Source organism: Leucopleurus acutus, assembly GCF_964270905.1.
Source record: "Leucopleurus acutus genome assembly, chromosome: 10".
Classification (NCBI taxonomy): domain Eukaryota; kingdom Metazoa; phylum Chordata; class Mammalia; order Artiodactyla; family Delphinidae; genus Leucopleurus; species Leucopleurus acutus.
The window spans coordinates 102,714,888-102,859,066 of NC_139153.1; the positions used below are offsets into that span (position 1 = coordinate 102,714,888).

General features: G+C 42.7%; 3 protein-coding genes across 13 annotated transcripts; 2 read left to right on the forward strand and 1 right to left on the reverse strand.

Annotated features, from left to right (window-relative positions):
* The first annotated feature begins 1,239 nt into the window (after positions 1 to 1,239).
* On the forward strand, positions 1,240 to 21,311 carry ECI2 (enoyl-CoA delta isomerase 2). The gene is made up of 10 exons (XM_082848366.1): positions 1,240 to 1,319; positions 4,434 to 4,596; positions 6,700 to 6,798; positions 7,006 to 7,194; positions 9,723 to 9,792; positions 13,119 to 13,221; positions 13,972 to 14,092; positions 18,532 to 18,621; positions 20,240 to 20,383; positions 21,024 to 21,311. The coding sequence occupies exons 1-10, from the start codon at positions 1,264 to 1,266 to the stop codon at positions 21,177 to 21,179; spliced, it is 1,191 nt and encodes a 396-aa protein (XP_082704492.1). The 5' UTR covers positions 1,240 to 1,263; the 3' UTR covers positions 21,180 to 21,311.
* Positions 21,312 to 28,663: 7,352 nt separating this feature from the next.
* Positions 28,664 to 39,680, forward strand: FAM217A (family with sequence similarity 217 member A; the record flags this gene model as incomplete). Its single annotated transcript, XM_082848443.1, is given in 9 exon segments — positions 28,664 to 28,679; positions 30,866 to 31,034; positions 34,239 to 34,323; positions 35,123 to 35,197; positions 35,295 to 35,362; positions 37,711 to 37,784; positions 37,787 to 37,840; positions 37,843 to 38,861; positions 38,865 to 39,680. Coding segments are annotated over 9 exon segments (1,611 nt in total). The 3' UTR covers positions 38,916 to 39,680.
* A 3,396-nt stretch (positions 39,681 to 43,076) lies between these two features.
* PRP4K (pre-mRNA processing factor kinase PRP4K) lies at positions 43,077 to 83,928 on the reverse strand. Of its 11 annotated transcripts, none has more exons than XR_014326517.1 (17): positions 83,751 to 83,920; positions 75,377 to 76,576; positions 72,507 to 72,683; positions 63,997 to 64,152; positions 62,591 to 62,672; positions 61,071 to 61,281; positions 57,962 to 58,035; positions 56,644 to 56,734; positions 55,777 to 55,924; positions 53,938 to 54,075; positions 53,162 to 53,315; positions 50,454 to 50,568; positions 49,746 to 49,897; positions 48,355 to 48,441; positions 46,918 to 47,049; positions 46,358 to 46,403; positions 43,077 to 45,840 (listed from the first exon to the last, which is right to left on the reverse strand). XR_014326517.1 is itself a non-coding variant. In XM_082848239.1 (16 exons), exons 1-15 carry the CDS (start codon positions 83,885 to 83,887, stop codon positions 46,951 to 46,953), a joined length of 3,021 nt encoding a protein of 1,006 aa, XP_082704365.1. In that variant the 5' UTR covers positions 83,888 to 83,920; the 3' UTR covers positions 43,077 to 46,403; positions 46,918 to 46,950. The 11 variants fall into 11 exon arrangements, 3 of the variants coding, with proteins under 3 accessions (XP_082704365.1, XP_082704363.1, XP_082704364.1); XR_014326519.1 differs by having other exon boundaries at positions 43,077 to 43,245; positions 44,926 to 44,970; positions 45,754 to 47,655; XR_014326521.1 differs by having other exon boundaries at positions 43,077 to 44,970; positions 45,424 to 45,496; positions 45,754 to 47,655.
* Positions 83,929 to 144,179: the final 60,251 nt, after the last annotated feature.

The window sequence follows — 144,179 nt, forward strand, 5'->3', positions numbered from 1 at the left end:
TTAATGGGTTAGGTAAATCTTTGACACATGCTCCTATATTTTTTAATTGATACTTTGACAAAAACAGCAAATTTCCCATACCCCCCTTTTCTGTGTAAAATATAGTAGGCATAAGCCTGAGAAGACTTCACTTGTCTTACGAAAAGTCTCACCATCCAAATATGCTTACCAGTAAGGAATTTTTTTAAATTAATATTTCTGTGAGCGGTGTTTCACCTTCCGGAGCCCAGTGAGTCTTCCAGTATCTCAGTCTCTTCTCAGGCATTTCCATTCCCTCCGAGGGTTACTTACGTCAGCCTGAGAGAGGGTCTCAGGTCTGAGAGGCTCAGCTCAGCCTACCAACCATCACCTTGTAACATCTGGAGAAAGGGTTCAGAATAAGTCCAAACTGTTCTACACGGCCTTCAGTCTTGCCCCCCACCTAAGAAGAAGCACAAATAATAAAATTACTTGGAACTTCGACCACTTGCAAGTCTCAGGTCCTCGGGGAAGTCATCTAATTCATCTTCCCGGCCCTCACGTTACACATCAGCAAAACAGGGCAACAGCATTTTCCCTGCAGGGCTGCTCAGAGGACAACAACGAGCCTGGCTCACTCTAGCTGGTCCGCAGGTGTCAACTCCCTTCATCTAAAATCCGGAATTTTTTCCTCCGGGACCTGGACGAGGCGACAAAGGCCCTTCCAACTCTCAGGGTTTCTTCCCCATAAAAACAGTTTGTTAAATGCTTTGGCAGAACTCAAAAACACCCTGAGACGGTGACTGACCTGAAAAGCTGGATTTAAACTGTTCAACAGAGAATGTCTGACGCCCCCACTCTACCGGTCTTCGAGCCGCTCACTTTGCGGAGCGAACACGTGCCTTTCACGCGCCCTCGGCTGCCTCCCCGCCTCCGGCCTCTAACGCCGGGTCAGCCGGTGCTCCCGCCAACCCCGCAGGGCCCTAGGGCAAAGCGACACGCCTCCCGCCCCTGGCCCCGCCCCGGCCCCGCCCCGGCCGCTGATCCGACCCAACCTATCACTCCCGGCCCCTCCCCCCGCGCGGGCCCCGCCCCCGGCCCCCGCCGCCACCTGTCGCCTTCAGGCCCCGTCCCAGCCCGCCCTCCCCGGGCTCCGGCCCCGCCCCTGGCCCCTATCCAACCTATCGCGTTCAGGCCCCGCCCCTCCCCGGCCCCGCTCAGACCTATGGTGTCCCGGCCCCGTCCGGGAGTCAGTCCCCACCCCCACCCCCCGGCCCGCAGTCCCGCCCACGCCCTGGAGCAGCCATGGCAGGAGTGGCCGGAAGGCTGGCGCGGCTGTGGTGCTCGGGCGCTCTCAGCAGGTAAGTGCCGAGCCCGGGCCCAAGGTCGCCCTCGGACGCCGCCGTGCTTGCGGGGGGCGCGCTGTCTGTTATCGCGTCTCGGTAGCAGCAGGGTTTGCGGGCTTCTAGCAGAGCGTGACGTCAGGTGTCCCTCTCCCGCTCGCCCTTCTCTGGGTCGGAGGGTCAGGACGGCCGAGCTGGGTCTCGCCGCGCGCGTCCCCGCCCGCCCCCGCCGCCGGGCTCCGAGATGCTTTGCTGAGTTGGGGGGGTCGCGTGAGCGGCCGTGCGGGCTCGTGCCCGCCGTGGGAGCGCGCCCCGAGGTCAGGTGGGGGTGACCCGCCTGCTTCGTGGAGAACGTCCTGCCTGGTGATGGTGGCGGGATGCACAGCCGGGCCACGTGGAAACCAGAACCGGGCTGTGCACCGGCAAGGGGAAAACCCTGGAACGTGCCGGTTGCCTTCGGGGGTGGAGTTATGATTTTCCCTATTTTATATACTAAGAGGTCGTGTTTTGTAATTTTTTAAAAACTCTATTTTAAAATAAATAAGTTTGCACCATATTTTGTGACAACTTGCACATTTCGCCCTTTATGTACATTTTAAGTTTTCCTTTCATTTTCTGCTTGTAACTTGCCAGGTGCCAAATTCATGTAAGATGCAGTTTTTTCCCTTTTTGGGGAAAAAAAAAAAAACGGATTTAATTATTTAATGTAAAACTCATAGAAGGCTAATTTTACTGAATGCGGCTAATTCAAGGTTTGAACCTACTCTTTGAAAGTTACATTATTGCAGAGGAGGTGATACATTTGTTAGGTTTGGGCTTTATTTGTAGCTATTATTTTAATCATCTTTGATGCCTTTAACTTTATTACTCAGGGTCATTTGTTGTGAAACAACAGTGTTGTTTGTTTGTGACCTCACTGCTGTGCATTGATGCTTTCCCCTCCCCTCTGCTTACTGTGTGTGCTTAAAAAGCTAGTTACCTGGTAGCACTTGCTGTCTCTGCTCTGCACTTGGCTCATTAGACATGTCTGGGTTAGGGGTGACTATGTCTGCTCAGCAGGCTTCACAGCCTAGCATCCAAGGCAGGTAGATTTCCCCCAGGTAGGTCTTTCACCTCCGTAAGAAAGAAGTGCTCTCTATCTGGAATGCCAGCAACTGCTCATCTCTGCTCTGAACATTTCTTTTTTTGTGTGTGTGTGGTACGTGGGCCTCTCACTGCTGTGGCCTCTCCCGTTGCGGAGCACAGGCTCCGGACGCGCAGGCTCAGCGGCCATGGCTTACGGGCCCAGCCGCTCCGCGGCACGTGGGATCTTCCCGGACCGGGGCACGAACCCGTGTCCCCTGCATCGGCAGGGGGACTCTCAACCACTGCGCCACCAGGGAAGCCCTCCTCTGAACATTTCTTACATCTTCATTTTCCCCTCCTTTCACCTGTGTGTGTGCTGGGACACACATGTTTGCTGAGCAGAGTAAGGAATTGACCTGATAAAAGTTTATACTTTGTTGATCAGTGACTATGTGACTGAGCAAAGGGCTTATGTGCCTGAGGGGCGGAAAACCAAATTCTGACAGCAGGAGTTTGCAGCAAAGTAAGGATTTATTGCAGGGCGCTAAGCAAGGCAGTGGGAGGACAAGCCTCAGGTACACTCCAAATTGATCTTTGTGTTACAGGCTTTTTTTTTTTTTTTTTTGAGGGGAAGAACAAAGAAGCTGAAATTAATTATCCTCTTGTGACATTTATTAATCATTGCATGTCTCTGGTTTATAACTCTCTGGCCAGGTGGTCCATGGCACAGGGGTCTGTGAACTCGTCCTGCTCTGCAGAAACAACCTGAGTCTGCACGTTAACAATGATGTCTATAACAGCAGTTTTAGTACAAAAACGATGTTATCGACAGCAGCAATTTTAGTCATCTGACTCTGGTTGATTAGTGCTCAGTTAGCCCAGGATTGAGGTCCGAGGAGACAAGAAAGGGAATAAAGTTTTGGACAGAGGGATGACTCACAAACTCGGTAGGGAAACTCGGTTTTACGGGGACTCAGTTTCAACTGCAGAGGCTGTTTCTGGACCTTGGGACCCAAATGACTGAACTCTTTGTACTTTACCCCCTTGGTCTCAGTATCTTTATTTTGTCTGGGGGTGGGGCAGGCACATTAAACTCAGAGACTGAGATAGTCTTTGCCACTGTTTTATTTAACCCAGGTTCACTGCGGGAATAGTAATAATTTCACAAGCCAGTAGCATACAGGATAATGCCTCTTCATAAGGCAGTAGAGAGTTGTGACTTTGCCATCCAAGAGCTGATGTCCAGCTGCCAGCCCCCAAGTAAAAGTCCCCTGATGCTGGAGCAGTTTGCTGGTGTGGCCAGGCAGGCTGATTCTTCGGTGGCCGCTACATGGCTTTCACCACTGCTGATCGAAGAGTCCCCTTTACCGTGGCAGGAGCTTGGAGAGCTATCTGGATCAGCAGAGGGGAGCCTTGCCCAGACTGACACTCTCGGACGGTCCTCACAAATTTATAGTCTCAATGACCCCTCTGCCTATAGTCACTTCATCTGCTCTTATCAGTACGTCCCCCGCAGGACCCCTCAGACGCTGAGCTCTGGGGATTTATAGTCTCAGTGACCCCTCTGCCTATAGTCACTTCATCTGCTCTTATCAGTACGTCCCCCGCAGGACCCCTCAGACGCTGAGCTCCGAGCGGCTACCAACCAGGAGGATGAGATATCAACCTGACACAGCTCACATCATTCTTATATCAAAACCACTTCACTTCTAAAAACAACTTTTGGGGTCTTTCCTTTCACTTCAGTTGTACGCAAGTGGCTCTGCGGTCTTCACACCCCGCGCAGCACTCCTGCTGTCCTCCATCTCACAGGCCTCTACTGACTTCCTGCCCGGGGCACAGTTCCACGGCTCCCCAGCTTCTGGCTGCTTTCTCTCTGTTTGATTTGAAGGCTACATGACTGCCATTAGCTTCTGTACTGATTTCTTATCTCGGGACAGTTTTGGAAACCACTAACCATTCACAGCCAGGTGGCTGGGGAAGTATAGGGAAACTGTTTCTGGAGAAACGTAGCATTTTGGCGTGTAAGGGCTGGGAACGATTAGCAGTCAGCCTGCCTGTTTGCAGTCCTCTGCAGGTCACCCGTTTCCCAGCACTTCAGCTGCACTTGTGTGGCCCAGCAATGAGAGCCAGCCAGAAGGACTTTGAAAACGCCCTGAATCAGGTGAAACTCTTGAAGAAGGATCCAGGAAATGAAGTGAAGCTAAAACTCTATGCACTGTATAAGCAGGTAAATGCCTAAGGTGCGACATAAAGACATTTTGAGCAGATAGGTCCTCAGACAGACGTGCTGTGTGTTGTACTAAAATGCAGCCTTAATGCTTTTAGGGATTGTGTTGCTGCCTTTCCTACCGAGAGTGTATACATGAGAGTTTATTATATTAGACTTCAAAATATTATTAAGGCAAAAAGTAACTCCTCAGGACCACTCCAGAGTAAAAGAGACTTAAAAGATATAACAACCAAAGGTGCAGATCTTATTTGGCCACTAATTAAAATAAATCAGCTGAAAAAGTGGTCTTGAGACAATTGGGGAAATTTGATTAGGAACTGAGTATTAGGTGTTACCTAGGAATTATTCTTAATGGCATCATGGTTGTATAAGAAAATGTTTTTTTGTTGTTTTTTTTTTAGGAATGCATACTGAGTACCTAGGGGTAAAATAGTATGGTGTTTGGCATTCTCTCAAATAATGAAACAAAAAAGGAAAGAAAAGGGTGGATGAAGCAAGTATGGCAAAAATGAGCGTTACTGAGTTTGGGTGACGAAGATCGGGAGTTCATGACAGTATTCTACTTTTGTATATGTTTGAAATTTTTTATTACAAAATTTTAAAACTCAAGTTTTTAAGTTACAGTGTCTGAAAAATGTCCTGGGAAGTCAGCCCCTCTGGGTTCCTGTGTGTTTTCTATTTTTCTCTTCCTGTGACGCATACGGGCCTCTCTTACTTTCATACTGGTGTGTATAGTAAAGAACTTAGCTTTGCCCCCAAAGAGGTCTGACCTTTGCCCTTGGCTTCTGGGAGGTAATTTCTAAGCCCTTGAAATACCAAGAGTGATAGAAGTGTCTCTGTTTGCCTGGAGAGTCTCACCATGGTATTTAGAGTAGGGGCTGCGATCACACTTCAATCATGCCGAGGTGGTGGAGCCCCAGTGAAAACTCTGAACACTGAGGCCTGAATGAGCTTCGCTCGTGGGCAGTACTCTGTGTGTCGTCACGCAGCAGTCTGGGACTGGAAGAGTACGCTGTCCTGACTCCGCAGTGGCCGGTTGGCGGCGGGCTGGGGTGTCACACACACACCTTCCCCAGATTCCACCCTCTGCATCCTCCCTTGCTGACCTTAATCCGTATCCTTTCCCCCTAATAACCGGTAACCAAGAGTACAGCAGCTTTCAGTGCATTCTGTGAGTCATTCTAGCAGATTATTGAACCCGAGGGTGGTTTCGGGAGCCCCCAATCTCGCACTTGGTGTCAGAAGTGGAGGGGGGCAGTCTTACGGCCTGCGTTGCCTCTGATTTCTCAGATGGCTAACTCTTGCGAGGTGAGTCTTATCTCTCTTTCTTTGGAGAATCTTAGCCTCCTTTGCTGCCCTTGTTTTTCAGAGCCTCCTTCAGCTAGTTATATTACGAAGTTGAAAAGCATGGTTATTAAATGGAGTTTTAAATTTGCCATCTCTGAAAATAACTGAGTGCATATTTTTTTCATCTCAGAACACTCAGTGCGCCTCCCCTCAAACAAGTAAACTTTAGTTGCTTTCTGCTTGCTGCTCGCGTGTCCTTCAGTTAAGTGTCCTAAGGGCCAGCGGCACTGATGACCCCACCCCTGCCCCCTCGTACGCAGCTGCAGCTTTGTTGCTCAGTTATCAGATATCTGCCATGGAACTGGGTTGGGGAGGGTGTTTCTTTTGAATGGGCTTTCAGAATACACTGTGTGTTCAAAATGTTTGTGGGCGAGTTACCTTTGAAGATTATTTGCTTGAAGATTTTCATCATGTATGAAGAATGTGACCATCGCTAAAACTAATGAACAATGATTTTTTTTAAAGTATTCAATACTTTCCCAAAACCCTAATCTTGCATTATTTTCATGCACAGGCAGATATAACTTATTTTAGGGACTAATAGCCAATAGCATATTTTGTCCCTCCAGTCTTTTTTCTCTTGCTTGTGCATTTTTAGCAACAGCATCGAAGGGAGAAGAAAATGCAAATAAATTTATGTGCCTTGGGAGGGGAAGGTGCGTTCACGCTGGCGTGCATCTTACGGGTCTTAACTATTTAAGGCTCCAGTTTGCATGGGCGTTTGACCAGTAATTGCCCCTCTCCTTTTCACAGGCCACTGAAGGACCTTGTAATGTGCCCAAACCAGGTGTGCTTGACTTTATCAATAAGGCCAAGTGGGACGCTTGGAATGCTCTTGGCAGTCTGCCCAAGGTACATTTACTTATCATTCTGCTTTTATTCCATTTGCTGTGCTCCTAAAGGAAGGGGTTGCTTCTCATTATTAAGCCATCACAGATGAGCCTTCTAGATCTTGAGATCCCTCTACCGAACCAGAATCTCTGTTCTTTCTTCATTGCCAGGAAGTTTCTCAGAATGCTTGTTCATTGACCGTGGGCTGAAATTGTCATCTCTCTGCAGGAAACCGCCAGGCGTAACTACGTGGACTTGGTGTCCAGTTTGAGTGCTTCGTCTGAGTCCTCCATCCAGGTGACACCTGCAGCAGACAGGAAGCAACCAGGAAGTGACGCCCTGGTGGTGACCTCCCAAGATGGCATCACAACCATCACATTGAACCGGCCCGACAAAAAAAATGCACTCACCACTCAGGTAACACGACCTGCCCTAAGAGTCCGTCCTGCTTTTCTTTTCTTCCTCTGTCTGTTTCACTCAAAAACTATAGTGTGTCAGCATCCTTCCTGTTTCTGTGAGAGCTTGTGTTTGATTCGTACAGAAGATTAATGATTGTGGCTACTTCATACAGCAGAGTGGGACATTCATTATTTAGAATTTGTGAGCTTCGGGTAGGTTATGCATGCCCAGAGGCACTGCAACTTTTCTGATGATGGAAACACAGATAAATGATGTGAATATAAATGAAACACATGTCACAGTAAGAGAAGATGCAGAGGGCTTCTCTAAGGTTGGCATAGACGCTCCCTGGACACATCTTCATGTCACTTAGCCTTGAGAGTGAGTACTAATGTACTCGCGTGGAGCTTTATTTTGTACAAGTAGAGGGAAAAAGGAGAGAAGAACTCAAATAGATCATAACCCAGCTCTGCTTGAAATGAGCTGCTTCACAAGGGCACTGCTAGTCTTTGAATCGGTCACTGAACTAGAATAATAATAGAAATAACCCCTTCCACAGCCTAAGCATCCATCAGTGGACGATGGACAAAGAGAACATGGTACGTCTACACAGTGGAACACTGTTCAGCCATAAAAAATTGTGAAATCTTGCCATTTGTGACGACGTGGATGGCCCTTGAGGGCATTATGCTAAGCGAAATAGCTTAGAGAAAGGCAGATACCGTATGATCTCGCTTATAAATACAGAGAACAGCAGATTGGTGGTTGTCAGAAGTGTGGGGTGAAGGGGGTCAAAATGTACAAACTTCCAGTTATAAAATGAAAATGTCACAGGGATCACCTGTACAGCACAGTGACTATAATACTGTTTTCCGTGTCTGAAAGTTGCTAAGACAATAAATCTTAAAATTTCTCATCACAAAGAAGAAACATTGTAACGATGTGTGGTGATGGACGTTGGCTTAGTGCGGTTATTTTACAATGTATACAAGTATTAAATCATTCTGTTATACACCCGAGACAAACATATGTATCATTAAAAAAAAAATAAACCGAAGTTTAAGGAAAAAGTAGCCACTTCAGCCCTTTCCCCTTGAGAATAAAGTAGAGAATTAATTGGATACTTGGTGCTGAACTGGGAGTAAAATTCAAAAGGGCCGTAACCCCTTTTCATCGGACGAATCACCTCTGTTGTAGTAGAAAAAGCGCACTACCTCAAAATAGTCTCAAATAAGGATTCCATGAAGCTGGATATGCACTGTGCAGCTGACAAAGCATTCGAGTCTCAAAACTTTTTCTTTTCTCCTGACTCTTTTTTTTTTTTTTTGTGGTACGCGGGCCTCTCACTGTGTGGCCCCTCCCCTTGCGGAGCACAGGCTCCGGACGCGCAGGCTCAGCGGCCATGGCTCACGGGCCCAGCCTCTCCGCGGCATGTGGAATCTTCCTGGACCGGGGCAGGAACCCATGTCCCCTTCATCGGCAGGCGGACTCTCAACCACTGCGCCACCACGGAAGCCCACTGACTCATTTTTATATATCCATGGTAGTAATAGCAATAACTACTCTTTACAGAGTGGCGCGTGTGTGTCAGTACTTTCCACGCAGAGGTTTAATTCCCACAAGGAGCCTACCACTATTGCTACCTAACAATAAAATAATTAGGTTAAGTACTTATTTACTCCAACTCACATGACTCATAACCAGGAAGATCTAAGTTGAAGCCATGATCTATCCATCCCTTCAGCCTGGCTCTTGCCAGATACCCTGTCATGCTGCATCGTCATCCCGGTAGTCGTAATGGAACGACTTCCTCATTCCCTCCCTCAGTAGAAGTGATTTCACCTCCATTCATACATTATGTAAAGTCCATGCGTCTGTTTTTTCAGTAAAGGATGTGTATCTATAAACGTCAGCGCTCTTCACCATTCTCTCCCTTATCTAAGGTAGAAACTGCACCTGTTTTAAATGCCTTGAAAGCTATGACAGCTACACGTCCAAGATTTTCAGAGACGTTGCTGATTTGAAATATTGGGCCCACTGTTCTTGACGGAGTCCAGCCTTTCACCCTCCATAACACTCCCAGGCTGCCTGTCACACTCATGCTGTCTTGACGTCCCAAATAAATAACTGCTTCCTGGAAATCTTTCTCTGCTCCCCGCGCCATTGTACCCACCCTAGAAAAGGACCGGCAGCTCCTCTGAGCTTTCTGCTGCTTTGTACTTTCCACCCATTTTAGAGCTTTCCCTCCCCGTCTATTAATTCCAAAAGCTCAAGGACTGTGTCTTACTTGTTCATTTTGGGGGAAAAACGTGGATATGTTCCCCAGCATCTTCTACATAGCACTTGGTACAGAATACACACCACGTAATCATAAAAGGAATGGAAGTCCTTTCAGTCTTTCGTTCTGGCTCTATAAATACAGCCAGCGAAGTGTTTGGCACTTTGCAGAGGGTGGGCTTTGCAGACTGATGTTTAGTGAAGCCCCTGGGTGATGGTTACCATTTTCAGAGTTTTTTTCTTTTCCTCGTCTTCCCCCTTTCACACAGATGTATCACGACATCATACTTGCACTTGAGGCTGCAAGCAAGGATGATTCAGCCATAACTGTTTTAACAGGTGAGACATTTTCTTAGATTTCTAGTTAAGTTTCTATTTGGGGGGATTTTCATCTAAGTAGGAAATTGAGTAAATAAGCTCTAATATCTTTTCTAGTGCTAAGATACTCTAATTCTTAAATACATAAGAAATACGATAGACACAGGATTGATATCTTTATCACGTAAAAAGCAGATACAAATTGGTAAGAAAAGTACTAAGACCTATTAGATAAACGGGTGAGTGAAATGAACAGATAATTTATATGAGTATATGAGTATATAAGTACAGGCATAAAAGAAACAAGGAAAATGCAACCAGATTAATAAACAGAAATCAAAATGATGAGATACCACTTTATACTTATCTGAATTAGCAAAATTTCATGTTATACCCAATTTTGACAAGGTTATGGTAGAATAAATGCCTCTACTCCCTTGCTGACAGCAGCGTGATGGCTATAAAAAGTGTAAGTAGCTAAGGAAAGGGCATTTGACGGTATGTAAAATGTTCGTATACTTTGATACAGGGATTCCACTTATGGGAATTTATTTTAGGGAAATTATCCAGGAAAAAGGAAAGGTCTTATGCAAGAAAGATAATCTTTGCAGCATGACTTATAATTGTGAAACTGTTAAAACATTGTAAATATGCCGCGTGACAGAATAATAAAGCACATTATAGAACATCCAGTAGACTACATACCGTACAAGTATTAACAATTACAACCCTAAAAACCGACAGTATAGCAAATGTTTAAGATACAATAAAAAGCATTAGCAGTTATATCAGCACTGTGATAATAAGTGGAAAATATGCATGATCTGGGCCTGGGCTGATGAGAACTCAGAGAACGGAAGTCATTGAACCTGGAAGGGGCACTGCGTGTAGTGGTGCAAGCTGAGGGTCAGGACTCGGATCCACTGGTGTTTAAATCCGGGCTTCGTTCCTCACTACCTGTGGGCAACCTCTGCTTCCTGAATGGAGAAGACAGTGTCTTCCTAACCCCACAGAATGGTCGAGGTGGTGGCACGAGACAGTGCAGGGCAGGGCTCACAGCAGGTACTTGGGAGACGGGAGCTGTTACCATTTGTTGACGCAGTGGAAGCAGGACTGATTTTATTTTATTTTATTTATTTTCTTTTTTGGCCACGCCATGCAGCTTGCGGGCTCTTAGTTCCCCAACTAGGGATTGAACCTGCACCCTTGGCAGTGAAAGTGTGGAGTCCTAACCACCAGACCACCAGGGAATTCCCAGAGTGATTTTATTTCCTTTTAATTTTCATTAAAATTTGTAAAATATATAATATTATATAGAGATATCAGAGATCTTTCAGTAAAAAAGGGAGATGAGGAGAAAGAGAGATACCTAACAGCTGATGAGAGGGGGTGAAGGAAGGGGAAGAGTTGAGCATGGCCCTTGTATTTCACAAATACACCTCGGAGAACGGAGGCAACAAAATCAGTCTAGAGGTGACATTGGCTTGATACAGGAGAAGAATGTTTTCTGGTTTTTTAATTAAAAAAAATTTTTTTAACATCTTTATTGGAGTATAATTGCTTTACAATGGCGTGTTAGTTTCTGTTCTATAACGAAGTCAGTCAGCTATACATATACATAAAAAATTTTTTAACTAAAAGTATAATACAGGCACATGGTTTTTTAAAAATCCAAAGATTGTGAAATGGCATATAACAAAACTAAATCTCACTCTCCTTGGAACCCCAGTCTTGCTTCCTAGAAAAACTCAGCTTTTCTTGAGCCTTCCAGAAACTGCCTATGTGTGTATGTGTGTGTACCCCGCCTCTTGTAAACGGAAAAGGAAGCATATAGTACATACATACTATACCCACCTTCTCCTAACAGCATATCCCGAAAAATTGTTCTCTGTCAGCACGTATGCATCTAAGTTTTTCTCTGCAGGACTACAAAGTATGAAAGTTTTGGGATTCCATAATTTATTTCATCATTCCTGTATTGATGAATGGGTAGACCGTACTTAGTCTTTTGCTATTAAAATCATGCTGCAAGGGTATCCTTGGACATATGTCTTGCAGCGAATGTGCAAAATCCAAAGGCTATATTCTCAGAAGTGAAGTTGCTGGGTTTCGTAATAATGGTAATAATGGCTGACGTTTCTAGCATACTTCCTGTCTGCTGAGCACTGGTCTAAGCATTTCAATTCATCTGATAGCGTCTTGATTCTTCACTTTTCTGAGCTTTCTTGCAATAACCCTGTGAGGTTAGGCCCTGTTATTACTCGTATCTTACAGGTGAGGAAACTGAAAGGTTAGGATTTGATAAATAGTGCTTTTCCTATAGTGATTTTCTGTATATCCTTCACGTTCATTTTCTAGTTCCTGTTTGATCTAAACGTTGTAATAGTAAGTTCTTTAATTTCCAGAAAGGATTTTTTTTTTTTGGTTTTCCATTTCTGTTATCAATTCCTAGTTTATTGTATTATAATCAGAAATGATTGGTTTTACCAATTTTACTTTTTTAGAATCTATTAAAATTTCGTGTATATTAGCTATATATTGAAATCTCTGCCTTGAAGATTAAGAATCAACAAAATGGCCAATATTTTATATCATCCAGGAACACTTAAAAAGTAAGTTCAGGGACTTCCCTGGTGGTCCAGTGGCTAAGATTCCGTGTCCCCAGTGCAGGGGGCACCGGTTCGATCCCTGGTCGGGGAACCAAGATCCCGCATGCCACACGGTGCAGCCAAAAAAATAATAGTAATGAAAAAATGTTTTAAATAAAAAAGAAATTTAAAAAAATTAAAAGTTCATTCTTGATTTTTAAGGTATAGAGTTACAATTATATCAATTAGACTTGCCTCTCTAATTCATGTTATATAGATTTCCTAAATTCTGTTTTCTAATTTATCTGTCTGGACTGAAAAAAGAAAATTAAAGGCATCTGTTTCTCTCAGCCCATGCTATGCTGGGTCCCCCCTCCCCAGAGCCTTTGCACATGCTGTCACCGCTGGAGAATATTCCCCCCACCCTCTTTCCATCTACCCCTGCCCGTGTCCTTCAGATCTCAGTCCAGTCATTCCCGCCTTAGCAAAGTCCCTCCCTGAACCCCCAGGTGAGAGCAGAGCCCCATTGCCTGCTGTCCTGTCCTCGTGTCCCTTTGCATCATCATAGTTGCATTGCCTACAGTTATTCATGTGTCTTTAAATCAAGGTCCAGCTGACTCCCTGGTCTGTCAATTAGGGCAGGACCCCGGCTGGTCCACCAGTGTATTTCCAGAGCTTGGTACAGAGCCTGGCACATACAAGATGCCCAGTGACTACTACAGAGTGAGTGAGGGCTGGATCCATGGATTTTGTTTACAGGCAATGGGGACTATTATTGTAGTGGGAATGATCTGACCAACTTCACGGATATTCCCCCTGGTGGAGTGGAGGAGAAAGCCAGAAGCGGGGCCGTTTTACTGAGGTGAGAGCACGTCTGTCTCATCCCGGGGGGCTTACCCTTATCGGTGTGGGGTCTTCAGCTGCGCCGAAGTAAAATAAATACTTCTTAGGTTCTGTGTAATCGGCTGTGACTTTAGGCAAGCATATTTCTCCAAGCTTCTATCAGTAGGGGGCATTTGCTCCATCACTGTAACTTCTGTTACCCGTTCTCCTGGCCTCCCTACACCACATTTGATTGGAAAGCATACAAGTCAACTACCGCTACCAATTAAATTCTCCCATATTGAGGCAGAGGAGTTTAGCAACTTCTCTGGCCAGAGGAAGGCGTGACTGCCATGATCGCTGCTCATAGGAGACTTGAAATGGTCTCAGAAGACACAGAGGGCGTGAAGGCGTCTCCTCCCGCCTCATTAGTCCCCGCTGCGTCTCTGGTGCCGCACCACTGAGCTGGGATACCGCAGCACGTGCTGGCGGCCACCCTCGCCTCTGAGTCTACAGCTGGCTTACGTCCCTGACTGAATGCCTAGAACACAAGATTTGAACCAAGGCTGACCTGTGGGACTCTGCAAGTTCCCCTCAAGTGCCTTTCAGATGGGAGGAAACTGGTGTGAGAGGCCAGGGAGGTGGCAGGGCAGAGAGGCACTGCTAGGCGATGGGAAATTCACCAGCCTGGCCAGAAAAGCACGTTCCAGACTCACCCTGTCTCGCCTGCATACTTCAGTGATGCTACTTTGGCATATTTAAACATGCTTTTATATTTCCACGTCTGTAGGGATTTTGTCGACTGTTTTATAGATTTTCCGAAGCCTCTCGTTGCAGTGGTAAATGGACCAGCTGTAGGAATCTCCGTCACCATTCTCGGGCTATTTGATATCGTGTATGCGACCGACAGGGTAAGTCAGCTCCCGGAAATGTATGAAGTTATACAAGTTAAAAAGAGATCCTCTGAATTCTCCTTTATTGTTGCTAGTAGTAAACAGATTACATATGGTTTATGGTAGAATGGACCGAATTTAAATTTTTCCCAAAGAATTAGTCTAAGATGACGCTTTTTTTTTCCTTTACTATTAACTTGAATTTTCCTAAACACGAATATTGTTGTGAACATTTTGCCCCAGCTCTTTTGGCTCTGTGCTCTAATCCTGTTACACAACACTTGTTCATTTTTACTCTAAAATAGTCAGGAACCTTCAAAGCTTGTTAGCAGGGGGCAAAAAATAGCTGTTTTGGAGGTTATACAAGTGAGTTATTTGATCAGTTTTTCCAAGTAAATGAATCCTGGAATTTATAAATCCAGAATAAGGAAGAACTTTCAGGTGTTATTCTGCTTTCACTCCCTCCTTTGCAGATAAGAAAAGCAAAGCTCAGAGGAGTCGTGTTCACCATTGAGTTATATAGATTTTAATTTTTCTTCCTACTACAGTCATAATATATGTCATAGTAGAAAATAAAATTTTGGAAAATGTGGAAAAGTACAAAGAAAAGAGTTAATTTAAAAGTCACTCCTTATCTCACCACTCAGATAAGCAGTGCTAACATTTGGGTTATTTAACTTATCTAATTTAACCAGTCCCTGACACTGGAACCCTAGAATATTTCCAGTTTTTATCCTTATAAACAAAAATGTGATGAACGTTTATCTTAGAACGTTTACTGTAGAACTAATAACCACCTCTTAGGGTTATCAGATTCTAAGAGTGACTTTTGCTTTTGTGGCGGTACAATTTGCTAATGTACATACAGCCTTGCAGGGAACACTTGGTTTTTACCGCTGAAGAGATTCCTGGCTTTGTTTGGAGGTGTTTTCTCCACTGATGGGGCCGTTTATGAGGGTCCTTAACTCTGTGGCTCACCTTTTACTGGATTCCTTTCAATGAGGTTGGGCATATTGTCAGATCTAATTTTCCCATAAAAATAGCAAATGGAAGTCTAGACACTAGGCTACCTAACCTTTGTAGGTGGAAGTCTCTGCTCAACGGCAGAAATTAACAGTCTTTGGTCACATTCTGTGTGTTAAATGACCAATTAATTGACCTGCTTTGAGCAGGGTGGGATCAGGAGTTCCTGACCTGAACTTGGGGGTCTCATTCTTCAGTACTTGGAGGCCAGTATCATCATATTTGAATCTTGTCCCAATTCTCCCACTGGATTCCAAATGATTGTCATGTACATCATCTTTTTAAAGATTTCTAGGACTCCCATCTTACGATACAATTTGAATTCAAATTGAAATCAGAGGGAAATGCGTATATATTATGTATGCTAAAAGATTGGGCCCAAAGTAAAATATTTGACAAATAGTGACCACTGCTAAGAGTTCACCCAACTGAATTAAACCAAGGTTCAATTTAAAATCAGGCAAAGACACAGAAGAAAGAAGCTGTGGAGAGGAATTCATTTTACAGGGTTTCTCATTCCTGGCTTCATGAATAGATACCATATTAAATGTGGGTTAACATTTAACCCATATAACCAAGTTATTCTCTATTATGGGCAATAAGTAGTGCCTCTGCCTATTAGCTTCTCTGTCAGCAAACAGTACATTTCCTCTTTGAGTTAATAAAAAGGCAGAAATCATAACAGTAATAGATCTTTGAGCGCTCAGTATCTAGGAGGCACTCTGCTGATGCACATTATATGTGTTCAGTAAATGCCCACGTTAACTGCCCTGCGAGGCAGGTGCCCTCATCCCATTTTACAGATGAGAAAACCGTGGCACAGAGAAGTTAAGAAGCTCCAGGGTCACCAGGCAGCCTGACGCCAGCATCTAACCCTTAACTACATCTACTGCTCCATTGCTTATAATAATGTTTATACGTGAATTAAATGCTGCTTATTATCAGCTTTCCACGCACCTGTTTGTGGCTCTTACCAAGGTCGGCTGCTTCTTTCAGTTTTCTGGTCATGTTCCTTAGGCTGTGACTTCTCAGCACATTTTCTCCAATACGCTTTCTTTTAGGGGGGAAAAGAGAAGACAGGTGACATTAATAACTGTTTACTTTATACTTTTATTATTTTGATTTGTATGCTTTGTACATTATATGTTTATATTTTCTAGCAATATTCATTAAAAAAAAACCTCCATACCTGATTATGGGAAATGAAGTCTAAATATGCTGTTTACGGAATTGTTGATTATAAGTTAATTTCCTTTCATAAGAACTTTTCATTCATCAAGAAACACACAAAACTATTTCTGACATCTAGAAAAAAACTACAAATGACTCTGTAGTCTAAATAACCAACATTAAAGTAGTTTCTCGTATTTAAAACCAATCAAAAAACCTCTGGGGCGAAATCAAGACAAATGGCAGATTGAGGAAGTAAATTTCAACTCACAATACAGGCTAAACTTTCTAATACATTTTTTAAATGTGTCTATAAAGTGATGGATCAACAAATTAATATAAAAATACACGACAGAGAGGAATAAATAGCCCACAGAAAAGAAAGTATAAATGGCTCTTAAAAACACGTGAGAAAGACACCATTAAGAAAAGGACTTGTAGGGGCTTCCCTGGTGGTGCAGGGGTTAAGAATCTGCCTGCCAATGCAGGGGACACGGGTTTGAGCCATGGTCCGGGAAGATCCCACATGCCGAGGAGCAGCTAAGCCTGTGCGCCACAACTACTGAGCCCGCGCTCTAGAGCCCGCGAGCCACAACTACTGAGCCCTCATGCCACAACTACTGAAGCCCACGTGCCTAGAACCCATGCTCCACAACCAGGGAAGCCACCGCAATGAGAAGCTCGTGCATCGCAATGAAGAGTAGCCCCCCCTCGCCGCAACTAGAGAAAGCCCGTGTGCAGCAATGAAGACCCAATGCAGCCATAAATTAATTAATTTAAAAAAAAAAGACAACCAATACAACTTAAAAATAGTGGGCAAAGTATTGCAAGCTACTTCACCAAAGAAGGTATGCAAATGGCTGATAAACACACGAAAAGATGCTCAACATCATTAGTCATTAGGGAACAGCAGATTAAAACCACACCAAGGGCTTCCCTGGTGGCGCAGTGGTTGAGAGTCCGCCTGCCAATGTGGGGGACACGGGTTTGTGCCCCAGTCCTGGAAGATCCCACATGCCGCGGAGCGGCTGGTCCCATGAGCCATGGCTGCTGAGCCTGCGCGTCTGGAGCCTGTGCTCCGCAACGGGAGAGGCCACAACGGTGGGAGGCCCATGTACCACAAAAAAAAACAACAACAACACTGAGACACCACAACACACCTACTAGAGTGGGTAAAATTGAAAAGACTAAGGATAACGACAGGTTTAGGGAGAACGCAGAGTGGTTGGAACTCCCTGCTGCACCTCGCAAAATAGTCTGGCAACGTCTGAGAAAGTTACACCACACATGAACAGCACAGCCCAGCAGCTGCACGCCTGGGCATTTACCCAAGAGAGTTGAAAATACACCTCCATCATAACCTTATTTATAACATCCAGAATACCGGAAATACCACAGTGGCTCCAGCTGGTGGATGGATAAGCGAATTATGACACATCCGTACAATGGAATACTTCTCAGAAATGAGAAGGAACAGACCCTACTATGTGCAGTAACAGCGTGGTGACTCGAGCCTTCTGCTAAGGACAGAAGCCCACAGAAGGAGAAGAGGCTACAGAACGTGTGACTCCATTTATATGCATTCTAGAAAAGGCAAAACTGTAGGAACAAAACATCCGTGGTTGCTTGAGGGTGAGAGACAGACTGACTGCAGAAGGGGCGTGAGGACACCTTGGCGTGGGGGGTGGTGGAACTATTCTGTACCTTGGTCATGGTAGTGGCTACACAGCTGTATACATTTGTTTAAACTCATCAAACCGCATACGTTAAGAGTGGATTTTGTGTGTATACAGGCAGACCTCAGAGAGATTGTGGGTTTGGTTCCAGGCCACCGCAATAAAGCAGATATCACAATAAAGTGAGTCACGGGACTTTTTTGGTTTCCCAGTACATATAAATGTTATGTTTACATTTACTGTAGTCTGTTAAGCATGCAATAGCATTATGTCTAAGAAAACCATCAGACATTTTAGAACAGCTTTAATTTAAACTAACGCTGTTGGGAAAGTGGCACCGGCAGACTTGCTCGACTTGGGGTTGCCCCAGACCTTCCATTTGTAAACAAAAATAAAACTGCGGTATCTGCGGAGCGCAATAAAGCAAAGCACGATAAAAGGAGGTCTGCCTGCATAATAATACAATGACCCTAATTTTTTTTAAAGCTCTTCAGTTAAGCATTGTAAGGAGGATAGAAACCAGTAGTGACTTTTTTGAAATCACATGTGAAAAGATGATTTTCCTTTTTTTCCTCTCTCTTCACAAAGGCAACATTTCATACTCCATTCAGTCACCTAGGCCAGAGTCCAGAAGGATGCTCCTCTTACACTTTTCCGAAGATAATGGGCCCAAGCAAGGTAATTTTTGGAAACCTTAAAGCGAAAGGTAATGTCATCTCCATTCCAAAAGTAACCCCACACTCTCTGTTCTTTCCCTCTATAGTAGAGGCAGCAGACAGAAGCGAATTATTTGCTCCCCAACTCCAAGAGTTTTAAACATAGAGGAACCAGGCTGTGGGAAGCATCTGGTCCGCAGGGAAATTTAGACACTCTGTCCCCAAACTGGGGGTGACTCTCAGCTGGGTGCCCCGTGCTCCCAGCGCCGTTCCCGGCCCCCACAGCCTTTCCTCCAGACTGTCCCACAGGGCAGCAAGGCTCCAAGGGGCCCAGTGGCCGCTCAGGTCTGTCCCTGCAGTTATGGAAACCTAGGTGCCCACCCTTGGTGGGCAGGACCCCGAGGGGATCATGACAAGCCCGAGAGCCGGGGGTAGGGAGAGGCTTAGCAGACATCCTTCAGGATCTGAAAGGGGGGGAGTGGGAATTGAGCCTCTGTTCGTTGCTATTAGGTTTTCATTGAAAAAAGTGTATATTTTTAAAATCTCTTTTCTTTTGTTTCTGGACATGCCATGCGGCTTGCAGGATCTCAGTTCCCCGACTGGGGATTGAACCCCGGCCACGGCAGTGTGAGAGCCTGAAATCCTAACCATTAGGCCACCAAGGAATTCCCTTTTCAAATCTCTTTCTTCAGTCACGTGCCCTGAATTCTTATACAGCTTTGAACTTTGAAAATTTGGGCAGACCCAACCCTAAGGCTTAGAACATTTGACTCTGAAACCGTCTTTCCTTTTCTGGAAGAGAAATTGCAGACATGGGAAAGGAAATCCACTTGGTGCCCCCAGTATTGTTAGAAACTGAACATCAGTCTCCCTCACTTTCCTTCAGTTAAGTGGAGCTCATTGGAGTAGCTGGACAGGTAAAGAAAACTGTCAGAGCCAGACCACTGTGTGAATTTCCAGGGAAAGGAATTATATATATATATATATATATATATATATATATATATATATATATATATATATGTATGTATGTATTTATTTTATTTATTTATTTTGGCTGCGCCGCGTCTCAGTTGCAGCACATGGGATCTTTAGTTGCAGCATGCAGACTCTTAATTGAGGCACGCAGGATCTAGTTCCCCAACCAGGGATCAAACCCAGATCCCCTGTATTGGGAGCGTGGAGTCTTACCCACTGGACCACCAGGGAAGTCCCCGGGGAAGGGAATTTTGACAGTTGGTGTGCCTAAATGTTGGTTGGCATTTCCTATGACGGTGATTTTTCTTTTTGTTTTATAATTGTTTATAGCGTATAAAACAGGAACTCATTGCTGCCGTGTGTCGTAGAATCAACACCTGCCTCACAGCCTTCCTGCCCCAGGCTCCCAGCTCTTTTTGCTCCGCATCGTAGACAAACACAGAAGCGGCAACCTCTACAAACTGTCCAGAAAGCCCAATGGTCTCAGCACAAAGTTGGCAAACCATTGCCTGTGGCACCATCAGTTTCCCCCTTAATGAGAAATACTGGCAGCCTCAGCAGCCAGAAGGAGATGTCCCTGTGTCTGCTGGAAGCAGTTCATTCTGAAGTTAGCTGAGCCTTGTTTCACTGCAGTAACGTCTCAATCCCGCTTTTCATTTCAGGCAACAGAGATGCTCGTTTTTGGGAAGAAGTTAACAGCCCGGGAAGCGTGTACCCAAGGACTTGTTACTGAAGTTTTTCCCGACAGCACTTTTCAGAAAGAAGTTTGGGTCAGGCTGAAAGCATATTCAAAGCTCCCCCCAAATGTTCGTATTCGTTTTCTTGTTTGTTTTGTTTTGCTTGTAAGAACCATGGAAATCATCTGTTTGCCTTAAGAGCATAAGCAATTTAAAAAACAAGACAGCTGGCTCTGAGCACATCTAAATCTGAGATTAAAAGTAAGCCTAATAATGTTAGAAATACTGACTTTTACAAAACTGATCAAATAGGCGTCCCACTCCTGTGCTGTGGAGACCGAGGGGCGGTTCTCTCTGGGCACCACTTGGAGGAGGTTGATAGGCAACCTTTACCAGCATTTTCATCCTTGAATCCCGGTGAGCAGTCAGACAGGTTAACTGTGAGGAGATTCTGACCACACAGCACTCGTTTTTATATGTGGTAGCTGGTGACTGACTTTCTCATGTTCTCACTGCTCAAAATGTCCTGGAGCCGGAAGCTTTGGTTTCTATCTACAGCTTCTTAGAAATGTGTGATCACAAGCCCTGCCCCACACCTGCTGGGAGGATGTGTGCACACACGAGCGTTTGAGGAACAGTGTCTTATCTACACGTTTCTTAAGGTGTCACAGGATCAAATGAACGACAGAGAAACAAGCATCAGAATTCTAGAATAATCTCACTCCTCTTAGAATGCCTCTTAACCTCACTGTTGGTTTTGTTTTTTCAGGCCATGAGAATTTCAAAACAGGTCATCAGAAATACGGAGAAAGAAAAGTTGCACGCGATTAATGCTGAAGAAAGCAACGTCCTGCGGGAGAGGTGGCTGTCAGATGAGTGCATGAACGCCGTCGTGAGCTTCCTGTCCAAAAAAGCAAAGCTGTGATGGCCATCACATCAAAGCTAAACGTTTCCAAGGAAGGGATGTGCTACTATTTCTGCTTTCCAATTCCTGAACTAAGTAAACCTCGCTGTGCCTTTTTTCAGTGCTAAAATACCAGTTATGATAATTATACTTCACTAGAGCCCTGATGAAAAACAAATGATGTGAAACCAGCTTTGAGAATTTACGTAGGTTTTTGGTAGTGAGGAGTCTTACGTCTTTCACTATGAATCGCTGTTGCCAGGCACACTGAAACACTGTGCCCGGCGTCCTGCTCTGAAAGGCATTCACAGTGCTGCAGGCGGAGACCGTGTGTTCGAAAACCACTACTGCACTTTGCCGTCCACACAGGCTCACTGACTTGATCGGCCCAAACACCGACAGTCTCTGGATGACCGAGTCAAGATCTTCAGTGGGTCGCATGTTCTTTTTCAGCCGTCTGGCAGGGGGAGCAAACAGGGAGCAATATTACTAGAGGATGAATTAGAATCTTAGTTTCATCCTCCCCCCTATAATTTGATTAAAAGGGATGAAGGGATTGGATCGTTTCATTGGAAAGTGATGTTCTGTATCAGTGATTATTTCCTCATCTGTCATATAGTCTCCATTGTCGTTTAATGTGGTACTTTATAAAAAGCACCCCTGAAAGCTGCCTTAACTGTCCTTGTGACTCTCTGTTTCGATGGCTGCCATATGAATCACCTGACAAGAGTTTAATTCCAGTGGCTGTAGGATTGGCATGGAAGATTTTGCTCTTCTAAATGTCCTCCTTCCTTTTTAACCTCCTTCAAGCATCAGCATCCAGGTAGCCAACCCACCGAACCTCTAACTTCTTAATTCTTAATTTTTTTATTCCAGTAATCCTAACCCATAAGTGTTCACTCTTATAGGAAATACATTAATAGTAATAACCCAGTCGTGTTTACTGAGCACTTACTATTTGTTTCTAGTGCTTAATGCCCATAAGCACATTTTGTCCTCAAAAAACAATGCCCGGAATTAAAAATGAGGTAAACTGTTGCTGCTACCCATTTACAAGTAAGGAGTCCAAGGCATGGAGATGTAAGTAGCTTTTCCAGAGTCAGAGTCCCAGTAAGGGTCAGAGAGTCCCAGCCCCACTGTGTCCCCATGAGCTGCCCATCCCTCCCACTGACTTCGACTAACATCTCTGGACAAAAGGTGAAAAACAATGGCTTGAGGATGCTGACATTAAACAAAAGCAGACGGATCGTGGTAAGGCATCAAAATGTGGAGAAGCATCTGCCCATGAGTTTCTGAGACTGTGGGACATTAGGAAACAATTGCTGGGATCTCTGTCCTGAGCACGGGGCATATGCCCCAAAGGCAGGCCCAACTGTGCAGCAGTGCAGTGGTTGCCATGGTGTGACTGGCAAAAGAAAATTTGAGGCCAAGAAGAACATCTCTCTAACCAGGAAAAGGATTCCCTGGGGCTGGAGAGGAGAATCCCAGAGCAGAGAAGGAATGAGGTGCTCCCCTAATTCTAGGTATAAACCTACACAGCTTAGGTTCACAAGCGGGACAGGCTCAAACCAACATGGTAAAGGCTTTGGGAAGTAAACTGGGAATTTAAGCACCACTAACACAAGATCAAGACAGCTTATAGTCTCAACCTAAGCAGGTTGATTACTTGCTAAAACAAAACCATCAACATTCTCCAGATAATTCAACAAAACTCAGGCTCCAGGCAACGTAATATTCACAGTGTCCATGATACAATCCAAAATTACCGACATACAAAAGACCATGAAAATGTGGACACTAAGGTGAAAAAAGACAACACACGTCAATCCCGAGATGACCTAGATGTTGGAATTGTCCCACAAAGACTTTAAAGCAGTTCTCATAACTGTGCTCCACGAGGTAAAGAAAAACACACTTGAAATGATTAAAACTACATGAATTCTCATCAGAGAAACAAACTACACACAAAAAAAGAACCAAATAAAATATTTAGAACTGAAAATCTGAAATTTAAAATTAATTCTCTAGGGAATCCCATGGTATTCCAGTGGTTAGGATTCAGCACTTTCACTGTGGTGGCCCGGGTTTGATCCCACAAGCTGCATGATGTGGCAAAAAAAAAAAATTCTCTGGAGGGACTCTAGCAGAATGTAGATGACAAAGGAGTCAAAGAACCTAGAAGATAAGTCAACAGAAACTAAGCAATGTGAAGTACAGGGAGAAAAAAATACTAGGAAAAATAAGTAATCAGAGTGACATCAGCAAGATGTTGGAAGTTTCAGGTCCTCATCGCCCAACAGAAACATCAAATAATCAACTACAGAAACCCGTCAGACATCTACAGCAAACAAGTGAATGTCCAATCAAGAAATAAGTTACATTAAAACTGATAGGAGGGCTTCCCTGGTGGCGCAGTGGTTGAGAGTCTGCCTGCCGATGCAGGGGACACGGGTTCGTGCCCCGGTTTGGGAAGATCCCACATGCCGCGGAGCGGCTGGGCCCGTGAGCCATGGCCGCTGAGCCTGTGTGTCCGGAGCCTGTGCTCTGCAACGGGAGAGGCCACAACAGTGAGAAGCCCGCGTACCGCAAAAAAAAAAAAAAAAAAAAATACTGATAGGAGATTTTGTGACATTTTTACTCACTCTTGCCCCACCTACTCCCCTGCATGACGTGGTTGGAAGGAATTAGTCTACTTCCCGCCTCCTCCTCTTGGGATGGAAGGAACAGACTGGAACTTGTTTGCAACATGCTGGCCTGTCTGGGTTGCCTGAGGGATTGGTTGCTGTCTTGCCTGACTCAAAGTTCAGATGGAAACATTGGCATAGTTTGGGTCCTGGGCTAGAAGCCACAGAAGGCACTGAAACACGTCAAAAGTACAAGCTGATTGCACACCCGTGGATGCAGAGAAAGAGATTACAAGCAGAGGAAGACAATAGAGCATTTAAGACCCTGAGAAGAAGCTGGAATGAGACTCTTTGGGAAGACATTTAAAAGCAGTTGGGGGTGGGGGGGCAGGATTAAAAACAAAACCAAAAATTAAACCTATACACAGGCTCAGACAGGAATCATGCCCAGTTAAACCTGAAAAGGCCTGGGCTGGTCTCAAGACTCATGGGCCCACCATTTCAAGGTCTTGCACAGCGGTGTGCAAGCACTGGGAGAGGTGGCTGTTCTTTCAAATGCACAGTTTTCAAGAAAAGGTCATAAGGCATGCAAAGAAACAGGGAAATGTGACCCATTCAAAGGAACAAAATCTCCACAAATAGTCCACGAAGAAACACAGGCATGAGACTTCCTAGAAAAAGACTTTAAAACAACTGTCAAATATGTTCAAAAGAGCTAAAGGAAAACATGGGCAAAGAGCTAAAAGAAATCAGGAAAACACTGTGTGACAAAATAGTATTAGCAAAGAGATGGAAATTATTTTTTTAATTAACTCTGAAGATGAAAATTACAATAACTGAATTGAAAAATTCACTAGAGGGGTTCGCCAGCAGACTCAAACAGGAAAAAGAAAGCATCAGCACACTTAAAGACATTTGGAATTATTGAGTTTGAGGAGCAAAAAGAAAGAACAAAAGTGAGCAGAGACTAAGGGACTTATGGGACACCATCCAGCGACCAGTGTGCACACAATGGGAATTCCAGGAGGAGAGATAATGGCTAAAAACTTAACACAGTTTGAGGAAAGACATGATATACAATGCAAAAAGCTCAATGAACTATAAGTAGGATAAACACAAGGAGACCTACACTGAGACACATTGTAATCAAACCTGTCAAAGACAAAGCATGAATCTTGAAAGCAGAAAGAAAAGCAACTCATCACACACAAGGGATCCCCAATGGGATGAGCAGCTTTCTCAGCAGCCAGAAGGGAACGGAATGATGTGTTGAAAGTGCTGAAAGAACAAAAACAATTGTCACCTGCTAACTCTACATCTGGCAAATAGTGTTCTTCAAAAATGAGGGAGAAATTTCAGACATTCCTATACAAAATCTGGGGGAGTTCATTACCACTAGATGTGCCCTGCAAGAAATGCTAAAGGGAGTCCAAGTTGAAATGAAAGGATGCTGGATAGTAAGTCAAAGCCACATGAAAATATAAAGTGCTCCAGCAAAGGTAAATACATGCACACAAATATAAAACTATTATTGTAATTTTGCTTTGTAACCTCACTTTTTATTTTCTACAGGATTTAAAAGACAAATGCTTAAGATATAATTATAAATCTATGTTAATGGGTATATAATATATAAAGATGTAATCTGTGACATCAATAACAAATGGAGAGGGCTTCCCTGGTGGAGCAGTGGTTGGGAGTCCGCCTGCCGATGCAGGGGACACGGGTTCGTGCCCCGGTCCGGGAGGATCCCGCATGCCGCGGAGCGGCTGGGCCCGTGGGCCGTGGCCGCTGAGCCTGCGCGTCCGGAGCCTGTGCTCCGCAACGGGAGAGGCCACAGCAGTGAGAGGCCCGCGTACTGCAAAAAAAAAAAAAATAATAATAATAATAAATGGAGATGCAGAGCTGTAAATCAGTAGTTTTTGTATGCAGTTAAGTTGGTAAAAGTTTAAGACGGATCATCATGATTTTAGGATGTTATCTGTAACCCCCATGGCAACCACGGAGAAGATATCCATAGAGAACACCCGAAGAGAAATGACGAGGGAGTCAAAATGTGCCAACACAAAATATCAACTCAACTCAAAGGAAGGTAGTAATGGAGGAAATGAGGGACCGAAAGATGATGTAAGACATACGGGAAAGAAGATGGCAAAAGTAAGTGCTTCCCCATTGATAATTAAATGTATTAAACTCTCCAATCAGCACAGATTGACAGAAAGGATTAAAAAATCAAGGTTCAACTATATGCTGCCTGTAAGAGTCTCACTTTAGATCTAGCGACATGCATAAGTTAAAAGTGAAAGGACGAAAAAAAGATATTCCATACAAATAGTAACCAAAAGAGAGGAGGATGGCTCTTATTTTAGACAAAATAGACTCAAAAGCTGTTATAAGATACGGACATAATATCATGATAAAAGGGTCAAGACAGCAAGAAGATATAACAATTATAAACATTTACACACTAATATTAGAACTCCAATATATATAAGGAAACTGACAGAATTGAAAGGAGAAACAGCCTACAATAATAGTAGGAGACTTCAATACCCCACTTTCAATAGTGGATAGAAAATCAGACAGAAGGTCAATAAGGAAATAGAGAACTTGGACAACACCATAGATCCCTTGGACCTAACCGATGTGTACAGAACACTCCACCCAACTACAACAGAATACACATTTTTCTCAAGTGCACATGGAACATTAACCAGGAAAGATCATATGTTTGGCCACAGAACAAGTGTTAATAAATTTTTTTTTTTTTTTTGCGGTACGCAGGCCTCTCACTGCTGTGGCCTCTCCCGTTGTGGAGCACAGGCTCCGGACGCGCAGGCTCAGCGGCCATGGCTCACGGGCCCAGCAGCTCCGCGACACGTGGGATCTTCCCGGACCGGGACACGAACCCATGTACCCCGCATCGGCAGGTGGACTCTCAACCACTGCGCCACCAGGGAAGCCCTAAATTTAAAAAGAGTAAAATCATATATCTTCTTCTAATTACAATGGAATTAAACTAGAAATCAACAGCAGAAGGAAAACTGGAAAATCCACAAATATACGGCAATTAAACAACACACCTTTAAACCGCCAATGAGTCAAAGGGGAAATTAGAATATATCGTGAAACAAATGAAATAAAAACACAACATACCAAAACTTGTGGGATAAAGTCAAATCAGTGCTAAGTGGAAATTTTATAGCTGTACGTGCTTACGTTTAAAAGAAGAAATCTTGTAGACTAGGTGTAAAGCCGAAGTTCTGCCACTCACATGATATCATCCTAGGTCCTGGTCATGCTTGGGGTGGGCTGGTGCTTCCCAACTCATGCAGCATAAAAGCCCTACAGCTCGGTGGTTGGGTCCCTAAGAATCCCTCCTCTCCAGCCCTGCTAGGTCTCTGCACACTGACCTGGAATGCGATGGCCCGTGGGGAACCCACGCACCTGCTCCAGTCTCCATGAGTTTTCTCCCAATGAGGGCTCCTGCAGACACGGGGAGGTGTGCAAACGGGACTCATGTGCTTTTATACAGAGCAATGCTTGTTTTCACACCCACCGTATATGCCAAAGACAACATTAAGTCATTTTTTAGCTTTTTAAGGCATAAAGAGGGTTTGTGGTCACCCTATCCATCTCTAAATATGCCTGCATAGGACAAAAATTAGGCACCTACCTGACAACTATGGTTGACACTGGAGGCTCCTTTGTGTTTTTATTCCACAAATGGCATTTCTTCCACCCCTGATTTGCATTGTTGTTGACTTTTCTTCTCCACAGGGGCATACTGCTTGGTTTGGGGGTCAGATTAATCTCCTTGGGAAATCGATGTCTTTCTAAGATCCTTTCTAAGCCAGAGAATTCAGAATTCTCACCTAGTAGTAGAACAATCATTAATACAATTCAATGTTCCTTTCCATCTTTGCACAGCAAAGATGCCATTAATTTGAGAAAGACTGTTTGTGCCACTTAATTGCTATTGAGGTCTCTGCCATTTCTTCATTCCAAAAATATCAGTGAGCAACATTTAGACCGTAGCCTGGTTCTAGACATCTAATAGATGCACAGCAAGAAATGAGTGAATGAACGAACAAAGCAGGTGTGCTCGTACTACCACAGGTACTGAAGGTCATTGGTGTAATCTCTGCATGATTCTCAAACGAATGGTAAGTAACTGGACTACTATTTTTATCTTCAGCGATATTAACCACACTCTGCATTGACATCACATCCACTGCTTCACACTGACCTCAGTTGGCCCCTAACCAAATCGCCCTTCCGTAGTGACCCAAAGAGCTTGTGCCAGGATGTAATCCAGTACTCTACTTCCTTCCTTCATTAAAACCATCTTCTCCAAAAAGAAGGAAGGAAGGGAGGGAAGGAGAAAGAGGAAGACAGAGAGAAGGAGATAGGAAGGGAAGGAGAAGGGGAGTCAGTTGAACCATGCAGGGTGTTTAGTGACATAGCTGAGTTATCTTGTAGTGTAAGCTTGTTATCTCTTTGCCAACTGGTGACAATTTGAGAAGCGAAAGCCAGTTTGCAGGCTGTGCTATGAGCATCTCTGCAATCCATTTGGGTGCATAGAAAATAAGCTGTTACACATCTACCGTAGGAAGAGGAGCTGAGTCTCAGAGAGACTCAGGGGGACCCTGCATTGGATTAGGAATTAGATCAGTGCTTGTCCGGCCCCCATTATTTCTCAGGCTGAATCCCTGAAGGTCCCTCCTAGGTAGGGTAATTGACAGAGACCTAAGGGACAAAGAATTGGCTCAAGGGACCATAGATTGGCATTCGGACTAAATGGTTTAATGACTTGATGAATAGATTGATCCTTAGAGGCCAGAAAAACCACTCCAAGTGAGTCAAGGGCAGGCCTGGAGTATGGAGCTCCTGCCCAGTGGGTGAAGGCCAGGGCTCTTGGTAGCAGTTTATTAGCTCAGTGACCACACAGCTGGGCCGCCCAGCAGCTCCCACAGGCTTGCCCGAACAATAGGAAGAGCATAGGGTTTGCTTTGGTTGTCAGAACTTCACATCTAATGAAATGGACAGCAGTCTACACGGCAGGAACACTACCAGTTGCTAAAGATGTATCAATATTCGTGCCTACACTGGGAGGCTAAGAGAACAAACTCTAAATCAACATTTAACTGGAATATCACTGGGAGATCAAAACCCAATTCTCCAACCTCACATAAATGCTCACTGTATTTTCGATTTTAAAATTGCATTTTAGTTACAAAAATTAAAGACACACGAAAATATTTCCACTGGAATAAATAAAATCAAACAACTTAAAGAAGTATACATAGTGTAAAAAATTAATGAACAGAAGCCTCAGTTAAATAGAGCCGAGGGACCAGCAGGGGGAGCTCTCACCCCTGCATTCAGAGCTGAGCCCAACCAGAAAGAAGAAAGATGCCCTTCTTTCCTGCTAGGACTCAACCACAGACTCCTTGTTTACTGTTTTTGTTGCCCTCCTAACTTCTTTTCCCCTCTATAAGATGTTATCCTTCCCATGCCACGTGGAGACTTGCCGGTGGTTCACCAAGGTTGCAGACCCCAAATTGCGGTTCTCTTCTGATCCTGAATAAACCCGTCTTTGCTGGAGAAATACCAGGCGGCCCTTTTGGTTCAAGTCAACAGCAAAGGGAACATCTTCCTCCCTCCCATCTCTATCCTTCCTCAGAGGTAGGCACCACCTTGAATTTGCTGTGTCTCCTTCTGGAACTCTTTTCTATGCATTTATATACATATTTGCGTTTACAAATACATAGTCGTCTTTTGGCAAAAATGGAATCATTGTTCCTTATTCTGCAGCTTATTAAAACTCTGTAGTGTGTTTTACAGATATTTTAATGTCAACTTTCTTTTTTTTTTTTTTGCGGTACCCGGGCCTCTCACTGTTGTGGCCTCTCCCGTTGCGGAGCACAGGCTCCGGACGCGCAGGCTCAGCGGCCATGGCTCACGGGCCCAGCTGCTCCGCGGCATGTGGGATCTCCCGGACCGGGGCACGAACCCGTGTCCCCTGCATCGGCAGGCGGACTCTCAACCACTGCGCCACCAGGGAAGCCCCCTGCTTCATCTTTTTAGCCTTGCCACCAGCATCAGCCTTCTTGGCTGCAGGTTTTTTCTCCTTAGTATCTGGCTTCTCAGCCTTTTCACCCGCCATCTTGCAAGATGGAACAGAGCCCAGCACAGTTTTAAAGTGACGGGGATACAGCAGTGAACGAGACGCGCAGGGCCCCTGCCCTCATGGAGTCATATTCTGCTGGGAAGAGACAGACAACAAAGAAGCGAACAAGATGGTGAGGAGCCCAGGGAAGAAAGAAAGATGGGGGTCCTGAAATGCAGTAGAGTGCATGCGAAGGGCTTCTTTATTTTTGTGTGTGTGTTTTACCCACATAATTTTATTTCAAATATTTATAAATTTGAAGAGCACTGCTTAAGGGCTTCTTTAAAGTGGAGTCAGGGAAGGCTTTCCTGAGAGGAAAATGGAAATGGGGGACACACTTAGGGGCTGGGGGTGGAGGCGGGAGTCAGAGATCTGAGAAACCCTTGAAATGGTGGTGAGCATCTGGTGCACCTGCATTTTTCTCCGAGGATCCCTCCCCCCAGATATTAAGAACCAGTGCATTCAGCTGCTTAATGAGGCTTTAGGGGGTTGAGTCCAGAGCTGGGTGTTACACGCACAGAATGCATTAGTACCACCCCCATTTCTGGCTCAAATGTCAGTGCTTTGTCGTATAATCGAATCTGGACTCATGAGGACCCGCCCAGAGGCGGGCTTGCGCTCAGCTGGGACACCTTCCTGCTCTCACGTCAGTTATGGGGACACTGCATGTTGGCAGCGTGGACAGCACTGGACACACAGCCCGGCCTGGTGGCGCGGGGGCGGAATCGGGATCAGGGTCGTGGCCCGGCGTAGTCAGGGCCGGGGGCGGGGGCGAGGTTGGTCTCAAGGTCGGGGACAGGGCCGGAGTCTAGGGTCCGGGTACGGCGAGGGGGAGGGGGCGGGGCCAGGGGCGGGGGGTCAGGGGACGGGCTAGGGGCGGGGCCGTGGGTGGGGTCGAGGTCGGGGGTCAGGGGTCGGGGTCGCGGCCCCGCCGGCCGCGTTCCGGCTGCGTGCTGCCCTGTGTCCTCTCTGCAGGCGGGCCGAGTCAGAGGCTGTGCACGCGGAGCGGCCGGGGCCTCGGGGCGGCAGCGCCCGCGGAGACGCCGCCGTGGACGAGCCGGTGGCCAGCGGCGCCAAGCGGTAAGAGGCGGCCCGGCCCGCACCTGCGGGACGCCCACCCCCCGGCCCCGCCCCGGGTCCCCGTCACAGAGGCCGGGCCGCGCACTCACCCCGCACACCCCGCGGCGCCGCATCCCCAGCGCCCGCGCGCGCCTCCCTCCCGGTCCTTCCGCCCGGGCGCGGCGCAGGTGGATCGGTTCTTACTGATGCAGAGCGTCCCTGAGCTGCGTCTCTGCGTCTTCAGGACCCACCCTTCCTCTAGGGGACAAACAGTTGTAAACGACTAGGAAAGACACTGAGTACCGCGGTGGCTTCAGTTTGTGGTTTTTTTGCAGATACCCATGCCCTAAGCAATAACTTAATCCGTTTAAGCAACGCCTTAAAGATTGCTTCACTTGTATGACACTGTAGTTCTCGGAGACTTATGCCTTAAACAGGAGCGGGCCTTTTGGTACCTCTGAGGCATGTGGGAGTGTCGGCTGTGCCCGTGTGTAAGGTTAATCCTGCTTTCAAACGGAGCACCTGGCTTTAATCATTAAAAGCAGAGTTCGTGACCCTGTGTTTTAATTCCAGATAATTCACCATACTTTTTCTAATTTGTGTTTTATCGTCCTGTCTGAAAATATCTCCCTTCTCACTTCAGACCTTCACTTCCTCCTCTTCTGTCATTTAGACCTTCCTCCTTGCTTTTTCTGTGCCCCCGTATTTGTCTGATCGCCTCTGGCTTCCAGTTAATTTCCTGTGGCTACCCCGCCTCGCCCCACAGGCCCTCTCTCCCGCGTTCTGAGCTCCTTTGCATGCGGAGCCCAAGTTCACGCGCTCTTTGAAATCAGCCTCGTGCCGTACCCTCAGCGTGCCTGTCCCACACCTGTGCAGGGTTATGAGGAAACAGAGAAGCGGGACGGGGGGGAAGAAATGGTGAGGACAGCGGCCCCAGGCTGCGCGCGTCCGTCTCCCGAGAGGTACGGCAGCTGCCCGGGAAGCAGCGTCGGGGGATACCGAATGGAAATTTTTCTTTTTCTTTTTTTTTTTATTTTAAATTTTTATCCTATATTAGAGTATAGTTGGTTAACAATGTTGTGTTCGTTTCAGGTTAGTTTCAGCAAAGTGATTCAGTTATACATAAACATCTATTCTGTTTCAAATTCTTTTCCCATTTAGGTTATTACTGAGTGTTGAGTAGAGTTCCCTGAAAATTTTTATGTCTTTTAACAAAGGAAAAGCTAACCAGCTTCTTTGTAAATCTCCAAACATTTCTTTTTTTAAAAAATATATTTATTTATTTATTTATTTTTGGCTGCGTTGGGTCTTCGTTGCTGCGCGCGGGCTTCCTCTAGTTGTGGCGATGGGGGGCTGCTCTTCGTTGCGGTGCGCGGGCTTCTCATTGCGGTGGCTTCTCTTGTTGCGGAGCACGGGCTCTAGGCGCTCAGGCTTCAGTAGTTGTGGCACACGGGCTCAGTAGTTGTGGCATACGGGTTCAGTAGTTGTGGCACATGGGCTTAGTTGCTCCGTGGCATGTGGGCTCTTCCCGGCCCAGGGCTCGAACCGTGTCCCCTGCATCGGCGGGTGGATTCTTAACCACTGCGCCACCAGGGAAGTCCTCCAAGCATTTCTAATTGCAGTTGGATTTGGTGAAACATGCCACCTTGAACCGTCGGGCAATGCTCACCTTTTAAATTTTCTCACACGTGTTTTGTGAAAAATATTGGTAAGGCAGGTGGATATCAAATAGTAGAACCGATGCCCACCCTGTAGGCAGTTTGCAGTCTGGCTGACTTCATGGACTACTGACAGCCTTCCTTTCTGGCTGACGAATTTGGTTACTTTTATTCTATGACCTCAACAGCATGGTTTTCATCACCTCCCCTTTATCATGTTAAGGTAAGGCTATTTCTCTCACAGGTTATTTTGTACCTTAGGGAACCAGGATTACAGAGCTGAGAGAAGCTTGAGAATCTGTCAGGAGGCTTTAAAAATACAAATATCTGGGGCTTCCCTGGTGCCGCAGTGGTTGAGAGTCCGCCTGCCGATGCAGGGGACACGGGTTCGTGCCCCGGTCCGGGAAGATCCCACATGCCGCGGAGCGGCTGGGCCCGTGAGCCATGGCCACTGAGCCTGCACATCCGGAGCCTGTGCTCCGCAACGGGAGAGGCCACAACAGTGAGAGGCCCGCGTACGGCAAAAAAACAAAACACAAATATCTGGCCTCATCTTACTGAATCAGAATCTGTGTCATTTTCTTCAACTATTATTTTTAAAGAGCTCCCTTGGCGATTCTCAAGCAGAGACTAGATCCAATGCATGTTATCTCAGAGAGCAGAGAATTTTATTAATTTTATTTTTCATGAAAACCTCCAGAGAAAGATAATCTGCAGCCCACATTGCAATGTTCAGCTCTCCTTCCTGTCGAGAGAGAACTTCCCTGTGGATCAATTAAATCCTCATCCTGGACTTAAGCTTATTTGTCCTTGTTTCTCCTTAGTGCAGAGATAATACCTAGTACTACCTGCTTGGAGTTTGGTTTGCAAAGGATTTTCTCATTTGAGATTTAAAAAAAAAAAAAACTGAGTTCATCCCTCAAAGATCACTTTTTAAAATTAACTGTTCACCTCTTCACTTTCCAGGATAAATGATCACATCCCTCTCCCGCACGCACCCCACGCTTCTCCCGCATACCACTCAGCACAGTGTCTGGAACATAAATCCTCAATAGATATTGTACCTGTCCTTATTCATTTTTTGCCTTAAAAAATATTTCCTAAGTGTTTCTCAGCATCTGGAGTCTAGAATGAGAGGTGGGCTGGTCAGTGTTGAGTATGTGAGAATCTTGTTCGGTTGATGGAAAGACTTCTATACTCTTTCAGGTCTGATGCTCAGACATATGAACTCTGGTGACTGTGCCATTGTGACCTGGACATTTCACCATACTTTTTAAATCACAAGTTTTGAAAACTGGTGTGCCATTATTTTAACAAAATGTGAATGAAATCATAAATTCTTATAAAAGCCTTTCATTTCCTAAGAGGTGTTATCCAGCTGATGATAGTTAGATGAGAACATTGCCCACTCCTCACAAATGCTGAGTGTCCTTTATAGGAGGGAGGGGGCCGGTCATGGAACTTTGTGCCTTTTGTTATATTTTAACCAAGGGACTTGTAAAATTATGTATTTGAGCTTTTAAATTTTTCTTACATTAAGTGTATCCTAAAACAAATATTGTTTTAGAACTTATCTCACTGGAATTTGGATACAGAAGTACCCGTTCCTGAAAATAAAAACCTCCCACCTGGAAGGGATGGTGCCACAGGTGGTAAGAAATCCTCGATGTGTCTATTTATATTTATAAATATATGAAAATTTATATTCTAATTTATAATATGAACAACCACTCATATTAAAGGGGGCTTGTTTTGAATATCACCAGTTTTATGTACCTATTAATTGTCTTTTTTTTCATACACATTCTTTCAGACAAAATGAACAAGGTAAGGATAGGTATTTGGTTTTAAGTAATTCACAAAACATTATTTTAACATTACCATGTATGCTCCTTAAATAAAATTTCTTTCCTCAAAGTTAAACTTTAAAATTTTATTTCTATAGAGTTCTTCAAACAAGTCAAAGCCTTTATTTACTATTTTACAACGCTGCAAATTGGTCATTAAATATCTTACTATATTACTTTTTTTCAACATAACAGTGTTATAAATGGAAATTAACATTGTAGCGAAGATAATGCTTTCCAGTCACTGCCAAAAGGGAAGTGGTCTCAGCCCTTAAGATATCTTGAAGCAGCTGAAATGGTTATATTTTGTTTTGAAGTAGTGAAAAAAATTAATCTTTCATTTACTTTTTTTGATCAAAAATAAAACAGTTAATAAAATACAGTCTTAATGATAGTCAAGGCTTATTAGTTAACACTGTTTAGTTGATGTTTATAAACAGATTATACTAATTCCTACTGAGGTCAGTAAAAGCCGTTTATATGGATATGAGGGAGTATTATAGGACTTTACTATATACTGCTTGGTTAGAACAAGAACTATGCATTCTTAGAACAAGAGTCGGGAACAGAGATGTCATGTGTTTAAAAGTCTGCTGCTTTATAGAACCAGTTGGAAATTCCAGTAGAGCAACTCATGCTGGAACTTACTTTGTCAGAGCATGCTCCCAAAAGAACACAGGTAGGGTTTTATTCATCACACTCTGAAAGTATTATTTTTTTTTAAAAAGGCATGCAGTTACTGACTAAAATGTTGTCCGTAGTTTTCCTGTTCTTAGAATAGTAAACAAGGGATATTCCAGGTACGGAGTTATCCTCTCAACAAAGGAAGTGCTACGGAGAACAGGTGAGAGAATATTTCTGTTTGTAAAAACCCCTAAATGACTGAAGTAAATCCAAGTACAGATGAGTTAACTGCTCAGCTGAAGTACGAGGCCAAAAAACAAACAGAAGGAAAAAAGTATTGTGTGCAAGTAGTGGGAAGTTATAGCGACGCTCCCTAAAATAGGACATGGCTGGCAGACAGCACAGTATGTGGTGAAGAGGTGACTGGGCCTTTACCAGGAGGGTCTAGATGGAGAGAGTTTGGACTTCCCGTTCGAGTGAAAAGGAACCGTAATAGGAAAGTAATAATTCACGTGCCAGGAATGATTTTCGTTCCTTACGCGTATTAACGCATTTAACCCTCAGGACAGTCCTGCAAGGGAGGTGCTGTTGTCATTGTCCCTGTTTTACGGGTGAGGACATGGAAGCAGGTGACAGGTACCAGATGGTTGGACCAGAATGTGAAGGCTTGGTTCACGCTCTCACACCCCCTTCCCTGCTTCAGTCCCTTCCTGGGATCTGAATTCTTACTCTTTGCTCTTAAACTTTGGTGTGCGTGAGAACCAGCTAGAAGGCTTCTTCAAAACGCAGGTTACTGTTATTGGGAAATTAACGTGTATGGAGCACCGCCGAAATTAACATGTACCGAGCACCGCCAGGTGTTGCTTTTACATAGCGTATTATTTAATGGGGACGCCGAGTTGCGTTCCTCTCTTCTGTCAACACAGTTTTAACAACCGTGTGGCTCCCTTGACGGCCGCTGTCTCTTCAGCTGAGGATTCTCCCCTGTGTGGCTCGGGACACAGCTCACCTAGCGCTAGCATTGAGGGGAGAACCAAGAGGCGCGAAGGGGACTGTAGTGACTCATGTCCTGGGATGTGGGTGGTGATGGGGGAAGGAAGCCTGCTTTAAGAGAAGGAACTCAAAGGAAGAGGTCAAGTGACGTGAGAGGACGTAAATGAGTCGGCAGAGCGCAGGAGTTGGAGATGTGAACGTGGGACCGAATGCCAGGGTTTAATCCCAGCTCCACCACCTACGAGATGAGCGACCTCAGCCAGTCTGGGCCTCAGTTCCCTCATCTGTCAAAGGTAGAGAATGAAACTGCCGACCTCGTGGGGCTGTTGTGAGGACTAAACAGAATCACGCGTTTGGGGGGTGTTCGTGATTGATACTGGGGAGGCCTGGGGATGGTGCAGAGTTGGAAGCTACTGAGAGGTTTCTCCTCAATATGCTGTCAACAAGGAAAGGAAAAAAGTCACCATAGCTTTCATTTAGTGTTTAACAATTTGCAAAGTACATTCATATAATTGTCTGCTTCTTAGAGCACCTCCAGGGTGGATGTTATAATTTCCATTTCGCTCGTTGGTGGCAAAGCGGTTCAAGCTTAGGTCTTCCACATCCAGATTCCATGCTTTTTGTTTTTAACTGTGCTACATGGATTGTGTCTGTTATCAATTATAGATTTAAGGTGATTTTCCTGTGATTTTTCAGAGGCAAGTCAGTAAAGCTGTAGTATTTACTAGCTAAATAAATAAATTTTTATTATTTTCTGTACTTTTCAAAATCCTTCAAGGCTGCTTTGTTGCCTTTAGTGTAAATTGGCTTTAAAAGCAGCAGGAAGATAATGGGGCTATAAGTATGTCAGTTAACACATCAGATCTTTCCATGGCAGTATTTCTAGTAAGCTTTAAACAAATACTAACTGTAAACTCAGTATTCTGTGGCCTGGCTTTTTTGCAGTTTTCATTTGAATATAATACCTAGAAGTATTAGTCCTAAAATAAAAGAGCACAATCAGATGAAAATTACAATAGACTCTCTCTGGGATCATTTTTGTTTGATAGACATTGGTTTGCTTCCTTTTTTGATAGAATAATTTTTTAAAAACCACAGTGGCTAAAGTAGAAGCCCTTCTTAAGTAACCTAGCTACCTTCTTCGAGAGTTTCCTTTTATCTAATTCTCGGTAAATAAACATTTCACTATAATTTCAATTGGAGTTGGATAGCCTCCTTTTCAGACATCATAGTTGAACGTACAATATATCATAGGCAAATAGCTATAATTAGACACTTTCAGCCTAGTGGCCATTCATAGCCAGTTAGCCATTTGTAGGTATAATGATCTAGTCACCTGTGCATGTACAAAGGGATGCCCAGTTACTGTTTTAATCTGTACTTTAAAAAATGTATATAGCTGTATATAATTAGAGCATATTTGAAAATTAACATGTTTCTGTTATAGATAGATACACATATGCCATTGGGAACCAAACATTAGCTAGTCTTCGATAAGGTTTCTTATTCATTATCATTTTAATAGCATTTTAATTCTAGACAACCAACCATTCATTAAATAAATCATTTTTTAAGGGATTTCAAAAAATCTTCAGTGGGAACTGGCTGTAATGTGACCAGTAATCGCATAAGGCTCTTCGCTGTGAACCACTCACAAGTGCTTCAGTGGACAAGCCAGTTGGCTCCTGCCCTGCCCTGCAGGCAGTCACTGCTGGCCTTATGCTGCTGGAGACTTTTTTAAGGACAGAAATGAGCCTCATACTAATTTATGCTCAACTCTAGGAAACAACAGTGGCGAACTTTTAACTGCGCCAAATTGGAATCTGAAGTATGGAAGCAGCAGTGTGGAAGAAAATTTAACAGATGAAAGTGATTTATTAGAAAATGAAAAAGCAAACGATACTTTACTCAGCTATTTTAAAAAGATGGACCTGAACTTAAAGCCAGAAACAATAGAAAATGTAGAAGACTCTTTCACAGAAGAACCAAGTGAAGTATTTCCATATCCTGATTTTCTTCCCCCTCCTTTCAATACCCTGGACTTGCACAAATTAGCCATCTCAAAATCTGAAAATTGGAAGATGACAGTGGAGCCTCTAGACAGCTCTCTGGAACATTTGGTAGCTCGTTTACTGGACTTAGAGAGATTGCAGCGCATGACTATTCAAAGAGAACGGCCGAGACTGCAGACTTCCTTCTGTGCTCCCTTAGCCACCGAACAGCCCTCTTCCTCCAAAGCTGTACCCAGAATGAGACAGCCCAGACCTTCCGACTCTGGGGGTCTTCAGACAACTTGTGTAGAGAAAAGTCACGAGGAGAGGAAAACCAATTCTGGTTCTTGCAAGCTTGAATACAATGCTCCCAAGTGGAATTGCAGCCGTGCTGGGAAGTACAAGTGGAATTCTAGACCAGCTCTGAAAACCTCACCCACCACAAAACAGGTGATTGCAGCTTACGACGACTTTAAGAACTCCAAGGTCTCTATTTTAAACCCACGCGGAGAACTGTCAGCCGAGCCTGCTCCTGCCGAGACAGCTCGGGTGCTGGTCAAAATGCTCTCAACCAGATGTCTGCCACCAAAGTCTCCTACACCAGTCTCACCTATACCTCTGTCTTTTCCTGAAAATCAGAGGGAAGAAATTAAGGCACCACCAAGGACCGGAAAGAAACTTTACCGAAAAGACATGGTACCGAACAGACCATTCTGTATTCAGAAGCTAAGCTGTTAATCACCTTCATTGATAGCTAAGGATAAGTGCTCACCCATCGACCAAAAATAACTTTTCTTTCCTGCATCTCAACATGAGCAAGTCTATTCCAAGAAGCCTGGCAAAAATATGGTTCCTCATTCCGAGGTACAGGTGTTTTACACACACACACACACAATTCCTGAATGTGCTGTGGAGTGGAACTTGTGACAGTCGCAGCTGAGATGTCTACATATAAACCAGGGGCTTCCCTGATGACATATTTGAGTCTCTTACATGTTATGTTTCAAAGGAATGTTTCACTTGGAAAACCGTTCTATTCAAGATGGTTCTTTTGTTGTGATTGTTTCCCAGTGTGATTCCATCATCAATAAATGGCATAATAGACTTATCGCTGGTACAATTATTCTTTTATTCTGTTCTATTAAACAACCATAAGAGTCTGATTTTTTTTTCTTTTTTTAATTGGAGTTGATTTACAGTGTTGTGTTAGTCTCAGGTGCACAGGAAAGTGATTCAGTTATACATATATATGTATATATTTTTTCAGATTCTTTTCCATTATTACAAGATATTGAATATAGTTCCCTGTGCTATACATTAGGTTTTTGTTGTGTATCTGTTTTATATATAGTAGTGTGTATCTGTTAATCCCAAACTCCTAATTTATCCCTTCCCCTTTGGTAAACCGTAAGTTTGTTTTCTGTGTTTGTGAGTCTGTTTATGTTTTGCAAATAAGTTCATTTGCATCATTTTTTAAGATTCCACATATAAGTAACATCATGTAGTATTTGTCTCTCTCAGTGATTTTTTTTTTCTCCACTGGTACCCTTTCTTCTTCCCATCTCGACAAATCTCGACAAATCTCCTTTGTCTGTCATTTTGAGCTAAACTTTGGGTATTTGCTTGGCCATTAAAAGCTAAGGAAGTTGCTGTTTTGTTAAATTAACATACAAGATCCTCTAGGTCCTCCCATGAATCCTTAGAAACTTTCCCTTCCCCAGGCCCTTTGTCATATACAGGAAAGCAAGATCATGTCCCTTTGGGGCCTAGCTACAGGTTCAGGCTTGAAACAACCCGCTTCCCTCAGATCTAATAGTTTTAGGATATTGAAGATACCCACAGAGCCTCGGTTCTGTCCACAGAGCAGCCCAAATCTCTCAGTTCATGGGATTTTTCCCCAAGGCTCTTTGTTGCTGGAAGTGTTAACCTTGGTTAGATAAAGCTCAGACAGCCAGAGCTTACCTCATTAACCGGTGAAAAAGGGAAACTATGCATTGACACACTTCACTGTACGTAAGAGTCAGGGAAACAAAAAAGGAGAGTCCTGGTTTCTCCCGGAGGCCTACGGAAACAGAATCTTTGGGAGTCGGGCCCCGGGATCCACTTTGCAGAAGAAGGCATCCCAGGTGATCTTATTGCAGGTGGTTCTTGGAACGACATACTTGAAAAACACTGTAAAGGGGAAAACCCGATGTAACACGCATGGATCAGAGTTTGGATATTTTGGGGGGTAGTGGGCTTTGGTTTTGGTGGATGGTGAGTGAGTTCAAATCAGTTTTTATTTAACGTTAAAAAACACACACACATGATTAAAACTTCAAACATTACCAAAAGGGAAAGGCTTCTTCCTACCCCCAAACTCCTCCCCGGCACTAAGGCAGTCAGTATTAAGCTTCTGTATATCATCCCCCTAAATAAGATGGAATATTCGAGTTAGGGATGGGTGAGATGATTTAAGGGACAATTGAAATAAATGTTGAAGAGGCAACTTGTTTGAAACAAGAGGTAGCTTGTTTCCTCTATTCTATCGTTAGGAAAAGAACAAGGCTCAAATAGTATTTAGAGGCAGGGGTCAGAGTATGCTTAGCTTTTAGGTTAATTTCAAAGAACGTTCTGGAACCTCATCAACAGCAGTAACAAATAAACTTAGTTGTTCAGGATCCCTTATTATAATAGACTTTTACCTAAATCTCATATAATTAGCGTCTTTAGCCAAATGGCGTAACATCCCATTCACAGACTGTAATACAGACATGGACTTGTACTTTCACTCAGTTCCAACCTGCAATGACCTTCCTCGTTTCCTCCACCAGCTCTCTTTACTCCTGCCTACAATTCTGAGTCCTGAACCTTACGTACCAGCCCTTTGTATCCATTCTCATTTTCTTCTTTCTTTACGTGTTTCGATTTTTAGCCCCTCACCTATAGAGCTGGAATGAGCTAATTTTTCCTTGTAATCCCTTCAGGAAGGGACATGCATTTTGTCCACTGCTGCAGCCCGGTCACTGCTTGGCAGGTGGTAGACATCCTTTAAGGTGTTTGACTGGAGTGGACTTCACCCATCACAGAGGACTGTGACGTTCGCAAAGCAGCTTCAAGCACTCGCTCCCAGGCTCCGCTGCCGCTAACAGCCCCAACTCCTCAGGCAGGTTCCCTAACCTCTCTGTTCTTCACTTACCCAATTTGTAAAGCGAGTAGGATACCTTTTATCTCATATAATCACGTGAGATCAAGTGAATTAAGTGCCTGGCAAACTCAGGCACGTCATCAGAGAGAGTAGGAAGGGCACAGGAGGGCAGAGCGGTTGGAGTGGGCTGCCCCGGCACTGGACTGTCACCGGATTAAGTGACAGCTCACGATAGACCGTCAGCGTTCCACTTCTCGGGAGGCACGTGCCGGGCACTGGGGACCTGTAATGTCTTAGAGGTAGGTAATGGCAAATTTCTCATTGGGAACATAACCAGACTGTTTTATTTAGGATGCCATTGGACCTAAAAAAATAAAAAGAAAGTAACAACTGAAACACCTACCAGATAGCTTTCAGTTAAGAGTCCCAAATTGCTCTAAATGTAGTTATGTAAAAGCTGTTAGCAGCACGGCTAAGACTTCAATTATGAGGCAAAGGGACTGGTAATTATATAACATGTCTGGAGCACTTGGTTAAAACAGAGTTGCTGGGATTGGATTCTCTTTCCGGTGTTTAAACCGAGGCCCTAGAACGAGGCACCGCGTACAATGATGGGGGAAAACAGGCAACACATAGAAACCGGTGAGGAGAAAAACTCACCACGGAGCGGGGGCGGGGGGGGGGGGGTTGATGTGTAGTTATCAACAAATTCAAGACATTTTGCTACTTCCCAGACCTGCTGGAAGTCAACTTCTACCACTGTTTTTGCAGAAACAGTTGGCAAAGTTTGCAACAGACACGTACAAAGTAACCCTGCTCAGGAAATTCTAGTTAACTCTGGCTTTCCGGCTTGCTCGTGGATCCCACGTTCAGCCTCCAGCACTGACACCTCTTCTTGGCTCCTTTCCGGGTCTTAACTGAGGTAGAGTCTGAGTTTCTCATCCGTAGACGAAAGCCCGTGCTGAAAGTTGCCATCAACCTAAATCCACCCTGCATACTACTTCCCCTGATAAAAACAGGATCTCATGACCCCTGCCCATCACTTTGGATAGATGACTACACAGCTCTTAGTCCTGTACCAGGCCGCACAGGAAACACACCCGGGGCTTTGACAAGAAGGCTCTCCAGAGCCGCTGCCACTCAGCCCATCGCTCCAACCACCGCGACCTGGCCAGCCACCGCTGGCAGGGGCTCCAGCTGGATCGGACGTGCTCTACAAAGCCAGCCTGGGCCTCTGCCCTCCGCCCTCCGGTCCTGTTTTGCGTGTGCTGAAGGTTCACACGACCTCCCTGTTCCTCTTAAGTATTTCATCACTGTTCTGTTTAAAGCTGAAGACAGTTCCTTAAGAGAAAATAAAGAATGGGCAGAAGCGGACAGGGGTCCAATACTCGTCAGGCTTCCTTGCCTGCAATGAACTGACTGATTTAAGTCATCACAGGAAGGGGTCATCCCGTTACGCAGTTTCTATCCCTAGGAAAAGGGAAGCATGTGTAGCGGGAACGAGAACACAGCACCCTCTGGCATGTGTTCTGCGCTGAGCGGCTTGCAGGCTGTCTCCGGGCTGCAGGTTCTGAGCGCAGGTCCGCTCGCTCGGCGGGACCTCCTCCCCACCCTCCCCTGCGTGAGACTCACAAAGCCTGCTGGATGTCTTCCGACAACTTTCCCTAACCTGGCGGCTCCCAGTCGTATCTGAGCACAAAACACTCCGCGAAGCACATCTATGAAGACCAGGTAAGAAAGAGTGTTTCTGACCTAAAGCTAAATGTAAGATACCAAACTCGAGCAATGAAAACTCAGGAGGCAGTATGGTAACAAGAGGCACATTTTATTACATTTTCCTAATAAGTCAACTGGGAACATTGCTGCTGAAATGCAACTTACAATTCAAATGACACTGGGAATAATTAGGATACATGTCAAGTATTTTCAGAGATGAGCTTCCATATCTTGATCACTAAATGGAAAGATTCTTCAGAAGAACAGTCCCTTACCCTACACATAGGAGAAGAAAAATTAAAGATACCATGATGATATCTATCAAAATAACTGGAAAGCATTTTAAAAGTCAATTTAGTGTACATTAATTGACATGTAAAACACATGAATTTGTAGTGAACATTTCTATAAGGACATTTCGTCTCAGAAAAGAATGATAAAATTTACGTTAAATATACGCCTGAACTAGGATTCTATGAAAAAGAAAGCACTTTATGAGGCCCAATTTCTGACAATGTCATGATAACTAACATAAAGTAACTGCGCACTTGATATCTGGCTTCTTTCCTATCTCGACATTTAAAAGGGGATTCCCTCAACTGCTCGGCCTAAATCTGAAGACATGTGATGCCCGTTTCAGAGATTCTCCTTCACCCCGGCCAGCTACAGAAGTCCAGGTGAAGGGGAGGGGGAAGAATGCAAAAAGGGACAAACCTGAGAACTCTGCACCTCACTGCCTCCACCACATACCCAAAACACTGTGACTGTAAAAATGTCCTGAGTATTTGTTTTAGTCAAGAAAAGAAAGTGGTAATTATAATGGCAAAAAACAATTTTTTTTAAACACAAAATTATTTTGAGAAAAAGTAGAGTGGAATGAAACAGGCACTGGGGAATAAAGAAACAGGACGCTATTAATAAGGACGTGAAGGTGAGGGTGAATACAAATGCTGGGAGGGTCTTAAGATTTACGACAAGACACTCCCTTCAAAACCCTGACGTTGCAGCCTAATTTCTGATAACCTTCGAGAACAGGTCTACCCAGAGAACGGTGTCTAAAATGTGGAAGCTCAACTATCCCCCCAACTACAGAGAGAACTACGCCATCTTTGTGGGTTATGTCCTAGGACTTATGGACCCTGAAGTCTCACAATCACTTGGCATCATTTTTGCCATAAAGTGAAATACAGCAAGACCTTTGTGAGAGTAACTACACAGCAGCTGACCGCGCGTCTGTGGAGGACGGTCCATGCCCTGGGCCCACCTAGCAGAGGGCTTGCGGAGCTCCACGTCTCTCTGCCTTAGAACATTACAGACTCCAATACAATTACGTGTGTGTGGATTAACACTGCTTACAGGGTTCTTTTCAAGTAGATAAATCAAGGAATGCTGAGTTCGGGAATTTCAAAGATCTACGGAACGCGCCCTCGCCATTTCCCTTAGGAAGGAACGCTGGCAGTGCTCTGGGTATCTGGTCTACTTCAAGACCGCGCCCGGAGCAGCGGCTGAACACAGACACTGCGGGCGAGCTGGAGAAGAGGGCGCCCCAGGCGCTGAGCAGCGCTCGCTCTCAGGGCTCCTTCCGACCCTTTGCACCAGCCAAGGAGACGTGGCACCGCACGTGGGCGGCTACCTTCAGACGGATGCTCTTCCGGTGGCTACTGTCTTTCTAATAATCCTTAGGGACCAATTTTGACAACCACGTGTGATGTGGAACCTCACCACCCACACGGCCAACATCACTAGATCTGACCACTACTCTCATCCTGGGGGGGGGGGGGAAGCGGGGGAGAGGCAGGAAGCGTGATAAAGCGAAAACTTTACAATGAACACAGGAGTGCCACTCTAAGCCCCCAACAGTAATGCACCCCAAATCATAATGCTGAAAACTAAAAAACTGGACAAAAATTAAATGGAGGATTCTTTTTTTTTTTTAATCTTTTATAGGACAGAAACCTTAGCTCATGTCTTCTGGTGTCATCATCTTCCACTGAGCTGCACCTAAAACACAAAGAACAAGTAACAAGCAACTTTGTTTTTTAAAGAACACGTAACAGTTTTGAAGGCATAAGATGAACTGTCTCTAAGTGGAAGTTAACTTACTTAAATAAGTATATAAAATGAAGCCATGAAAATCACCAGAAACATACAAACGCTAACTATCAATATTCTGAGTGAAAATGCCTAGGAGAGACTTGACCATGCAGCATATTATCACCAAAGTAAACAGCGGTGGGAAAATCACTACCCGTTTCACTCAGGTAGGAAAGCTGCACCTGTGGCGCCTTGTTTACAAGGCGCCACCACCTGAGGATGAGAACCACCTGGCGTTTATGTCAGTTTACGTCTGAACCACGAGGAGACCGGGGGTACAGAGTCAAAGCTGGCCTATCGTATCACCTATCACCTTCCTGGCTGTAGTGCATCTCATGCCTTTAAATGGAGTAAACCCACCAGAAGAATGCTGCTACTCTGATTTTCCATTCTTGAATGCACCAAAATGTGCATGCTTGTTGTAATTAGGTGCCTGGGTGAATAAAAAAATCCCATTTACAATTTAAAAATATTATTTAAACCCCTAAAATCTGATGATTTTCCACATTCCTCAGGGAGACAAGCATTAATTTTACCACCCAAACAGAAAAGATTACATACATTTCTGAAAATTCTCTGCTATCATGTTAAAAAATACTAATTTCTTCGTGTTGCAAAGCCAAACCGATTTACATGATTTTGTTTTAAATTGTTGCTAAATGTTTATCTACACATGCTGTCAGAAATAACCTTGTTAAGAAGGTGAAGCTGGTGTCTCAGCAAATCAGACCCCTTGGAGAAGGCGGTGAGTGGCCTGTGCCCCGTTTTCCTTTTTCTCTTTCCGCACCATCAGAAGGAAAAGTGAGAAAATAGCAGAAACATTAGTTAAATCCTGAATTATACCCCATAACCTACAGGAATTACCTCACTACACTGAAAGCTGACAATACTGGTAGAATTTTTTGATGAAATAATTAGGATCCTAATTATTAATAAAATGATAAACTTCTGGCTAGGTTTACATCTTTAACAAATAATTCTTTCAGTTAAAGACTTAAAGGAAGAAACGCAAGGTTGCTTTTAACTCTATATCGTTTACCTGACTTACCAGCACTGAAGACAAAAACTTTTAAAAATGGCTACAAATGCCTTGTTCACAAAAGACTTTATTACCTAGTGATGCATACTGAGAACATACAGAAATCTGCATGGTCCACCGTCACATGCAGTAGAACAATCTTCACTTTACAATAAGTGAGTGTCAACTGTTTTATGCAATAGACAACACTTTAAAGTCACATCCTTAAAGAAAAGCTTCATTTACAAAAGAAATAAAAGGTAAAGAAGCAATTACCGCTTTTAAAAAGCAGCTGCTTTGTTCAAGAGTGGAAGGTTTATGCCTGTATTGAAAGACAACATGATCACAAATAATGAAAACAATGAACAAATGAAAAACACTTTTACCATAAAGCAGTACACTTTCAAAATGACATACAAATAGTTAAAAATTTCACTATGTTGTCTATCTAACTTTTAAATATGAGGACTTCCAGAATTAGGCCTCAACATCTGTTATTAGTAAATGAAAACTACGCATTGTTTCTATGTCACTAGGAACTGTATTTAAACAAAATGTATATAAAGTCTATAGCAAGTTGATTTAAAAAAAATTAAAGTTAATAAGAAACAGTACACTGAAGGCGCTCTATCCATCAAGCGCATACTCTTCAAATTTTAAATGTGATGAACAGAACAGAAATTGTAACTATGCCACAGTTGCAATGCCAAAAAATAAAACAAGATCAGTTATCACACATGCAGGGAATTCTGCCACAAAGCTAATATCCCTCATTTGTCAATTGTTCCAATAAAATAACATCTTAAAACACCAGTGATGTTGATGGTTTAGCTTACCTTCAGTGTACTGAATGTTGTACACAACCTGCTTTAAAAGAGGAGACCATCCCTGCAGGCAGGCTCAAGAAGGAACAGGCCCCTTCGGCACTGACTACCCAGGGCATGCTGCTGTGGCCTGCACACACACACCTAGGAAAACGTGAATATAAACAGCATTTACGCTGGCCTTTTTACCTGGAGACCAAAACGAAGCCAAGTTTGCTAAAATAAATCAACCACCCAGTATTACTGCTCGCTTTATAACAGATGCTTCTGTCTTTTATGTGAACTGCAACCATTTACATTAGCACTGTAATTCTGTGCAGTCTTGGCAATTAAAACATTTCTACAGTGAAATTTCACATAAGACACAAAACAGATTAACTAACATTTCTAAAAGAAATATCACCCTTGGTGTTAATTCAAATATATCATGCTTCCTCAAATTTGCAGGAGAAATATTTATAAGTTTATATACATTAATAAACTGCTGTGAAATTTCTTCAGTCTTTGTATTTAATTACTCAAACCCTTGGAGCGTCTTCATCTCGCTTAAATCTTCTCCTGGATGAAGGCATGCTGTAGGGCCTGGTTGATGCTAATCCGTTTAGCTGGGTCCAACATTAGGATCTGGTCCAACAAGTCCTTCAGCTGGTGCACTTTTTTACGCTGGTCTTCAGGAAGTCGCTGGCACCCAATCAAGTCAGCCAACAGGTCCTTAGTTGGATTAATGGTGCTCATGACAGTAACTTTCTCCTACAAATAATTTTTTAAATGTGTATCTCTAAATAAATTACTAAACATATATAACCTAAAAAACTTGAATGAAAAAGGTCAACCCCAAGTTAGCTATGATAGTTTAAACATCATTCTGTAATTTAATTTTATGAACAGATCAGAATGACAACAGAAAGGAATTCTGAGAATTCAAAAACATAGTTAAGTGATTAAGGTCAGGATGGGGTGTGAACAAAGGCATGGAGGTCTGGAACAAGCAGCATGCCCGCTGGCCTACTGCCAGGTGTGGGATGGTGGGGTCCATGGAGTCGTGAGGAGGGGGAACGGCTGAGGACCGCAGTCTTTCTGAGGAGTTAAATACATTATCTTATAGGTAAGAGGGCGCCAAGGAAGAATCTTTAGGCAGGGAGAGTAACACGCTTGGATTTGTTTTCAAAAAGATCACTGGCAGCAGTACGGAAGCTGGATGGGAAGCCAGACCAAGAGAGGGACCCAAGAGAGAGAAAAGGGCCTAAATACGATAAAAATAAACTCATTATACTAGGCAAACATTTTAAAATCTTTTCCATAACCTGACGTGTCTTATTCAGGATCTGGCCAACTGCAACAGGAATTATTTTTATTGTTTTAAAATACTCGCATCTCCTAGAACCACCCGGCACGCAATCCGTTAACGTAAGATAATCATCTAATGTAGCACACCTAAAGGACACTTACCCTCTCTGTTACTTTATCAACTTCTATGTACATGAAGTTGAGGTTTTGATCAAAATGTTGGTCTTTAAATACGCCTTTCCGAATCATCTGGCAATAAAACAGAACAGTTGGATTTTGAGCTCTTAGACAACACTGGTAGTCTGGTCTACCGATGACCCCAGTACACAAGTCACACAAGTGTTCCTGTTTAGTGTCTCTGGGTTTGCTTCCTTATTTGAGAATGATCTCCGATTCCTTGTTCTTGAGAGAATAACACCTTTGGAAAAGCTCAGACAAATGCTGTACCTAAGACTACTTAACAACATGAAGTTATATTTTCCCGGGCAGTGACTTAAACCAATTACAATAAATACCATGTTGTGCTTTCACTATTCAACACTGAAGACTAAGTGAACAGAGACTTACATCAGTGGTTCTCAGGAAAAATACTACACAAGTGGGGCCTTCTCTCTTGGCAGTTAAGAAACCTAAGGACGTTTAAAAAATTATGTTCTAACAGCCCTAAAGTGATAGCAGGTCAGGCCTCCTTAAAACAAGTACCAACGTAGCTAATTTCTGTGTATCTGTCTAAACGAGTCCAACGTAACAGAATTTGGACAGAACTTAAAAAACATAATGGCTTCTGACCTACAGGGAGAAAAATCTGTAAATCTCTCAGAAAGTCAGCACATAAGCTGAAATCATAAAAGCCTAAGATACGGTCTTTAGACATTTTTATAAATGCCTATAAAGTTCTTGATTTGTGTTAATCAAACAAACTAATATTACAGCTCAAGCATTAAGGGTGAGGTTCACGTTAAAAAGATGTCATTTGCCGTGAGTTTTCTCGGTACGTTCTTCCTCTCCCAGCAGCTTCCAACCTCTATAAACGGACTGCCGCCAAGTCCCCCGCTCATTCTCTGATGACTGAGTCCTTCCCTCCACCATCTGCCTACCTGGACCTGCATCTTTTCTCACTGCAGCTGTTACCAATACAGGTGTGCTCCCAGGAACCCTGCTGCTGCTCTGCCCATCACTGAATGACAACCAGTGGAACAAGGGAAGGACAGAGATGTGAAAACAGTCGCATGTATCCTCTCTCCTCTCTTAAGGTAGTTCCAATTCTACCTTAAATTATGGGCCCTACGCTTCTGCTTAATTCAGGAGAGCAAAGAAAAGCACAAAGGCAGACTTTAGACGAGAAAATGGATCCTCTTATTCTCTCTTGATAGCTCTTGGCTGGTTAGAACCACTAATTTAAACACCAGAAATGAGAAGAGCTAAGGAATCAGAGTAGCCACGTGCCCACCTCTCAGAAACTGTTTTATAGCCACGAGAGATGAGTGTCAGCAACCACGAATCTGCCGGAGGCGCCACGAAGACCTCGGAAACAAGCTCCCACTAAATCCTACCTTATTTGGCATCTTTCCTTTGAGATCCATGGCGAGCTTCAACATATGGTTATTGGTTTTGCCAGGAAATAAAATCTTTCCAGTGTAGAGTTCATACAAGGTGCAGCCTACGGACCACATATCTATACCATAGTCATAGCTTTTACCTATAACTGAAAACATAATACAAATTTTAACGTATGATGATAAAAACAATCAACTACTGTTTACTTCCATTAACAGGGGAATCAACTTAGCTCGGACTATGTAACCACAGTCTTGAGTACCTCACTTTCACATTAGCTTCATATTCTTTCCCACTAATTCTTAATAGGGACTCTTCAACTTAAAAACCTTAAAAAAATGAGGGCGTGGGGAAGCAGTGAAGGGGCAGAAGGAAGGGTGCATCTCTTCTATCCTTTCGTTTCGCCTTTGGTGGAGGGCTAGCCAGCCTCAGCCAAGGCCGAGGAAGGGGAGAAACACAGGACCCAGACGGTCCACAGTGTGACAGGCCCTGAGGAAGTGAGAGCAGTCGCCCGAAGCCGAGGGCTTGCCACACCTGCCACAACCACGGCCATCCCACCTGAGGAGCATGAACTGGCTACGGTTCCCTTCCTCACGAATGACTCAAGCAGCTGCCGCAGCGCCGGAAAACACTGCTTAGACCGTCAGCGTGCCGCTCCCACTGCGCACGGCGGCCCAGGTCGAGGAGCGCTGGAAGGAACTTACTGATTTCGGGGGCGCGATAAAATCTACTGACAAGGTAAGGCGTTATGTCATTATCCGCCACATGTGAAGCCGACCCGAAGTCGCAGAGCTTTAGAATAGTTTTTGATTCATTAACCTGCAAAACATTTTATAATTGAAGTTTAACTCACGCTGGGAGAAATTAAGACACATGATCAGTTAAAAAAAAGGGCTCTGAGAAGTTATTCCCAATACTGAGAACAAAGTCACTCACTTGAAAATTCCTTTTCTAATTATTTTATAATTCAACTTCCTAACTGTGAAGAATTAAGAGCTCTCAAATATTTGATCATAAATTAGTAAAAGAACTTTCTTCAGTGAGGAAATAAGAGATAATGCCAAGTAAATTTAACCAAAGCTATTTAGGAAAGGGTGGAATAGTAACAGAAGGCACTGAAGCAAAGCATCTTCTAAAAACCCCCAGGAAACCCGAACCAATCAAGTTACTGCCTAAAGGAACACGAAGACGGTCACTGGGACGAAATCAGACTTAGATTAACTTACAACTGACTTAAGTTAACTTTCGTTTGCCAGAAAATTACAATGGCAATGAAAGCAGAAGAATGATTCAGATTCAATTTGGACAAAAAGAGAATAAAAACAATTCTTCATCCGAAGCTGCTAGACCTTCCCAAATTTAGCACTCCCTTCGAGTCTAAAAAACATTAAATCCCTTAAATGTAAAGAAAGTATTAGGAAAATGTTAAATATATTTGGCAAGACGGATAAACAGGAACACTGTATTGGTCATTTGTCTCTTTTCTCCTTTGTCAACACTTCCACATTCACAGCGACAGTGGCACCTTCTGAGAGAGGCTGGAGATGCTCCCATGGCTACTGCCACACTCATGAGTCGGAGCATGTTCAGGGTTAACAAGAGAAGGAAATCCGCATTCCAGAGTCCCCGCCCCCCTTCAAAAGAGACACACACAAATTCTGAGTTGGGACCTGAACTTGGCCTGCTGTTCCCACCCCAAAGACACGTAACACTTTAAATAAGCAGCCCTGGGCGGTCTCTCCTGGGATACCATAAAGCCTGGTCAGCGCTACAGACTGGTCCACTACAGACGACATCCACGGAATTAAGATAATACAGGAAAAGTACTTTGAAAGTTTTTAAATATAAACTGCATTCAGCCGCTTAAGGGTGCAGCTGCAGTAACCAGAGAAAACCCCGGGGCCACTTTAACATCTGAGTCTGTCAGGGGAGTGCTCGGGCTGGGTGACATGCCCTCAGCAGCAGGGACCCACACTCAGGCACTTCCCTCCACACGCCCGCGGGGAACGCGGCACTTCTGCCGGCCTGACGGCTGAAATCCTGGGCTAGAAGCTTTGGATTTTCATTAACAAACAGCGCCGCGTGGTTGAGGATGTCTGTTTGTTCCTTTCTCAGGAAGAAGGCCAAACTGTCTGAAACCCATGTGAAAACCTATACTAGTTTAGCACTAACTCAAAGAAAAATGAAGTTTTAAAAACAAGAGCTTCTAAGATGCTAACAAATGTCTTATTACTTAACCTCCATGGTGGTTACACAGATGTTCAGTGCATAGTTACCTTTACCTTATACATAGTTTATACATTCTTTGATATGGATGGTGTACTTCACAATTCAAAAAAAAGAGAGAAAAATTGAGGTAAAGATCAACTATGAAGTGGACTGTGCAGCCTACAGCTGACACTGTGGCCGCCAGTTCACTGGAATTACTCAGCCACTCTAACCTCAAGTAACATCAGAGATGCAGTACCTTCCTTTGAAACTCAGACCAAACGTACAAAATGGAACGCCTCATTAATGTGGTGGTCTGGAAGGAGATATTTTAAGATTTTAAAAAAGAAGAGAAAGCGAAACCTGAACTAAGAGCTAAGTTACTGACAAGGAGTCCAAAACAAACTTTAATGGGATTGTATCTTTCTTAAAAACAGGTGGAACATGTTATGGGCAGACGAGCTAGAATCCCCCAGCTGTGAACAGCCCTGACTCTGACAGCATGACAGAGAAAGGGCTGGGGAGGGAAGGGGCGCACACACACCAATCACTCCACTCCACTACACTGTAATGTGTTTCTAAGTTTCAAAAACATAAGCACTGGGAAGTCTGCATCTACCACACCAGAAGGCACGAACTAGGAGAGGTCAAGACTGGGAAAGGCTCCCTTCCATACAAGGCCCAAGAACGACCGAGCTTTCCTGGGTGTGGCTGCCAGAAGCCACAGCTTCTAAAGCATGAAGAATAAATGAAAAAGAATTATTCCTGGACACCCTAAACTCAACCCCATGCATCTACTTCAGAGAGGGTAACTCCCTTAAACGTCCCTCGCTCTGTCAGTCTATAAAACTAGAGAACAAAAGACTGTGAACACTCCTTATTTCAAAACAGCAACACTGCAGCATTTCTCCAGGTACCCGAGGAAGCCCATCGTTACTACATCAAAGCATTCTGGGGGTCTGTGTGCACTCATCAAATCCATCAATCAACCGGAAAAAATTGGGACAGCAGCCTACTTCCTCTCTCTTCATACTTTACTATAAAATTTCATGGCCCAATTTCTAGAAGAGTAAAAACTGGCAAAGTCATTTGTAATGGGTAATGCACTGAATTATTCTTCAAAGGTGTCATTTCTAGAACACAGTGGCGATCACATTATAGAAGTTATATGGATATAACAAGGCAGCCTGATCGTTTGACTTACCAAGATATTGTCTGGCTTGATATCTGCATGGAGGATATTGCATCTTTTAAGGAGTTTTAGTGCCAAGAACAACTGCTGACTATAGGATCGTACAGCCTTAATATGAAGGCCAACATCCTTACCATATTTTTTTAACACCTCTCGTAAATTCATACTTTTAGGAAAGAAAAAAACAAATAAAATTAGGGTTAAAATGCAAAATGGAAATTAAGGAAGGCAAAGCCATTTTCAAGCATAAAGTAAAACCAAGTTCAAAGCATGAATTACAATGAAAACACTCTGTTCAAGAACCCCCTCCCACAGCCCAAACGTTTGATAAATTATTCTACATTGAAATGAGAGCACATGGAACTGTGTGTACACAACACAATTTTCAAAATGAAGAGAAGGGAAGGTATGCAGTGCTAAAATTCCTACTGATTTGGAATGGGCTTCCGCTTGAAAGCATAAACATGAAGCCACAATTCTGAAGGGGGATGTCATATTCCTACTCCACTATTCCCATTTCTTTTCACTGTGGCTTAATCCTTTCTTGAAGTATTTAATTTTCAGAGAACTCTCTGCTGAGCTGAAGGCCACACGAGGTGAGCGTGTGACACACAGTACACAGCCAATCACTGTTTACACGTTAACAACTGTCAAGAAGCTAGGTCTTCAGCAATAGTTAAAAACACATCAAATACCCAGAACATTTATCACGGCATTTATCTGAACTGAGGGTGGCAACGGTGAAGAGGCTGAGTTTTCAGGGTAATGCACAGGTTCTGACACTGTACCTCAGAGGCTCAAACACGAGGCAGAGATGCTGTTTGTGATAAAAGTGTCTGAAGAGTCGCAAACAATGAAATTTGTCATCAGGATCAGCATCGTTCAATTTTTTCAAGAATTCTAGTTCTTTTAAACCAGTTTTTTGCCTGAAATGAAAAAGAAAATTAGGTCAAAATTGGATACATCAAGAATTTAGGAAAACTATGCAAACAATAAATGCTGGAGAGGGTGTGGAGGAAAGGGAACCCTCTTGCACTGTTGGTGGGAATGTAAATTGATACAGCCACTACGGAGAGCAGTATGGAGGTTCCTTTAAAAGTAGAACCTACCATATGACCCAGCAATCCCACTACTGGGCATATACCCTGAGAAGAGCATAATTCAAAAGGACACATGCACCCCAATGTTCACTGCAGCTCTATTTACAATAGCCAGGTCATGGAAGCAACCTAAATGTCCAGTGACAGATGAATGGATACAGAAGGTGTGGCACATATATACAATAGAGCGTTACTCAGCCATAAAAAGAAACGAAATGGAGTTATTTGTAGAGACGTGGATGAACCCAGAGACTGTCATACAGAGTGAAGTAAGTCAGAAAGAGAAAAACAAATATCATATGTTAACGCATATACGTGGAATCTAGAAAATGGTACAGATGAACCGGTCTGCAGGGCAGGAATAGATATTGAGAACAAACGTAGGGACACCCGGGGCGAGGGCCAGGGTGGGTGTGTGGGGTGGGATGAATTGGGCAATTGGTATTGACATATATGCCCTACTATGTATAAAACAGATAACTAATAACCTGCTGTATAGCACAGGGAACTCCACTTCGCTGTACAGTAGAAACTAACACAGCATTGTAAAACAACTATACCCCAATTAAAAAAAAAAAAGAATTTAGGAAAACTAAATAATACGTATTTATTTAGTGATGTGTTTAGTCTGTTTTTTTTTTTTAAGTACTGATAATAGAACTGTTGAGGAACACAAGTCTCTATATCATTCACACAATACTTTACTCTTAGCCAAATACTGTTTTCATGGAGTTAATTTCCAAAATAAAAAATGAACAAAACAGAAACATAGAGGAATAAACCCACCTTGCTTGAACGGAAATCAATCTTGCACATTTTATCTCAAGATGTCTTGATGTGAATATTATCCTCTGAAATTCTAGTTATAATTTGTCAATAGACTACAGTTTAAAATTAGTGTCTATAATACAGAAGTTGGGGACTTCCATCAAACAAACTTTCTAAGCCTAGGCAACCTAAGACTTCAGTATAAACCTAAACACTTCTTTCTTGCGTTTCCAAACCAGTGCCAAGTTGACTTTAATGCCAGCTCAGTGTGTGGCATAGATTATGCATTAAAGCACACGGGTATGCAATCACCTCCCTGCTCATAAAGAGAGGAGGCAACAGACACAGATACAGATAATTCCCAGAACTATCTGATTCCACGCCTTTTGCAGGCCACCGTATGCTCAGTGACACCTGATCAATCTGACCTTTTGATTTCTCACCTTTCGGCTTGAGCTTAAGCTATTCACAGCAAAGGATGGTGGTAAGACAAGCGGTAGGCGGAAGGAGTCTGAGCTGACATCAGTGCACAAAGCAAGTGCTGAAATGCACTGAAATGAATTAAATACAATCAGCCTGCGGCTCGAGAGCTTCTCACAGAACAACACGTGACGATCAATTAAATACCCAGAGCTGCTCTGTCGCTTTATAAGCCCAATACCTGTCCTACACAGATTGTGGTCACTATTTAAAAACAGGCTTATTTGTGAACGCCCGTGAAGGTGTCGGTGAAGGTTTTGTTCTGTGTCCTGAACTTACATGAGCTCGTTGTTCCGAATGATCTTCACGGCCACCTCCTGGTTGGCCCTCGCATTATCCCTGGCTCGGACCACGTTACTGAACACGCCTTGACCCGTGTAGCCATACACGTTATAACGCTTATCCAGGACTTCACCTATGTTCACACCTGAAAAGGTAAGCTAAAAGATTAGAATTCTGACCATAACAGACTACTGCACAAAACTGTGAGACACACATCAGAAAAGTCGAAAAGTAGGATACACAGTGCAGTCACTTAAAAACTGTCAAATCTCTGCTGCGTGCTTGGCTTCCTGGACACCATGGAGACTCAAGGCCTCGCCCCCGTCGTGACCCTCTTGCGTAATGCAGTTAAAGCTGCCGGCTGCCAACCGCTGCAGGAAGACTTTCTGCTCTCCTAGCAACTGCTGACGGTCCTAACACCGAGGAAGGAAGAACTGTGCTCACTGCAAGGTCTCCAGCTGCAGTCTGCGTGGCTGGCCCCCCTTCCCTCTGGAGGATGATCTCATGGCTGAAAATAACTCTGAACAGATTTAAGCTGCACATCAAGTCTTCACCTCACTTCAATTTGTGATGCTTCTGGGCTGTAACATGGGTTCATGAAGCTGCTAGATGTGCCACACTTTTGAAGTGACAGCACTGTGATGTGACTTTCAGAGTCCTCCCAAGTGTGAAGGCATTAGGCCACGTACTTTTACAAGCTGTTACAATGAACTCTAAAATTAATAAGAACTGTATTGAAAAAGGATAGATACATGTATAACTGAGTCACTCCGCCATACACCTGAAACTATCACATTGTTAACAACTATACTCCAATAGAAAATAAAAAGTTAAAAAAACAAAAACAAAAAACTGTGATCTTACGATAATAGCCTTCTGCATCAGTCCAGTTATCCCTGAGGTTGGGATTCTCTTTGAAATCTTTTCCAATGCCAGCAGCCCGCAGACGCGCACTCTGAAATTAAGGCAGCAACATGAGCTATTTAGCCACCAAACGGGCAGACATTTAAAGCACTTCCTTTAAAAGAAAAACAGGTAGAACCAGCTAAAATTTGATAACATTTTATGCCAACTTAAATAAACTCGTACTATGACTTGTGTAAATGCAACACAGCAGAAACATGATTATCTAAGTCTCCTGAATCACAATAATGCTCAAGAAAAAAAGTAACAAGTTATCTTCACATTTCTTTTACTGCCCTAGTCACGCAACACCCCCTCTCCCTGTCTCCTCCCATCTATGGATGAAATGTCACTGGCTGTGTTAGAAGATGAGTTTAAGAATATCTGGTACTTCTGAAGTGTCTTCACTACATGTCACTCACATCACTCTCCATGACACCCAGAAAGCCCTTCAACATCATCCAGGTGGATGATGGGTGCCAATACTTTAACTGGCTCAAAATCATCTCACGCTTTCTTAACCCATCTTTTTTGCGTGCTCCTGTGGCAGCACACCACACACGGGACACGTTACTTAAGCCAATCACCGGTGTCTTCAGGGTCCTGGACATCACTGCTTTATCCTATTCCATTTTTAATCTCCCTGTTACATGTTTATCTCTCCCACCTCCCTTCACCAGAGCCTCTGTATTTCTCACGTTCTTTTAAATTTATGATGGAAATGGTCTGCTACTTTTGAGACCATTTTTCAAGAAAATCTTTTCAAGAAAAACCACTGATAAAGTGGCTAACAGTACAAAATTTCTCAACCCACTCCTTACAACATTTCCAACTCTTCCATGACTTCTGTTAGGCTCCAAATCCTTAAGTTCCCAATCGCCTACAATGCAGAGGCCCAAAGTGGACTCTAGGCCTGAAAATTACTGACGTCACCTGGTCCCCCCTGACTGCAGCACACACACACAGAGGCTTGTAAAGCCAAGCAGCAAGCTGTTGAAAGAAAATACCTACACGTTCACGTCATCTGCTGTTTAACTTGTATGAAGCCCTCAGATTGTCCTGCTGTACTTGTTTTAAAATTTGATTTAATTTCAGACAGAGAAAAGTTGCCAAACTAGTACAAAGAGATTCTAGATACACTTCACCCAGACCGTCCAAATGTTAGCATTAGTTTGCTTTATCCTTCTCTCTCTCTCTATGTATATACCACTGAAATACATATTTGTTATATACCCTTTTCTGATTAACAGTTGTGTTTTTATGACTTAAAATTACTCACGTCAAAATACGCAGCAAACATATCATCAGATTCTGTGAACATGTCGGGCGCCAACAGCTTCTTCTGAGATGAACCTTAATGGAAATTAGCATTAATATTTGAAAAATGAAGAGATGCAAATGGAAACACAAATAATATATCAATGGAAAATCACTAACAGCAATTCTAACTTCTTTTTCCTCTTGCACATCCGTTTTTCACCAATATCCAGCTTACAATCACTCTGTGACACTAAGACATACACAGCTATCCACTTTTTACTGAGAATGCACTTCAGAAAGCTGAAAGACCTAATAGCGGTACTTCCACTAACGTTGAATTAATATGCTAATAACTAAGCAACGATTAGGTATTACAAGGGACGCTCCTCTCTAAACTGCAATTTCTCTCAGAAGGTTAGCACCCCGCACTATGAATACAGATCTGCGTATTCCTCTCCTAAAACGCCTAATGACCCCATTAGAACACTGGGCAAAAAAATAAATGTAGGACAAAAGAATGCAACAGCCTTAACCATACGAACACATGCCCGATCTCATACGCCCAACTCAAACGCAAATTAAAATCACAATGAAATACCATCCTGTGAGACTGGCTAAAAATCTAAAAGTATGACAACATTCTGTTAACAAGGCCCTGGATAAAAAGCCCTCAGACATGGCTTGTGGGATGGCAAAACTGTATAACCTTTACAGAGGGGAATCTGGAAGTATATAGCAAAATGACATATTCATTCAGACCCAGAAATCCCACTTCTATGAAACCATTCCAAAGACACAGTAACAAGCAGAAAAAAACGACTTAATGCACAACGCTATTATCATTGATGCTCCAATCAACAGCCAAACATCTACCATTAGAAGACTAACTGAATAAACTACGGCACACTCATCACACTGTGGGAATACGCAGCTGTAAAAAGGAATGAAGGTCATTTCATACAGATGAGTACGTATAATACTTTGTGTGCATGTGTAGACAGAATACAAACACATGCATATATGAAAGATGTTTTAGTGATTTTTTAAAAACTCAAAATATTCCTAAAAATCAAAAGCAAATGAAAATAAGCCTAAACCAAATCAAACTGGTGGTATAACCGCACAGAGGAGAACGATTTCAAAAACCTTTAGAACAACACAGGTTTGTATACATCTTGAAATATATCCTAAGGACAAAACCATTACATTTTCAAACTGCATGCAGTACATTTAATACTGACAATCGCAGTGATAACTCTGCGTATGAAAGTTTCAAAATAACCTAAGTACCTGTGCTTATTAGGAACCAAGTTTTTCTACTGTAAAAGAGAGAAATACAAAGTCAAGAAAGTTAATAAAAACTCTGTAATCTCGAATTTGAATTGGCAAATCAGTATGAACTCCTCCTTTCCAAAAACGTATGTATTTCCTAGTTTGGTCCACTGAAAAGGCCCACCAGTAATGGGCATCCCTAAGTGCCCTGTAGTCTCCAAGGGGCATTTCCTACCAAGTGGAACCAAGGATCCCTGGAATAATAACTGATTCTGCTCTGGGGCAAGATACGCACAAGGTGAGCCTATGAGGTCTTACTGCCTTGGAACAGGAGTCGGCAAACTACAGACTGGGCCGAATTTGGCCCCTTGCTTGTTCCTGTATGGCCCTGACACGTGAACACCTCGTGAACTTCAGTCCATCAAGTGTTTTGGGAACGTGGCCATGCTCATCCATCTGTGCTGGCCCAGCCGCTCTGCACCACGAGAGCAGAGCTCAGTAGTTGGAACAGAGAAAAAAGTCTAAAATAATTACAAAAGCCTAAAATATTGGATATTTTACAGAAAGCCCCTGTCCCAGAAAGTAAAACAGCCATGTTAAATAAATACTGCAGGGTTTGCCTCAAAAAGACACCAGAAACCCATTTAAAAGGGGCTCCCTCCTCGTGTGAAGAGAGAACAATCTAAGCTTCGAAAAGAAAATGGCAGCAGTGGACCCAAACACAAGAGCATAATGACACCAAGCAGTAAAACGCAACAAAATACCCCAAACCTCGCTGCTCACCTCTGGAGGCCGCTGGGGCAGCAGCTCTATGCCATGCTAAAAACCGGTCAATAGCGAAAACAGTCAAGCGTTTAACCTGCCTTTCCCGTACGAACTAGATTTTGGGGCAACCAAAGAATGGAAACCTCTTCTTTTACAGAATTAGAGCTAATAATTCAACAAGAATGATATTTTGAAAATCACCACTTTGGAAACCCTGCCGCCCCCGATGAAATAATGGATCTAAGTAGGAACCATCAATGGCTGCTAAAAGCGTGAGGCAAACAGCTGAACAGAAACTTCAGTGGAATATCTTACCTAAACACACAACCTCAGTGCCAATAAAAACAGGGACAGCCACACCACACCTACGTGCCACCAGATGTGATATAGAAGTACATACCGCCAGTTAATGAAGCATTCCTGCCCCAAAAAATTAAGCCGACACCTATTCAAGTCTCTAACGCTAACTACTAGTTTTCATGAAATACGGAGAGCGGAAATAAATGACACAAGAACGTGGCCAGACAAAATCAGAGCAGAGAAGTTCACAGGACACAGGCCCTAGCACCTTCACAAGTAAAGGGGGGCGTCGGGGGGCGGGGGACACACCACACCACAATGAGAAAACTATTAAACAAGAGACTTCAGAGATGTACACCCCAAACATAATGTGTATCTTATTTGGATTTTGACTCAAACCAACCAACCTTAGACATCAGATATTTAAAAATTATCAACTTTATCAAGTGTAAGTAATGTTTTTTAAAAGGTCCTTATCTAGCAGATACAAACTGAAGTATTCCCAGATGAAATCAAATCATGGCTGGGATTTGCCTGAAAATAGCCTAGCAAGCCAGAGCGAAGGCGGCGAGCACGCGCGTGGGGTTCAGGGCGACACTCAGGTCACGCCTGCTCACGGGGAGCAGTCACTGAGGCGCCCAGGGCCCTGCCGTCCTCTGCAGTTTGTTGCAGAAGCAGCATTCCTAGTCCCCCATCCCACCCCCATCCCCAAATAGCCTCCCTCCTTAGGAAGTAACAGGGCTGCAAATTTAGAGAAAAGCATGGTTGAAACAAAACAGTAACTGACTCACCATTATTCTGTTCGACTGTCATGAGATTATGCTTGGCCTTGACTGAGGCCTCAAACGTATCAACGTTCTCCCGTTCATACTCCTTGACGTCAGCAGCGACGCGTTCCAGGACGTCCTCCGGGGAGGGAGAGCGGGTACGGGTGCTGCTCTGGGGGCTGCTGGGCTCAGACGGCGCGGACATGTTGCTGTCCTCAGCAAGGTATTTGTATTTCTGCGGTAACGACACAGAGTGTTACTGTCACAACATCTGGTGCTAAGAGGGCCTGAACTGAAAAGTTAAGTGTCAAGTAATGCTAAAAAAGTTTTAAAGGTATTGAAGTCTTAACTGAATTAGATCCACAATCCCTTATATGTAATTCCAAATCCACAAAACTCTGAAAGCTTTGCTATGTCTGGTGCACATTCATTAGGTGGCAAAACCTGCGCTGCAGAGATGTGACGCTCTGAACAGGCTCACCTTCCCCAGTGTGAACACGATACGCCTCACTCACTGCAAAACTCTCCTAGTGGCTGATAATGGGGTGCTGTGCTAGACCCCATTGATGGGGCAAAGGAATATACATATATGCACCATATTACCTTTCTAACATTCACATATTTCTGAGTTCTGAAGCACATCTGGCCCCAAAGGTTGGAGATAAGGGATTGTGGACCTGGGTAAGAACAAAAAAAGATTCAACCAAGTCTTTAGGGATATCAGTTTAATAACAGTTTCATCAGTGCCCCACAAAGGTAAGTTTCCTCTGGAATTCTAGTTATGCCCTATGTACTCAGGTGATTCAAATTCTTTCCCTCACTCTGAAATGCTGTGGTTGCTCTGTTTACACAAGCTGCTACGACTGTCCTTTCCTTGTCTGCTGTCCTCCTAACAGCACCCAAGTATGTTTCATATGTTCCAGAATTCTTCCTCTCAGCTCCATCACTCACCCCCATCACATGATGGTGAGAGAAGGTGCTTTACAGGGACCACCCTCCTCCAAGGCTGGAGTAGCCAGGCCTCATCTCAGGATGGCAGGGAGAACCGGCAGCCTTCCCAGGCAGCTCACCTTACCATTAGGCCTGAGTTTGACACCCTTTCCCACCCAATCCCTGCATCGCTCGGCTCTCAAGGAGTCTTACAATTATTGAGATGTTCCATTTAAACGTTCACAACTGCATTAGAAAATGTGCCATTTTATTAGGCATTAAAAAATCTTTCCCACATATTAACAGGCTATTTATAAGTTTGAGCTAAAGGAAATTCCTCCAATTTATACTCACTTATGAGGGTTTTCTTGTTCATCAACTTAAAGAAAAAAAAAAGAAAGCAAACTCCAAATTTTGTCTTATAAAAGAGGTTTATATCAGAATCCCATGTATAACAAAAAAGATTAACTGTTTCAATTTTATTAAGGAACCACCTTCCTTTCAAGACCTATTCAATTGCTACTACTGTCACTGCATCGTCAAAGCAAACATCCTTAATTTTGTTACAATAGTGGTGAAGGAGTGTTGGTCAGCACGTTCCGGAAACCACGCACCTGAACGATGGCCTGCCTTTGTATTCTTCTCTGTTCTATCAAGGCTTCTTCATCTTCCTCCTCAACATCGAAGTCTTCAAGGCTTAGAAAAAATTACACACACATCCGTGTAATTAACTTCAAACATACTTAGAGACTCCAAAGCATTACGTTTATACATTTAAAAAAAGAAAAGCTGGAAAATGTAGGTCATCAGTACATTGAGCAAAAATCTTAAGCCACTCTATCCTTGCTTGCGAACTGTCCTGGTTTGGAATCCTGGCAAGTAACTTAACCTTCTACGTCTCATTTTTCTCCTCACCTGTTTCATAGCACAAAGACTGGGAACAAAAGAAAGATGCCTAAGTTTAAAAGGCATCACTAGCTGTGCCTTGTAGTAAAGTCATTTCATCTCCGCAGCCCTCGTTTCCACACCTATACAACAAGAGGGGGGCTGGGATACACAAGTAAACTGCTACCTTTTCTGGGTCACAGAAGCCTTTGAGAGCTATAGATCCTTTCCCCACCCAAAATGCACAGGTAGACATTTGCACACAATCTGAAGGGAAAGTGGCTCTCCCTACAAACACTGCCCCGAGCGGTTCAGATGGTCCCCCAAGAACCCCGCACTCTTCATGATCGCTCCTAGCGCAGCCCTTTCTACGACCTGCTGGGTGTTCACTACAGAGGTGTAAGCGACCTGCACTTGGAAGGTACCAGGTCTGCGCAGGACACTTTCCCTCCACTCAGCCCTCTTCTCTCCCAGCTCCAACCAGGGCTCCTCAGCTCAAGCGCTGCTAACACTAGGACGGTTCTGTGCGGTGGGGCATATCCTATGCACCGGAGGATGCAGAACAGTGTCCCTGGCCTCCCGCTACTAGATGACAACTAAACAGGTCTTCAGGCATCGCCAAAACATCCCAGGGAGGCAAAGCTCCCCGCGCTGAGAACCACTGCTCTGAATTCGTCTCACTTGTTTTTGAGATGTGCCATTTAGACAACGAAGTTTGCATTAAAAACTGTCCCCGCGATTTTATTAGGCTGAACGTTTCTGCATTTTCCACATTGTAACAGGCACAGCAAGTGTGTACCGTTTACACAAAATGCAAAGTCTACACTTAGTAAAAAAATCCCCCCACCAAAACTGGTAACTGAGATTGGCAGGATACCTCTATGGTTCCTAATGAAAATATAGAAGGAAAGGCTCGTGATAAAGTGACGGCCCATATTCACCCCAGCCAAACCCAAATTCAGACAACCATGACCTCTGTCACATAACCTATAAAACCTGCACAGAAGATGAACTTAAATTCAGGGTCAAATTAATGTATTTGCTTAAAATATTCAGAAGGAAATTAAAGATTTCCAAGTCAAACAGTGTTTCTCTGATTTGGAAAAAGGAAATTATAGGAAAGTTCCATTCTTACTTATCATCAGATGAAGATTCCTGCTCAACTTTCATTCCTTCAGAAAGACTTCCTTTAAATTTATCTTCCTTTACTTTGCTTCTGCTCCTACGTCTACGACCACCCCGTGACCGAGACCGCCTTCTCAGGCGTGATCTGCTCCTTCGACCTCTGTCCCTGTTTGAGGAGAAGAAGACGACATATTTTAAAGGTCAATTAAAGTTGAGGAGGCTGTGAGTTTGCTGGGCGTAGGGGTAGTACAGGGACTCTCTGTACCTTTCAAAAGTTCAGCTCTGTTGTGAATCCAAAAGCGTTCTAAAAGTCAAGTCTTTAAAAACAGTTAAAATTTTTAAACAAAATTAACACACCATCAGTAAGATATGGATACCCAGCCTAACTGACGACAACTAAACCACAGCTACTCTTCCTATCAACTACAAAGGGGCGCGAGGGAACTGTCGGGCTCTGTACCTCGATGGCAGCTGTGCAACCACACATCTGTCGAAACTCACAACTTTACAACAAAAAGGGTGAATTTTACTTTATGTAAATAATATATCTCGATAAACTTGATTTTCAAAAAGATCACTGCTGAATAAAGTACGGGAAAGACAAAGGTGACAGAAATTATAAGTCTGGTTAATATGGCCCTCAGACATTGTTATAAATGCCCTGTTAACCAAACAGAAAGTGCCTTCAGAGTGCAAGTATGAAGGTGGAAGTCTGTGTGAGACAGTGCTGTGGGGCCCCCAGAGAAGGCTGTGAGTCTACAGAGGGCTGGTAAACTAGGTTCATGTCACATCTGACCATGTTTATCTCAGATTTCTTCTGAAAACTTACTAAAACAACATTAAAAGGAACAATGACAAAATAAAACCTTCAGTCAAAGACAATGTGAAGAGATGTGACAACAGATACCAATAAAAGCTTGAAACATGCAAAGTGGACAGAAAAGCAGCAGCAGATCAAATCTAAATCTTAGTCCAATAGGGACACACAAGGTAAGTAAGAAACAAGTCAGTGCCTGCCACAAAGCCCCAGAAAGTCTCAAGATCTGGAGATACTGTATCCTCTGAAGGATGGAGTACAAGGGAAAAGCTAAAGAGAATTGGCTGAAATCCTTTAGGAGCAGCTTGACTTGGTATATTCCCCTTTCTGACTCAGTGGAGAATGCCACCGGCCGCCCCTCCCCACACTATCGCAGGAAACTTAATATTCACTTTACAGAGAGGTAGTGGTGGTTGTGAAAACTGGCCCACGGTACTGGAGGGCACTGCACTGGGAAGAGAAGTGTTAAGGGGGGACCCACATTATTTAGGACCAGAACTCTACTGGCAGCCATGTCTTACTCTCCAGCAGATGAGGAGATTCTGGAAAACTCACAAGCCCAAAAGGAAAGATCTACAGTCACTGATACGCTAATCCGCCACCAATCCACAAGTTCCAGGTTGTCCGAATGGAAGAAAGCTTCCATCTAGCGTTCTAAACCAGAATAGAAAAATAAATAAATAAATAAGTAGTCATTTGCGACTCTCCTGGCAGTCCAGTGGTTAGGACTCTGTACTTCCACGTCAGGGGGACCAGGTTCCATCCCTGGTCAGAGACCTAAGATCCTACTCTCATGGAGACGATAGGCAGATGAATCAGAATAGGCAGCAAGGGAGGATCCACCTGGTGGAGGAAAGTCCTCAAATGAAAAGGCAAACAAGCAGCCAAAGAAATCTGGGTAGAAACAATACACAGGGAAGAGGAGAGACTACAGAGAAGAAAAGCGCCACAAAATAGACTCATTATCATCTATGACATAAAGATGCTACTTCCATAAAATGAGAGTAAAATGTTATTAAAAACCAGCCAACAAGGTCTTAGAAATTTAAAAAATTATGAGTGTGCAGAAGGGAGAAAAACAAAATCAACAGAAAGGTAAGAAGGCAGATTGAGAAAGCTTCTCAAGACTGAAAGTAGAACAAAAGGACAAACACAAAAGATGAGTGAGAAACACATTCACAGAAAGAGAGACAAAAGGAAAAGGCAGAGACTTCGTACCAGATGAAGGAACAAGATAAAACCCCAGAAGAACAACTAAATGAAGGAGAGATAGGCAACCATCCAGAAAAAGAATTCCGAATAATGATAGTGAAGATGATCCAGGACGCTGGAAAAAGAATGGAGGCAAAGATCGAGAAGATGCAAGAAATGTTTAACAAAGGCCTAGAAGAATTAAAGGACAAACAAACAGACATGAACAATACAATAACTGAAATGAAGAATACACTAGAAGGAATCAATAGCAGAATAACTGAGGCAGAACAACGGATAAGTGACAAGGAAGACAGAATGGAGGAATTCACTGCTGTGGAACAGAATGAAGAAAAAAGAATGAAAAGAAACGAAGACAGCCTAAGAGACCTCTGGGATAACATTAAACACAACAACATTTGCATTATAGGGGTCCCAGAAGGAGGAGAGAGAGAAATGACCCGAGAAAATATCTGAAGAGGTTATAGTCAAAAATTTCCCTAACATGGGAAAGGAAATAGCCACCCAAGTCCAGGAAGCACAGAGGCCCAGGCAGGATAAACCCAAGGAGAAACAAACATTATTGAAATCAACAAGGGAAAAATGACAAATAACATACAAGGGAACTCCCATAAGGTTAACAGCTGATTTCTCAGCAGAAACTCTACAAGCCAGAAGGGAGTAGCACGATACATTCAAAGTGATGAAAGGGAAGAACCTACGATCAATATTACTCTACCCAGCAAAGATCTCATTCAGATTCGATGGAGAAATCAAAAGCTTTACAGACAAGCAAAAGCTAAGAGAATTCAGCCTATCAAACCAGCCCTACAACAAATGCTGAAGGAGCTTCTCTAAGTGGGAAACACAAGAGAAGAAAAGGACCTACAGAAACAAACCCATAAATTAAGAAAACGGTAATAGGAAGACAAATATCGATAATTACCTTAAACGTGAAAGGATTAAATGCTCCCACCAAAAGACACAGGCTTGCTGAATGGATACAAAAACAAGACCCATATATATGCTGTCTACAAGAGACCCACTTCAGACCTAGGGACACAAACAGACTGAAAGTGAGGGGATGGAAAAAGATACTCTATGCAAATGGAATCAAATGAAAGCTGGAGTAGCAATACTCACATCAGATAAAACAGACTTAAAAATAAAGACTGTTACAAGAGACAAGGAAGGACACTACATAATGGTCAAGGGATCACTCCGAGAAAACAATTATAAATATTCACGCACCCAACATAGCAGCACCTCAATACATAAGACAACTGTTAATAGCTATAAAAGAGGAAATTGACAGTAACACAATAATAGTGGGGGACTTAAACACCTCACTTACACCAATGGACAGATCATCCAGACAGAAAATTAATAAGGAAACACAAACTTTAAATGACACAAGAGACCAGATAGATTTAATTGATATTTAAAGGACATTCCATCCCAAAACAGCAGATTACACTTTCTTCTCAAGTGCACACAGAACATTCTCCAGGATTGATCAAAACTTGGGTCACAAATCAAACCTCAGTAAATTTAAGAAAATTGAAATCACAACAAGCATCATTTCCGACCACAATGCTATGAGATTAGAAATCAATTACAGGGAAAAGAACATAAAAAACACAAACACATGGAGGGTAAACAATACGCTACTAAATAACCAAGAGAGTCACTGAAGAAATCAAAGAGGAAATCTAACAATACCTGGAGACTAATGACAATGAAAACACGACGATCCAAAACCTATGGGATGCAGCAAAAGCAGTTCTAAGAGGGAAATTTATAGTAATACAAGCCTACCTCAAGAAACAAGAAAAATCTCAAATAAACAATCTAACCTTGCACCTAAAGGAACTAGAGAAAGAAGAACAAACAAAACCCAAAGTTAGTAGAAGGAAAGAAATCATAAAGATCAGAGCAGAAATAAATGAAATAGAAACAAAGAAAACAATAGCAAAGATCAATAAAACTAAAAGCTGGTTCTTTGAGAAGATAAACAAAATTGATAAACCTTTAGCCAGACTCATCAAGAAAAAGAGGAAGAGGACTCAAATCAATAAAATTAGAAATGAAAAGGAGAAGTTACAATGGACACCACAGAAATACAAAGCATCATAAGAGACTACTACAAGCAACTCTATGCCAATAAAATGGACAACCTGGAAGAAATGGGCAAATTCTTAGAAAGGTATAACCTTCTAAGAATGAACTAGGAAGAAACAGAAAATATGAACAGACCAATCACAAGTAATGAAATTGAAACTGTGATCAAAAATCTTCCAACAAACAAAAGTCCAGGACCAGATGGCTTCACAGGTGAATTCTATCAAACATTTAGAGAAGAGCTAACACCCATCCTTCTCAAACTCCTCCAAAAAACTGCGGAGGAAGGAACACTCCCAAACTCATTCTATGAGGCCACCATCACCCTGATACCAAAACCAGACAAAGAAACTACAAAAAAAAAAATTACAGACCAAAATCACTGATGAATACAGATGCAAAAATCCTCAACAAAATACTAGCAAATGGAATCCAACAACACATTAAAAGGATCATACACCATGATCAAGTGGGATTTATCGCAGGGATGAAAGGATTCTTCAATATACGCAAATCAATCAATGTGATACACCATACTAACAAACTGAAGGAGAAAAACTATATGATCACCTCAATAGATGCAGAAAAAGCTTTTGACAAAGTTCAACACCCATTTATGATAAAAACTCTGTAGAAAGTGGGCATAGAGGGAACCAACCTCAACATAATAAAGGCCATATATGACAAACCCACAGCAAACATCATTCTCAATGGTGAAAAACTGAAAGCATTTCGTCTAAGATCAGGAACAAGACAAGGATGTCCACTCTCACCACTATTATTCAACATAGTTTTGGAAGTCCTAGCCACAGCAATCAGAGAAGAAAAACAAATAAAAAGAATACAAATTGGAAAAGAAGAAGTAAAATTGTCACTGCCTGCAGATGACATGATACTATACATAGATAATCCTAAAGATGCCACCAGAAAACTACTAGAGCTAATCAATAAATTTGGTAAAGTTGCAGGATACAAAATTAATGCACCGAAATCTCTTGCATTCCTATACACTAACAACTAAATATCAGAAAGAGAAATTAAGGAAACAATTCCATTCACCATTGCAACAAAAAGAATAAAATACCTAGGAATAAACCTACCTACGGAGATAAAAGACCTGTACTCAGAAGACACTGATGAAAGGAATCAAAAATGACACAAACAGATGGAAGACACTGATGAAAGGAATCAAAAATGACACAAACAGATGGAAACATATACCATGTTCTTGGATGGAAGAATCAATATTGCAAAAATTTCTACATTACCCAAAGCAATCTAGAGATTCAATGCAATCCCTATCAAATTACCAGTGGCACTTTTTACAGAACTAGAACAAAAAATCTTAAAATCTGTGTGGAGACACAAAAGACCCCGAATAGCCAAAGCAGTCTTGAGGGAAAAACATGGAGATGGAGGAATCAGACTATATTACAAAGCTACAGTAATCAAGACAATATGGTACTGGCACAGAAACAGAAATATAGATCAATGGAACAGGATATAAAGCCCAGAGATAAACCGACACACCTATGGTGAACTAATCAATGGCAAAGGAGGCAAGGATATACAATGCAGAAAAGACAGTCTCTTCAATAAGTGGTGCTGGGAAAACTGGACAGCTACATGTAAAAGAATGAAATTAGAACACTCCCTAACACCATACACAAAAATAAACTCAAAATGGATTAGAGACCTAAATGTAAGACCAGACACTATAAAACTCTTGGAGGAAAACATAAGCAAAACACTCTTTGACATAAATCACAGCAAGATCTTTTTTGATCCACCTCCTAGAGTAATGGGAATAAAAACAAAAATAAACAAATGGGACCTAATGAAACTTCAAGGCTTTTGCACAGCAAAGGAAACCATAAACAAAACGAAAAAACAACCCTCAGAATGGGAGAATATATTTGCAAACTAATCAACAAAGGATTAATCTCCAAAATATATAAAAAACTCATGCAGCTCAATATTAAAAAAACAAACAACCCAATCCAAAAATGGGCAGAAGACCTAAATAGACATTTCTCCAAAGACATACAGATGGCCGAGAAGCACGTGAAAAGCTGCTCAACATCACTAATTATTAGTGAAATGCAAATCAAAACTACAATGAAGTATCACCTCACAACAGTTAGAATGGGCATCATCAGAAAATCTACAAACAACAAATGCTGGAGAGGGTGTGGAGAAAAGGGAACCCTCTTGCACTGTTGGTGGGAATGTAAATTAATACAATCACTATGGAGAACAGTATGGAGGTTCCTTAAAAAACTAAAAATAGAATTACCATATGACCCAGCAATCCCACTACTGGGCATATACCCAAGAAAACCATAATTCAAAAAGACACGTGCACCCCAATGTTCATTGCAGCAGTACCTACAATAGCCAGGTCATGGAAGCAACCTAAATGTCCATCGACAGACGAATGGATAAGGAAGATGTGGTACATATATACAATGGAAATATTACTCAGCCATAAAAAGTAATGAAATTGGGTCATTTGTAGAGACGTGGATGGATCTAGAGACTGTCATACAGAGTGAAGTAAGTCAGAAAGAGATAAACAAATATCGTATATTAACGCATATATGTGGAACATAGAAAAATGGTACAGATGAACTGGTCTGAAGGGCAGAAATAGAGACACATATGTAGAGAACAAACGTATGGACAACAGAGGGGAAAGCGGTGGGGGGCAGTGGTGATGGAGTTTGGGAATGACATAAAAGAACCTGCTGTATAAAAATAAAATAAAATAAATTAAAAAAAAAAAGATGAGAGAGGGGGAAGTCAGTGTAACAATTTATAAGGTCTAATTGGAAAAAATCCAGAAAATAATGGGGGAGAAAGCAAACAAAAACATGAGAAAATTTCCCAGTACAGGCAGCCATAATCTCCCTGCTTTAAAGGGCCTATCTAGTGCCCCGCAAAATAAGTGGAAAAGAAGGAGCTGCTCATCAAGGCATTATTACAGTGAAATTTCGGAACACAGGACATTTCTTATAAAAAGAGAAAGAAAAAAGCAAGTCCTATAAAGAAACGCCCTCTTATCAGAGGAGGACTTCTGAATAGCAATAAGGGAAGCTAGAAATCAGTGGAATAACAGTTTAAAAATTCTTAAGAAAATGATCTCAAACTAGAATTCTATTCCTTGATAAATCAGCAATGAGAATAACAGGCAATTTTTAGAGACACAGTTCCCCAAAATTGTCCTTTATGTTCACTTTCCTCAAAAAGCTATTGGAGATGCATTAGCAAACAAGGAGGTAAAGCAAGAAACTGGATACAGGAAACGGAATCACAACGTCAGAGAAGAACAAGGGACTCTGGAAAAGGGAAGCAAATCCTACGCAAACTACCGTCAGCTTGGAGCCAGAAGGCTGGGAGCATGAGAGTCCTCTCTTCCCCTCTCCCACCGACTGCTTGCTCTGGAATGAACGGTATGTATACGATCACAATGATTACATTAACCTCGACCATGTCCATCTGCAAGAAATGTGATGAAACTGGGCAGAACAGAAACGTGTGAGGAACAGTATTAAAAAAACTAATGAAACCAAAACATATGGCAATAACTTAAAAAAATTTAGACAAACACACTATCAAGGCATTTCCACTTCTGAGAATCTAGTACACAAAAACATTCAAAGAGGGCTTCCCTGGTGGCGCAGTGGTTGAGAGTACACCTGCTGATGCAGGGGACGCGGGTTCGTGCCCCGGTCCGGGAAGATCCCACATGCTGTGGAGCGGCTGGGCCTGTGAGCCATGGCCGTTGAGCCTGCGCGTCCGGAGCCTGTGCTCCGCAACAGGGGAGGCCACAACAGTGAGAGGACCACATACCGCAAAAAAAAAAAAAAAAAAAAAAAAAAAACATTCAAAGATACATACATAAAGACTGGTTTCTACTGCTGTGAGTTAAAAGAGATCTTCACCCAAAGAGTCTTTCACGTCTACTGAGGACATCGTCTCCAAGTCGTGTTCTTAAGAGGACCAAATACAAGTTCACAGAAAAATAAATACAGAGCTGCAACTATGGAATGACAGGATACTTATTTATTACTGTGATCTAGCCTGCTAGTTGAAAGAAAAATCATAAGCCTAGTTCCTTTAGTATTTATCTCTCTTTAAAACAGAGGAAAAAAAATGTCCTACTTTAAAAAAAAAAAAAAGATTGTGTTTTTAACGAACATGGATTTATATAAATTTGAAGGAAAACTCTTTTAAAGAAAAATCAGTGTGTGTGAAACATCACACGTTGGTAATAGAAAACTATACGGCGTCACAGCTACAATTTTTCAGAGAAAACTGTTTGTTAAGAAAACCTACCAACTGAGCTTCAAAAACAGTCAGAGTTTGACAGATCAAACGGGTATCTTTACCTTCTCCGAGGAGACCGGCTTCTTCTTCTGGGAGATCGGCTCCGTCTGAGGGGGGAGCGGGACCTCCTCCTAACAGGAGATCTACTGGCTCTTCTTCGGGCTGGAGACCACCTACTGATTGGGCTGGCATCTTTTGACCTTTCCCGCCTACTGAGGATGTCATCTCGAGGTCGTGTTCTTAAGGGGACCAAATACAAGTTCAAAGAAGAATAAATCAAATCAGAATAAATGAATTTCTTCTGCATGTAAAGAACACTTGAAGAAAGGGCACATTAACCTAAAGGTAGTAAACACAGATTAATAAGTTTTATAACAAAAATTCAGATGATCACAGTGACATCTGGTGTTACGGCAGACACACAATAGAAGGTCTATTTCCTCTGGTCTCACAATTTGAAGAATTATTAAAGATTATTCATATTTTTAAAGCCACTGATTTTAATTTCAGATAAACAAATAAAACTTGCCCAAGTGAGTAATAATATTCCATTCCCTTGGTTTGAATACTGTTTTCTTTTTAAATTTTTGACATTTTTGCAATTAAGAGCCTTATTTTTAATGTATCAGTTAAGAATAAAACCCCCCTTAAAAGTCAACATTAACCTCAGAAGAGGAAATACAGGTAAGAGTTTAGGGAAAAGGACAGTCCACCTAGTCATCGAAGTAAATATTGGTATAACTTATCTGGAAGGAAATGTGGCAGTTAACTTTCTAAAATGTAAATGTACATAATCTCAGACTGCAATTCCACTTCTATGAATCTATTCTAAAAGAAACTTAACACAGAACCAATGGATGTCGTTGCAAACAATCATGAAAAACTGGAACCAACCTCAACTTTCGTCAGTTTCAACAAGGGAATGGTTAAATATATTATGGTACATGTACGCTGTGAAATACCATGTTGCTATTATTGATATATGAAGAATTAAAAACGATCCTTATGTATTGTCACAGAAGTGTTTCATGAAAAAAGAAAATCACTGTTAACATAAATAGTATGAATCCTATTTTTAAGAAAAAACGCATACATACAATTGTATGTGCATAGTAAAGGGGCTAGAAAGAGACAGTCTTCTTTGGAGTGGCAGCAGAGGAGGGATGGAAAAAGTGAATTTACAGGCTTCCAGCACGATTTAAATTTCTCTTTAATTAGCATGTATCTCTTCTGCAACTAAAAATAAAAATTTGTTTCAAATATTCAACTCTAGTCCTTGATAAACTCCTCCTCAGAATTTCCTTTTCAAACTGAAAGCAACAGAAAGAGAACAGGACCTTAAGAACGACATCAGATAACACCAGCAACACTGTCTCCACAGAGCTGCAGGCAGAGCCATTTCATTACACTGCTTAGAAGAGTCAACAGGATCTCTTAAGATACAGCACTTTGAAAATAGCATTCTTGAAGCTTCTCAAAACATAGGATGATTTATTTAAACTTCAAGGCCAGTTCAGATTTATACCCATACACAGGAAACATTAACATGCAACAGTAGATGGCTAGGAATTCAGAGTTATCTTTGCATGGTATAAGCCGACATTCTTTTAGAAACTTGGTTGGTAATTTCTCATGTCTAATTACTGAATATAAAGACATTAAAAAATCAGTTTCTAAAGTAGCTTTTGGACTAATCTAAACAACACCCTCCCCTCTCCGCCAAAATCCCTTCTGTGCCTTTACTCATCAGTTCTATGACCCTAGGTAAGTTAGATAACCCCTCAATCTATTTTCTCATTTATAAATTAAGTATGACTTACTTCACTGTATTAAGTCAGAAAGAGAAAAACGAATACCGTATGCTAACAACTATATATGGAAACTAAAAAAGCAGTACTGATGAACCTAGTGGCAGGATAGGAATAAAGACGCAGATGTGGAGAACGGACTTGAGGACTCGGGGAGGGGGAAGGGCAAGCTGGGACGAAGTGAGAGAGTGGCATGGACATATATACACTACCAAACGTAAAATAGATAGCTAGTGGGAAGCAGCCGCATAGCACACACAGGGAGATCAGCTCGGTGCTCTGTGACCACCTAGAAGGGTGGGATAGGGAGGCTCAAGAGGGAGGGGATATGGGGATATATGTATACATATAATTGATTCAATTTGTTGTACAGCAGAAACTAACACAACATTGTAAAGCAATTATACTCCAATAAAGATGTGAAAAAAAAAATGACCAAAAAAAAATTAAGTATGAGGATCACTCCACCTCATGAGAGACAATCATGAGAACTTATGAGGAAAGAATTGATGGACCAAATGTATATGAAATATTTTCATTATTATTGATAAAAAATAAAATCACTTTACACTATTCTTCCTAAACTTAAGAGGTACTATTTATTTTTTTCAATGAGATTACAAGTATATGAATTAGTAACAGAAAAAAACTCCCAGTTTTAATTTAATTATATTTTGGGGACCAAAAAAGACAACTGTAGTTCCAATCATATTGTCAGAATTCAAAATCATGTCAATTCAAAAGAATGGACAGATCACAATCCTTAAACTGATACCTCCATTTTTTAAATTGTCAGCCCATACTGTTCAAAGAAGAATCCCTACTCTGGAACTATACAATCTCCTTACCCATAAAATGGGCACACACAGACTTATCAGCCAAATTACTTGGATTTAAAGGAGTGATTCTGCACATCAAATACTGAATTAAGAACTTTTAAAATGTCAATAAAATTAAAAATCACCTAGAGTCAAGATACTGACAAAAAAGTGCAAACATTAATATAGTTAGTGGACAGGGTTATACATAACACTATAAAACTCATTACCATCTCATTTTTATTGTCCACAAGTTCTAGTTTCTCCTCTGAAATCTGCTGCAATACAGCTTTGCAGTCAAGTTACCTTGGCGAAGAAAGGCGTCTCCGTTCAGGCTCCCTGCGTTTTCTTTCCAAGGATCGGCTCTTGGCTCTCCTACCAGGAGACAGAGTTCGAGAAGGTGACTTGCTTTGCTTAGACCTTCTATCATTTAAGAGTGGAGATCGACTTCTTCTTGACTTCTCACGTTGTTTCGGAGACAAACTTCTTCTTTTGGGACTACGACCAGGTCTTCTACTGGGGGACCTATTTTCTTTCCCAGAGGAAGCATCTTTAGAGGGAGATTTAATTGGCTTCTTCTCTTTATCAGTTTCAGACCTTTTCGATTTTCTCTCTTTGGACCGCGACCTTCTGTCTTTGGATTTACCTCTCAAGTCAACTGGGGATCTAGATTTTTTGCCTCGATCACGACTTCTACTTTCGTTTATAATTGGGGATTTTTTCCTATCTTTTGACTTACTTTTATCTTCAATTTTCACCTTGTCATCGGCAGGAGATCTGGCCTTCCCAATCTTCTCTTGAGAGCGCCTTCTAAGGGTAGGAGACTTGGACTTTCTTGCCTGATCTTGAGACTTGCTTCGTTTGGAGGGACTTTTGGACTTTTTCCTCTCCTTTGACTTGCTCCTCGTCGCCTTCTCTTTAACTATTTCCACACCTCCCTTACTTTTCTTTTTATCAGACCTATGTCTAGTCCGTTCTTTGGATCTGCTTTTACTTCGTTTTTTTGTACTATTTTTATTGTCCATAAGTTCAAGTTTCCCCTTCGTACTTGAAGATCTAGTACTAGACCTATTTCCATTTCGTGCCTTTTCATGAATCTCCCCCTCCTCTTCAGAGCCAGACTCATAGCCTTGTAATATGAGCCCCATGCCAGACTGGACCTTTCCTTCCATTAACTCATTATCAAGTTCAGCTTTAATCAAGGCCCTCTGTTTCTCCAAGTCTTCCAGCAAAGCTAAATCATCAAGTTTAGTTCTTTTTGCTGGAGACATACCTTCTTTGTCAGAAGCATCAATAACCTCTTTTCTTTTGTGTTTCTTATGTTTATGCTTATGTTTATGTTTTTTATCCTTGTCTTCTTCTGAAGAATGTTTATGTTTCTTATGTTTACTTCTGTGTTTATGCTTCTTTTTTTTGTGACGACTGTGCTTATTTTGAGATTGGTCTTCTGATACTTCTCCATTTTCTTCATTTACACTCTTTTCAGAATTATCAGCATCTTCCATCCTATAAATGTATCAAACACATTTAAAAGTCACATCATTTATTAAGCATTCAGAATCATAACAAAATAATAGCAATGATAAAAAATACATCTCAATGGGATACAAGAAGTTAGTCACTGAAATATTTTATTTCAAAGGTATATGGCAAGAACTGAGTTGAACAGTGATTTAACTTTAATTTGTTTCTAATGGTTGAACTCAAATACCAAAAGTATTACAGGAAATACATAATGGGGGAGGTTAACATAATTATACTTAATAGAATAAGGAAGGGAATCCAAACCAGGTGCAACAAATTGTTAATGCTGACTTCCTTAAACAGTCACTCAAGTAACTTGGTTTTTAAACCAGCATTTCCCACACAACTCAACACCAAAGGAACTCCCCCTCCCATTTTCTTTTTCCGTAAAACATTAGTAATGACATATATTGGGACACTCATCTCCTTCTCCACTTGGATTCAGAAATATATATATATTTAAATCTCCAGAGCCAATACAGAGCTACACCCAAAAGCAGCAGTCCCTTCGATGTGCACAGGCGGCTGATAGCTGATGTTGATATTGTAAACACATCCTGAGGGTTAAAAACTTCAAAGTTGGGCTTCCCTGGTGGTGCACTGGTTGAGAGTCCGCCTGCCGATGCAGGGGACACGGGTTCGTGCTCCGGTCCGGGAAGATCCCACATGCTGCGGAGCGGCTGGGCCCATGAGCCATGGCCGCTGAGCCTGTGCGTCTGGAGCCTGTGCTCCGCAACGGGAGAGGCCACAACAGTGAGAGGCCCGCATACCGCAAAAAAAAAAAAAAAAAAAAAGGGTGAGTAACACTGTCCTAAAGAATGAGTAAGAAATTAACCACAAGGGTTAAGGGGTACTTTAGATATAGGAAAAAAGATCAGTGTTACCAGGGCGTCAAACTTGTGGAAGAGACTGGTCTAACGGAGGTTAAGCTCTCAAGCGGACCAATTCCAGATGAAAAGATATAGTATGGGATTCTGGAAGCACACGGTTGAGACAGTCAGAGGCTCAGGAACTGCAAGGTTAAGCTACTGGATGGATGGTCTGTAATGATACTGCTGTTATGGTCCTCCCGCCAGGTCTCAGTCTTCAATACACTTGGGGGATGAGGGGCGGGGCGAGCAGCCAACACAGCACAGCATGCTTGGGAAGTTACTCGCTCACAACAATGAGGGGGTGTGGAGAACATGGAGAACACACAACTACCACATGGCACGAACTTTGAATCTGGGGCGCCAGACTGCCAATGTCCGTTTCTGGCACTATGCACTGTGGGAAAGGAGAAAGTATTAAACGATGCTGCAGAGGAAGCCGTGTCTGCAGCTGAGTCAGGTTTCAGTCTGGCCTGACTTCTCTCAGATGTGGTATAAGAAGACACAGGATAGATGAAGTAGTGTTCTGGGATCATCAAATTTTCTCAGCGATTTGGAAAAGGAAAGTGTAATTTTTGTGTTTAAAAAAGAAAAAACCAACATGGCTTTATCAAGGAGGGGGGAAAAAATCACAGATTTAGGGTGAAGATACAAAGACATTTCAACTCTGATCCTTGTATAGACTACAACCTCATACAGGTAACCACCTCCCTTCCCTAGAATCTCCCAGCCCACAGTCTAGAAGGTGAGCTATGTGTCGGTTTTTCTGAACCTTGAGTTAGAGAGAGAAAAGCTTGAGAAAAACAGAACTAGGCTAATTCAAGATACAGAAGTAGGTACGGAGAACCTTTTTAAGGTCGGGAAGGGTTTTCAGGTACCTAAAATCTCAGTGTCCGAAGTACAAAATTCTAGTCAATAAGCTAAAACCCAAACAATGTAGGGCAGCGGTCCCCAACCTTTTTGGCACCAGGGACCGGTTTCATGGAAGACAGGTTTTCCACCGACGGGGTAGCGGGGGATGGTTCAGGCAGAAACACAAGCGACGGGGAGCCACGGGGAGCCATGGGGAGTGGCAGATGAAGCTTCGCTCACTCACCTCCTGCTGTGCGGCCCGGTTCCTAACAGGCCACGCACCGGCGCACCAGTAACGGTCCGCAGCCGGGGAGTTGGGGACCCCTGATCTAGGGAATTCCCTGGTGGTCCAGTGGTTAGGACTCCATGCTCTCACGGCCAAGGGCCTGGGTTCAATCCCTAGTTGGGGACCTAAAATCCCACAAACTGCACAGTGCAGCAAAAAAACAAACTCAAACCATCTGAAGACCCTCTAAGTATCCGCAAGAAAAAGGAGAGTTGGGTGGTAAGGTCTCCAGAGCCAGACTACCTGGGCTCAGTTCCTGGTCTCACTACTTACTAGTTGTGTGGCCTTAGGTGAGTTTAAGCTTGATGGAGAAAGGAGCAGTACCCACCTCAAGGCACACGGTAAGGACAGCACAGTGCTGGTTAACAGACATCAAGGATAGCGAGGCCTAGCACAACCCTAGGGCCCCAAAAGTAAGTTGTTCTTATTGTTCAGACACTGGATAAATGTGCTCCTCACTGTGGATACTGTGCAGCTGCAGACAGATACTAAGAGTGTTATTTTAAGGAATCCTGGCGGGAGCGAGGATCCTCAAGTCAAACAGCCTTGTTCCAACGCTGCCTGCAATGGGACACCTCTAATGTGACCTTAGACAAGCTACTTCCCTGTGCCTCAGTTTCCTCCACTGTAAAAACGGGGGACATAACAGTACTGGCAAATCACAGGTTTGTCGCAGCAATGAGTTCATACAAATTAAACTGTCACACAAAGTGCTCAAGAAGTACTGCCTCTGCCTATGTCCCCAGGACAGATGAGACTTCACATTCAAGGAGGTGGACGGGACTCGCCTAAGGGCAGGTGTATCTCAAGCTGGTGAGAAGGCTGGTATTACATTCAAAGTCAGAGCTCTTGAATTTGCTCAAAGATGCTTTTAAAATGTCAGGTCATGTCACCACTCTGAGTGAAAAGTGACTACTGTTTCCTACCTTATTCAGAGCAAAAACTTAAACTCTCTATGAGTCCTATACTATCAGCCCAACCCATCCACCACCCTGAATCGCTCGTTCCCTCTCACCCTCACTGCTCTCCTCCCACAGCAGGGGATCTCCCGCCAAAGGGCCTGGCACGCTTCCCCCAGACACAGCGCTGCTGCCCCTCGCCCACCTCAGGCCTTTGCTCAAATTACACTTCCTCAGCCAGGCCTCTGGGCCAGTTCCTTTTAACTGCTACCCCACCCTAGCCCACACAGATGCGCTTTCTCTGCTTAACTGCCCTCCACTTAATAGAATTCTTATTCATCTCTCCCTATTGTAACACAAGCCCTAAGAGGGCAGGATCTGAATCTGTTTAGCTCGATGTTCTATCCCTGAGGCCCATAAGATGATCTAAGCTAGAGCAGGTACTCAGTAAGTATTTGTTGTGTCAAAGAAACGATCTACATAGAGTAACATATAGAAACGGTATCACTGACTACAGCTGGTTTACACTGTCTGCACCCGCACTCGCAGCTCTTGACGGTGAACACTTTTCACTCACTTACACCCCCAGTGCCCCATACAGTGCACATGCCTATTTCTTGACGGCAATACCCTCAAACGATTTAAATTTAACCACCTCCCGCAGAAAAATCTGCTCTTTTAACCCTTTTCCAATGCTTCCTATAATTTACAAGTCTTCCAAGGAGTTTCAAATCAAAATTCTTAAGAGTTTACCCACAGGGGGCTTCCCTGGTGGCGCAGTGGTTGAGAGTCCGCCTGCCGATGCAGGGGACACGGGTTCGTGCCCTGGTCCGGGAAGATCCCACATGCCGCGTAGCGGCTGGGCCCGTGAGCCATGGCCACTGAGCCTGCGCGTCCAGAGCCTGCGCTCCGCAATGGGAGAGGCCCGCGTACCGCAAAAAAAAAAAAAAGAGTTTACCCACAGAGGAAGTAATTTCCTTCAAAAGAAAATCAAGCTCCTAAAGCCTCTGAGAATGAAGACTGACATCGCGGTTCCCAATGTTACTAAACAGTCATTCCCATGAGTGACCCCAGTTTTCCTTGTAACTTAATGAATGTAATTCAAGAAATAATGACTAGGCTGCTAATGAAACGCTACCAGTGCCTTAGGGCCAGCTAGGTTAACCTTAATAACTAACCCGAGTTCTCCTATACTGGGGTTAGGCAGAGAGCAGACCTTCAGCCTCTTCCGTTGATCTCTCAAGGCAAATTTCAAAGAAAATAACGAGTGAAGTCTGACTAGGTAAATCAGGGAAACTTGAACTCAACCAGTAAGTGAACTCGTAACATACCACATATAATGCACGAGCTTGTGCTAGGTCAGTTAATTGAGATTCATTATCAACAACGCTCTACTAAAGCTTTAGGAAAAGGTTTCTTGTAAAGAAACCTGATCATCTTCCTGGATGGTTCATATTAACAATAAACACACATATATAAATTCCATATACATAAATTTATACTTTAACATTTACATCTTGCAACCTAACACTACACATTTAGCAGGTATATGTCTACACTAAACTGGTCTACAACAGGTTTGTCATAAACCAGTACTTACTGAGAGCTGAGTAACATCCTTCCAATCTCACTTGAAAACAAAGCTGAATTCAAAGTGCAGACAGTATGGAAGTGTTAAACAGTATTCATTCACGTGTCTGGTTAAATACATTGTACAAGTTTCACCCTTCAAACAACCCAGGGTCTTGGGGCATCTGGCACAATGAAAATAGCCATGGAACAACTTTAAAATAGTGACCAGTTACCAACCTCTAGCGTTATTTTAACTTCCTCTTTCACATATTTTTTTCAAAGAATATTCTTAATAACATCTTATTCGGGAAGCATTCAATTCATGCTTTGCAGTTGGGGGCAAGGGGGAGCAAAATGAATGCCATTGCATTTTATAAGGAAAATAATTAAGCCTGTTTCTCTATGTAGATGTAAAAATAAAAATGGATTCAAAAGACCAACTAGTCTTAAAACGAACCTTCCTCTGCCCCCACCTTTTCCAAGTGGGATATTAAGTTTCAAAGAGTTAGAACTGTCATATCATGAAAACGGACCTTTCTAGGACACTGGAAATAAATAAAAATGATTTCAAATGTTAAAGGCTATTTTTAAAAGGAGCCACACTGTATAGCAAGGGACCAGACAGTACAAAAGTCAGGAGCAGGGCTCTAGAACTAGACTGCCTGGGTTTCAATCCTGCATCTGTCACTTAGTGTGACCTTGGGCAAGCTAACTTAATTTCTCCATACTTCCGTTTCCTCATCTGTAAAATGTGGGAAATAACAGTATCCACCTCCGTTGGGTTGTTAGAAGGATTGACTGAGGTGATATTTGTTCAGTACCTGGTCTTGGTAAGTGCAAGTACGTCAATGCATATAAAAATTTAAATGCTTAAAACCATCGAAAAAGGCTGAACTAAAGAGACTGACAAATGTAAAAGCCACTAAAAGGCCTTCAGGGAGCTTAAAACTATTTTATACGTTTACCTTTTCTAAATGTTCCACTTGGAATAGACTCCATGTAACTGTGAACTCCTCACTGTGTCCTCAAAAAAAAACTATTAAGACACTACATTCCAGCATTCACTGCGGGCAGCCAACAGGGTACCTGCTTTCTTAGCAAACTGTCATTTTCTATGCAAAACATTTTCAAATAAGTGAAAGTGGAACACACACAGACCACACATTCCATGCAAAACAAGTGTCGAGGAGGGGGGAGGTGGAATTAAAGACTCTCTCAGGGTCATTCATACTTCAGGGGCCAAAATAAATATTATTAAATCTAGTGTTATTTGAATATGCAAATAAACATGGCTGAGCCACTCCTCAAAAGGAATCTGAACTGTCCCTGAAATCAAATAAATGGACATACTATAGAACTGTAAACAGATTACTAGAAAAATCAGCCACGTTGCCTAAGGTTTGGACCATCTTGTCATGAAGACTGGAACTGGGCCTCACTGTGAACTCGAGGAGAAACAAAAAGAGGCAAAGTCTACCCAGAACTTCGGAATCCATTTGCCCTCTTTTAAGTCAAACTGAAGTGAAGATAATAAAGCAGCTTTCAGAGGCCTCTAATGAAAAGCTTCGTAGACACCTCTGTCTAGCTGAGCAAAACAAATGGCTGAGCAGTCCAGAACTGGACGCACAGCAGCGAAGCGATGGCTGGCTGGTGGCAACGATTTCTCCTCTCTCTCGGTCCAAAGTTGCTGGGAGAATGTATCTACCTCCTTCCTAAGACGTCAGGAAACAAGTCAGATAATGCGGATGCAAAAACAAAGGTCGCTATAGGAATACTGTTTTAAAATCCATTCTCTTCTAGGTTCTTGAGTTTTCCTAACAAACACACGAAAAACAAGATACTGCTTTTAGTTAAGCAACGGTCACCCCTACAGCATGTACAAGTCTGTTTTCGCTCGGCCGCATCGATCCTTATATTAGCTTAATTACAGACATGAAGTGCTTGGGTTTGGAAGTAGCTAACGATTTCTACTTCTTCCACTCGTACTCCCAAAGAAGCACTATAAACTCAGGCCAAAAATGCTAGGCCTCAAAACCGAGGACTTGATCTTACTTTGTCTCAAGTTTGCAAGTTGGCAAATTGCAGTAATAGGCCGGGGGGGGGAGGGGGAGGGGGGATATCGGGTGGATGCTGGAGTAGAGTACAGGGTGGCAGGAGAAAGCACCCCGCCAGCCGCAAACTACAGCTCTGGGGTGGTCAAGGAGCACGGCCCCAGCACCCCTTGTCCTCCCTGCTTTCAGGTCCTAAGACTGACAAGGGCAGCAGAAGCACCGGGGGAACCGCCTGCGGAGGGAAGGTCTCAGGGCTCGCCCGCGCCGCCCTGCTGCTCGGGGGCCCGCACCGAGGCCGCCGGGAGCCCCGCTCGTCCCCGCGGACTGCAGGCGGGCAGGCGCGCCCCCGCTGGAGCCGCGCGCTCGGGACCTGTAGAGGCCGCTCGCGCCCACGCCTCCCGGGGCAACGACGCGGCAGGCCCGGCCGCCCTCCATCCAGCAGCCGCGGCCTCCCGGCGAGCGGAGCGCGCAGGCCGCCCGCCCGCGCCCCACGACGCCTCGCGGGAGGCAAAGTTTGGCCACGGCCCCAGGGCCCGAACTTTCCCGCCCGCCCGCCCAGGCAGCTCTCCGCCCGTTCCCCCTCGGCCGACCCCGGGCGCCGGCCTTCCGCGCGCCTAGACTACTTACTCTGGCTGTTCCCGCAGCGACTGAGCCTCCGCGGCGGCCATCTTGAACTTCCTGACTCCTGGGCGGCGGTGGCGGTGGCTGCCCGGACGGTGGAAGCCACTGGAGGAGGAGGAAGAGGGAGCAGGGCCGTCGCGCATGTGCCGACAGCGTCGGGAACCGTGGAACTCAGAATTGCTCGGAGAATCCGGATATAAAATGCATCCGGGGACAGGGCGCACTAGCGTCATGACGCACTTCCGCGACGGGGCGGGGCTGCGGCAGCGAGGGCTGGGGCTTTAAAGGCACGCGTTGATTGGGTTAGAACCGACGTTACGTTCTAGGACCCCGGTGGAAAAAGGGGGTGTCCGCCTTGCGGGCGCGGTTCCGAGAACTGGTTACATTGTGGGGCCCACAGTTGGGTTAAAATTCTCAAACTGGGGCAAACAAGATGACTTTGCTTTTAAATGCCTTTTACTGTCTAGATAAGTCAATGTGAAGCGGCATTAAAGGAAACTTTGTAGAAGGGCAGGAGTACTGGAAACCTAGGACTGTGCCTAGAACATAGGGAACTATTTTTATTGATACACTTCTTTGAAACTTTTGAACTTTGTTTAGCTTTTGCTAAGTACAGGGGTAACGATTCAGGAATCCGTTACTCCAGTTTAGTTTCGCTGGTTCTGTAATTGGTCCGAATAACTTTGTTTTTCTATAATGAATTTACAGTAACGAGATTAAATGAAATATTGTGTGAGAAAACATTTACTGTCTCTTGGAGAGCTTTCAATACCATGGAAGTTTTTACATTCTCTGTCTCTCAAAAGAGACATATCTTTCTCCATACTCTGGAACCTGAAAGCAGGGTGATGATCACTTTTATTCTTATAATCCACTGAGTTTGGGTTTGACCTAGAAATTTGAGTTCGGAATATGTGAGCTTCTTATATATATCTCTTGATTTTCAGAGAGGAAGAGTTACAAATACTCTTACAAAGTAAGTCCTTCGTTGGCTGGAATTCCAAATGTGTTAAAATGTTAAGCATTTTCCCCTCATAGACTTTATTAACATGGAATACTAAATCAATCCCTGGATATTTATTGATTTTTGTGGGTTCCCCCCACACATACCTATTGTTGCATTTCTTTATATGGTCCTTAATTATATTGTTTTCCTTATGAAGGATTTCTCTTTCTCCTTAATAATCAAATCCAGGTATAATAACTTAGAAGGCTTCTTTCAAAGGAAATAGTTTTCAGAAATATGTTAAGAATGGTTTATATTTTCAACCATATATTTATCTATGTACGAATAGTGTGTAGGTTGGGATTTCAGAGTTCCACTAATTGTTCCTACCTCTAGATTCTCATCCCTGTATATCTTTTCAAAGGTATTTTGTATATGGCAGCCTTGTATTTACAGTTTATTATATTCTCTGTCCCACGAAGGCAAGGCCATGTGTCATTGTGTTAAGAATAGCTCAAATATGTTATTAAAATAACAGAAAATTAGTACATTATTTTTAAATAAATAATTTTAAAATGAAAATAAACAGAGTGTAACAGACTTATTACAGATCTCTTCTTGGAATTGAGGGCAAGCCTGTAAGAGATCTCACCTTGGATATACAGTAGAATAATATACTTTAAGGCAAAGAAGCCTAGCAAACTGTCACTCAGAGGTAAGGTGACTTGCTTGTGATGACTCAGTTCCTAGGTGCCAAGACACGGTTTGAACTGAAATTTCTCGTCTGTGCTCTTCCTTCTTACTGTGCTGCTTCCCACAGAAATGTCATTGGTTTAGCATCCCCTTATTGAGCACCCACCCACACAGCTCTTTGGTTTTCAAACTCCTTTCGAATAAAGGTAACGGAAAGAGCACTGGATTGGCACCTAGAAATTCCTTATTTTCTCTGTGTCCGTAAGCTGTAGTCTCTTCCTTGTTGCTGATTCGTGGAACTCTCATAAACCAATCTTTCCTCAGTCATAACGTGATCTCCCTGACCTCCCTCGCCCCGCCCCCCCGCCCCCCCCCACCCCCGCTCCGCGTTTCTTTGCAGCAGCTTTCATGTGGACATTAAACTAAGCACACCGAGTGTGGCGAAGGATAGGTGGGGAACACAGGAAGTAAGGTTCAGGCTTGAAACCTGATTATGACTGGCTCAAGTTTAGACTTGGACAAACCATTCAAGTTTTTCAACAAAAGCATAGTAAAAATCAAGTTTCAGAAAATGATGCTGGCAAACACTTTTCTCTCGCTCGGTACTACTCTCGGAGGGAGCACTAGGACAGGATTTGTCAAGGACTCAGTCCGAACTATACTGCCGTTGAAGTTTTGGGAAAAACGGGGTTCTCTGAAGGCGAAGTTAAAGCAAACATCCACTTATTACTTTAATCATTCAGCAAACGTTTACTAGGCGACAAACTTAAGCCCAACTTTTCATTTTTAAACTTGAAGCCCATCCTCTCAGCCTCGCTACTTTTTCCTGTCCTAGTTCGGGAACCTTTGCACCGGAAAGCAGCCGCAGTAGCGGCTGCTGGGTCGATCCCGCGCCGGGAGCGAGCTCAGGGGCTGACCCCGCCCACCGGAAGTCCCTGGAGGGGCGGGGCCTCGGCGAGCGCGCGTTTCTCGGCCCAGGGAGGCGCGTGCGTGCGTCCTTGCGTGCGTGCGCCTGGGAAAGGATGGGCGGGGCTGAGGAGAGCGGCAGCCCCGCCCCGCCCCGCCCTTCGGAGTCCAGCCAGCCTCGCGCCTGCGAGCGGGCCCGCGAGGGTTGCTCGGAGCTGCTGACGGATCTCGGGGACCGCAGCGCCCGGACGCCGGACACACTCTCCGGCCCGAGGACAAGGTTTGGGGGACAAGCATGCATTTTCGCACACTGGACTTTTTCTTACCGTTTTCCAAGTATTAGTGGTTTCCTGCAAGACGCACCTTCCCGAAATAGTGCGGTGCTTTAGCGTGACGTTCCTCCCGTGCCAAGCGATGTATTAAACTTGGACCTTCTAAGCTACCCCGTTCTTGATCGCGCCAAGCTCTTCATAGGCTCGTTATACCGTGGCTCGTTAGCAGACAAACAAACAGCTATCCTAATTCCTTTGAGGAAAACTGGCCCGCGTAGACTCCCCAGATGTCAATTCGAAGAATGTCGACCACCTTTTAGGTAACACGTAAGGTTTGACTCAGTTTAGATCTAGACTTGGGATTTGTAGATGCTTGGGAAGACACTGGGTTGAGTTTTTCCTTTATTACAAAACAAAAACTTTTCCCTTTGTTCCATGAAAATAGTTTTTTGTTCTTTGTTTTAAAGCAGCTCCAATGCATTCACGAATATCTGGAAAATACAAGAGAGCAAAAGAAAACGAAACGAAAACCACCCAGAGTTCCATTACCCAAACTGAACCAAAAATCATCTATGGGCCTATTGGGGCCTATTTCCACGTGAAATATTTCTTGTACTCCTGTATGGACTGTGATAGTTTGCTTTTCCACGTAACATGCCTATCTTTTTTTTTTTTTTTTTTTGCGGTACGCGGGCCTCTCACTGTTGTGGCCTCTCCCGTCGCGGAGCACAAGCTCCGGACGCACAGGCTCTGCGGCCATGGCTCACGGGCCCAGCCGCTCCGCGGCATGTGGGATCTTCCCGGACCGGGGCACGAACCCGTGTCCCCTGCATCGGCAGGCGGACTCTCAACCACTGCGCCACCAGGGAAGCCCCATGCCTATCAATTTTTACATAATTCTAGCTTTAGTAAATGTCTTCGTAACTACACGATGGCCCTTTCCTTTGTTACTGGGTGTCCAGTAGGGTCAGTGTTGCTCTGTTGTGTGTGACTCTGATGAGGCAGTGTCTCCAATGGTGTTCAGAACGTGACCATTCAGGTCAGGAAGACCTGGGCTTCACCACGTGTTTAACCTTTGGAGCCTCACTTTACACCTCAGTAAGGTGAGCGTAATCATTTCCATCATGTCGGATTATTACAAGAATTAAATGAAATAATGAGTGAAAGTCCCTGGAGCATGTATTGATAAATACTAGCTATTTCTATAGGCAAGGTTTTTTTTTTTTAGTTTGTTTCTTTTGTTCTGATTTTTTTGTTTAGTTCCAGATTTTGTATGTAGTTACATACAATTGCTACACTGGGTGTAAGGGGTTTTATACACAGCTTTTCATAATTTTATTACGTAAGTAACACATAAATAATACATAAATTAGAAGCACTTTTTGCAGTAAGAAAAAATGAAAATTGTAATCCTACTCCCTGTAGATAATTATTATTCACATTTTATAATAGGGCTAGCTAGCCTTTCTCACTTTTTTATACTTGTATTCGTATATTAATGACATGTTAAAAACTGCAATTGCATTATGAACGCAGTCTCATAACGGGCCAAGGATAGCGAAGAGGCCAGTGTGGAGAGAGTGCAGTGATTACAGGAGTAGGAAGTAAAGCTGGAAAGGGAGTTTGTAGGATTTGGATTTCACTTAAAATTTATTGGACAGAGTAAGTGCAGGGTTGAAGAATGGCATAATTTATTTTAGAATGTTTTCTTGGCTGCTCCAAGGAGCTAGACAGCCGGGGACCTGGGGAGGAAAGGTGGAATCCAGTTAAGAGTGTAACTCAGTAATCCTGGTGAGTGGAGGTGGTGGCTTAGAACAGGGTGAAAGTGGGAAAAAGTGGTTGGATCCTGGATATATTTTGAAAGGACAAGCTGTAGAATTCCCTGATCGATTGGATGTGGGGTGTGAGAGACGGTGACTTAAAGGTATTTTGGCTTGAGCAGATATAATGCAATTGCCACTTAGAGCAGATTTAATTGGTGGGGATTGGGGGCAAATGAAGAGTTCTGTTTCAGTCATATTATGATTTCAGAGTCTATTAGATGTCTAATTGTAAGTGGGGTCTTAAAGACTTCAATTATTGTTGTCCATTTTCCCCTTCATTTCTGTCAGTTTCTGCTACATGTATTTTGGTTCTTTGTTATTAGGTTCACGCATGTTTATAAACATTATATCCTATTGGATTGACACTTTCATCATTACAAAATGTCCCTCTTTTTCTGTAGTATTTTGTCTGACATTAGCACAGTCATTCCCACTTTCTGTGGTTGCTGCTTGCGTGATTTTTACTATGAAATCAAGTATATCTCTGTAGACAGCATGTAGTTGGGTCTTGTTTTTTAAAATCTATTCTAATCTCTGCCTTTTGATTAGAGATTGTTTAATCCACTCACATTCAATGTTATTGACATAGTTGGATTTATGTCTATTTTTTTACTTTTCTGTATGTCTCATGTCTTATTGTGCCTTTGTCCCTCCTTTACTGTTTTCTTTTGAATCAAGTGAATATTTTCTAATGTAGCAGTTTAATCTCTAAGTGATTTTTTTCCCACTATTTGAGTTATTTCCTTTGTGGTTGCTCTAGGGCTTACCACATACATCTTAACTTACCAGAATTAGCTCCAAATTTGTACTAACGTAATTCCAATGAGATTAAAAACCTTACTCCAGTATAGGTTTGTTCTATTTGCCTATTTTTTGTGGTATAATTATTATATATATATTGTATCTATAAATGTTACAAACCCAACAGTACATTGTTATGCTGATTACTTTATATCTTTTAAGGAAACTGAGAGAAGAAAGGAAAGCAATACATATTTACAGTTGACCTTGAACAACACTGTGGGTCCACTTATACGTGGATTGTTTTCAATGAATACTGCAGTACTACGTGATCCGTGCTTGGTTGAATTCATGGGTGCAGAACCTTGGATATGGAGGGCCAACTGTAAAGTTATAACACGTTTTCAACTGCGAGGGGGGTCAGTGCCCTTAATACCACATTGCTCAAGGGTCGACTGTATAGCTTTTATTACGTATGACCTTCTTAGTTATCATTTCTGGTTCTCTTTATTTCTTGTTTTTATGGATCCAAGTTACCACCTGGAGTAATTTCTTTAGCTCAGTACAGCCTTGCTTCTACCCACCTCCTTTGTACTGGCTGTGAGCAAATATGTTACATTTCTATTCTATATGTTACAGACCCAACAGTACATTTTATTATTTATATACATAAAATGTATTGTTTTATACAATTGCTTTTTTTCATGTGTGCATCTTAAAAACAACTTTATGGAGGTATGATTTGCATATCATAAAATCACCCATTTTAAGTGCACACTTCAGTGATTCTTAGCAAATTTACATAATTGTGAACCATCACCATAATCCAGTTTCAGAACATTTTCATCACCCCTGTGGTATTTCCTCACGCCCACTGGCAGTCACTCGCCATTTCCACCCCTGCTCCCAAGCGACCATTAATATACTTTCTTTCTCTATGGATTTGTCTTTTCTCGGCAATCATTGTATTTTTCTTTTTCAATTTTATAGTACATTCTCAATTTTGTACAACTACTACCTCTGTCTAGTCCCACATATTTTCATCACTCCAGAATAAAGCCTGTACCCACTAAGCTGTTTGTCCCCATTCCCCTATCCACCCAGCCCCTGGCAACCACCAGTCCGTATCCTGTTGCTATGGAGTCATCTATTTTGGATATTTTATCTATATGGAATAATATATTATGTGACCAGTTGAATCTGTCTTCTTTTACTTGTTTTAGAGGTTGATTCACACTGTAGTATGTATCAGTACTTCACTTCTTTCTATGGAGGAATAATATTCGATTGTATGAATATATACAATTGTTTTTTAAATCTCTTAAGAGAAGAAACAAAAAGGCATTTATGCTGTCTTTTGTAATTACCTAATTACCAGTACTGTTTGTTTTTATGTGTTGATTCAGATTACTGTCTGTGGTCACTTTCTTTTAGCCTAAAGAACTTCCTTTAGGATTTCTTGTAGGGTGGGACTTCCAGCAGCAAATTCTCAGTTCTTGTTTATTTGGAAGTTTCTTTATTTCATCTTCATTTTTGAAAGATAACTTTTTAGATATACTATCATTGGTTGACAGGTTTTTATTTGACCCTTTTTTTTAATTTGTTTATTTTATTTTTGGCTGTGTTGGGTCTTCGTTGCTGCGTACAGGCTTTCTCTAGTTGTGGTGAAGGGGGTCTACTCTTCATTGCAGTGCGCCAGCTTCTCACCATGGTGGCCTCTCCCATTGCGGAGCACGGGCTCTAGGCGCACGGGTCTCAATAGCTGTGGCACTTGGGCTCAGTAGTTGTGGCACGTGGGCTCAGTAGTTGTGGCTCACAGGCTCAGTAGTTGGGGCTCGTGGGCTCTAGAGCGCAGGCTCAGTAGTTGTGACGCACAGGCCCAGTTGCTCTGCGGCATGTGGGATCCTCCTGGACCAGGCCTTGAACCCGTGTCCCCTGCATTGGCAGGCGGATTCTTAACCACTGCACCACCAGGGAAGCCTGTTTGACCCTTTTGAATATGTTATTACTCTGCCTCCTGCCTTCCATTGTTTCTGCTGAGAAACCTGCTGTTAATCTCATTGAGGTTAACTTTTTTGGGGCCACACCGCATCTTAGTTCCCCAACCAGGGATCAAACCCGTGCCCCCTGCAATGGAAGGTTGGAGTCCTAACCACTGAACCACCAGGGAAGTCCCAGTGTCCCCTTTAAATGATGAATTGTTTTTCTCTTGCTGCTTTGAAGATTCTCTCCTTGTGTTTGGCTTTCAGCAATTTTACTGTGATGTGTTTATATGTGGATTTCTTTTGCATTTATTCTACTTGGAGTTCTTTGTTCTATGGCTTTTCAATAAATTTGGGAAGCTTCCAGCCATTACTTCTTCAAATATTTTTCTGCTCCTTTCTCTTCTCTCTCTGGCAATCTCATTACATGTATGTTGGTGTGCTTTAGAGTGTCACACAATCCTAAGGCTCTGTTAATTCTTTCAAAAATTCTTTTTTCTCTCTGTTTTCTGATTGCATAATTTCTATTGATCTATTGTCAAGTTTACTAATTTTTTTTTCTGCCAGTTCCAATCTACTGTTGAGCCCCTCTGATGAAGTTTTCATTTCAATTATTGTATTTTTCAACTCCGGAATTCCCACTTGTTTTTTAAAAATAATTTCTCTTTATTGATATTCTGTATTCGATGTGACATTGTCATCAGACCTTACTTCTTTAACCATGTTTCCTTTAGTTCTTTGAACATGTTTACAGTGGCAACTTTGAAAGCCGCTGGTAAGTCCAGCATCTAGTTACTCTCACAGGCGGTTTCTATTGCCTGCTTTTTTCCCATGGTGTGGGGTCATACTTTCCTGTTTCTTTGCATGCCTTGTAACCTTTTGCTGGAAGTTGGCATGTTTTAGCAACTCTGGTTACTGCTTTCCACCCTTCTCCAGTCTTGTTACTATTATATGCTTGTCCATTTGTTTAGTGACTCAGTTATTCTAGTGAAGTCTATTCCTTCCTCACCCCATGCTGTGTGAAGTCTCTGGTGTTGCTCCTGAGGGAGTGCAGCCTTGCGGATTCCTACAGTCGCTCTGGGATGACAGTGGTTTTGGAAAGGTTCCCTTTGCCTGTTTCTTGTACTGGCCATACCCCGGTGTGTTAAGCTCCACTAGGTGCTGGCTGACTGCTGTATTGTTTTCAACATTACCCTGGGGCATAAATTGGTCCACAGACTAAACCAATCAAATTCAGGGACATTTAACAGGATACTTTCTAAGGTCACTGTCTGAGATTTGACTGAGATCTGACTCAAGGTGGGTTCCTACCACCAGTCTCTATCCCTGGTTCTCTGTTACAAACGGCTGGCCTACAGTTTAACCTCCATATGCAATGATTCTACCAATCTCCTCCGGGTTGTCTTTCCCCACATCCTCCACTGTTTCTGAGAGCATCTGGAAGCTCGAACTTCCTCTCCTCTGTTGCAGATGAAGCCAGTGCTTTTGGGAGGAGATGAGAAGCTGTCTGTTTTACAGCCTCCTGTAGCCTCCTGGCAAAGTCTCTGATCCAGGACTCTGGAGCTGGGAGTGGGGCAGTGACACGCCTCTCTCTGAGTGACACTGTGTTAGGGGCTGGGCGCTCGGCGGAAGGGGACAACGGTAGCCACAGGTCCTCTCCTTCTCCCAGTGCCTCTGCCTTGGGCCCATGGCAAAGGCAGTCAGGGCCCCAGTATTCTCAGTGGTGCCACACTTGAGGTGTAAAGCCTTCAGTCCACAAACGGGAGCTGGGCAGAAGAATGTCCTCTCCTCTTGGCTGCATCTCCTGGAACTTAGCCTGAGGAGCAGGGAGCTGGGGGCAGAATGAGAAAGGCTGACAGCTCCAGAAGATGGCCCTCTGCCTGGGAGCTGGGGGACAGGGAGCCCCGTGTTTTGGGTGACACCAGGCTGGGGTGGAGTTTCTGTCTCTCTGATTTGGGAGGGTGTGAAGGAGGGAGCAGGTGTTGGTTCAAATACCACAAACTCTTGCTGATTTTACCAAATTATAGTAGATTTTCTTTTTTTTTTTTTTTAAAGATGTTAGGGGGTAGGAGTTTATTTATTTATTTTTGCTGTGTTGGGTCTTTGTTTCTGTGCGAGGGCTTTCTCTAGTTGCGGCGAGCGGGGGCCACTCTTCATCGCGGTGCGTGGGCTTCTCACTATCGCGGCCTCTCTTGTTGTGGAGCACAGGCTCCAGACACGCGGGCTCAGTAGTTGTGGCTCACGGGCCTAGTTGCTCCGTGACATGTAGGATCCTCCCAGACCAGGGCTCGAACCCGTGTCCCCTGCATTAGCAGGCAGGCAGATTCTCAACCACAGCGCCACCAGGGAAGCCCCTAGTAGATTTTCTTGAATGAGTGTTTCTTCATTTGCTGCATGCCCTTAGGATAATTTCCAGAGACTATAAGTGATTGTTTTAAATACCTTTTATCAGGTTTGCTGGGGAGTGGGTTCATGGAACTCCTCACACTGCAATGCCAGTTAAATGTCTAATTGTAGATGTGAAGTAGGCAGTGGATAGACAGGTCTGGAGTTCAAGGGTGAAAGTAGAGCCGGAGATAGACGTTCTGGAGACATGGCGTGTGCATGCATTTTAAGAATGAGATTGACCAAGCTCACTTAGATTCTGGGCAAGAAGGTAGATGGAGAAGAGTGTAGGCAAGGTTTTAAAGGCCATGCTTATTTAGGGTGATTGGCAGTAAGCCTTATCACTTAGGTGCCATTAGAGAAAAAACGTTAAGTTCACATAAAGAGTTAGGAGACATTTAACAATTTCCTTAACTGCTCTGCGGCTAAGTAATAGCGTGTGGCCTTGAGTGAGTTGTATAATCTCAGTTTCCTTGACTAAAATGAAGGAGTGGAGCTAGGTGATGACGAGAGCCTCATTGTACCTTCCAACTGCAGCCTATTATTCTTTAAAATTGCATAACTACACATTCTTGCTTTCTCAAATTCCAGGTACTTATATAAATTCCTGTACTCAGTGCTGGCAAGAGTTTGGTAAAATGGGCTTGCTTACACACTGCTGGTGGGAATGAATTTAGTAATGTGCTTCAAGATCCTTACGAATGTCAATGCCATTTGCCCCAGTTATTCCTCTTTCAGGGCTTCCCTGGTGGTCCAGTGGCTAAGACTCCGCGCTCCCAATGCAGGGGGCCCAGGTTCGATCCCTGGTCAGAGAATTAGATCCCGCATGCCACAACTAAGAGTTCACATGCCGCAACTAAAAAAAAAAAAAAAAAGATGCCACATGTTGCAGTTAAGACCCGGCATAGCCAAATAAATAAATAAATACCAGGCCAAAAAAATCTCCCTCAACTTTACATTTTGTTACAAAGTACTCTATCAGATGTACTCCAGACTTTTTAATATTCACTGTAGGTCTTTACGTGACTGATCAAACTAGAATTTTGATGTATATGTCACTTCTCAGTGACTTCAGAACCTTTTTGAAGTTTAGGGAAAGATGATTTAATTTTTCAGATAAAATTACCTTCTAAGATCTAGGTAAGATCTGCCTAGAAGTCAAAACATTTTGTATTAAAAATTTTTTTTTATGTTGCAGTTGCAAGCACAGCAATTTGTGCAGTAGCTCTCTGTATGCTATGTTCTTCAGTAAGTGAATGGATAAACAAACCGTTGTACATCAGTACAATAGAATACTATTCCAGGATAGTGAGAAATGAACTATCGTGCCACAAAAAGACATGGAGGGTTCTTAAATGCACGTAGCTAAGTAAAAGAAGTCTGAAAAGGCTGAATAGTGTATGATTCCAACTATATGACGTTCTGTGAAAGGCAAAACTATGGAGACAGTGGTTGCCAGGGGCCCAAGGGGAGGGAGAGATGAACAGGCTGAACACAGAGGATTTTACGAGAGTGATACTATAATGGTGGATACGTGTCATTGTACATCTGTCCGAACCCATAGAACACACACCACCAAAAGGAACCCTAAAGTAAACTGTGCACTTTAATTAATAATGTATCAACATTGGTCCATTAATTGTAATGAATGTAGCACACCTATTTAGGACATTAATAGTAGGGGAAACTGAGATGGGGAGAGAGGGAGTATACGATAACATTCTGTACTCTGTGCTCCGTTGTATGTAAACCTAAAACTCTAATAAAGTCTAGTTTTTAAAAAGCTCAGCTGTCAATTTGTGAGGTAGACCTCTGTATGTTTTGAGTGTGTGGGGGAGGTGTCTTTGTGTACGGGGTGGAGTCACAGATAACTAGATGTCATTTCAGCAACATTTTCCCCTCCACATTTACAATAGATTGGTTTTTGTTTTTTTTTTTTTGCAGTACGCGGGCCTCTCACTGTTGTGGCCTCTCCCGTTGCGGAGCACAGGCTCCGGACGCGCAGGCTCAGCGGCCATGGCTCACGGGCCCAGCCGCTCCACGGCATGTGGGATCTTCCCGGACCGGGGCACGAACCCGTGTCCCCTGCATCGGCAGGCGGACTCTCAACCGCTGCGCCACCAGGGAAGCCCTACAATAGATTGTTTTTAAAATTGTGTGCCTTGTAGTGAAAATTTAACACCCAACTGTATGTCAGTCATATCTCAATAAAACTGGGGAAAAAAAGGATTTAACACCAGCCTTTTAAAATGCCTTCTTATACGTTCTTTTCTCTTTTTTTTTTTCTATTCATAGGTAGGTCTGTGTTGTTAAATTAATGAATCTGAATTTACATTCCAGTACGTTTCCTGTGATCCTGACATTTACCAGAGGAAAGCATTATGTCCAAATCCTTTTTCCTAGGGTTCCTAGGGGAAGACTTTGAAGCTCAAGTTGCAAGCTTGGGAGAAATACTTTCCTTAGAGACGTGTGGGTGCAAGCTTTGCCAGGTCACGAGCAACACAAAGGACGCCTCCGGAGCCACGTCTTAATTTCCTGTTGAATGATAGGTGCCAGTACGGTTTTGAACCAGAAATGAAAATCGACTCAGATGAAAACTTCAAGTTTTAGAATGCAGATTAGTCAGAAAACAAACAGAATCTGGAAACGATGCCTTTTCTGTTACCAACGTACGTGCTCCCAGACCTAAATTCTGTGTCAGATCCTAACCCCGGGTGGTCACAGAGACAGTCTTCGTGGGCCCGTGAATCACACTGAAGAAGCTGGACAGTTCCTGCTAATGGGCCTTTCTCTCCTGTGGCTAATGTCCTCTGAGCTAAAATCAGGTAGGTAAGATAGAAAGACCCGGCCTGAGTGCTTTAGAGCTGTTGGCTTATGCTGAATTTCTACTATACAATCTCAGAACCTTGGGAGAATTCAGTGTCCAAAGTTGTTTCAAAATGAGAACTGATAAAAGTCAGAAAAGAAGGAAGAAACGGCAATCGAGCTTACCTCTTAAAATGTTGTGATGAAAGCAGCCTTCTATGTAGCCCATTTTAGACCACAGTTGTACTGACTTATGTTGTAAATGTCAATAGAGACCTTTCGGATTTACACGTTTCTATTGTAACTGAGATCTAAGTAGAACTTAATGGGAAGACAATTTTCACAGTTTTTCACATGCTGCGAAAAGTAATCATCAGCGCTTGATAGGGAAAAAGTTTTCTTGACACAAAGTGATTGGGGGAAACATAGGAATCAGTCATCACAGAAAGGAGTCAGTCATCAGTGTTTTTTAAATTGTCCATAGTGTTTGGCTTTCTGTGAAGCTGAACATGTTAGAAATCTCAGGAGACTTCTCGTTATGATAACTTAAGTCTCTGAACAGTCATTTTTCTGGAAAGTTTAAAGCATTTCTTTTTGGTTGTTGCTGTTCTTATTCACTCAGATGAAATTCAGAAAATCATATTTTGGATGTGAACAGTCACGGCGCCTGTGTTTCCTAGTGCAGCTGGTTACTATTAGCCCTTTGCAGCTTGCAAAATTTCAGGCAGTTTGATATAATTCAGTATAATCAAAGAGTGTTGGAATAGAAAATGGTTTTCTAGTATATGCATTATATTGTCTCCTCTTAATGTCTGTTTGAATATATGTCCATAATTTTGAAGAGTTAAAAACTTTTCTACGTATCTTGACAAGCCTGCAGTCTATTAGCCATGAGGGCACAGTGGTGAAGAATACAGTTTGGTGCCACTGCCTTGATGGGTACTAGGGTGCCAGCAGTTTTACCACCTTTGATTTTGTACCATCAGTACAGCATCGACACAGCCAAAAACGCAGACAGCATCTCAGTGTTGTTATGAAAGTAGTTTTGACATTGTAGACCCTATGAAAGGCGTCTGGAAACCCCCAATGATTTGTGGACCACACTTGGAGAACTGCGACGGTAGTTAGAAAAGTTAGTTAAATAGACAGAATAGGGAGGGATGACACTGTGCATTGGCTGACACTGCCAGGGGAGGGTTCCAGCCCCCGGAGGGCAGCGAAACTCATCACTGGTATCAGAGTCGCCAAGGAAAACACAGCGTGGTGTAGCGCTGGATGGACCAACACTTTTACTCGTGTAGAGAAGAGACAGAGGAAGATCAGCTCCAGTAAACAGTGTGTGTTGCTCTCCCACGGCCAGCAGTTCCCCACCCCAGCCGAGGCAGGACGAACGGCCTGCACGCACCTCTCTTGTGCTGCAGCAGAAGGACCCGGTCCCTCCCCGAGGAGTCTGAAATACTGAAAGTCTGCGGGTTATCCAGACACCCACTGGAGCGGAGCAAAGGAGCCCACAGTGAGCCTGAAACAGGGAAATACATCCCACACAAGGCCGTAAAAGACCAGGCTGTGTGGGCTCTTTCCCTTGGTGAGGAAGTATCCAGGGAGCGAGGGAGGTCAAAGGGCTGTGGGCAGGAGATTGCCTTTCCCGGCAATTACGTGTGATCTGTTCCCACTCCAGTCTTACCTACTGCTTCTCTTTATCTAACCTCATCCAATTGCTTTCCTTCCTTTTTTTGGTCAAATTATTTTGCCTTCATGTGTACTGTAATGTTTTCTCGTTGAAAATTATTATAAAATTTAATCGTCGGGTTCCCTGGTGGCACAGTGGTTGAGAGTCCGCCTGCCGATGCAGGGGACGTGGGTTCGTGCCCCGGTCCGGGAAGATCCCACATGCCGCGGAGCGGCTGGGCCCGTGAGCCATGGCCGCTGAGCCTGTGTGTCCGGAGCCTGTGCTCCGCAACGGGAGAGGCCACAACAGTGAGAGACCCGTGTACAGCAAAAAAAAAAAAAAAATTTAATCGTATAGATGTTTGCTTTTAAAAATTAATAGTGGAGGAAATGAGGCCTCATTTAAAAATTATAACCAACTAGCAGTCAATCCAAAGTAGTAAGTAAGTGCTGGATAGCTACCTATTACAAGTGTCCTCAAGACTGAAGAAAGGATAAAATCAAAACTTCCGGGACTCATGCCATCTTCATATGTGGGGGGCATGTCGTCGCTTCCAGTCACTGCCCCCTCCTCTTATTTTCTGTCTACTTAAAGCCTTTCGCCACTTTCACAAACTATTTGGCATAAACAATGCTGAATCCTGCCAACTTTGGGTGCTTGTTAAACTGATGACCGACTTCCTGTTGTCGATAGGATTATCAATAGAGAATATAAAAGGCAGAGACATCCGCTACAGAATTGGATTATTTCTCCACTATTTCTACATGGGGAGTATTCCTGTGTTTTTCTCATTCCTGAAAGAGACAACGGCTACTAGACTCGCCCTTTTCACTTCACTGGAGGGACGTTCTCACCTCTCTTGAGGGTACCTCTGGTGTACCCTGCTAGAAGGAAGTCACCTGTTTCCTCTGGTCAGTGGGCACTGCCTCAAGTTATAAGTTCTAGGTAGTATTCTGGGGAGAATTTGAATTGCTTTGGATTAACTGTCCTAATGTGTAAGAATGGCTTGTAAACTCTGAAATGGTATATGCTGGAGAGGGGCCAGCGAGATGATTTCTAATTTGTAACTACACGTAAATTCATTCATCTTGCCAGGGACGAAACTTACAGATGTCAGATTATAAATATTGCTGCGACAAGAAACCATCTATAGACTATCTGAAACATTCTGCTGCCTTACTCATCTTATTTGGATAACATGAGTGGTTTCCCTAAATACACAAGTCATGTGAAAAGTACTTTGCAATCTGTAAGTGTATGTACAAATAATAGTTACTGGAAGGTAATAAAGTAAGAGGAAAACATGAGAACAAGGGTGAAACACTTGCAAGAAAGAGGAGGCTGCCTAACACACAGACATGAGGGTGATGTGACTATGCAAGGGGACTTTGATCTTCAAGACAGGATTCCCATCTTTCAGTGTTGCTCCCTTTTATAAACTGTAACTTGGTTCTTGTGCTTTTTTCATCCATACAGGACTTAGTTTTGATAGGATATATATGAATCTGTAAATATATAGGTACAGATTTATATTGTACCTGTACTAACTACAATTCATAGAGTTAAAATGAGTATTTCTGATTGGTCTTCATTATCATTTTGAAGATTACAGATCATCTAAATATACTATATATATTCCTGAGCTTTTTTTTTTGACAGATAAAAATTTGCCTGAGATTCCCAAGCATCTCAATGCCCATACCCACAATTCCTACTCACATTTGTCCAATGAATGTGAAGAAAACAAAACAAAATAACGACAGCAACAAGATTGCATCGATATGCAGGTGACTTGCTGTTAATAGGTAAACTAGAAACCATGGAAAACTATAAAGTGAAAAATAAGTTATCTATGATCCTACCACCAAGAAATAGTCCCTATATTAACATTTTGATATTTCCTTCCAGTCCCTCTTTTTCTGGCTTTTTCCTTAAAAACAGTTTTTTGGGTTTTTTTAGATCTAAAGTGACACGTAGGTTGTTTTTAGTCAGTTAAGATTTAGGTAGAACCAGTGAAGGAGGGCAAAACTTAATGGATGAAATAAAAAAGCTTTAAAACTTTTTAATTAAAATATTCTGTGTTACTATTTAAAAAACAGACCTTGAATTTAGACACAGAAGTACAGAACCACACTCCCCCCAACCGTATACTTTCTTGCCTTTTAATCAGTATATTTTATGAATATACCGACAACATCCTGAGGTGTATGAAAATACAGAAACTCAGACCCTGCTACAGTTGATCCTCTGTGTCTGCAGGTTCTGCATCCATGAAGATTCAACAATATTTGGGGGAAAAATTCCAGAATGTTCCAAAAAGCCATACTCGAATTTGCTGCACATTGGCAACTATTTACAAATCCTTTACATTGTGTTAGGTATTATAAGTAAAGTATTATAAGTAAAGTAAAGATTTAAAGTATACTGGAGGATGTGCATAGGTTATATGCAAATACCACGCCATTTTATATAAGTTACTTGAGCTTCCATGGATTTTGGTATCTGAGGGGGCCCTGGAACCAATCCCCTGCAGATACCAAGGGACGGTTATAATTATTTTTCACTTTATTGCTACTAACATATTTTAGAAGGTTTTGAAATACTATAATAGTTGTTTTTCAGGTATTCATAAACATATTTTACACAATAATATGTGTCTTTCACAGAAGCTTTCAGTTTACTTCTTGGTGTTCTCATAACATTCTTCAACCCTTTCTATATAATTTTTTGTTTGGCTTAGCTCCTCTCTTTGGAAAACCTTGCAACAGAAGGAGGATGGACCCCACCCAGAAACTGGTTCTGATGTTGAGACGGATGACACCACCATCACGCCAAGTGGGTATGGAAAAGCTTATTTACTGAAACTGTCTATAAAACAGAAAATCAGGGACATAGAAAATAGACTGGTGGTTGCCAAGGGGGAGGGGGTGGGGGAGGGTAGGAGTGGGAGTTTAGGATTAGCAGATGCAAACTGGTATATATAGAATGGATAAACAAGGTCCTACTGTATAGCACAAGCAACTATATTCAATATCCTGTGATAAACCATAATGGACAAGACTATGAGAAAGAATGTATATATATATATATGCATAACTGAGTCACTTTGCTATACAGCAGTAATTAACACAACATTGTAACTATACTTCAGTAAAAACTAAATTAAAAAAAAAGTTTATTTACATAGTCAGGTTTTCTGGGACGACCAGCCACTGGCTCCCAGCCTGGTTTGAAAGTGGCTCAAGAGAGCAGGGGAGGGCGACTGCCTTGGTTTGGCGTAGGGTCCGCACGACCCAGCCTGGGCTTGTGTGGTTTGAACTTGCACCAAAGTAGGAGCATTCGATGCTCTCATCAGCTTGCTCAGATGTGGGGCACAGGGGAGGGATATGGGAGGGGGGCTTGGACACTGTCTATAGTCAAACATGGAAATTGGAATCAGACTGTGTATGCCAAATCTACCTTCCTGACCATTTGTGTAAATAGTTTTGAGGAATCTATTTTCTGTAGCATAGTTTAGGAGAATGATAACAATGTAATAGTGATGGTAGCTGACATGTATATGTACTGTGTGCCAGACACTGTAATCACTGCTTTACACATATTAGTTCATTTAATCTTATAATCAGTCTGTGCAGTAGGCAATAGTATCTTCATTCTACAGATGAAAAATCTGCAAACAGAGAGGTTAGGTAATTTTCCTAAGCTCACATAGCTAGTGAGTGGCAGAGACGGGATTTGAAAACAAGTAAAGACAAATTACCTTTAATTCTTTTTTCTTTCTGATTGCTTGCACTGGCCTCCAATATTCCATGTTAATTAAAAAGATTTTAAGAATAATGAACTTTGAATCACTTCCAATTTGTCTGTGTGAATTCGAGCAAATTTTGGGTCCCGGGAAATGCTCTTCCAAGGGAACATGTATTTCTGCTTCTCTAATTTAAAAACTTAGCAACATACCATTCCTACTGAATGATCCCGCACAGTTATAATTTTGTCTCTTTTTCATTGTGTTAGGATATTATATACATCTCTCTATTTTTTTAATAGAGTTAGATTTCAGAAAACATGAAAGAGGGAATACAACTGCCCACATCTTTAATTAATTTGTACTGTCCTTGAGTTGGTAATTTATGGAGGAAAAAACTGGTACAGACTTTTATCTTCTTAGTGATGTGAATTTTTCTCACTAATCTCCTTAACGATTTTTTTCCTGCTCTTTTAAATGTTTAGCTAATTGCTATCTAAATATCACTCGTGGGAAGTTTGTTACTTTTAGCTCTGTGACTTAAGATATAATATTTGGTTAGAAAGGTGGTTGATAATAGTTTTTAGGTAAATACATATCTAGTAGAGACTTTTAAAATAATAATTTAACTTTCCTAAACTTTGTATAAAAATAAATCTAATCATGAAGTGCTTTGAGAACTTAAAAAGCATTACTGAATACAGCTGACTGCTTTTAGGAGAGCATCTTATTTTAACTGTTCAGGCTACTTTGAGACATTTTTTATTTCAATGCCCTTCTAAAGTCAATATTAACTATATGCGACTAATTGCATTTTTCTTGAAATCTGTTATAAAACAATTTCTTGCATAGGAAATGTACTTTCAGTAAAGGGAACAGTTTTTTTCTTTGATGTTTTGTTTTAGACATCGAGTGGTTTTAGCTTGTCCGGGGGATTTTTTTCATTATGGTGTGAGATGAGAGTCAAGAGTCCTTTTTTTTTTTAAAGTCTATCACATGGATTTCCAGTTGTTCCAACACCATTAAGTTACCTTTGTCTTTGTGCTGAGAAATCAAATGGCCGTATATGCATGGGTATAGTTTTGAACTGCCTGTTCTTTTCCGTCGGTCAACATTTCTATTCCTACACCAATTCTGCACTGCCTTAATTACTGTATCTTTGCAGCAAGTTTTGACATTAGGTGGTATGAGATGTCCAACTTTGTTATTTTTCAAAATTGCTTGGCTATTCTAGGTCCTTTCCATTTCCACTCCCACATAAATTTTAGAATCTGTCCATTTTTACTTGTCTGAGAAACTGTTTACTTCTCCTTCCCTTTTTTAAAATAGTTTTTAAAAATTGTGGTAAAATATACGTACCTTTTATCACCTTAACTGTTCATAAGTGTAACTTCAGTGGCGTCACTTACATCCACAGTCCTGTGTACTCATCCCCACTATCTGCACCCAACATAGACTCTGTCATCATCCCCAACATAGACTCTACTCCCAGGAAATACCAACTCCTCCTTTTCTCCTCCCCACCCCCCTGGCAACCTCTTTTCTGATCTGTGTCTGTGAATTGCCTATTCTAGCTACCTCATCTCAATGGAATCATACAGTATCTGTCCTTCTGTGTCTGGCTTATATCACTTAGTGAGACCTCATGGATATCTTCAAGGTCCATCCATGTTGTAGCATATATAAGCATTTAATTCCTTTTTATGGCTGAATAGTATCCCTTTGTGTAATATATACACCACACTTTGTTTATCCATTCATTTGTTGATGGACACGGTTGTTTCCACCATTGAGAATAGTGCTGCTGAGAACATGGGTGTGGAGATGCCTGTTTGAATCCCTGCTTTCAATCGTTTTGGATATACAGTTGACCCTTGAATGCAGGAGTTAGGGGTGCTGACCCTCCTACAGTTGAAAATCAGCATCTGACTTTTATTTTTTTTTAAATAGGTGCAAAGTTTATTTTATATTTTTCAATATATTATTTTTTTAATATTTTATTTTATATTGGAGTATAGCCGATTAACAATGTTGTGATAGTTTCAGGTGCACAGCAAAGGGACTCAGCCATAAATATACATGTATCCATTCTCTCCCTAACTCCCCTCCCATCTATTTTTTAAAAAATATTTATTTTTTATTTGGCTGCGTTGGGTCTTAGTTGCAACATGCGGGCTCTTTGTTGGGGCGTGCGGGCTTCTCTCTAGTTGTGGCTCCCGGGCTCTAGAGCGCATGGGCTTAGTTGCCCAGCGGCACGTGGGATCTTAGTTCCCCAACGAGGGATCAAACCTGCGTCCCCTGCATTGGAAGGCGGATTCTTAACCACTGGACCACCAGGGAAGTCCCAGCTTCTAACTTTATAGTCAGCTCTCCATATGAGTGATTCTATATCTTTGAATTCGACCAACGATGGATCATGTAGTACTGTAGTATGTATTTATCGAAAAAAATAAATTTCAATTTATTATACTCCACACGTAAGTGGACCCTTGCAGTTCAAACCTGTGTTGTTCAAGGGTCAACTGTATACCTAGGAGCAGAATTCCTGGGTCATATGGTAATTCTATATTTAATTTTTTGTGGAACTGCCAAGCAATTTTCACAATGACTGCACCTTTTTCCTTCATTTTTTTTTTTTGGTAGCACTGCGTCTTAGTTGCAACAGGCAGACTCCTTAGTTGCAGCACGTCCTTCACTTTTTTTTTTCTTAAAGCTAGATTTATTCTATTTTAAATACTATCCTTTATTATATTCCGTACTTCTTATTTTATTTTTATTTTATTTTTTTTACATCTTTATTGGAGTATATTTGCTTTACAATGGTGTGTTAGTTTCTGCTTTATAACAAAGAGAATCAGTTATACATATACATATGTTCCCATATCTCTTCCCTCTTGCGTCTTCCTCCCTCCCACCCTCCCTATCCCACCCCTCTAGGTGGTCATAAAGCACCGAGCTGATCTCCCTGTGCTATGCGGCTGCTTCCCACTAGCTATCTATTTTACGTTTGGCAGTGTATTGCATGTCTTTCTTTCTCTCTCCCACCCTCCCTCCCTCCCTTCCTTTCTCCCTCTGAGGCTTGCGGGATCTTAGTTCCCCGACTATCTGGGATCGAACCCGCCACGCCTGCAGTGGAAGCTCGGAGTCCTAACCACTGGACCTCCAGGGAATTCCCTTGCATGTCTTTCTTGTTTAAACCTAGCAAACTCCACTTAGTTGTAGGATAACTTGTCATATTAAGCAAAATTAAATTCTAGCATAAAAGTAAATAGAACAGAGAAAAGTCAGACTATTTTAGGTTTGAAAGGGTGGGTAATTACAGTGGACATAAGAAGCTAATTTAATTTGTCTAACTATTCCTTTAAAGAAATTTGGAAAAAAGAAGAAAGGGAAAATAAAACAAAACAAGGTCTTGTCACCCCAAATTCTAACCTTAATGCTCTGTCTTCTCCAGTGTCTTTTTACGTACTTAGCTTGGCAACCACACCCAAGGGCACGCACTGGACCTGCTTCTCTCCCAAACTCAGTAATTCAAACACCCTCTCCCAACCACAACTGCTATGAGCATTTTCAGTCTCAGTGTGATCAGTGGGAGAAACCACTGACTTCTCCGTTTCCTCTTTTCTTTCTGCTCCTCTCCTGCCTGGTGTAGATTCCATGTTACATTATTTCATTTGCTCTTTCTTGATTATGTGGGCCATTCCCTTTTCTCTCTGTCTTTCCCAGCTCCCGTCTCCTAAAATCCTCACCCAGAAGAAGCTTTGTAATTACCATCCCTGGTAGTTACATTCTGGGTTGGTGCTTTTTTTTCCTGCAGCACTTAAAATATTTCATTCCACTGTTTTCATGCTTGCATGGTTTCTGGTGAGAAATCTGATATAATTCATATCCTTATTTTGCTATGGGTAAAGTGTTCTTTTTCTCTGGCTTCTTTCAAGATGTTTTCTTTGTCTTTGATCTTCTGCAGTTTGAATATGATATGCCGAGGTGTTTTGGTATTTATCCTGCCTCCTGTTGTCTGCGATTCCTGGATCTGTGGTTTGGTGTATGTCATTGATTTTGGAAAAGTGTCAGCTGTTATGACTTTGAATATTTCTTCTGTTCCTTCTTCTCTTTCTTTTCTTCCTGGCAGTTCCGTTACACTACGTTATACCTTTTGCAGTGGTCTCATATTTTGTGGATATTCTATTTCATTTTTTTCCATTCTTTTTTCTCCTTGCATTTTAGTTTTTTAAGTTTCTATTGATTGGTTTTCAACCTCTGATTCTTTCCTTGTCCATTCTGTCTACAGGCCCATCCATTCTTCACTTCTGTTACAGTGGTTTTGATTTCTAGACTTTCTTTTTGATTCTTTCTTAGTGTTTCCATCTTCCTACATACACTACCTATCCTTACATGTTGTCTACTTTTCTCATTATTAACGTATTAAACATAGTTATTTAAAATTCTTTTTTTTTTTTTTTTTTTTTTTTGTTGTACGCGAGCCTCTCACTGTCGTGGCCTCTCCCGTTGTGGAGCACAGGCTCCGGACGCGCAGGCTCAGCGGCCATGGCTCACGGGCCTAGCTGCTCCGCGGCATGTGGGATCTTCCAGGACCGGGGCATGAACCGGCGTGCCCTGCATCGGCAGGCGGACTTTCAACCACTGCGCCACCAGGGAAGCCCTATTTAAAATTCTTGATCTAATAATTCCAAATTTCCTGCCATATCTGAGTTGGCTTCTGATGCGTGCTTTACGTCCTCACACTGCATTTTTTCCTTTCAGCATGCCTTAAAATTTTTTGTTGAAAGCTGTATATGATAAAATGAGATAGATATGCCTTTAATGAGATTTTATGTTTATCTGGCTTAGAGTTAGGCTGTGTTTACTGTTGGCTGCAGCTGTGGTGTCAGAGGTTAAAATCTCCTCTAGTGCCCTTGTTTTTGTGTCCCCTATTGTCTCCAGTATTCCTAGAGACTCCTTAAATAAGTTCTGACGCTTGCTGTTAATTTAGCTGTAATCCTCTGTGATTATAGAGGAGCTCTATTGATTTTGTGGTAAGGTGTGTGGGGGGAGAAGCAATCTATTGTCTGTATTTGCCTTTGCCCACTTTGAAGGCTACAGGAGGACGGAGCTGTTTCCCTGCCCTTTGGCCAGTTAGGCGAAGGTAAAACCCCAGCCAGTAGGCTCTGGTAAAACAGTTTCCCTTGTTAACAAGAACAAAATACTCTGGGTGCACTTTTATGTGGTTCATTTCCCAATCCCCTCCTGGAAGCACAAAAGGATTTTTGTCTGACCTTTTCAGTGGTAGGATTCCAGGAGGTAAAACTCATGTAAGTATGGGATCCCCCCGCCCCAAGAATGGGCTCTCTTAGGATATTTTAACTCTCAAGCTTCTCCGCACTAAGCCTCCAGCAATTCATCAATTAGAGTTTAAAGTGTTCTTTCCAGTACTGGCACCAGCTGCCAGCTTCTGCTCCTAGGTATTTGTTCCCAGTAAGCTGTGATTCTTTGTATCTCAGATTCTTTGTACCCTGTCTGTTTCCCCAGCTTTGGGGGCAGCAGTTTTCCCTGTGACCTCAATTCTCTGATGTATCAAAGAAGAATTAGTGATTTTCAGTTTGTTTAGACTTTTTCTTGTAAGAATGGAAGTGACAATGTAAAACCATTTTACATGTCAGCCCAGAAACCACAGAAGTGTGCTTGTTGATTTTTCAAAAGATCCTGCTATGATATTGATTGGAATTGTGCTGAATCTGTAGTTCAGTTTAGAAAGAATTAACATGTTAACAATATTGAGTCTTTTGATCCATGAACATTGTATACATCTCCATTTATTTAGATATTTAAAAATTTCTCTGAGCAGCATTTTCTAGTTTTCAGTATATAGGTCTTAACACATATTTTGTTAAATTTATCCTTACATGTTTCACATTTCTTGGTGCCATGGTATCTGTTCAGTGTCAATTGTCATTTGTTTACTGCTTTATATAGAATATAAATAATTTTTGTATATTGACTGTGTATCTCACAACTTTGTTAAACTCGTTATTTCTAGTGGTTTTTGTGCAGATCTGTTAGGATTTCTTATATATACATATATATATATATTTTTTGCGGTACGCGGTCCTCTCACTGCCGTGGCCTCTCCCGTTGCAGAGCACAGGCTCCGGACGCGCAGACTCAGTGGCCATGGTTCACGGGCCCAGCCGCTCCGCGGCATGTGGGATCTTCCCAGACCGGGGCACGAACCCGTGTGCCCTGCATCGGCAGGCGGACTCTCAACCACTGCGCCATCAGGGAAGCCCAGGATTTCTTATATATTAATCACTTGTTTGCAAATAAAGACACTTTAACGTCTTCCTTTACAAGTCATATGATTTCTTAAAATTAATAGATGTTATTTTCCCTTAGCTTTGTTTTTTTCCTTTTCTTTTGGCTGCATGGCATGCATGATCTTAGTTCACTGACCGGGGATCAAACCCACGCCCCTACAGTGGAAGCATGGCGTCTTAACCATTGGACCACCAGGGAAATCCAATAGATGTTAATTTTTAGAACAGTTTTAAATTTACAGAAAAATTGAGTAGGCAGTACAAAGGGTTTCTATATTCTTCTCCTACCTCCACCCCTGCAATTTCTGCTGTTAACATCTTGCATTAGTGTGGTACATTTGTTATAATTAATAAATCAATATCGATACATTATGATTAACTGAGGTCCATAGTTCAATTAAGGTTCACTCTTTAAAATACACTTTTGTTTTTGGCTGCACCACAAATCATGTGGGATCTTAGCCCCCCAACCAGGGATTGAATCCATGCCCCCTGCATTGGAAGTCTTAACCACTGGACCACCAGGGAAGTCCCAAGATTCACTATTTGCATCTTACAGTTCTATGGGTTTTGACAAATGTATAATATAATGTCATGTATCCACTATTACAGTATCATACAGAATAGTTTCATTGCCCTAAAAGTCTCCCGTGCTCCACCCATTCATCCCTCCTTTCCTCCCCCTGAATCCCTGACAACCACTGATCTTTTTACTGTTTCCATAATTTTGTCTTTTCTGAATATCATATACCTGGAATCATACCGTATGCAGTCTTTTCAGATTTGCTTCTTTTGTTTAGCAATATGTATTTACATTTCCTATGTGTCTTTTTAGGGGGAGGGGGTGCTTGATAATTCATTTATTTTTGTTGCTGAATAAAATTCCTTTGTCTGAATATACCACAGTTTAGCCATTCACTTATTGAGCTAGGCTTCCTCATTAGGAGAAGAGTGATATTGCCAAGTGTGACCTAAGGGAAGAAAGTAGCAGTGCAGCATGAAAGCTCAGTGTGTCCTCAGGACTAGAAGAAAGATAAGACACCAACAACGGATTCAGAATTCTAGAATACATATTGCTTTTATCTGATGCAGGTCTATCTTTAATATTATATTTTCCAAGCCATGAATAGCAGGGATTCCCTAGGCTTACTGGAAAATTATTATATATTTCTTTTCTTTATTCCCCACATTTGTGGAGTCCCTACTGTGTTTTAAGCACTATTCTAGGCGTTGGGGAAATGATGGTGAACTCAGGATGTATAAGGCCCTCGCTCTTACATTCTTGTAGGTAGGAAACATGTAATAGTAAGTGCAGTGAAAAAATAAAGCAGAATGACAGGGTAGAAGAAAGCTACTTAGGGGATGGTCATCAAAGCTTCTCTGAGGAAGTGACATTTGAACTGAGACTTGAATAATATGAAAGGGGAGCCATTGGGGGAAGAGTGTTCCAAACACCAGCAAGTGTGAAGACCCTGAGATAGGAATACATTTGATGTGTTCAAAATACAGGAAGGAGGCCCACGTTCCCACTGAAAACCATTCACCCCATTTTATGATGCGATCACAATGCTAGGGGGTGAACTTCTACAATATGCTGGTTTTGAGCGTTTAATTCTTCTATAAGACCTTTGTAAGCAATTGGTCAAATTGGACTTCCCTCGTGGTGCAGTGGTTAAGAATCCGATTGCTAATGAAGGGGACACGGGTTCGAGCTCTGGTCTGGGAAGATCCCACATGCCGCCGGACAACTAAGCCCATGCGCCACAACTACTGAGCCTGTGCTTTAGAGCCCACAAGCCACAACTACTGAGCCCATGTGCCACAACTACTGAAGCCCGCGCGCCTAGAGCCTGTGTTCCACAACAAGAAAAGCCACTGCAATGAGAAGTCTGCGCACCATGACGGAGAGCAGACCCCGCTCACGGCAACTAGAGAAAGCCCGCGTGCAGCAACGAAGACCCAACACAGCCAAAAATAAATAAATAAAATAAATAAATTTATTTTTAAAAAAGAAATTGGTCAAATGGACTAACCTGCTATTCATATGTTCTTTTAACAGCTCCAGTTACTAAACTTAAAGTTAGGTGGCATCGCATTCTCCAGACTTTCCTCCTCTCTGGGTCTTTGGGGCGCTTCCTCTTTATCCTCCCCTATGGCTTAGTCTTGAGTCTCGTTTCTTCTCACCCTGCTATCTGCTTAAGTGAGCTCATCCATTTCCATTATTTGTCAGTTATGGACTGGCTACTTGACAGATTTACTTGGATATCTCTCAGAAATCTCCCCCCACCTGCCTAAACTGGCTCCTTGGTCTTCCTTACCTCAGTATATGAGATACCTCCATTCAAACCAGTCTACATCTAGTCCATCATCAAGTTCTATTAATTTTACCTTAAAACATCTATTAAATTCTCTGTGTTCTTTCTAATTCTGTTGTCACCCCCTTAGTCCAAGCTTCCATCTTGTTGGAACTCCTGCAGTTGCCTCCTTTATTTCTCTATGATTTCTCCACTCTTGCCTTTGCTGTGCTCCAAAGCATCTTCTAACCAGAAACTGGAGTAAGCTTCTAAAAGCGTGAATTAGGTTTTCATTGCTTTCCTGCTCCAAACCATTCAGTAGTACTGTGGTTCTTTGAATGAAATCCAACTCCTTCAGTGGCCTGTAAAGCCTTGATAATTTAGGCTCTATTTTCCAGGCTCATCTTGAGCCTCACTGGCCGTATGTTAATCCTAAGGCGTGCCGTGCTCTTTCTTATCTTAAGGCTTAGGGTTTTTGCTCTTTCTTCCTGAATTTCTCCTTTCTCACTCTTCACCTAGACTACTACAACTATCCTTCAGGTGTTGGCTTAAATGTCAATTCCACAGAGGGCTCCTCTCCAAACGACATTAAAGTGGTGCAGCCACTCTGGAAAACAGTATGGAGTTTCCTCGAAAAGCTAAAAATAGAACTACCGTGATTCACATGATTCAGCAATTTCACTCCGGGTTATTTATCTGAAGAAAGCAAAAACACTAATTCAAAAAGATACATGCACCCCAGTGCTCATAGCAGCATGATTTGCGATTGCAGAGATATGGAAGCAACCTAAGTGTCCATCAACAGACAAATGGATAAAGAAGATGTGGTACATATATACAATGGAATATTACTCAGCCATAAAAAATAATGAAATTCTGTCATTTGCAAAAACATGGATGGACCTAGAGAGTATTACGCTTAGTGAAATAAGTCAGACAAAGACAGATATTCTATATCATCACTTATATGTGGACTCTAAAAAATAAAACAAACAAATGTATGTAACAAAGACAGAAACAGACTCACAGATATAAGAACAAACTAGTGGTTACCAGCGGGAAGAGGAAAGGGAGGAGGGGCAAGTTAGGAGCAGGGGATTAAGAGAAAAAATACTACACATAAAATAGAGAAGCAACAAGGATGTATTATACAGAACAGGGAATATAGCCATTGTTTTATAATAACTTTAAATGGGGTATGATCTATAAAAATATTGAATCACTGTGTTTTACAACTGAAACTAAAATTAATAATGTAAATCAAATATACTTCAATTTTAAGAAAGGAAGCAAAGGTGCTTGAAACAAATACTTTTAGATTATGATTTTATTTTGTAAATTTTATGATTTTATTTATTTATTGTGAATAAATTGGCTACATGACGCAATTTTATAATTTTAAATAAACATAATATATGCCAGTCTGTATACCATAAAGATTATATTGGAAGGTGTTTAGTCTTAAAACTAAATAACTAATTTATCATAGGATTCTTATAAAATCTAACTCCTAGTACATATCAGAGATTCAGTGGATAAAACTTTCAGTTCAATTCCACAAATATTCATCGGGTACCTCTTATGTACTAGTTGCATCGTACTAGAAACTCATCTATCATTTAAAGCTGGGTACACCTGAAATAATTTAATTATGACAAAGTGACACTGCAGTTACTGGCTGGGGATTTTTGTGTGTCTGTGGACATCTTCCATGAGAGGGCAGCAAAGGACCATTCTCATTTTGTTCTTATGTACGAAGTCTTAGACCTTACACATTGAAAACTGAAATATCAGGAATCTTCCAAGAGTCAGGGAAGACAGAGGGCATGGTTATAGCTTCACTTTGTTTCTAGGTTATCTTCTATATGGTCTCATGTGGTTTTTATGCTGCAGAGTGGGTTATCACACGCGGCCTGTGGTTTCAGTGCCAGCTTTGTAATTGAATGCTGGCCGTGGGGTCAGCCCCTGGGGTCTGAATGCTGGAAGCATGGCTTCCCAGCTGTGTGGCCTGGAGAGACCACTTAACCTTTCTGAGGCTGTTTCCCCATCTAATAAAAACAGGGGGTGGGTAGAATGGCAATGCCTCCTTCGCATGGTTTTAATAAACACAAGAGAATTTCTATATCCTGGAGAGGCTGAGAACAATTAAAAGATAGAGCTAGAGAAGACTAACCCAATAGCCTACTGTCTTGGCAGTACCTACCTAAAGAAAATCCTGTTAAGGGTCTGTAAAAGGAAAGTATGGGCCATTACAGAGGTAGCTTCTTTTATATTTTTAACTTAATGAACATAATATTTATGTAACTTGTAAAGCCAATTAAATGCATGTGAATATTATGTTAAAATCTTTCACTATCTCAAATGGCTTATCTTTTTTTTTTTCTGGCCGCTCCATGAAGCTTGCAGGGATCTTAGTTCCCTGACCAGGGATCAAACCTGGGCCCCAGCAGTGAAATTCCTCAAATGGCCTATCTTAATTTGGTAACTCCAGTTTTTTATCTTCTAAGTAAGTAAATAAAATAAGATTTGAGGCACCGAGCTTGTTTCATCCTCACTTAATTCTCACAAATTTATTGTAATAATTATGTTTCTTCTTATTTCTGACATTTTTAACGGCTTTCATTTGTTAAGATTTCCTGATTATTTCTTTTTTCTCCTTTGCCTGTAAAACTTCATTGATGATGGTTTTGTTTTTTTATCTCTTGTGTTTAAATTTTTACTAGCTGTATTTGCAATATCTTTCTATCAATGTTGAGAATTAATCAGTATCTAACCTCCAACTTTCAAATAAAAGACATTTAGCCTGATTTCTTTTTCCATTTCTCCCTTGTGACATGCCTATATTTTGAGAAATAATCTAAAGGTTTAATCTGAGAATATTATTATTTTGGTTGTTTCATTTTGTGTCTTTTCAAATGGACCTCAAATGGTGCACAGAAATAGATGAATAATAATTTCTGGTTCATGACATGTTCTTACTACTGATCCATGCAAGGTCCTCATTTATTTTTTCCTTATTTTTAATATTGATTAAGCATCCATGAAGTTGCCATCCAATTCAACAGCCAGAGCCTTGATATTAACCTACAACTAGCTCTGTAGTACACGCCCCTCTTGTTCCGGGTCTCCCTGCATTTGAGGTATCCATCATTCCCTTGTCTTTTTGCCCGTTAGTCCTTTGCTTTACATGGCTTTATCTATATATTTCCTTAAAATATTATCTAATACACTTGTTTTTAACTAAAAAATAATTATATCCATACTATATGGAATTTTTCAAAATTATATGGAGTCTTCTGACACCATCCCACTATATGTATATACCAGAGCTTGTTTTCCATTCTTCTATTGATAGACAGCTAGGTTGTTGCAAGGTTTTTCCTACTTTTTATTGTACTTAAGCAATAACTTCTTTGGGGCTTAAACCAAAGGGTAGAATTTCTGTTAATGTTTAGCTCAACAAATAGCACCGAGCACTTTCCAAAGTGGTTGTATGCAATAGACCTAATGTTTGTGTCCCCCTGAAATTCATAGGTTGAGATCCTAACCTCCAGTGTGACGATCTTAGGAGGTGGGGCCGTTAAGAGGTGATTAGGTCCTCTTTTGTGTGGAATTTGTGTGGAATTTGTGTCCTTGTCAAAGGGATTCTAGAGCGCTCTATCCTGTCTCTGCCTTGTGAGGATATACTCGCCTTCTGCAACCTGGAAGAGGGTTCTCGCCAGAAGTCGGGCATGCTGACACCCTGATCTTAGGGTCCCCAGCCTCCAGAACCAGAAGAAATAAATTTCCATTGTTGATAGCCACCCAGTCTATGGTATTCTGCTACAGCAGCCTGAACAGACTAAGATGTACCAAGTTAGAGTCCCATGGAATGGATATGAGCCTAATCAGCCTCTTCTCTAACACTTCTCTATTTCTTCCTTTTTTTTTAAAGATTTTTTTGATGTGGACTGTTTTTAAAGTCTTTATTGCATTTGTTACAATATTGCTTCTGTTTTATGTTTTTTGGCCCCCGAGGCATGTGGGATCTTACCTCCCAGAGGAGGGATTGAACCCACACCCCCTGCACTGAAGTCTTAACCCTTGGATGGCCAGGGAAGTCCCAGGACTTCTCAGTTCAAAGGAAGATGGGAGACTTGGTGCCCTGCGTTGCCCAGCAGCACCTCTGCTTCCAGTATGTCAGCATCCTGGAAGCCAGTTGTTTTCAGCTTCTCTGCCTGCCTTTATCATGCTCCTCAGAGGTGGCAGGGATTTCATCTCTTTTGTTTATTTGCGTACTTTCAGGGCCTCGAAGAGTACATAAAAATGGTTAGTTCTTTAAACCATCATAACCATAAAAAGGTCATAACTATAAAACAAGTTACAGTCTATAACTAAAAAAACTAACCCTCCAAATTATAGTCTATTTTAATTTTATAGTAATATTAAGAATACATTACAATTGATAATTTTAAAGAGGTTTGCAGATTAAGAACTCTTTTGTTGTAACTTCTATGTTTGATAAATGAGGGTTTTTTTTGTTTGTTTGTTTTTGCGGTACACGGGCCTCTCACTGTTGTGCCCTCTCCCGTTGCAGAGCACAGGCTCCGGACGCGCAAGCTCAGCGGCCATGGCTCACGGGCCCAGCCGCTCCGCGGCATGTGGGATCTTCCCGGACCGGGGCACGAACCCGTGTCCCCTGCATCGGCAGGCGGACTCTCAACCACTGCACCACCAGGGAGCCCCCAAATGAGGTTTTTTAAATAGCCAGTGGTTTCTGGATTTTGATTACTTGTATAAAAATGATTATGCAAACTGGTGGTCACAGAGTTTCTCCCCAGGGATCTCCACTCGTGTGTTTACCAGCACATTGAACATACCAGAAGTTGTCAAGCTCTGTTGTCTCAAACTCAGTTTAAATTTGGCTGTCGATTTGAAAGTTAGAGACAGAACTTTTCATTCGATTACTCTCAATGCTGCAATCCATACTTTAAACAAACTGGATCTAGTATATCTTTCTTTGCCTTCAAGCTTTCCAAAGGGGAAAAGTACACGGAAAAGCCATTAACCATTACAGAGGGCCACTTCAGTTATGACGGTTATTTCTTTGTATTCTAAAACATCTGTTTATTTTATATTTGTAAAGTGGTAAGATCAGTTGACTCAACTAGCTCTCTCAAGAACAGCAAGTAATGAAATAAGAAGAAAAGATGCTTTCCTCTGATCATTTTTGTGTTCTTTGTGGCTCATGGAATAGATCTGTTGCCTTCCTTTGTATCTGCCACGTATGCTGGGCAGGAAAGAAGAAGTAGGGGGAGGGAGGGAGAGAGAGGGAGGGAGAAATGAACTCTCCATTTTCTGCACTTTTCTGAGCAGCTTCTTTGTTTCTATTTGTGTAATTGCGTCTCAGCGCTGCCACCAGCCCCACCCCATTCCAAGGAAGTCCTGAAACAGATATGAAGCTCATCTCCAAATGCATTGACTATAAGTAGTTACTTATTTCCTTTTGCTTTTCAAAAATATGAGTCAGCATTGGATAAGTAGGAAAACTACCTTCTTTTCATTGGAAAGAAAGAAAGAGAGGGTCTGTGTGGTCAGGATCCATTTCTTCACAGGGGAAAAGGTGTTCAAAGTGATTTATGTACATTTCGTCCTCAAAACGGTCTAGGAAGTGGGTATTATTATTGCCCTCATTTTATAGTTGAGAGCCGACTGCCCATGGCCACATGGTTGGTGACTAGCAGAGCTGCAGGTTTCATGCTCTGATCCAATGTGCTCTTATCAAAGGCACCAACTAAGGTTAGTACACAAAATACAGATCGTGAGGTAGCCTCAGAGCTTCCCAGATGTCAAAGAAAAAAGGAAGCCAGGTTATTTGCAAGTCTTCCGGATATGATAAACGCAAAGCAGTTGCTCAGAGGAAGCGCAGCTTTCCCAGGTAGTGGGGCCTGGGGAAGGTTTCTTCTTTGGATATTTATGAAGTTGATGCCGTAGGATGTTGTGAACGAGATTTGTTATAACCCTCCCACAGTAATAGTGTGAGGCTTTTTTTAATCATGACAAATCAAGGAGGAACCACTATCTTATGATTCTGATGTGCGACTCTTCAGTCGTGTGGCATGATCCGAGGATGTATGACACACTGATTAGGTGAACAGATGGATCCCACGTCTTCTGAGCAACCCTCCAGAAATGTGTGTTTCGAGGCTAAACTTTTGATAAACATAGAATAGCAAAGAATTTGATTTTATCCTTTCCTTCAGGAACCTAGAGTGGATATATTATGTTGTCAAGGTACATCCTTGGATTTTAACCAACCCAGCAGAGAGTAGGATTAATATGTTTCCAAGTCTGCCCGACCTCAACACAGAGGATGTGATCTTCTAAGGATACTTTTTGCTATAAAATCCCATGATTCTATGGAAGTGAAATAAAGCTTCAGGTAAATAGAATTCCAGTTTTCATATCCTAGAGTCTTAATCAATTGATTTAAGAGTACAGTGCTATATTTCTAATATAGTGTTATATTTCTAATACTGTGTTATTCTTTTTTTTTTAAATTGAAGTATAGTTGATTTACAATGTTGTGTTAGTTTCAGGTGTACAGCAAAGTGATTCAGTTATTTATATATATATATATATATAAATTCTTTTTCAAATTCTTTTCCATTATAGGTTATCACAAGATATTTTAAATCTTTAATTAATTTATTTATTTAGTTTTGGTTGTGTTGGATCTTCGTTGCCGCATGCCGGCTTTCTCTAGTTGCGGCGAGCGGGGGCTACTCTTCGTTGCGGTGTGCGGGCTTCTCACTGCGGTGGCTTCTCTCGTTGCGGAGCACAGGCTCTAGGCGCGCAGGCTTCAGTAGTTGTGGCACGTGGGCTTCAGTAGTTGTGGCTTGCGGGCTCTAGAGCGCAGGCTCAGTAGTTGTGGTGCTCGGGCTTAGTGGCTCCGTGGCATGTGGAATCTTCCCAGACCAGGGCTTGAACCCATGTCCCCTGCATTGGCAGGTGGATTCTTAACCACTGCGCCACCAGGGAAACCCTATCACAAGATATTGACCATAGTTCCCCGTGCTATACAGTAGGTCCTTGTTGTTTGTTTTATGTATAAGACGGTGTCATTCTTGGTAATAGTAAAAGGAAGAAATAGGGAGAACAATTGTGGATTGCAGCCTTCTTTGGTTGGACCAGAGCTTCTTCACTCATACATACTTTGCCTTTCCACTTTTCTTTACCAATCATTATAACTTTCAAAATAGTGTAATTTTATATTCTAAGCATACTCTTTTAACTTGTATTTATTTTTATCATAGGACATTTACAAAATAAGAATAAGCATGAAGAAAAAAATCACCCACAGTCCTACTTGAGTCTATAAATCTTTTTGGTCCTGTCTGTCCATCCCCACACACACATGCCCACTTACATGAAGGGTCAGAACACGCTCACTGTGTGTAACCTACCTTATTCATGTAGTAAGGTATCATGGCACGGCTCTCAATGTCATGAAATATTGATGCGTGTAGTGGCTGCAGAGGACAGTGTTATGTAGACTGCTCAGGAATGATGCTCTACTGGTACTTACCTCACAGCAGGGACAGCCATACTGGTTGTTAAAATATGAAAAGACCTCCTTACTGGTGGGTAAGGGGTGCTTCCCTGAGTCCTCAGTGTGGCTTCCCACTGAATCTCTCCAGCAGCGAGAGGGCAAATGGATGGCCCATTAGGGGCCTCCTGGGTCCTGCTCTGGTGCTCGGCCAGCCCGATTTCTGAATAGTAAATGCCCACACCAGTGGTTTTGGGTATCCTTGAATGTATCATGATGTACCCTATTGTTGCTAATATTTAATCTGTTTTTAGGAAAGTATTTTTCCCTTAAATATATGTTTTTAAAGTCTTCTGACAGATTTCATTGAAATGTTATGATATCTTGAGGAATCCATGGGTTTTCATGGGAAATTGGTGTCTAAAATTATCACAATTATTATTATTACAATTAATGTAATAATATATAACTGATTGGAACAGAGGTTTGGGCATATAAAAATCCAATTTACACACAGAGTATACCTGAGCCTAGACTTTATTTCCTTCTCTATAGAGCAGAAACCACGGCATCCGAGTGGAATTCATTGTTTTTATGTTACTTTAAATTCACACCTTCAATGCATTTCTCTTTGGAGTATGGTTTTCTTTACTGTGATAATATATTACACTTCAGCGTCCTCCAATACTGTTCTGGCTTATTCTTCTTTATTTTCTTTCCTCACTTATCCATTCTTAACACACTCATACATATTTTTTTCAGATACCTTTTATATTTTCCCAGTCTTGATTAGAATTTCACATTTCATATTATTTGGTTAATTTTTTATAATCTGACCTCTGCATTTGTCCTCATACTGATAACAGTAAGTTACCAGCTTTTATCTGTTTTAAATAAGCAACTTTGTTATCAGGCTTATTTTAAAAAAGAAAGAAACTTGCAAATTTTTATTTACCCAAATCTTCAGAATGTGTTTTTGATTTTTTTGTTTGTTTGTTTTTTAAGCCATTTATGAAATGGCTATAACTTTTCATGGCAAATTTCCAAGTTGTCTCTTTCTGGCCCTAGGAGGAGGATTTTTCTTTAATTCTCAGATGATGAGACTGTTTGAGGTCAGCCCACACCTGCTCCTGCAATGGCATTCTTTTCCTTGATTAATTTAGGTAAGGGGAAGGCCAGTCCCTGCCCATTGGCCTTACTGTGAAAGACGTTGCAAGGTTTTGTCTCGTCTTCATCTCCATTTCTGTCACCCTCATCTAAGCCACTGAAGTGTCTCACCGTCTCTGCTTCTATTCCTTCTTCCCCGAAGCAGCAGAGTGATGTCTCAGAACATTAATCAGAGCAAAAATCCATCAGTGTTTTCTCCTTGTGCATCAAATAAAATTCATTCCGCTCACCATGGTCTGTAAGCCCCTATGCGTTCGGCCCTCCCTAAAGTTCCCCTTGAGCTCTTTAAGCTCCAGGCACACCTTCTTTCCTCTATTTTAACTCTCTGAGCTTTTTCCGGGTGTCGTTCCTCTGCTGAGACCGCTTTTCCTCTTCCTCTGGACGTGTTCACCCTTCCTGGCTTCTCAGTCTTGGCTGCAAGGTCATGTTTTCAATATTTCTCGGTCTCAAGTAGCCTCTCACCCTAACGCACCACTTTTATTTCCTTCTCATGATTTAAGACTATGTGCAGTTGTCCCTTCTACTTTATTCAATAATTGTTCGCTCAGTGAGATGTAAGTTCTATCAGACTCGGGACCCTGTCTGTTTTGTCAGCTGTTTGCCCAGCACAGACAGTGTTTACCGTATGAGAGACGTATGACAAATACGTGTTGGTAGTCCATACTCCAGCCTCCTTGGCAAAAGAGGGTTTATTACCTTTATATGAATTTGTCCAAGGTTTAGTTGTTTCCAGTTAAGTTTATACCAAGAGGGATCCATGTGCCCCCAAGTACTACCTCATTTCAACCAGTACATGAGGAATATCCAGCCTCACTTTAGGATCTAAATGCCGCACCACAATTATCTACAGAAAGTGGCTGAATCTAGCTACTGAATAATGGTCCTTCTTAGGAAAAAATTTTAGACACGTACTTTATTCCTGTAGTTGCTGACAAGTGTTTTATTTTACAGAATAAAAGGCATCTTGCCTAGGGTAAAAGCAAAGGGCCCCTTCTTTGTAGGACTTTCCTTTCTGTTGTGGAAAGGATTTTCTTAGTTTCTCTGTGTCATGGTAATGTTGAATTCTCTGTTGGAAGGCCAGGGCTTTTGGTTTCCTTGATGTTCCTAGGCTCTGGGCTTTTGTTTAAGATTTGTATTTTAGGAGGGAACATTTCCATGGTTACACCCGTTCCTTTACCATCCTTGAAAAAAAAACGGTGACAAGTAGAGTGATCTGATTCCTGGATTACTACACAGATGTCTTTTGTATCTGCCTACATATGAAGCTCGTGGGCAACTTCCATTTCCGTGCATTCATTCCCTTGAACGCTTTTTTTAAATGAAGCGTGTTTTAAGATTAGGAATAAATGGCTTGGATTGGCAAGTTAAACAAGGATGGCCTATGTTATGTTAATGGTCTAAACTCAATGTAAGATGAATTTAAAGGTAAGTATATGAAGGGAGAGATTGTTTCAGAGGCAAAACTAAAGAGCAGCGTCAGGCAGTATCACACACATGTGAAGAATCAATGCCGCATTCAGAAAGACTTTGTGTTCAGAAATAGTGTTCAGTTTTTTTAAATATAATGTTTCACGTCAAAATACTATAAGAAACCTATGCACTTTTACTGACATGGAGCAGTAAAGCTCACTTTTCCTCAGAGCAGTCTGTATGCTTGTTGTTATTCCGCTCAAGCCTGGTCCAGCTGCACACAATCCAGCACTTTTCCGAGCATTGAAAGCGTTTGTTTGCGCAGATGCGTTTGAATCTACACTCATGAGATAATTTCAAGTGAGATGAGGGAGCAAGAGAAAGACCTTCTCAGAATTAATGCAAAATCTAAATTGTGGAAAAGCAGTGCAGCTTTTTTTAATGTTAAAGTGGTGGTTAACTTATACTGTATTTCTCAATGAATAGATGAGAAATTTAATTTGAATATTAACTGTTGTGTGCAGACTGCTTGGCTGGTGGTTCATTATGAAGCATTTAGTGACTTTTACCATCTGGTGTCGCCCCCATTTTGCCTGACCCTTGGAGCCTATCTTTCCCTCCTATGAGACTTCCTCTTATACTTTGGTGTCTACTCTCCTCCCGTGACCTATTTCAATTATAAATTATTACTAATATATAATTATTATTAATTTATAAATGCTTGTGGTTTAAACATAAACATAACACTAAAAGGGAAAACTCTATTGTCTTAACCTCTGGAGATATTTTATGAGTATATTAACATATATGTTATAATTTCTTTTTTTCTTACTAAATGGGGATCATGCTATATGAATTATTGTATAATTTTTTGTATACATCTTGAATTTACAGTGCTAGTATTTATAGATATTCTTCATTATTTGTAGTTGTTTTTGTAGATAACGTATGTTTTGCTTCCTTGAATAAGTGTTTCAGTAGCTAAATTCCTGGAAGTGGGACTGTGAGAGGGCAAACAGGTATGAATATTTAAATTCAATAAACACCAACGAATTACCTTAAAAAGTACACCAATTTATACTCCCAATAAAACGTAAGAGAGTGATTTTTTTTTTTTTTTACTACATTCTTACTAGCTCAGGACATTATCTTTTTTTAAAAAAAAAATCTCTGCTAGTCTGTTATGTACTGACGGGGCTCAGGACATACTACCCCATGGTATGGCATCTTGGCATATTGAATATTTTAAGCTGAAGGAGTTTGAGAAAATGACAGACCTTTTGTCCCAACACCTTTTTAAAAAAATTTTTGTATTGAAGTGTAGTTGATTTACAATGTTGTGTTAATTTTTGCTGTACAGCAAAGTGACTCAATTATACATACATATATGTTTTTTCATATTCTTTTCCATTATGGTTTCTCACAGGATATTGAATATAGTTAATCACTGTGCTCTACAGTAGGACCTTGTTGTTTATCCGATCTATATATAATAGTTTCAATCTGCTAACCCCAAACTCCCAGTCCAGCCCTCTCCCCGCCCTCCCCCTTGGCAACCACGAGGCTGTTCTCTATGACTGTGAGTCTGTTTCTGTTTCATAGCTACGTTCATTTGTGTCCTATTTTAGATTCCACATATAAGTGATATCAAATGGTATTTGTCTTTCTCTTTCCCAGCACCTTTATTGACTAATCTTTCCCCCATGGTTCACTTTTATCATAGACAACATGGCCTATATATCTGAGTCTGTATCTGGACTCTCTCTTCTGGTATAAAGAAGTACGGTCGACTTTTGTATGAAAATTTTACACCTGTCCGCCTCATTAAGCTATCTTACTATTTCTAACACCGTGTCTGTTGATTCTTTGTGATTTTCTTTTGAAATTATCATGTCATTCTGTAAGATCATCTTCAATCCTTTTCAATCTTCCTAATCCTTTGATTCAATTTATCTTTCTTATGAGCTATTAGGTCCTTCAAGTCAATGTTGTTTACTTTTTAATTTTTAAAAAAAATTTAAAACATACACACAAAATAAATAAATATAAAAACACCCAAAACCAAAAATAATCCTCTTCTATGTTTTAACCCTAAGGCTAAAGTAGCTGAAAACTAAACTCAAAATTTGAAACTTAGGGCTGCTGGATTACTCTATCAGTCAAAGTCACCGTTCATGCAAGTAAAAGTTAGAACACAGAATTGGAGAAAACCAAGACTCCGTGAACTTGAACGGGGATGCCTGAGAGGGTTTAGAGAACTCCATGGAGAACTCATACAGCTGACTAACAATAACAACAAACATTTGATTAAAAGGTGGGCAAAGGAGCTAAATAGACGTTTTGCAAAGAACAAGTTTCACTTCATCTGAATCAATCAGCGAAGGAAAACACGACTGCTTTTCCTAAAGACACCAGGGATAAAGCTATTGGCTAAAGGAGGGCATCGTTCAGCGTCTCACTTGCAGACTGTCTCCAGGTTAGATTACTGGCACATTAGGGACAATTACCGGTATAGAACATGTTCTAATTTTTATGTGTTAATGTTCCAGCTGGTAGGTAATAATCCCTTGATGAAGTTGTTAAATTATGTCAGGTTCTAAGCTGGACGCAACTAAAACATGTTTGCTTCATGACTAACTTCTACGTCCATGGACATTATCCAGTGAGTGAGCGACAGGGCCCTTCTTTCGTGCTCCTGCTTCCTCTTTTCCAGTACATCTATCCTGTTATTTTGTTCTCGTATAGCCTACTTTTTTTAGGCTCAGGAAAGAATCTCTATGCAGGGCTGAACCCAACAAAGCGTGGCACCAGCAGGGCTGGCACAAAATCAAGGGGAAGTTTGTAAAAGAGAGCTGCCTGGATTAACTGTTTAGTGCTTTCCTCACTGACCACACTTGGGTTGTACAGAGTGGGACAACCCTGCTGAACTATGTGCCTTGTCCACTTGCGGGCAATTTCCTTACTGCATAAGCTGAATGCTGCACCTAACATCGTGCTGTCTTTACTTTAGAACCAAAAGACGAGGGACATATGCCCTTTAAATTTATCTGTACTCACATTTTCTAAAACTATCAGTCTACTTTTTAAATGAATGTAATAACGTTTATATACCTGGAAGGAATCTTCTGCCTCAGGAAGACATTGGCCAACATATTAATACTAAAGAAATGCCAACTGGAAATTAACTTTTTTTAAAAACATTCTGAAATTTCTGAAACATTCAGTGCTTCTTTTTTAAGAATTGCCTTCAGAACTTTAAGCGTATTTTTACAAATATTGTCAATGGTGATAGATCTTCATCCACCAACATGGGATGTGATTATCGCGAACAGTCAAAAAGTTGTTCAGAGTGAACGCTGATGTGTAATGCACGTGATTAAGCTAGGTAATGCCAACTTTTTATTTTTAAGAAAGAGATGTGACTATAACATAAGTGACTAGATTTTGGTTTGTGGTGGATAAATTCACTTGTAATCTGCTCCGGCGGATTACTTTACATAAAAGCATTGTCATCATAAGGATTATTGAACAATGAATGTAATATGTTCTGCTGTTGTGTGTGTTTATAAATTTTTTGAAAATTTCTTTACCTCACTGACCCCTTTCGTAGATACTGTGTAGCAAATATAATATTTATTATTTTATTATCAGCAGTAGGATTTACTTAGGAACATTGTCTTTTTCCCAGGAATGCTGATTCTAAATTAAATTATGTAAACTTCAAGCAACATGATACTGAACATTAGAATAGTGAGAGGCGAAAGATGTAAATATAAACAAATTTTAAAATTCTTATATTTTAGTCAAATTATAGAGAAATAATCATTTTTTTAAAATAACATAAAAGAAAAATGGGACTTCCCTGGTGGCACAGTGGTTAAGAATCCACCTGCCAGTGCAGGGGACACGGGTTCAAACCCTGGTCGGGAAGATGCCACATGCTGCGGAGCAACTAAACCTGTGCGCCACAACTACGGAGCCTGCACTCTAGAGCCCATGAGCCACAACTACTGAGCCTGCACTCTGGAGCCCACGAGCCACAACTACTGAGCCCATGTGCCACAACTATTGAAGCCTGCATGCCACAACTACTGAGCCTGTGCTCTAGAGCTCACAAGCCACAACTACTGAGCCCATGTGCCACAACTATGGAAGCCTGCGTGCCACAACTACTGAACCTGTGCTCTAGAGCCCACGAGCCACAACGACTGAACCCACGCACAACTACTGAGCCCACGTGCCACAACTACTGAAGCCTGCGTGCCACAACTACTGAGCCTGTGCGCCTACAGCCCGTGCTCTGCAACAAGAGAAGCCACCACAATGAGAAGCCACGCACCGCAACAAAGAATAGCCCCTGCTTGCGGCAACTAGAGAAAGCCCGCATGCAGCAATGAAGACCCAACGCAGCCATAAATAAATAAATAAACAAACAAATAAATAAATAACTAAATAAACAAACAAATAAATAAAAGAAAAAAGAAAAAAGAAAAATGCCCCAAATTACCTTTTTAATAAACTTTATTTTTTTAAATCTGTTTAATGCTTTTATTTGTCATATCTTTTTTTATAACAATAACATAGATATCACTAAAGCCATTTAAAGAGGAGAGTTTCATAGAGGTAAATCACCTTGCTCAAGATCATACAGCAATAAGTGTTAAAATTGGGGAAAGAACGTAGGTTCTCTGACTCGAAACCCTATGTTTCAAAGGGTAGTTTACATGGGAACACCTTGCAGGGGGAAAATGGAGTGTAAGTGAAGGGCATTAGATAGTCCTGCCTGTGTCCTTAACTAGCTGTGTGATTTAAGGTCAGTTTATTTCACCTCTTTGGGACTTAGTGTAGTCATTTGTCAAATGAGGGTGTTTCTTTTCCCCCCTGAATTATCGGCTAACTTCAGAGACTCTGTAAGGGAATACCGTCAAAGTTATTTAAAAGGGCAGAGTGGGGAGAGGGTTATAAATATTACAAAGTCAGTCAGCTTTACGAAGCCAACTTCATATGATAACCACTAAGGATTAACACAAGTTCCATTGAATAGCAATGAATGTTTAAAAACACATGAACCACTATAGAATCACAAAAGCTGATAAAAAAATTTTGTGATTGTTTTATTAACTTAGTCAAATTCAACAAACTCCTTGTGGGTGTTTGCGTATTATGAGACTAGCTCAGAGAATATACAGAGGTGACAGTATCTTTAATTTAAGGGGAGAACACAGATGCACCTGAGGAGGGAAACAGTTGCTGTAACTGTGCCCCAGCCCCCATTTCTAGGATTCACGTCTGTATAGTTTGAGGCCTCAGTTTACCTTTTAACACCCTCATTGCTCTAGCTGCAAATATAACATGATTATGCTGAGCTTACAGTTTCCTGGGCCCACCATAACAGAGTGCCACAATTGGGTGACTTAGAACAACAGGAACTTATTGTCTCACAGTTCTGGAGGCTGGAAGTCCAAAACCAAGGTGTCTGCAGGGCCGTGTTTCCTCTGAAAGCTGTAGGGGAAGAGTACTTTCTTGACTCTTCCAGCTTTCTGTAGTCCTACGTGTTCTTTGACTTGTGGTAGTTTATCTCCAGCCTTCACATGGAGTTCTCCTTGAGTCTCTTAACATAGTCTTTCTTCTGTGCATGTCTATCTGTGTTTCCAAATTTCCCCTTTTCCTAAGGACACATGTCCTTTTGGATTAGGGCCCACCCAAATCCTCATTTTAACTTGACTACCTCTGTAAATACCCTATTTTCAAATAAAGTCACATCCTGAGCTACTAAGAGTTCAGACTTCAGCATATCTTTTTTTGGAGGACATGAGGCAACCCATAACACTAAGAATACTCTGAGAATAGTGTTCTACTAGACGAATATTTCAATTATAAAACTTGGAGTTGTTTAATTTATTTTTTGTTGTTTTTAATATCCTTAGAACTGATGGACGGTTCTTTATTATTATTCCCCTGATACGGACCTGTTCTTAAAAGTGACTATAGCTACTTGGGGGCACATACAGCTCCCGTTACTATGTGGATCATTCATCTCTCTTCCTTTTTGTATTTTATCTCATATTCATTTGTTTGTTTATTTATTTTAAAATAGTTATTAGCTACCTATTATGTGCCAGACATTGCGCTGGGCATTGGATTCTATTAGCTTTATTTCCATCTGACTTTGGGGAAAATTTCTGATAGAAGGTGTACTAACCCTGGAACATTAGAACACTGTTCAATAATTTTTGTTACTCAGCTTGCTAAATTCTATTCTTAATATAATGAAACATTTTTATTATGGCTTTCTGAGCTTTCTGACCTAGAAGTATGGAGGGATGCCTTTAGATGTGTCCCTTCCAATGCAGAGACCATATTTTTCACCCATGATTTTTGTTCAGCGCTTATCATTTGGGCACTTTCTTCAACTCCTCAAAAAGTCAAAGAAAGAAAATTTACAGAAAAACTGTAGAAATTTACAGAAAAACATGCAGAAGATGATCTGTGAGTCCATATTCATACAGGAATGTGAAATAGTTTATATTTGACACTGAGATTGAGATTGAGAGACAAACAAACAAAATGAATCTAATAACAATTCTTAGCCCTTAAGGACTGGAGTAGGCATTCCAGAACTTCTGCTCAAAAAGATTTCAAACAGTGTTTCAGCTCCCAGACCACAGCCTGGTGCTCAAGCTCCAGCTTAGTTTTCTTTCTGCAAGTGACCAAGGGGCCGTTAGTTTTGAGGGGTAGCAAGGAATTGCAACACCAAGAAATGAAATAAAGCGAGTCAACAGGAAGCTGTGATGTGTGGGAAAGCCTTCCTTGTTCTTCAGTTAACCTTGATTTCTATTTATAAAATCCAGTGGAAGAGTTTCAAATGTGGAATTTCTTTTGAAAAGTTGGGAATATATTTGTTAAGATGTGAGCGATGATTTCCACTGTAGGACACTTGGGGGTGGCCTCTGATGCCTGCACACACGTGCAATCCCTCTGGTCATGCTGGCAGCACCTCCCCTACTCCCATCCATCTGCCTCTCTCCCTCTACTGCCCAGGAAAGGACAGGACTTCATGGCTGTCACAGCCAAGTCAGCTGTGACAGTAAGCCACTTGCTTGGCCCCCCATCTTTCCCTCCCTTTTTTTTTTTAAATTAATTAATTTATTTTTTTGGCTGCATTGTGTCTTTGTTGCTGCCGTGGGCTTTCTCTAGTTGCGGCGAGCGGGGGCTACTCTTCGTTGTGGTGCACGGGCTTCTCATTGTGGTGGCTTCTCTTGTTGAGGAGCACAGGCTCTAGGCACTCAGGCTTCAGTAGTTGTGGCACGCGGGCTCAGTAATTGTGGCGCACGGGCTTAGTTGCTCCGCGGCATGTGGGATCTTCCTGGACCAGGGATCAAACCTGCGTCCTCTGCATTGGCAGGCAGCTTCTTAACCACCTCGCCACCAGGGAAGTCCTCCCTGTTTTTATGAAATAATATTGTGGAGAAATTGAAAGAGTACAGAAAAGTAAGGGATTAATTTGATAACTTTGCCCCCCTCTGCCTCCTTACAGGCCGGTGTGCTGCAGGAGAGGGGTGATTCAGGCCACACGGAGAACAGGGCTGACTGTTCTAGTTTATGGAACTGTGCCACATTCAGTCTGACTAGCCTTACCCGTTTTCTCCTACTTCAGGATGACCTTGCACTTTCTTGGAACAGCTGCCACGATTCCAGTGGACAACTAACCCTGCCTGTTTGTTAGTCTCCAATTACATCGGTAGACACACTGCTTACTTCTGCTGTAGTTCCTGGGAAAGATCTCAGTTGCCTGCACTTGGGTATGCTTTCCTGTGTTTGGGTTTATTAGTTTTGTGATTTTTAAAAAATATTTATTTTATTATTTATTTATTTATTTTTGGCGGTGGCGGGTCTTAGTTGCTGCACTTGGAATCTTTCGTTGCGGTGCGCAGGCTTCTCTCTAGTTGTGGTGTGCGGGTTTTCTCTCTCTAGTGGCGCACAGGTTCCAGAGCGCGTGGGCTCTGTAGTTTGCCACACGCGGGCTCTCTAGTCGAGGTGTGATAGCTCAGTAGTTGTGGAGCGCGGGCTTAGTTGCCCCGTGGCATGTGGGATCTTAGTTCCCTGACCAGGGATCGAACCTGCATCCCCTGCATCGTAAGGCGGATTCTTTACCACTGGACCACAGGGAAGTCCCCGTGATCTTTTTTTTTAAGGAGAAGTTGTGAAGTAAACTATTTAGATACTCAAAGACGGTACAAGTCATGCTTAGCCAAGAGTTCTTTGGAATTAACATATGTCTTACTAATAATGTGTCACACAGATGACCTCAGCTCTTCCCTTCTCTTCTTGTGGAAGCTTAACACTGAAACCCTGGGGAAATATTACACCTATCAGGGCTTGACATTTATATTGAAATAGTTTCCAACAGTGTTCTCCCAGTCTGTTCTTATAAAGTTATGGGACCAAAAGAAAATAGGATTGGGCTTCCCTGGTGGCGCAGTGGTTGAGAGTCTGCCTGCCGATGCAGGGGACACGCGTTCGTGGCCCGGTCTGGGAGGATCCCACATGCCGCGGAGCGGCTGGGCCCGTGAGCCATGGCCGCTGAGCCTGCGCGTCCGGACCCTGTGCTCCGCATGGGGAGAGGCCACAACAGTGAGAGGCCCGCGTACCACAAAAAAGAAAGAAAGAAAGAAAGAAAATAGGATTAACGCAAAACATCAACACCTAGGCAAAGGGAACAGTCCTCCACTGACATGTAGAAGCCCGGTCCCACCTTTGGAACTGAATCCCTCTACCCGAGGGGTGGAGGGTCGCCTGAATGACCCAGAGAAATGGTCTCACTTTCTTGGTTCATTTACAGCCCCGCCACCACCTCCCTTCCCTCCTGGCCACACCCCAACCTGAACGGTATCTCAGAATGGCTAGAGGCTCTGCTGTCCAGGATCCCTCCTGACGCTGAAGCCATGGGCAGTCTGAGCTCAGAACGAATTTGCAGTTTAACTTTTCCCACCTGAGCTTTCAAATGCCAAGTCTGTGTCACTTGTATGTTAATGGACTCTCTTTCATCTGTCTGATGTGGCCTGGTCGGTATTAATAGGTTACATTTGCTCAGAGGTAAGTTTTATCCATTAAAAAAACAACTAGAGAATGTTCTTTTGTTTGAGATAATGAGGGCTCCTTGGAGATTACTTTACTAGTCAATTTTACATGAATGTTCTTTGAAGAGAGCCTCATTCTCTGCCAGAGCTTTTCCCCTCAATTAACTCAAAAATGTCCCAAACTGAACTCATCATCTTTGCTTCCTGAAGGCAGACCCCCCTTGACCCCTATTTCCAGGAGCGCCTCCCTCTGTTGGGTGACAGGCTCAAAGAGCTTTGACTCTTGTAACATTCTGCGTTCACCAAGAAGTATCCGTTGTTTTTGCTTTTCAAACTTCCTCTTGGACTTTTCCAATCCTGTCCATTTTTATGGCCACCACCCTGTTCAGATCTTCATCCTTTCACACATGTATTTATTGTTATTTAACGTCCTAAGTATGTCCACGGACTTAACAGTCAGCAAACACGAACTGTCCACAGTGTGCTAAGACTTCCTCCTCCAAATCCATCCTACGGACCTTTCCAGACTATCTTTCCTCACGTGAGCTTTTATTATTCTGCCAGAGACTGTCATTGTCCCCAGCGTTCACTCTTCCCTTCACATGTAGAAACACAACCTTTAGTTGGGCACCTGGTCAGCCGGTCACCCAGGTAAAGGCGATTTTACCTTTCTTTCTGCATTTTCTCACTTCTCTGATTAAGTTTATTCTTTGACTAAAGTTTTTCTACAGACAAAAGGCAGGCAGGGGACATGGGTGGGGTTCTGTTCTGGGAAGGTCTCATAGGGGGTTGCTCGTCACAATGCCACAGCTGTGTATTTTGGGGTGGCACACTCTGATCCCCTTCATCTCACATTCAGGTCCCCACAAAGAAAGGATGCGATGGCTTCAGATAGTTACTCTCCCTCCTACTGGGCAGAGACCTCGCCCCAGTCCACCTCCTAAGACGGAGGTCATCCTATAAGTTCGCTGCCCGTGGGCCCAGCACCTCCCCTGTGAGCCAGAGTGGTGGGAAGGCACGGCTGCTTCCTCAGAAGGCCTGTGGGCATGCGACGCTCCTCTCTGAGGCCACAGAGGCAGCGCTGACACCTGGGAGGTTAGGTGATCGTTCCAAGGAGTGTCCTTTCAAAGCCCCTGCGGTCCAGGTCTCTAGAGCACATCACCTCCCCAGTTTTGAGAAGACTTGCCTCCTTGGATACCAAATGACCTAGCACCATTAATTTTTCACAAACCTACAGTACTTCCTTTGTCATAGAGCACATGCCTGCCTATGTGTGGGTCAGTTTGGGGGCTCTGCTCTTTTCAGTTGGTTTGGTTCTATTCTTGTTTCAGTGTTAGTCTTAATTCCTGTAGATTTATATTGTTTTTGTGTCTATAGAGTAGTTTCTTTTATCTTGTTGTTCTACTTAAAGGATGTCTTGGATTTTCTTGGCCTTTTGCATCTCATACAAATTTTAGATTAGCTTTTTTTTTTTTTTTTTTTTGCAGTACATGGGCCTCTCACTGTTGTGGCCTCTGCTGTTGCGGAGCACAGCCTCCGGACGCGCAGGTTCAGCGGCCATGGCTCACGGGCCCAGCCGCTCCGCGGCATGTGGGATCTTCCCGGACCGGGGCACAAACCTGTGTCCCCTGCATCGGCAGGCGGATCCTCAACCACTGCACCACCAGGGAAGCCCCCAAATTTTAGAATCAGATTGTCAGTTTGCATTTTTAAGTCCCTGCTGGGATTTTGATTTATTTCGTGTTAATTTTAAACTAGATTTTGTTTATTTTCAGAATGGTCTTTTTCTCTGTTTCTGATTTTTTAAATTATAATTACATTAGTATGATGTTTTACGGTGATGACGCAGGATTGGTAACTATCAGAAAGCAGGGACAGTATTTTGTATAATCTTTTAAGTGTTAAACGTGTCCTACAAGAAGAAAGTCCTTTCAGATAACGTTTGTAACTGGTCATTACAATAGATTTGTTAGGCTAACCATCCAATCAAGGTTGGTGGGTCAGTCTGGCATTTTACGGGAATCTCCAAACCCTGGGAGGGAGAGAGGGAGCTCTTGATTATTTTCACTGAAACAATGACAGCAGGATTCTCAAACTCCCGGAGGCCTGTGGACATGTTCTCAATGAGCCCAGGTTCCTCAAAAATACTTTTAAATGTCTTATTTTAGACGATAATCTAAACAAATTGAGATATATATATTCTAGATCTTTTAGGTGACCTTTATTTTCATAACCAAGTCACGTAATTTCTATGCCCAAAATTATAACAAGGAAATCCAGAAATCCATATGTAAAGGTTTTGATGTTTCCTTATCAAGAGTCACAGATTCATCAAACTCCTGTGAACCTCACTTCACCTGGCTGACCTGAGATAACTACTGGATGGGGGCTTCAAGTCTCCCCGTGTTTTCTGTCTCAGTGAGCTGCAGAATCACCTACCAGACTTTAATAGTGGTTGACATTATCATTATTTTAAATACGAGGGTAGATTACCGCAATATAAGAGTAAAATATGGCTTCCAGTCTCACAAATGTACAAGTATGACAAATATTTTAATTTCTTCATAATAAATGTGTTTCCTGAGACCACCACAACCATTCTACCAGAGCAGGCGTGAAGCTGCCCACACACTGCACTCGGCCACCAAACTGTCTTCCAAAGTGGCTGTACACTTTTGCATTCTCACCTGCAATAAATGAGAATTCCTGTTGTTCCACACGCTTGCTAGGGTGTTTAGGACTTCGGCCATTCTAATAGAAGTGTACCTGTATCTCATTGTTATTTTAATTTGCATTTCTCTGATGGCATATGATATAGTGCATCTTTTCATGTGCTTATTTGTCATCTGTATGTCTTCTTTGGTGAGGTGTCAAGATCTTTGGCCCATTTTTTAATCAGGTTTTTGTTTCCTTGTTGTTGAATTTTAAGAGCTCTTTGTATATTTTGGATAACGGTCCTTTATTAGATATGTGTTTGGCAAATATTTCCTCCCAGTCTGTGGTTTTGTCTTCTCATCCTCTTGACAGTGTCTCCTGCAGAGCAGAAGTTTTTAATTTTAATGAAGTCCAGCTTATCAATTTTTTCTTTCATGGTTCATGCCTTTGGTGTTGAATGGAAAAAGTCATCACCATACCAAATGTCACCTAGATTTTCTCCTATATTACCTTTTAGGAGTTTTGTTATTTTGTGTTTTACATGTTGGTCCATGATCTGTTTTGAATTAATTTTTGTGAAGGGTGTGTGGTCTGTCTAGATTCATTTCTTTGCATGTGAGTGTTCAGTTGTTCAAGCACCATTTGTTAAAAAAGCTATCTTTGTTCCATTGTATTACCTTTGCTCCTTTGTCAAAGACCAGTTGACTGTATTTATGTGGTGTATTTCTGGGTTCTCTATTCTGTTCCATTGATCTGATCTATTTGTCTAGTCTTTAACCAATATCACACTACCTTGGTTACTGTAGCTTTATAGTAAGTCTTGAAGTCAGGTAATATCAGGCCTCTGACTTTGTTCTTCAATGTTGTGTTGGCTAGTCTAGGTCTTTTGCCTGTCACATAAACTTTAGAATCGGTTTTCTAGGATTTTGACTGGGATTGTATTGAATTTGTATATTATATTGGGAAGAACTGACATCTTGACGGTATTGAATCTTGCTGCTCATGAACATGGAATAGCTCTCCATTTATTTAGTTCTTTGATTTCATTCATCAGAGTTTGGTAGTTTTCTTCATGTAGATCTTGTACGTTTTTGTGTTTTTTTTTTTTGGCTGCGTTGGGTCTTCATTGCTGCGTGTGGGCTTTCTCTAGTTGCATCGAGCAGGGGCTACTCTTCGTTGCGGTGTGTGGGCTTCTCATTGCGGTGGCTTCTCTTGTTGCAGAGCACGGGCTCTAGGCGCATGGGCTTCAATAGTTGTGGCGTGCAGGCTCAGCAGTTGTGGCTCGCAGGCTCTAGAGCACAGGCTCAGTAGTCATGGCGCACGGGATTTGTTGCTCTGTGGCATGTGGGATCTTCCCGGACTAGGGCTCGAACCCATGTCCCCTGCATTGGCAGGCGGATTCTTAACCACTGTGCCACCAGGGAAGTCCCATGTATTTTGTTAAATTTATAACTAAGTATTTCATTTTGGGGGTGCTAATGTAAATGGTATTGTGCTTTTAATTTCAGACTCCACTTGTTCATTGCTAATATAAGGGAAAGCAATTGACTTTTGTATATTAACACAATATATCCTGCAGCCTTACTATAATCAATTAGCTCCAGGAGGTTTTATGTCAATCCTTTTAGATTTTCTACATAGTCATCATATCACCTGTCAACAAAGACAGGTTTATGTCTTTCTTCCCAATCTGTAAACTTTTTATTTCCTTTTCTTGTCCTAGTGCATTAGGAAAGACTTCCACTCTTTGGAAAGGAGTGGTGAGAGGGGACGTCCTTGCCTTGTAACTTATATAAGTGGGAAGGCTTCACGTTAAACATTAAGTATGTCAGTGTTTTGGTAATCTTTATCAAGTTGACAAAGCTTCTCTCTATTCCTAGTTTACTGAGAGTTTCTATCATGGGTGGCTGTTGGATTTTATCAAATGCTTTTTGTGCATCTGTTGACATAATCATGTACCTTATTTTTTAGTTAGTTGATGTGATTGATGATATTTATTGATTTTCTAATGTTGAACTAGCCTTGCCTGCCTGGAACAAATCCCACTTGGTCATGGTGTATAATTCATTTTATACATTGCTAATATTTTGTTGAGAATTTTTTGTATCTATGTTCATGAGACATATTGGTCTGTAGATTTCCTTACTTCCCATGTCTTTGTCTGATTTTGGTATAATACTTGCCTCATAGAATGAGTTAGGAAGTATTCTCTCCACTTCTGTCTTCTGAAAGAGGCTGTAGAGAATTGATATCATTTCTTCTTTCAGTGTTTGGTAGAATTCACAAGTGAACCCATCTGGGTCTGGTGCTTTCTGTTTTGAAAGGTTATTAATTATTGACTCAAGATGTTTAATAGATACGGGCCTGTTTAGATGGTCTATTTCTTCTTGTGTGAGTTTTGGCAGATTGTATCTTTTAAGGAATTGGTCCATTTCACCTAGGTTTATCAAATTTGTGGGCACAGAGTTTTTCATACTGGAATACGCAAATGATATCCCTCTTTCATTTCTGGTATCAGTAATTTGTATTCTCTCTCTTTTTTCTTAGTTAGCCTGGCTAGAGGTTTGTCAATTTTATTGATCTTTTTAAAGAACCGCCTTTTGGTTTCGTTGATTTTCTGTACTGATTTCCTATTTTAAATTTCATTGATTTCTGCTCTAATTCATGTTCTTTTCTTCTGCTTACTGTGGATTTTATTTGCTCTTCTTTTTCTAGTTTCCTAAGGTGAAAGTTATATTGCTGATTTTAGACCTTTCTTCTTTTTTTTTAATTTAATTTTTTTATTTTTTGGCTGCGTTGGGTCTTAGTTGTGGCATGCAGGATCTTCATCGAGGCATGCAGGATCTTTCGTTGCAGCGCACCGGCTTCTCTCTAGTTGTGGTGTGCACATTTTTTTTTTCTCTTTCTAGTTGTGGCCCTCGGGGTCCAGGGCACGTGGGCTCTCTCATTGAGGTGCCCGGGCGTCTCATTGTGGTTCTCTTGCTGCAGAGCACAGGCTCTAGGCACGCAGGCTTCAGTAGTTGTGGTGCATAGGCTTAGTTGCTCACGGCATGTGGGATCTTCCTGGACCAGGGCTCAAACCCATGTCCCCTGCATTGGCAGGTGGATTCTTTTTTTTTTTTTTTTTTGCGATACGCGGGCCTCTCACTGTCGTGGCCTCTCCCGTTGCGGAGCACAGGCTCCGGACGCGCAGGCTCAGCAGCCATGGCTCACGGGCCCAGCCGCTCCGCGGCATGTGGGATCTTCCCGGGCCGGGGCACGAAGCCGTGTCCCCTGCATCGGCAGGCGGACTCTCAACCACTGCGCCACCAGGGAAGTCCCGGCACATACTCTTTAAGAACCGTTATGTCTTCCTGGAGAAACAGCCCCTTTATCCAAATGTAATGCCCTTCGTTATCCCTGAAACTTTTCTTACTTTGAAGTCTGTTTTGCCTGAAATTGATGTAGCTGTTCCTGCTTTCTTTTGATTAGGTTAGCATGGTATACTTTTCTCCATCCATTTACTTTTAATCTGTATGTGACTTTATATTTAAAGTGGATTTCTTGTAGACAACATACAGTTTGATCCACCTTGATAATCTCTGTCTGTTAATTGGTACATTTAGACCATTGACATGGGCCTGTGATTTTGATGAAGCCCTGGCAGGTCTCAATAGCAAACAGATCTGCTTGGATATATTTTAATGGTAGTTGAGATAAGGCAAATGATGTACTTAGTACAGTGCCGAGGACATAATGAGTGTTCAATAGACCTTAGGCATCATAGTTAGGATTATGACTTTTAGCCATCAACTTTAAAATTCACCCCTTGTATCTCTTTGTGCTGCCTCAGTGTGACTGAGACACTGCTGTTTATTACCCCGTCTTGTTCATTCACAGCTTGTCACTTCCAACATTCTGTTTCGAGTCACATCGGAGTAAGAATTCATTGAGCTGACAACCTATCACAGGGCATCTTTGCACATAAAATGAACCAATTTATAGTCATTGCTGACAGCTGTTTTTTGAAGGAACGGCCATTTTCCTTAGCTGATTGCAAAGAACAGTGATTAATTCAGCTCATCAGCCTGCAGCAGCACATGCTAAAAAGGGTCTCATTGTGTGAAGCCTGCTGGTATCTTAAACCTGCATTTCTGAGTTTGTCAGAATTTCCTGAGCCTAGCCTGGAGTTCCGGAGGTCACTTCACCCACCCTCCTGTCTCCAGAGACCCCTAAATGAAAATAGAGCCTGTTTTTCCTCGGCAATGGGCCCTGAGGAGAGGTGAATTTAGCAGCATCTGTGTTTCAGGATCCTGTGGACATTAGAAAGGCCGCCCTCCTAGCCAGGTGACTTGTCAGGACCTGAAAGGGGCAGAGTCTGATGCTACAATTACTGGAACTATTTAAGGAGCAGAGGCAGGACTGGCTCCCCTTCCCCCTCCCTGGTCTAGAGCGAGAGGGGGTGTGTGGTGAGATGAAGCAGACTTTTGTTTGTATGAAACCCAAAGGAGGCATCCGTGCAGCTTACAACCATGCGAGCTCTTCTTCCCAACGTCTTTCTGCGATGGAAGGACTTGAGCGCCATGTTCGACATGACCTCCAGGACCTTGCTGTGGACCCCCTGGTGGAGCCAGGACCCTCCAGGAGAGCTGAGGGGTAGAAGAGACCCAGGAGAGTGTAGAGTAAGGACGGGGAGAGAGTGACAGCAGAGGGGGAGGAATCTCCAAACAGCAGTCTCGTGAAGTGGGCTTCAGCTAGACGGGCCGGGACTCCATGGTCAGCCGACCCTGAGTCAATTTCTTTCTAGTGACAGCAGCCCAGCTCGGTGGACCAGACATTGACCAGCGGCTGCCGGGAGTTTCCTCTTCCCTCTACAGGGTGAACTTGGACGGAAGCATCTGCACCAATCCATAGAGTGGGGACCACCCTGCCAGCCGTGGGCTCAGGCGCCAGGCCCCAGCCATGAAAGTTCTTGCCTCCAGGCACCTGTCATCCAGGTGGGGAGGGAAAGTGGAGACGGATGACTGATCCTCTCCACTGGGCCAGACGGGAATTCAGGAAGCAACTTCCTTCCTGTCCTCCACCGCCCGGCTCCTTCTTCTAGTCCGAGTTGTGCTTATTCTTTTTGTCACCCTCTTATGTGTGTCTTAAGCACATATATCTCCATGTTTTCCTCTTTAAATTTTTTATGTTAACACAAATGTTGCCACCTCCTTCCCCCAGTTCTCTGCCCAGCCAGTCAATGGTTTTGAGTCCCTCATGCGTCCATTTCTGCTCGCTAGTTATTCTTCATGGAAACGGTATGAACACATCAGTAAAAATCACAGCAGCGTTTTGTTCAATTCATCATAACAAGTTACATGGGCCATGTTTCATAGCTTAGTGATAGAACGTTTTGGTTGTGGAGTTTCTCCGGAGCTCTCCCATACCTTTTTTCATATATTTAAAATTCCTAATCAACTATACCTCAATAAAATTAAAAAAAAATAAAAAATGTAAGATTCCTTGACTTCTGTGAAGGAGGCGTATTTTGGACCCGCATTTTGCAGACATGGAAGCGACGGCTCAGGGCATCGCCAGCACGTTCGTCGCGAGGCTGGGCTGGGAGCTGGGGCTTCGGACTCCTTGTCTCCCGCCCACGTGTATTCAGCACGCTCGGAAGGACGGAAGAGGCTGCTGCCTTGGGGAGCCGTGTTCAACTCACGTGCGTATTCCAGACACAGCTGTCGCTTCTGCAAAAATGGTCGAGATGTTGACTCTTGAGCTGCCGGCCACCCACCGTGGTGGGAGGATGCGATTTGAGCCGGGCTGCTGGCCTTCGGGAAGCCGCTCTACATCCGCATCACCGCGGGGCGAGGCAGAAGGTAGGGTTTCCAGGACGGTTGGCAAGAATCGTGCCTCGTATTTCCCAGAGAACGCATACTGCTGTAAAGGAAGAAATAGTTGGTTTTCCTCCAGCTGCTGAGCTGTGAAGAAGCAAGAAGCTCTGTCCTCAGGGCAGGACAGTCCTCGGAGAAAACAGGGGGGCCCTGCCTCAGCACAGATGAGAAAACTGGGCGAGCTTACCTGCCCTGCATCACGGGCTGCTCTTCTGCTGGTCCTTCTGGGGCCTCGCTGCCTAGAGAGGCCGCAGGCTCCAAGCCAGAGATGGCCTCTCACCACGTTCTGCCATACATAGAGCAAAGCGTCATCTTCCTGCGGCCGTTCCGTGTAACGGGAGTGTGCTGGGAAGCAGCAGTGTCGCAACTTCCCCTTGGTTCCTAACAACATTAAAAAGAAAAACGCTGGTGTGTCTGGAAGCAATTTCGGAGGCCTCTGGATGAGGCAGGTGTCAGTGATTGGCTGTCAGGTTGTCATTTACAAGACGGTTCACTGAGTAAGTGATTCCAAGGGGCTCAGGAACCAGACCCAGGACGGCACATAAGGCCCCATCCTGCAGTTAGAGCTGAACCTTGAGTCATTTGCTTGATGGAGTTTTTTCTTTCCCTAGAAACAGGAAATAGAGTCTCAGCTTTCTCCCTAAGCCTCAGGCAACAGGGCTCATGCAGGAAGCCCCCTTCTCTCCTCGTCCGGCAAGCAAAGGTGCACACACGTCCCCGAGCTCTGCAGACACAGCTCTGCTTTCCGCCGCCGGGTCCCCGGATCCCTGTCCCCTCCCCTGGGCTGCTCCCAGCATAAATCTCCACATCTCGGGGTCACTCCCCCTCTGCACACAGGCTGCTTTGCAAGTGGGAGAAAGGGTCCACAGAACTGGATATAAATTTCCGTGGGAACAGATGGGTGGTGTGTTTGCACACAAACCTGTACGTATCACAAACCAACCCAGAGAGACAGGGACCTAGGCGATGCATAAAACTTCTTGCCAGCAACGCTGTCAGCTTCATAAAGCTTCAGTTCGCTACCCTGACAGCCTGAAATGTCTCCCTTATTCCTGGAGGGAGCACAGGGTCCCAGGTGAGGTCACAGCGCAGCTGCACCAGCCCCTTCCATAGGGTGGACGGATGGCACCCTGAAATGCTTTCCTGAGCCACCTGTCCTGCCCAGGACCCCTCTGAGCACTGAAGCAGTCAACCAGTAAGAGATTCACAGCGCAGGGCAGGGTAGACACCTCGGGCGCCCGTGGCAGTCCAGCCCTTGCTCTTGCAGGGGAGGCCCGAGGCCGGGGAAAAGCCACCGGATGTCTCTGGAAATGGCCAGCCTGTTTTTCAGTTCTCCCTTTGAGTGCTTGCTAGAACAGCATCTTAGAAGTGTGTTAAGGCCGCTGCCATCCTAGCAGCGTAGACAGGGGCATGAATGCTGCTTTCAAGTGAAGCCCAGCTGGGAATCAGTATTGTCGTCCCCGGAGATCTGATTCCCAGCAGCTCCAACTGGTCCCATTATGCCAATCACCTCATCTCCTGTTTTCCTCACTGCCTTCCTCTCTTTATGAGTTTGTTCCCCTTTGGGAGTAATCTCCAAAATCCTCAGTTGTTTTCAGAATACTTTAAAAAATTTTTTATTTTATATTGGGGCATGGTTGATTGGAACAATGTTGTTAGTTTCAGGTGTACAGCAAAGTGATTCAGTTATACAGTTATACATACAGAATACTTTTGATTTACCTTTTTAAAGTAAACCTTTTAGTTGAGCATAATTCATACAGAGAAGTGCACAATGTCTGAGGATCGAGCTCCAAGAATGCCCACGAAATGAACACGCTAATGTAGCGAAGCAAACAGATATGGAAACAGAATCAGCCGCGTCCCAGGAGCCCCCTATGAGCCCCTTCCATCCCTGCCCACCCACAGGGGAGCCCTCTGCTTCGTCACTGGGAGTTGGCTTTGCTTATTTGGAACTTTACTTAAGTGGACTCGTGCGACAGTACGTCTCTGAGGTTCCCCTGTGTTGTCGGGTGTGGAGTTGCTGAAGAGTCCTCGAACTCGTTTGCTCTGAAAGAACGCTCCAATAACAAGGGGAAGAAAATGACTTCGGACAGGAATTTTAAAGCCAGCTTGAGTGTGGATGGGAGATCCCAGAGAACTTGGCCTTCAGAGTGTCTGAGCTGGAGGTGGAAGGTGAGCTAAGAGCCCATGCCCCCCCCAGCCCCCTGCTCTGCTCTGAGATGTGCTCCAGCTACCTCTCTCTTCATCCCAGATCGATGATCAAAATGAGGACAAACTGAGTGTCTCTTGTTTGCCTAAGTGAGTTTGTATACCAAGCTGTGTGTACCTCCTGGAAAGAATGCTCACCTGAGCTTGGGATTCAGAGCCAAGTGGATCAACTGAGAATCTAGACTAATTTCCAGGAGTGTGGAGTCAGACACAGCCACCGATGAATAAATCGACAAGCGTCCGTAAGTGCCGCTGCGCTTTTCCTTCACTCACCTACATACATAGGCTCTGAACTAAGTCCTTCATTTCTTTTTTCATTGGTGAATGAGATTCCTGTATCACAGAGCTGAAGATGCAAGCCATGATTTCATAGAGCAGCATATTCTACACCACTAAGAAATAAAAAATGCCCGAGATGGAGAGTCCAGTGGAGACCCGTGTGCAAAGCTGAGACACTAAATTCATTCACTGTGCGGGGTAAAGAGAAATGACTCCGCCAGGCAGACACGTGAGCGAGGAAGCACACCTGCCTCCACCTGGGCACGTGGGGAAGCAAGGAAATAAAAGTCGCATGAAGATTTGGAGCCAAAGCCTATCGTGATCCGTCAGTGGACTGAATTCGCACTGGCGAGCGCAGCATCCGTTTTAAAGTGGCCTCTGTGTTGCTCCCTGATTCTGGCAGAAGCAAATGTGGATCTTCCCTGGAGAAGGCAGACTTCCTCCAGGGAACTGCAGTGGTGAGATGCCATCAATCTCACATTTCAGGATCTTAGAATGGGAATACATGACATTTGCTAATAACACCTGCTTCTCCGACTTGTGGTGGAGATTGATGTGGAAACATGCACACTGCCTGGTATATAATAAGTTCAGTAAACGGTAGTCACCACTGGGTATCGTGTCCCACCTCTCTGTATTTATGAGTAGGTACCCTGGAGTCCCAGTAACTCTGGCCAGAGAGCACAATGAAAGTAACAGCGGGAAGCCTGGGCGGGCAGGGGAGGCTTCGTGCAGGAGAGGTCTTGAGCCTGGTTGTGAAGGATTGAACAAGTCAAGAGGGGAGAATATTCCAGGCTGTGGAAAGGGTATGAGCAAAGGCTGGGAGGCGGACGCAAACATGGCCTACGAAGAAGGAAGGGGATGAGTGCGAAGGGCACGGGTGTGAGAAGGGATGGGGAGGGGGCGCGGCTTGGAGTCCTGTCTGGAACTGATGGACGGTCCTGGTAAAGGAACGGTGTGCTGTCCCCGTCACCTGAGCTGACCAGGATGAGCTCTGATGGTGCAGCCACTGGAGAAGGGTGAAGCTGGGGACAGTCCTGAGCCATGACCGGCTTTATGGCTGCAGCAGGACGGTGTGCTGGGGGGGTGGGAGGGGATGGGCTGCTGCACTGACACCCCAGGTGAACGCAGACAGTGTGAGTTGCAATAACATCACGTTGGAAGGAAAAATAAAGAGCAAAAAGATATAAGAGGTTATCACTTATGTATATTTCAAAGACACACAAAAAACAGTAGATATTTATGGGAACACGTGATATGCAGTAAAAAATGAAGGATCACACAGCCACCAACATGTGGGTGTGTGTGGGTGGATGGAATCCCAGGTGTGTGTGGGTGGATGGAATCCCAGGCACCTTTGCTATATCTGTCATCCTTTATCTATTTAAAAGAGAGGGATACAGTGATTGCATGTATACAATTACATAGTAAAATGCTAGCAGGTTTTTAATTTTAGTGGTCAGCACGGAGGTGCCAATTATATTATTTTCTGTATGTTTGCAAGTTTTTATAATTTTCAAAAAAATTAAACAATGAAAAACTGCAAAGAAATATATCAAAATGTTCCTAGAAATATATTACTGTGCTCACGTGGCTTGTGCCAGCATGGGAGACGTGTGCGATTCTTTTCTCCCCTTGGTTTTCCAAGTTCTGTGACTATAGTATTTTTTATAAGGAAACACAGATGATTCTTTTAATTTGTTTAAAAAGTAACTATATGGAAAAGAAAAATGAATAGCAGACTCTGTATCAACCTCTTTGTATCAACCTCTCAGCACACAGGGCTCCTTTGTAAGGTGTGATTAATAAAATCCGCTGGGGACGGTATTAGCGGGCTCTCTATTACCGGGCTCATGTCATACAAAGGGTGCAGTGTTGCTGATTCTGACACCAATATTTCCGCAGGCCTGAATTGACAGAATCTTTCTGAATGTGTCATTTATGGTACCAAATGAAAAAGGTCTTGTTCACCAGCCAGACTCTAGGCCCGAAAGGGACAGACAGATCTGTATGCGGGCTCTTTTGCCCAATTTAAAACCAGCATCTTCATAGGAACCAAAATTAATTCAGCACGAATTTTGCTGAATCGGATCCTGGGCCTGCAGGAGGGCGGGGGGGGGGGTGCATCGATGGTCAGCTGCGTAGATGGGCCCAGTCCTCTCGCCGCCGGGGTCACTACACAGAAGTGTAGAAATGCAAATAAAGTTCCTCAAACCCCCAGTTCACAAACGCTGGGACAACCAGCATCCTCCCCATGTTTGCAGGGAGGTGGGGGAGTTCCCAGGTTCTCGCAGTCGCCTCTAGCCTCTTGTTCTGAAATCCTTTCCCCAGATTGTTCCTCTTGAACCTGCAGCCCCCCACTGGGGGCTCCCTCTCCCCCCAGGTTTGAGGAGGTGGGGTGCACGAGGGGGTGATGGAGGGGCTGAGCTACTGCCCCACAAAACTTCCCCCAAGTGAACAACCCCCCCCCCCCATAAAGCCCCCTGCTGATAAAGCCCTTCTGCTCTCCGCTGTTTCCTACTCCTCTATCTACTGTTTTGGTTTTGGTTTTGTTTTCTGGTCTAGGGTCTCCTAGCCATTCAGTCTTGCGCTGCCCTGAGTAAATATATTAACCAGAACAATTTTGTTCTTATAGTTTTATTCCCATCCATCTTGGCTTTGCCCCAAGGGCTGTTCCCCCCCACCCCACCCCACCCCCACCCCCTGCAACAAAATAGTACCTCAAAGGGTTTTGTCAAAAAAGAATTCTCCACGCAAGGTGAAATGCTGCCTGCAGAGGTTATATGGTCACCATTCCGCCCCACAGTCCTGCTACGGGCGGGGCTCACCCCTTCACAACGTAGCTTGAGAATCAGAATGTATCTGGAGCCAAGCTGACCATATAGTTCTAAGTGTCAAACAAATGGTGAAAGCAGAAAGTTTTGTAGCTGTGGGTGTGGCATGGGGGAGAAAGCTAAGGCATTAGATGACCTGTAAGAGATTGTCTGAATTACTGAAATGATGGAAACAGAGGCAGAATTTTCAATAACGGCTCTGAGACCGGCTTCTTGTGTCCTCAGGCTATTTTGCAGGCTGGGGGCGCTTCCCTCTGTCCAGAAGATGCCGTGGGCTCCGAGCTATCAGCCACTTCCTGGGGGGAGGGGCGGAGAGGGTCTCTGCTCTGGTCTGATTGCCAAGCACGAGAGAGGCCTGCATTTTCCTGCCTGAAGTTGGGAGTAAAAGAACAGTGCAACTAGGACAAGCCCTGGAGTCCTGGTCCAGCTGAGCAGGGAGCTCATTTCTGAAAGTGGAACTATAACAAGAGCCACCTGTGCCGTAATGACCTCCTAGATTAAGAAAAAGTTGAAAAACCAGACCTGAAGGAAGCGGAGTCCTTCCACGAGGGCAGTGCAGCCCTAAGTCTGTTTTGGAAGTGAACCAGCTGTGAGCGGACACGGCCCCACGCAGTGACTGGGGGCTGGTGTGGAGAAACAGGAGCCAGGCCCAGGAATCGAGACAACAAAGCACGACACAGTCAGCTGCAGCTCTGAGCTCCTCGCTTCACCCACAGCGCTTGGTCATCACTGGCAAGTCCTCAGAATCTGTCCTGCCCGAGAGAGACCCCAAGACCCGAGTGCACACGTGGCGAAAATGGCAGCAATGGCAGCGGACGCCTCACAGCTGGGCTGAGCG

Coding starts and splice junctions, on each gene's coding strand:
- PRP4K (XM_082848237.1), bottom strand. CDS start 83,887: ATGCGCGACGGCCCTGCTCCCTCTTCCTCCTCCTCCAGTGGCTTCCAC. Junction 64,153..72,506: donor AGCCGGTCTCCTCGGAGAAG/GTAAAGATACCC, acceptor CTCCTCAAACAG/GGACAGAGGTCGAAGGAGCA. Junction 62,673..63,996: donor GAATCTTCATCTGATGATAA/GTAAGAATGGAA, acceptor ATTTTTTCTAAG/CCTTGAAGACTTCGATGTTG.
- ECI2 (XM_082848366.1), top strand. CDS start 1,264: ATGGCAGGAGTGGCCGGAAGGCTGGCGCGGCTGTGGTGCTCGGGCGCT. Junction 4,597..6,699: donor TCTATGCACTGTATAAGCAG/GTAAATGCCTAA, acceptor TCCTTTTCACAG/GCCACTGAAGGACCTTGTAA. Junction 13,222..13,971: donor AGCGGGGCCGTTTTACTGAG/GTGAGAGCACGT, acceptor CCACGTCTGTAG/GGATTTTGTCGACTGTTTTA.